Genomic DNA, 144,179 nt, shown 5'->3' with positions numbered 1-144,179 from the left:
TATTGAGGCTTCCCCACCTCATTAAACTAATGCACATGCTGCTCGAGCCACTAAGCAAGGTGGGGGTGTGGCTTTAATCTAATCTTTAATCGCTACATTAACTGTAGTAACTGACTCCGTCAAAGTTTGTACTTGTAAATTAAACACAGCTCTGTCTAGCATCTTGGACTCAGTTGCTCCTCTCACCACTAAAACCATACAGTTAAAGAGGTCTACACCGTGGTTTACTGAAGAAACACAAGCCCTGAAGCAGGCCTGCTGGGCCATCTCAGAGCGAGCTGCTCTATCGTCACTGTGAGGGAATTTTTGCTCCTGAGCTCTGTGTCACTGACTGATTGAGGGTGAAAGGTCAGCCTGAAGGCCCTTGGTCTGCCTGACACTGATACTGAACTAAATCTTGCAGGAGGAGATGCACAAGTGGCTCCTCCAGACACATCTGTGAGTTCTACTGATACTGCGGAAGCTACGACAGATAATGCACGACCTTGGATGTCCAGCAACAAGTGGCTGGCATTCTAAGCCCTGCACCTGGGCATGCGTAGGTCAAGTTCACTTGTTTATGGTTAACGAACCAATTGAATGTTCACACATCCCTCTCTTCCCACTTCTGTTAGATATTATACCAAATATGGAGAGTAGATTATCTATGACATTCTTTAGAGCTACTTAAAGGAAAGACACAGAGACTCTCATCAGAATTGAGGTGACATCATGCACATTTGCTTGTATTGATGATTCCTCTGTTCTCCTTGGCCAAGCTAAATAAATATCTTCAGCGTAAGACATCCAGGGTTCCAGTGGTCTTTCTTTCAACCATCACTGATAAGATTCTCTCCCTGACAGTCACCATCTTCCCAGTACCTGACTCCGCCGAACCCACGGCTAATCCAAAAATCGTCAAAGAGGTGGGGCGCGAACTTTTAATCCTCAATAAAATTTGAACGGGTGAGTTATGTTAAAATTCACCCCGTGTACAATTGTCACGAAGGAGGAAATTAGCTATAAAGACCAAAACAGCTTTTGTACCAAGCTGTAAACATGTTTATATCTGCTGTAAATGTTCACTTTATTTTTCAGCCTCAGAGGTTGATGCTTGGTTCCCAACCATGTTGTTTGTTAGGATTGGTGAAGTGTGGGCCGATCCAGGTCACCTTGCCACAATATTAGTCAGTTGCATTTGTCTATCACATATGAGCAGCTTTATGGAATAAAAATGTTTTTTATTGACATAGGCAAATTCATCCTCTGATGCTCTGATGGTGCCTTTATAGCAGTGTGTGTGAATATGACTGCTACGATTACATCAGGGAACCCAGCTCTGGCTTCAAATTGTACATATTGCATTGTTATATTATCCCAGTCAACCACATCATATGGAAACGTTATGTACCTGGCTGACATACTGTGCCATGCAGCCGGCATGGTGCAGCTCGAGGACGACAGTCCTTACCGGCCTGCCAGTTCCATCTGGAGTGCCCCTTCTGCCATGACACCGAGTGTGGTCAGTTGCAAGGGAACAGGCAGGTAACCTCTTGCCCTGTGCCTCTCCAAAGCCAGACCAAACTCAGCACACAGTTCCAAAAGGACTGCTCCAGGAAATGTGGAACGTGAACCCCCTGGAGACAATGAAAGTATTAAAAAACACTAACAGGCACTGAAAGCTGTCTAACTAGCCGCCAAATTGCAGCAGTGAGTCTTGACAAGGTCAGCAAGCAGCCAGGAATAGTATATACAGTTTAACATGATAACAAGCCAAACAAGCACTGAGTCTACCGTGACTCAGGGTTACATGAACAAATCTGATGAGCCTTGAAGCTCCCAAGCTGTTTGGTTTTCTTTGGCGTATAGCCTGCAGGTTGGTATGTACATGTCAGAGGCAGCAAGTCTGTACAAGAGCTGTTATACAGCTTTGTAATACTGAACAGTTTCAGCCGGAAGCGCATACAGCTATGGTAGGCCCAGATATAAAGTACCAGTTCTGCACACAAATTTTCTATCGGATTGAAGTCAGGGCTTTGTGCTGGTAGGATAAGATGGTCATTATGGCCAAACAAGTTAAATTTTTGTTTCATCAGGCCACAGGACATTTCTGCAGAAAGTAAGATGTTTGTCTCTATGTGCTTTTTTAAACTATAGTCCAGCATTTTTATGGTGGTTTTGGAGCAATGTCTTCTTCCTAGCTGAGCAGCCTTTCAGGTTATGTTGATATAGGACTTGTTTTACTGTGGATAGATACTGTTGTACCCGATTCCTCAGCATCTTCACAAGTAAGTTCATCTCTAGTAAATAGAACACAGTGGTCCCATGGTTTTTATACTTTTGTCTGTACAGATGACCATGGAACCTTCAGGTGTTTGGAAATTGCTCTCAAGGATAAAATAGAATTGCTTATGTCCAGAGTTTTTGTTGTGACATCTTGGCTGATTTATTTATTTTTTTGCTTTGTTCAAGCAAAGAGGCTCTGATTTTGAAAGTAGTTCTTAAAATACTTTGACAACTTCTGGAACCCACTAGTGTTATAGTGATATAGTGAATTCAAAGCAAAACAATTGTTGGAGACATTACTTGTGTCATATACAAAATAAATTACCTTGCTAACTTGCCAAAACTAGTTTGGTAACATGAAATCTGTGATGTGGTTAAAAGTGACTTTTAATGACTTGAACTTAAGTGTATGTAAACTTCAGACTTCAACTGTACATATAGAACTCAAGAGGAAAAAATCTTCTGTAATATTCAACTTCAAAGTTTCTGCATTTAGCTATTTCCTGGAGACAGTACATGCAATGTGAGTTTAAACCTGATCCATATCGAAATTGCAAATGTACTAGGAGAATTATTTGCCGGTGATACACCATAGAGAACGAGAAACAAAGTAAACAAACTTATGCATGTCAAGGGCCGGACATCTTGTTAGTTGTAGCTACATTACTTAAATGTGCTGCAGCTGTTTATATATAATGCTAAGGTGTGGGAAAAGAAGAAGACATTTAGAGACAGCTAGGTTGATTCAGAGTCTGTGGTGCTTGTTTTGTGTAGCAGGCTGCTGTTTGGCTCAGGCAACATCCACACTACTACATTTTCATGTAAAAGCAGCATTTTCAAATGAAAACAATCTCCGTCCAGACAACCATTTTAGCTCCATGTCAGGAAAAAAACTGACCATACCTGAGCTGTCACGTTCACTGTGCATGTGTGAGCCTGTGTGAATAGGAAGCTAATTGTTTATTCTGCAGTTGATTAGTTGCAAAAAATACTACGACGAGGAACAGTTGTAGCATTTACAAGAGAGTTGAAGCATTAAAATGCAGAATTTAACAAAGGTCAGTAACACTTGTTAATCATTATCATGTATTCACCACTGGTAGTGAAGGCTGATAAGTCCCAGTCAGTGAGCGACCGTGGTTGTCTACATCATTGTTTCCAAAACTGCTTTCTCCTATCCATACTACTACTTCTAACTCTGGAGTTTTCAAACTAAAACGGGTACAGCAGCATTTCCAAAAGTATTCGATTTTGGTACTTGTAAACACGGGAATGATTTGGAAGCGAGGCGAAAACGTAGCAAAAGAGATGCATTTTAAAACAAAAACGTAGTAGCAGTAGGACGTAGCCTCAGTGTCACCATCTGTTCTGCCTATCATCCAACACTGACATTAATACTTGTCAGACACACACTGGATGTGGACCCACAAAGCGGACTCAGACGAGGGTCAGAGTTTTAATCAGTCCAAAATCGGTACACAGGTGATCAGTCAATCTGACTGAAGTATCAAATTCATCAGGCAAAATTTGCTGGTCAAAAAGCAGCAAAATCACATAAACATGAGGGACTACACGAGAAAATGCTGGAATGCTCATACAGGGGTACAGACAATCTGGCAACTAATGAGGGGAAGACAAGGAATAAAATACTCTAAGGCAGGGGAGACAATGAGACACAGGTGAAAAACATTAGGGCTGGGCAGGTAATCACACAGGAGGGAAGCTTGACAGGACGTGGGATCTGAAACAAGACAAGACAATGGTTAGCAAAATAAAACAGGAAACACAGGGAAACATTAAAGACAAAGAACCATGAACTGAAGTCACTTGACGGGTCATGACAATACTTTATGTAAAATTTAATTAGGTCTCCAAAATAAGGTCTCCATCTATGTAAACAGATACAGGATGGTATTAGGACAAATTAATGCAAAACCAAGGGGCACCATATTGAAGCCATAAAATATAAATATAAATTTCTCCCTGTGTAGTTTGTTTCTCAAAGGAGCAAACAAGAGAAGTGGTTTACCGCGTTTATGTATGCTGTAGCTGTAGCAGACAAAACATGTCTCATTCCACGGACCAATTTGAACCTTTTAAATTTTAATCTTGTTAATGATGTGTGTGATTTGCCTCTGATGCTTTCTGTGCTTTTGTAATGTTTGGCTATGCTCTTCATATGTGTTTTTCTGTTTTTCTTTCTGCTGGACTTTGGTGTCTCTTGATCCCCAGTTTTGTGAATTGTTACTGGAATGATCCATGAATTCCTCCTGCATTGTCAAAGCCCTGTGAAATCCACAGTCAAACAGATGTGGTGGTTAACTCAGAGCTATTCCAAAAATATATAGTCATTCTGTAACCTGTGAAAAATCTATGATGAGTCTCTCTCAAAAGATGATTTTGTTTTTGTGAATTTAAAGTTTAATTGATTGTGAATTTAAAATGTATTGAGAATGTAACAGGTAGTGGGAGATCCCTTCCAGGTCACCATGGGGTTTAGTCACGCCCACTTCCTAGTTTTAATTATTTGGGGAAGGCTATATTCACCTTGATGCCGCTCTCTCACTCTCTCTGCTGTCTGGTGAGCCTGTGGTGTGCTGTCTTTGCTCTGTTTGTTTTGTTGGTTTAGTTATTGTGTTTTGGTCTGTTTAGTTGTTTCATTGTTTGCACACTGTTGTCCCTGGTATTGGTTTGGTTATTTCCCCCAAGAATTTGTACCTGTCTCAAGTTCTAATACCTGTTTCTTTTGTTTGTTTCCGTACAGTGCTGTAGGTGCGGCAGCGAGCGTGGCCGGCCTGACGGTGGAAGGTTTGGTGGTAGGGTTCCTCACCTGTGCTTCGTCACCCACCATATTAGTGTGTTTGGTAAATTTTGCACTTCCTTCACTATTTATTTGCATCCCCTTTGTTGATTTGCTGTGTGAGTGTGTAGGGCACCGGAGTGTGGTGAGGTACTCTATCCCAGTCAGCAGCCACAGCTGCTAATCCTACAGCTCCTTTATCTTTTTTTTTTTTTTTTTTTTTGTGTTCCTATTATTCATTTATATATTAGACAAATTGGAACTTGAGCCACTTATGTTTTTGATTGTTCTTTTCTCTTAACTTTAATAAATTGTTGTTGGTTTTTATATATTGATCTTTTAAATAAATTTGTAATCTTGGGGGAAATCCTTGTCTCAGTCCATCTTTTGTCACCTGTATCAGTAAGGTATCTGGCTTAACTGTTTTACTGAGGTATTAAAGGGGGTCAGTAGTACCCGAATTGTTCAGTTAAATCTGGGCCTTGCCACGGCCCGGCCACAAAAGAAATGAAAGTTAGATTATTTTTTTTTATTGCCAATGCATATTTTTTTGGACTGGGAGGAAACAATGAGACATGAAACATGTCAGGTAGAACCTCATAATTCCACAGGGATGAAATGTTAAAGGGTAGGGGGTGGGGGGGTGGGGGGGTTTGGACAGGGACCAGGAGTAAACCCACACATGTAGACCTCTAACAGAAAGGAATATGGGAAATAAGGAATATGAGAAATAATAAGGGAAATGTCAGAGTGTAAGGAAGGGGGGAGGGGTCTTCGGGAGATTACGCTGCTCCAGATCATTTGTACTTGGGCCTCTGCATGACAGTATTACAGATGGGTGAGAAGCGGGTGTTTGATGGTGCTGCAGAGACTCACTGGAGCTTACAGACGGTACATACAGAGGAGAGGCAGGTCTGCTGCAGGTCGATAATTGTGGTCTCTCTATATCTGAGCTCCTGGTTCTTGTGTCTTGGTTTAGGCCTGGATAATCTGGGCAGTGGCTCCCCGGTATCAGCAGAGCGGTAACTGGAGCCTTCTGTGCTAAAATGAAAAGACCATTGTCTAGTTGAATCCAGTGCAGCTGAGGTGACTTAAGCTGTTTTGGAAATGGGTGAGGCAAGTCGGCCTCGGGTAAAGCTTACTTGTCTTTTTAGAGCTGATTGGAAACTTGTGTTGTTCCTTCACTGCTGCCTTGTGAAGGTCATGGTGAACATACTGCTGGAGGTGCTTCTCCTTCTGAACAGTCTGTTCTGTATTCCTCTGCAGAGTCCCGTTCCTCTTTTTTCAGCTGCTCAAGTCGAGCAAGTTTTTTAGCTGCCAGGGGCAAATTGGCTTTGTCCAATTTGATTCTGTCCTCTCTGATCTTCTGAACCTTCAGTTTTTCACTTCCTCTTTATTTACCTGAAGCAAGTTCAAGTTACTATGTTGCTCTGTGTTTGCCTGTGCTTTTCTTCAGAATCATGTTCTGTCTGTGGTCAGAGAAAGACTGAAGGGCAGCAGACCTCTTTTCCTCCTTTTCCTTCTGTCTTTGCCAGTTCAGCCTCTCTCTTAGCTACTTCCTTTGCCATTCTCTTCTCCTCCAGCAGAGCTGTAGTAGCAGCCTGCTCCTTCTTTGTGGCTGCCAGTTTGTCTCTAACCATCTCCTTTTGTGCCTCAAACCTCTTCGACCTTTCTGTCTGTTCAGGTTTTCGTTGTAACAGTATTTGTTTTGTTAGAAGCTCAAGTTTCTGCTCCTCCATTTTACATTCCTCTCTCTTGAGCTGTGCTCTGTCAATATCCTCCAGTTTGTTTTTGAGGTCAATTTTCTTTGACTCTTGTGCATGTAGTTCATCGACCTTGCAGAGTAATTCTGCGTCTCTCTTATCTTGTTGTCTCTCCTTTTCTTTCAGCAGTTCTCTTTCTTTCATTTGCTTCACCTGATATTTTGTCAAAGCTTGGGTTTTTAGTTTTCTCTCACAGACCTTCTCAAATCTTCTGTCTGTCTATACTGCACTACTTCCTGTTTTCATTTTCAGCCAGTTGTTGCTGTCTTATCTTCAGTTCAGTCAGTACCCGATTCTCCCTTTCTACATGTGTCCTTAAGACTGTACTGTTGAATCTATTGAGGCAGCTGTTCTGGTTAGTGCCACATCTGTCTCTCGCTGCCTGCCTGATGTTCATTTTGACTTCATTGAGCTGATTTCTTTGGGCAGATTGAATTCTGACCCATTCACCCTTGAATAAATTGGCCATGTTTGCTGAAGCCATCTCTATTGGTTGGTTTTTGTCTTATTTAGAGTTGTATATATCTGAACTGAATATATCTCTTAAAAAATTCTTCTTTTAATTATTAGCCAAAATTGTTTCAAAAAAGTTGAAAAAATTGAAAAAACAGACAGAGTTACAATAAATATAATCAAAAGTTAAACTGAAGTCCTACAGGAATGTGTTTCTCCTTTGAAGTGAGTCCTATAGGAACTGTAGGTCTTACAGATTGTCCTCTTGTATAATGCATTGCAGGAAATTTGTATGCCCTGTAGGACATCTGTATATCATGCAGGATCAGCTGCAGATTCAGAACATGTTATCTATCACTGCAGGACAATCTAATTTTACAGGATGAAGTGAATCAGCAGGATCGAAACTTTAATGTTCCACTTATGAAACATTTTTTTGAAGTATGAATCACTATAATTATTGCTGCCCAAATTGGAAAAAGCTTCTGTCTTGTTCTCATCCATAAAATGATGCACTGGCAACAAGTGGCAACAAGTCCGCATAGCTTGTAGTTTTTTGCACTATATTTGTATGTATTAGTATTAGTATATTTTTTGTCGATGGATTTTTTTTTGTTGTACGTCGTCGTTTCGTCTGACAAGGCCAATGTGTTCAACCTGTTCTACAACAGGTTTGACACAGCCTCACCATGTTCTCTCTCCCACTGCTTCAGCTGCAGCTTCTCCTACAGCATCTCCTCCACAACCTGACACCGCAGCTGCAACTCCCTCCACACTGGGGTAAAGTTTCCTGTCCTTTACAGCGGATGAGGTGAGGGCGGAGCTCAAGAGGCTACGTCCTGGAAAGGCAGCAGGCCCGGATGGTGTGTCTCCGAGGCTGTTAAAGGATTGTGCAGCCCAGCTGGCTGAGCCTCTCCAGAGGATCTTTAACTTAAGCCTTCAAACAGGGAGGGTGGAAAACATCATGTCTTGTTCCAGTACCTAACGTAGGACGACCGGCTGAGATAAATGACTACAGACCGGTGGCCCTCACATCACACATCATGAAGACCCTGGAGTGGCTGCTTCTCCACCTTCTGAGGCCACAGGTTGAACATGCACTAGACCCCCTACAGTTCACCTACAGAGAACATATTGGAGTGGATGATGCCGTCCTTTACAAGCTCCACCAGCCCATTCTTACTTGTTGAGCCAGGTGGTTACATGAGGATTATGTTCTTTGATTTCTCAAGTGCATTTAACACCATCCAACCCCCCTCATTAAAGACTAGCTGAAAGGGATTGGGGCGGATCCCTGCTTCACGTCCTGGATTGTGGATAACCTGACAAGACGACCACAGTACGTCAGGCTGTGTCTCAGGGACAGTGATGAGCAGCACTGGGGCTCCACAGGGGACTGTTCTGGCTCTGTTCCTGCTCACCCTGTATACAGCAGACTTTAAATATAACTCTGCATCCTGCCACATCCAGAAATACTCGATTGGACAAGCTGGTCAAAAAGGCTGGGTCTGTGCTTGGCAGGAGTCTGGACTCACTCAGGACTGTTGTGGAGAGACGCATGCAATTCCCCGCAGTGAGAGGGAGGTCTGTGATGAGTTGACCATCTGGAGCTGAGACTGGGAGTCTATCCAGAAAAAAAGCTGGAATGTATGAAGGGGTCAAAGGGTCAATATAAACATTTATAAAGCTTTAATGGGGACAGACATGTATGTGTGTGCCTCTGTGTGAAAGAGTACATTCATTTGAACTGTACGTGCACGAACCAGGAGTCCATGCAAGTTTGGGTGTTTACCACTTGAACAGTACAATTATCAATCTTTCAATCTATAAACATTCCACACATAGTGTGTGTGTGTGTGTGTGTGTGTGTGTGTGTGTGTGTCCTATCATCACAGCATTCTTTAAAATCCTTGGGACAGTGAACCACAGAAGGTTGTTCTCAGGTCAGCTGCCATCAAAGCCCAAAAGGCAGAGTCATGCCAAGAGGAGTTACACAACTCGTGGGATTTGTATGGGAAAGTGAGTCGGATACACCCCCGTCATGTTCAATTTTCCCAGAACGTAAAAATCCTACGAAAGACATGTTGTCAGGATGTCAAGTATTCTGTTCTGTTCATTGCAGATACGTGCTATTATGTTAGTTATTTTAGTCTTCTTAAGGTAAAAACTGAACTTCTAACAGCATAAAAACTTGAAATTTAACAATGTTCTTTGTAAAAAAAAAAAAAAAGAAAAGAAAAAGAAAAAGAAAAAAAAGGCGATTGAATCCTAAGGACATTCACAACAGCATGACACATGACACTGTTTTATTATTTCAAGAGAAAAAAAGAGAATGAATGGTGGTAGCAAAGAGCAAACAACAAGGTCCTGAAAACATAAAGAACATTCACAAAAGCATGAAACCTAATACAATTTCATTTAAAGAAAAAGAGAGAGAAAAAAAGGGATCTAATGAACAATGGTGACTTTTGTGTCAGCATGGTCACAAAGGTGTGTTCTCCATATACAGATGACAACAATCAGGTTTTCTAGCATCACAAAGCTGGCTCACATTTAACTAGGGTAAATCACTATAGTAGCCTATGGTATATGACTAACCTGCTTAATAATATCTCAGCACATTAACCTCAGATGATAAGATCAAAAGCTACTGACCAATCAGATCAGTCATCCTCCCTACAGCATTAAAACATATGTATCTTTAGTCTCATCCAAATCATTTAGTTTATAGCTCTGCACACATACATCTTGACTTTTAGTTAAATTCTGCATCACTTTTTCACTCCAATCCAAATATGTTGGATATAAACAGCTATCATCATCAACAGCTTTCCTTAAAATCAACCTCAAAAATCCAGGGTGTCCAAGCAAAATTGTCCAGCCACAACTGAGAGGCAAAACTGCTGGAAACATGATGTGAAGTAGGACACAAACAAGACTAGAGAATCCCAGATGTTTCGTAGTTTGACTTTGCTCAGCACTGATCCCAACACTAATAGATTCTTGTAAATTAAGATGAAGATTGGTCAGTATTTGATCCAAATCTAAAAGTAAGTGCTAATTATTTTGCCCCCTGTTGTGACTATGGACATGATGTAGAAAGACACACCTATGTTTGTGTATAAGGTGCATGTAAATCATATAAGTAAGAAAGATTATGTGAATAAATAATTAAGGATATGCATCACAGACATATGTGTGTAAGTTTTCATAAGGAAAATAAATGACTGCTCATTGCATGTCAAAGTATCATATCATCGTATTTCAACAGTCTCTTCTATCCAAACTTAGTCCATGTGAAACTTGTGGCTGTTGTCTTGCATCTAAATCTTGGAGGGAGGTCTGAAAATCACATTGATATCATGATGTAGGCTGCATGCTAACCTGTGAAAAAATTTCCCCACCAGGCTGGCAGGAAGCATTACGGGTCAAGAGCAGGCCAATTAGAACCAACATCTTTTCCTGTGTGACCTGAAAGGATATGGAAGAAACAACAACAGGGTCTCAACTATTGTTGGTCCTGCAGTCTGCGGGTCTAGCTTCACTGATGGGAGAGACAGATAAAACTCTCTGATTACACCTTTCTCACTATATGGAAATCAAACATGTCCCTATGTCACAGTTAAACTTCAGTCCCAGCTGAATTCTTGTATTCCATCACTGTCAGTCAACAAGTGGTCCAAGGCTGGTCTGAAGAAAACTGCTCAGTTCATGAAAATTTGCTATTTTTCTTAGAATTGAGATAAAGTGTAATATATACATGTTCTTAAGTGTTAAAGGGGAACAGTTCTCGCATCTGCATATGTGAAAAAAAGCAGTTTGAATGATAGCTGTCCTCAAATGTCACTTCAGTCATTTTCTGTTGGGGATGGAAACTAAGTTTGAAAAGTAAAAAAATCTGAGGGTGTGGAGTTCCAAAGATGTGAGCTCAGCAGATCTCTTCCAACTGCCTCCAACTCTCCAACTGTCAGGTGGGAGCCAGAAAATGATAAAGGATTTGGTAACTGACCGGATACACATGAAGGATTCAACATTAACAAATCAATCATCAATTATTGAAAACATTACTGTGATTGTTTCTCATAGTTACATTACATACATGTAACCTGTTTCAACTATAAGATATGTAATACATATTATATGAGCGGTGAAACAAAAGAAATCTTGTGAATTCGAAAGACAATACATTTCAAAATGACGATCCTATAAATATATGAACTTGCCAGTAAACCAATATTTTTTTGTTTATTTGTTTGTTGCTGTTTACTTTTGAATTTGAAAAGACAGAAACAAACATGTAGGCTCAGTGACTAGCAAGTTACAGGACCTCCCCAGACGTTTTTGCTTAAAATGATAAATATGTCCTTCTACTACAGTAAATCTATGAGTAATATCCCAAATAGCATAGTAAACATAACTGTAGGGGGAAATATCTTAAGCTTTCTTCTTGTGTGCTGCAATGTCTTGTTTGTGTGCTGTCTGAAACTGTGATGAGATTTTGAGGGAGGGTGTTTTGGATAGGAATCATTATGGTCCTCATTTAAAAAGAATCCAGGTTTTATGGTTTTGTGATCATTTTGGAAATAACAGTTTGTGGTGCTGATCAATTGTATTATGTTATATGAGCATTTATCTCTCCATTCATTCATGTTCAAGCCATTTATATCATTGAGGCTAATGAATTACAGCTCAACAGCACCACAAACTACAGATGGGTGACAAATAAAGAAAATATCCAAAAAATGAGGAACAGGAGGACAATGTCCCCACTACCGGACTTATAAAGGACTATGTCATCTTATATCTTAAATGTTTATGCGTATATATATGCAAATGCAGTATATACAAATAAGCTAATCAACTTTCTGATTTAACTGAGTTAACAATCCATTGGTCATTTAGTTAACTGAAGTTCTGAAAATGATGATTCCACAATTTAAACTTGAGACCCACAAAAATATCTGATTACTGAGTGAACAATAAAAGAAATGCTTATTTAATACAACCTATTGCAGGATTTGGCTGAGATTTCCCAAGAGATATAGAAACAGGGGCATTCCACAAATAAAGCACATAGTTAACACAACAGAACTTGTTATGTGACACAATTGGCACGATTTTAGTTTTCACTATGCTGATGAGGTAGGTTTTTTAGAGCCAAAAAAATTTTAGTTAGTGTCTTTACAATGCACAACATTGGCAATAAAAACCACTAAGGACACAAGGAACATGTCCTCTCTAATATCGGTGGGAATTTAGATATAGAGGAGTTTGAATTTTATTACACAGATTTTAGGGTTTCTAAAGTCATTCAGCATTCAAAAGACATACATTTTGGTTAGTCGCTATTTTATAGGGAAACGTATTATAAACATGACAGTAGTACACACGTTCACAAAATATACGTAGTTTTTTAGTCATTTTTAAAATTATTATTCTCAGACTTTTTTCATTGCTTGTTTTCTGTTCCTTTATCCACTGTTTTTCTTTGGAAACACACATAGGCTATATTAACTATGCTTGTGGCAGTGTAGCAAACTGAAAAGAAAAAAGTTGAAATATGAAAGAAAAAGGAGGGGGTCCGGCTTTTGGTCTTGGACAAATGGAAATGTTTGCCTGTGTGCATAAAGCTTTTTTGTGTCGATATACAAATTAGTTGTTTTAATTTTTTTTGATTGAAACCCAAAATGCCACTTTGTATTTTCTGTTTCAATTGTGTGATGGATTCTCATCGATTATTAAACTATGAGCGGGAGTAAATCCACCAGCAGCGTGCGTAAAGCAGTCCTGTTGGCTATGGAGCTTAACAGGGGTTGGTTTGAAACCGCAGTTCCAAAACTGTTCAATCAAAGGAAGAGGGAGGGGCAGATGTTTATGGAATCCATGTATATCAGGGTGGGAACTTAAACTGTTGGAACGCGCCTCCCCTCTGACCGCTTGCCCCTGCCTCGGACTCATTCCTCTCCTCTCCTTCTCCGGGTCCGAGCGTAATGACAGAGCGGAGAATGAACTCACTAATGAAATGGGCACTCATCCTCTTCGTCCTCGTGTCCATCATTCTCAACATCGTCTTGATCGGCATCCACTCCAAGAGGGCTCCCAAATGTTCCGCTCAGCGCGCCCACCCGCTGCGGGGCAAGCACGACGACCGCAGCCTTATCTTCGCGGACCTCACCCGAGAGGAGTACTCACAGGTCCAGCAGTACATGCTCAAGCAGAAAGACTTGGACATCTCCAGCAACCAGATCACCAAGCCATCGGAAAATTTCCTGTTCCTAATAGACCTCTCTCTGCCAAAGAAGGCAGACGCGCTGGCTTACTTGGACAACGAAGACAGAAAGCCCACTAGAGAGGCAACGGTGGTGGTCTTCCACGGCGCCAAAGGCTACATCAAGGAGTACGTTGTGGGGCCTCTTCCCAACCCGATATACCACAGAGATGTCACCAGGGAGAGGTACAAGAAGGAGCTGCCCCTCTCTGCGCGCACGGTCACCATCGGGGAGTATGCCTTGCTTTTCCAGTTTTTTGAGACTGAGGTCTTTTCCAAACTGGAGCAGCTCATGAAAGAGAGTTTCGACGTGGACCAGCACAAGAGGCTGGACGCGTTCGAGCAGATGCCTCGAGGAGTCCGATCCGGGGACAGAAAGACCTGGGTGTCTTTCTTCAGGGGTGTGAGCGGCATGTACATACACCCGGTGGGCTTCGAGGTGCTGGTCAACCACGAGAGCGTTAACGAGTCCGGCTGGAAAGTTGAGCGGCTATTGTATAATGGCCAGTACTTCGACACGGTGGAAGACCTTAAACAGAAATATAATGCTGGCTCTGTTAGGAAAATAGTTTACAAGGAGTCCCCTGACTATGGCTCTCTGAAACCCAGGAACAAGCCTCTAGAAATCGGCCCACAGCTGTTTTATCCAAACGGGGCGCGCTATAGTGTCAGCAAGAACCACGTCCTGTACCTGGGCTGGAGCTTTGCCTTCGGGCTGAGCTCTCTCACAGGTATGAGGGTGTTTGATGTGCGGTTCAAGGGTGAGAGGATCGCCTACGAGCTGAGCGTGCAGGAGGCCATGTCGGTGTATGGCTCTATAACGCCGGGGATGATCCTCACCAAGTTTCTAGATTCGAGCATCGGGATAGGACGCTTTGCACACGAACTTGTCCGTGGCGTGGATTGTCCCTATGAAGCCACCTATGTGGACACATATCGTTACATTGATGTCCCAGCCCCGGTCTTATTCAGGAATTCAATCTGCATCTTTGAGCACAACATGGGTCAGCCCCTGCGGAGGCACTTCTCTGACTTCTTCCACAACAGTTACGGAGGGATGGTGAACAGCGCTTTAGTGTTCAGAACCATCACAGCCATAGGAAACTACGACTACATGTGGGATTTCATCTTCTACCAGAGCGGATCAGTGGAGGCCAAGGTGCACGCCACCGGCTACATCTCCTCCTCTTATCTGGTGGACGGTAGTCGGAAACATGGGCACCAGGTGGCAGAAAACGTCCTCGGGAACATCCACACCCACTTCATCAATTTCAAAGTGGACCTGGATGTGTTGGGTGGCATTAAAACCTACAGACAGAAATATAAAGCTGGGCAACATGGAAACAAACATGGTCTTAACTATAGGAGCAATGAGTAGAATCATAGCTCAACCAAGACCTTAAACATTTTCTGTTCTCAAGTACATACATGTTTATATGTTGTCTTTAACCCTTCAGCAATATGGTTTTATTTCCTATTGTATGAAATGTTTACGTCAGAATTATACAATTTATCCAGCTTTACATCTCTACAGCTAGATGAATTGTCTAATTTCTATGTCACAACCGACTAACTTCATTAGAACAAGAAGCTAATACACATGATAGCCCTATATAATAATTTAAATAACTGATAAATTAAATCTCTTCACTTCTCATTCCGCTATGTCACAGTTAAAGTGGGATGAATAGATCCCTTCATCCCACATCATATCTTCAGGAACAGAACAAACGAGAAGTCATTTAGTACTCTACACAATTCCTTATGAAAACTAATACAATCCTAACTTTTTCTGATGTCAAGACACTTGAATTCCATGCCACCGTTGATAATGAACTCTTGTATTTAACTAGTTCTATATGGAAGCAACAGAAAATAAGCTTCTGATGCTGCCAAGGAGAGTAACATTGTCTCCCTGAAAATCATGAGATGTTACTATTGTATTTGTATTTTGTTATGATAATATTTATAATGAAGCATCCTGGAGAATAGTGCAACCTGATTCATACATGTAATCAAGCCAACGATTATTCATTAAACTTCCTCTTGTTTGATATGGGCAGTGAAGAGCACTGTGTGCTGCGTTATTCTGCGCTACCTGCTCAAATCACTTTCTGTTGTATTGGACCAAATCACAGAACAGTAATCTAGTTGTTAATTAGTATGCACTAATTGTTTGGTTAAAATTGCTCTCCATGTTTTAAACTCTGTGAAAATCCTCTGCTATGATTAATATTTTGTTTAACATGGTTTTCCAACATAAAAAGTGAAACAAATCAAAAACTGGGTGTGAAGCTCATCTACTCTTACTTCCTGATTGAAAAACCTGGATCAGTCCTTGTGCCCCGCCCACTACCTGCTTGCTGCAGGTGGACAGGTGAAAGAACAGAGAGTATCAAGATGGTTAGAGGAGGAAACATCAGAGAGACTCAGCCACATGTTTGAGTCTCAGTCAGACCCAGACTCAGAGGAGGAGTCTGAGACCAGAACCAGAGACTAGCAGACGGATCAGAACGGTTAGCGCAGTTAGCATCTTTTGTTTGTTTATGTTGTTTGTTAGCTGTAACTGGCAGTGGCTGACACAGTGTTATTGGTTGTGCTAATGTTAACTCTCCTTACTGTACTGACAAGGTTTCAGGTTTATTTTATTTTCCTATTGGTGAGATAACTTGTGATCCATGCAGGACAGTTCAGTAGCAACCAATGATCAAGTGCTGCACTTTTCCGTTTCCTTTTGCGTAACATTTTCTTCCATGTAGTTTCATGTAGTTTCAGTCATCTGAGTACCCCTATCTATCTATCTATCTATCTATCTATTGTTGATTCCAGATCCATATATAACCAAACAGGACTCGCGCATTCGTTTGATGAAGTATGCAGGATAACAGATAAAGTTCAACACGTCTAATTTATTAAAAGTATAGTCAAGCATATAAGTTTGAGATTGCTTACAGAGCTCTGGACCACCCTGCTCTCGTCTCGCCTGTCTAAGCAGCATGCAGTACTTTCTTGTTTCAGACATTCATTCTTATACACACATTCTCTGTGTAACAGGGTCACTCCGCCTCTTCTCTCCTCACACCACTCTGACCTGAACCTGTTATCTAAACATGTCGTACTTGTACTTTCTACTACTCTTGTCTGTCCCTGTGCGTCATTCTGCAATCTCAAACGGCAATCAGGGTCACAATGTTTAATGTTCACATGTCACAATGTTCATAAACAATCATAATCATCAGTTTAAGGCTGACTTGCCTTTTTAATCATACAAAGCATACAGTATTAAACATAACATATCCCTTCACTATCTATCTATCTACACATTAATGATATAAGAAATAAGCATAGCATTCAATTTGGCTCCAGGTTTCAGTAGCTTCACATCAAGGTTCTCTTTTAACTTGCTAGAAAGCCCATCTTCTTCATCTTTCCATCCCCCATGTAATATCATGTAATATCTGAAAATTATTGCTGAAGCAATAACTTAAATAACTGGCACTAGATAAATAGATAGATAGATCGATAGATAGATAGATAGATAGATAGATAGATACTTTATTTATCCCCTAGGGGAACTTCATCTGTACATTAGCTCATGTACATTAGAACAGAGCATATTTTACACTGAGGTTTTGCTACATTTACTCTTGAAATAACAAAAAGAGACCCGCCATTGCCAACTATAACATTAAAGAACACATTATTGCGTCCGTCATTGCAATATACCAACACAATGATTGTGGAATGAGCCATTCTGCATTTTTTTTTTTTACTTATTACTTTAATTAGGGTCCAACCATTTTGCACTTTTATTCCTACTCCTAATACCCCTTACTCTTGTAAATGATCTGTGTACATCCCTTTCCACTCAAGGATTAAATTCACAGACAGATCCGGTACTTTAGAATTATTTATTTACCTCAGCACAACTGAAACCACACAGAAAAAATACAAAACCATGTAAATAATGTCACTGAAATGTACAGACAGTGAAAATACTTGTAAAAAGATCAACTAATAAAAACACTTTCTGTAACTAGTTACATACACATTTTAAAGTGTCAGCAGTCTGATGGCAGTGGGAACAAAGGATCTCCTGAACCTCTCTGTTCTGCAGCGCAGTGAGATGAGACGTTTGCTGCAGCTGTAGCTGCTTCTTTGTCCTGCCAGAATGTTGTGGAGAGGATGGTTGGTATTGTCCAAGATGGCCTCCATCTTACATTGCATGCATCTCTCCACAACAGTCCTGAGTGAGTCCAGACTCCTGCCGAGCACAGACCCAGCCTTTTTTACCAGCTTGTCCAGTCTGTTTGTGTTCATTCCGGAAATGCTGCTGATCCAGCAGACTGCAGCATAAAAAAGTACACTGGCCACCACTGACTGATAAAACATGATAGATAGATACTTTATTCAGGGGTAATTCTAGTGTCCAGCATGAAGGAGCTTTTGCTGTTTAGAGAAAAAAAACTCTCACCCCCACAGGGTGAGTGCAGTGTTCAAAATACTCAAAAGACCAGTGAATGTCCACACCAAAGAATTTAGTTCAAATTGTTTAGTGAATCTTTTCAGCAAGCAATGAACAATTATAGAATTCTGGATCAGATGTGCGTTTTCCTAACCAATAACAAGTGTTGGTCAGTCCACAGTCTGACAAACTAACTTTCCCTGATCCAGTGTATTTATACAAGTACAAACAAAGAAATGTGCATGGGCGTTTTATCATCTTCTGATTGGCTCTGCTGGCTTCCTCCTTCCCGTCTGACTCCGACCTCAAGTGTAACCTAAAGCTCAGCACGCTCAAAGGAAGACAGTTAATGTATACATATAAATTACCAATTATCTACCTCTGTTACCTCCGGCTGCCCCCCTACACATGCCCATAGGGTGATCTTTATCAGTGGTTGTAAATAGTTTCCCTGAGGCAGATGTTTAAACAACAACTCACCCTTAGCACCTAAATATACACTAGCATAAATCATTAAACAGTTTTAACTTTAATAGCCTGAAATAGCCTGTGTCCTCAACAGGTCAACCTTGCGATGGGGCCGAACCTCCCCCCATACCTAACGTTTTAACCTTCCCCTGTGGGACTACTTTCCTCTTCAGACACCATCCTCCACCTCGTTCTCTGATTCCTCCGGACGAGTGGCAATGGTTTCTGTTTTAATCACACACACAAATGATAATTATAAAACTCGGTAATACACTCGTAGTTAAAAAAATTTTTTTTTTTAGTTCCTCTCGGCTTCCTTCTCCTGTGCTGTGGCGTTCTTAGCACACTGAGAGAGGTGATACCAGTTGTAACCCTTCCCAGCCAGTTTTACTGCCCAGTTTGTTCTGGCTGTCACTTTGAATGATCCTGTCCATCGTGGTTCACTCCACTTCCTCTTTATGAGCTTCAGATACAGGAACTCTGGAGGTCCTCCTGATCCTAGCTCTGGCTCCTGTTCCCGCATGGAGAAGTTTTCTCCTGTTGGTGAATCTGTGGGGATGGAGAATTCTGACACCAGAGCGTTTATTTTCACATAATATGGTTTATATCCCACATTAGAAATCTCTTTCAGGGAGTGAGTTGGACCAGGTATTTCTCTGCCGTGATGTAACTCAAAAGGAGTCAAACTAGTCTCCCTGTTTACTGCAGATCTCACTCCCAGGAGCGCCAAAGTCAGAGCCTCTGGCCACTTTAGTTTATATGACATTATAATTTTCTCCTTGTCTTTATTTTTGAAGTATATTCCATTGTCAGAGCGAATTAGTCTGGGAAAACCGTGAGTGGGAACGTAAACATTTTATCACTGATGTGGCGTCCTCCTTTGCGGTGGGATAGGCCTCAACCCACCGTGAGAAGGAGTCCACAATCACCAACAAATAACGTTTCCCACCTTCACGGCTTAACATGTCTGTGAAATCAATAGTGATTTCCTGACCTGGTGCAGCTGGTTCTGGATACTTGCCAGCCTCTACTCTAAAGGCTGGTCTTACATTACATGTCTGACACACCAAGCAGTCTTTAACAAAGTTTTTAATTACAGCATTCTTGCCGTCAATCCACCAGTGTCGTAAGTCATGTGTCATCTGTCCAGTGCTCCTGTGGTCAGGTCCATGAGTCTGTGTCAACATGCTGTGTAGCCACTGAGGGGGCATTATCACCTGACTATTTACATGCCATATTCCTTGGCTGTTTTGTTGTCCCCCTTTTGACTTCCACTGAGTCTTTATCTCTTCTGATGCAGTTTCTTGTGCTGCTTTGACTGTTCTTAGTTCTGCTTTCTGCGCTGACACGCTTCCTGTTTGACTATTATGGGGGTCCCATCTATCCCTAGTTCCACCACAGCGTATCCTGCCTGCAACCCACGGTCTGGATGTCTGAAACAACAGCCATCTGTGTATATTTCCACTTCAGGATTTACCAAAGGTGTTTCACTCAAATCAGTCCTCACCTTGGTCCTGTCCTGTGTAACTGTTATACAACAATATGGTGTCCCTTCCAATATTTGTTCTGCCATGTTGATTCCTTGATGTACAAATGTTATGTGTGGTTGTGTTAGCACTTTGAGAATCCTGCTCCTGTCTTAGTGGTGTCAGTGTGAATGCAGAGGATGTCACAAATGCAACTGTAGCGTGAGAGGTTAAGATTATCAGTGGGTGGTGCATAACTACATGTGCAATTTTTTTATCAATTTAGCTACTGCTGCTGTATATCTGACACATGGAGCGGCTCTTTTTTCCTGTACATCAAACAGTACACTGCAGTATATTAACACTCTCCTAATCCCCCTTTGTTTCTGATAGAGAACACCATATGCAGACGCTTGTCTCTCAGAAACATCAAGAAAAAACGGTTGAGTGTAATCGGGGGGCGCCAAAGATGTGGCCTGTGACAGATCCTGTTTGAGACAAATAAAACTGAATCAGCCTCAACCGTCCAGTCCAACTTGGCACTGAGATTGCGGCACCCCTGAGCTTTAACCAGTGCACGCAGAGACTCAGAGGGTCACACACATGCCCATAGGGTGATCTCACTCACCCTTAGCACCTAAATATCCACTAGCATAAATCATTAAACAGTTTTAACTTTAATAGCCTGAAATACTACAACAAGCATCTCAATAGTAATAATAATAATAATAGTTAATAATAAATAATAATAGTTAAATTAGACAAAGACCCTTGGTTTAGTAGGAATTTTTCCATATGCTTCTAAAAAAGTTGGAGTTGAGTAGACTTCTTTGAGTCCAGTCATACAGCCATAATACGTGTCACAATGTGCGTTCTTACAGGGTCAATAAGTGACATTAAAAAGTTTAAAAAGTCAAATCAGGAACTTTCTCACTTAAAACCATGACCACTTGTATTTCTTACTTCATCATAGCATCTATTCAAATATTTAAACGTCCTCTTTAATATTATTTTTTGAGCAGATTGTTGAAGGTTCGTTGCTGTTAATAATATACAACTCTGTTTGTATTGGATTCAGAATTTTTCTCACTACATATAGATTATTATCTGGCTCTTTCCCAAACTATACTAATTCATAGATCTCAACACCATAACTATGTCTGTTTTTTTCACATTAAGATCAAAATTATTATTATTATTATTACATATTATTATAAACATATACTATCTTGCAATGTTAAGGAAATTGACAACACATTCCTGGATCCATCCCTTTAACTGGATCCACACCAACATTTAATGTGGTACTGGGCCCATGCTCCATCCCTCCACCAAATTTGGTGCAAATCAGTTCAGGACAACCATAAAGAGAAAAATCTGATATCATATCACTGTATCAGTTTAGTTATGAACAGACTGATGTGTCCATCATGGCCATGGGTCTTCATGACCAGGTCAGGGCTGCAGCCAGGATGCTAAAATACTGAGGTGATGAGGTCAAGTCAACCAGTGATGAACCAGTGATGAGAAACAAAACAGAGATGAGAAGATGTTCTATTTAACAGCTGCAGTCAGCCATGCAGTTCAAAAGCTCTCCTTATGAGATGATTCTTAGTCTGTAGTCAGTGGCTGATGTAATAACCTAGACCCAACACTCGGATTAACAATTATGAATCACAGAGCATGGCTGTGAGTCCATTGTGGTTTGATTTGAAAGTTATGCAACATTAGATATGCAACAATATGCACCACTTACCATAGTCCTTTGGTACATTGTTGACTCAAAAATATTGATTAGTGCAGCTTCAAATGTATCTTAAAATGTAACAGATTAAAAAACTGACGTGGATATACAGGAGAAAACAGAAAATAATTATTAGAACAATGATTTCTGCATCATTTCCTCTGCAGGAGTGAAGAATGTATTCCAGACCAAAGACATGGAGTACGTTAATGTGTCACTGCCGTGGATGCCTGATCACTATGCTATGGTCCCTCAACTGGTGGAGAATCAGCTCAAAACAGAACAGGTCTGCCTTTATTCACTTCCTTTAGTATAAATGGAATGCAACAGGTAACAGTATTAAGTCAAAGGTCAACAGAGGTCAGGGCCTACATCACCTCAAGCCTTTGACGTGTGGAGATAGCATGAGCTGTTCTCTTCTAACACACCAAAATGTCTCAGTGTTATTTTTGTAAAGAAAGTCTATCTATAACAGCAATATTGGATTTTGATCGATTTCTTCCATCATGGCCATTTACTTGTAAAATAAAGGAGTTTATTTCAAAATTCTTCTTTTCTAAGTAAAATTGTTAACTGACAATGAATGTGTTTTATTATCAGGGGGTGGTAAAAGTAAAAAGTTATAATTATAAATTGTAATTTATCTTGTACACATCAGAATCTTCATACTCACACTCCACACACTACACATTTTGATGCACTTGTATGAATTTGCATGAATAATGTTACATTTATGCAGAAACTATTTTAGAGAGGTGCTGAATCAACTGTCGAGGATGTAATCTGTGGTACTGATGAATTGTACTAGATTATACGAAGAAGTGTTTATGTTATTGAACCTTCCCTATATGAATAGGATGGATTAAAATAATGACACATCAGAACAGTTCAGCAGCACCACAATCTACAACCTCCAATAGGACCATACAGTGAAATCAACACATCTCTAAAACAATTTTAATACAAAGTGAACATTACAGCCTTCACGAAGGAGGATTTATTGTCTATTTATTGTTGTATTAGACTGCATTAGGCTGCTATTATAGCTAATTAGCTGCTCAGCTGTAGCGCATTAAGCAGCATGTGAATTTACCTGCAAACATTTCCTCAGCTGCATTAGATGTTGATGTCACACTGTTTGCCTATGGCCACTAAACTACTGCACAAATGTCTTTATTCACCCCTTCATTCCTCTGTGAGGGCTCAGCCTGTCAGTTCCAAACACAGACACCATATATATATTTACACAAAAATTTGAACAAATAATCTTATTACAGCAAAGGAATGACTTATTGTGATTTATTTAAATTATTGTACGTTTATTTTTTATTATTTGGTAATATTGCAGGCAGTTTAAGAAGTGGCGTTTTTAAATTACAACATGTCAAGTATCCCATTTATATCACTTAGCGCCAGCAACCCATGATAACCTCATATGTGCTGTTTATGTTGGAGAGGGCAAAAAAACCATGGGACTAATATCTACTGTGACACTTCCACAGGAGGCAGCTCTGCGTTACAATACCAAGACTCCCCGCTACCTCCATATCGCCAGCAACAAGACCAACCGCTGGGGTCACCAACGCTCCTACAGGCTGCAGGTGTTCAGCTTCACAGGGGACCACCTGCCAGAGAGCCAGGGAGAGGAGAGGGCCATGTCCTGGGCTAGGTGAGGCTGGACAGCTTTGGCCTTGATTAAAAATTGTGTTAGACATGAAGTGTTTTACATACTCACAGGACTGGGAAATATGACCTGCAGCATGCTCACTTTAAACTTGTTATAAACTATTCTAGTGAGAAACACAGTAAGTACTTCTTGTGCAACATGGCTGGGAAGTAAAAATCAGAGGATGGGCCCCCCTGTGGACAGGGAAGTCCTGGAGACAGAGTGTGTTTGTGTTTCTATGTTGACGTATTTTTTCTCTGGTCAAAGCACAAAGCGTTTGGAGAGCAGAAGATACACACACTGCCTGGTGGATGTCTGCACTTTGGACCATATTCAGTTCTATAAATAGAAAACTGAAAGTGTCATTGGGCCATATATTACACAAACATTTTAAACACTGTTGTATGTCACCCCAAGACAAGGTGAATTGGGTTGATATGGGATTTGACGAGGGCTGGTTCAATCATGGTTCTGCTGCTGATAACCTTGGACAAATTTCCATTTTTTACCTTCACAGATATGGAGAGAGAAGTCCCTGCATTCCAGTTCTCTTTATTCAGTCCAAGTCAAAAGTGAATCAGTCATCTTCAGCTTATTTAAAGTTTTTCACAAATTCCTGAAGAAGAGGTTCTTCACTAACTCCCTGTCAGTGTCAGAATTGATTCTAAGGTCCTGTTGATGACATTTAAAATTAGCTTGTATACCATTTTTGGTTTAACACAATCTTCCGCTCACAAATAAAAAATTCAATTCAAGTTTGATAAAACATGCGCTTCATTAATCATTACACTCAGGGATGTTGCTGTGGTCTGGTAAGACCAGTAGCTGTGGTGTCTAATATTAGCTAATCAGATAGTTTTTTTAGTCATTTTTTGTAATTCAGCTTCTCAAATATGACAATTATGACAGTTAAAAGAATATCTGAACAAGATCACTATTTTAGATTAGATTAACTTTATTTATCCCACAACTGGGAAATTCATTTACCACAGCAGAAAAATAAACATATATAGAATAAACATCTATGGAAATATACAACAAAAATATACCAATATACACTAATAAATACAATATACACAATACACACGATATGTACATGAAAAAGTGCAAGTTTGCACATGGTCAGGAAGAGCATTTTCTGACATTTATAGACAAAATGACTAGTCAGTAAAATAACTGACAGCTTAATCAATAATGAAAATAATCATTGGATCCCCCCTACTAATACACTGTGTTTGTAGCAACTGAAAAAAATATTCAATGGTTTTATCACAGAAGCAGTAAAAAGACGTAATCCCACCATACATCACAAGTATTATTGTCTCATGCTGTGGTTCCATTCCACACACACAGGTCATGTGACTCAGGAGGATCTTGGGAAATGTAAGGAAATTCAGTATGTTGTTAATGACCACTCTGTCTGTGCCTCTTTTGTCGTTCTCCAGGTATAAGGTTGCTATCACCAAGCATAAGGACATAGAGCAGACCAGCAGCAGTCTGTACAGCCAAAACAACATCTGGACTCCAGCTGTCGACTTCAGCAAGTACATTGAAGACAATGAAAGCATTGAAGACGAGGTGTGTTGAGATGGAATTTACATATAAAAATACGTAGTATTTTTACCTTCATATAAAAATATGTAAACATTAAATTGTGTTCGCAGGACTTAGTTGCCTGGGTGACCACCGGTTTCCTCCACATTCCTCACTCTGAAGACATCCCCAATACGGTGACCGTGGGCAACGGGGGCGGGGTAATAATGCGGCCCCACAACTACTTTGACGAGGATCCATCCATCCACTCTAGTGATGGGGTGTACATTGGCCCGGGCAGCGAGGACAGCTGTGACAACAACAGAATGGCATGCCTTGCTCAAGAGATGTGCAGCCCTGTGCTGGAGCCCTTCACCTACCATGGCTTTGATGGTGTCATGAAGTTCGAGGATTGGGTCTGATGTATTGATCACTGCTAAGTAATAGCTTCAAAGCTTGATACCCTTACAGAATTGGGCTTCACGAAGCTTGTGTCAATTTTAACATGTTTATTATTTGTTTCACATGTGTTTTAAGCTGGACCAGGCAAGAGATTTTCAATATTTTCGAGATTATGCTGTCTTCCTGAGAATGTGATGATAAGATTGATACCACTGTCATATCTGCGTGTTAAGTCCATACAAGCAGGATGTAGTAAGCCTAGCTTAGCCTACTGACTGGAAGCAGGAGGAAACAGCCTGGCTCTGTCCAAAGTTAATAAATCTGTCTACTAGGGAAGTGGGAAAACAATTCACCTCAAAATTCTTACCATTAAAGATTCTTAATCTTTAATGGTAAGAAGCACCTGGATAATGTGAGATAGAGTTATCTTTTTCTTCATCTTCAAAAATGTAAAGTGTTTGGGCTCATTCTGGATTTAATAACTTCATAATTAGCTTTTCATGATACCTCATTGCTCAGAGTCCAACACACACTGCAGCACTAAACTCACAGACATCTCTAGTCAGAGTTTGTTTCATTTCAAAAACCTTTTCCCTGGTGCTGCATAAGTTGTTACGTTTCATACTGCTTTTCTCTCAATTAAATGCGTGAAAATAGTGCACCCCTTTCTATTTACTTAATCAGGTGTGAATCAAGAATCAATTCCAGATCTAATTATGGCACCAAGAATCAGACATTTAGCACTGTGGTCCCTGCACAGTGCTCACAGACCGTATATTAACAGACCATTAATCAGGGAGCTTTACAGGTGCGGTTGGTGTTTTTAAAGTTTGAGCAAAAAGATCTTCATTCATTTTTTTTCTAAATTTATGAAATGAAAATGTGAATTTGTCCTTATTCGAATAAAAACACAAAATTGTTGTTATTAGGTTAGCAGGAATAAGGGTTATACTTGTGGAAAAGTTATTGCTTTAGCTACTTATAATGACAATACTATTCACTGTGAGCTGACATTTTATTAGTAATTGTTTCCTGGGATTCATTTATCAAAACCATATGAATATATCCCCAGAAATGTGATCAATGCTTTTAGATTTTACAAAGAGGCTCCAATCATCAGCATCACTCTCTTCTAGATTATGTTCAATTCTTTATCTGTATATGCCAGAACCTTTTTTTTTTTTTAGCATGAAGTCAAAATGTAATACCATTGTGAAACACACAAACCTTTTTTTCTCTTTCTTATTTTCTTTCTGATGAACTGCTGTGATATGAACTGTGATGTATACATTGTTACCTCACAGTGTACAGTCAGATGTGTCTAAATAAGCTGTATCATTCAGTCCAAAGCAGGATCACTCTGAAGTAGCTCTAGGCTGTGACTATTGAACCTATTCTTCGACAGTACAACATTCTGAGGAATTGTGTTTCTCTCCTTGTTTTTTGTTATTGTCGTTGCTTCCTCTCTAAATAAAAGAAGAGATTAACACACAATCACTGAACCTTTCATGCATTCATATCCTATCTTCTGATTGTTCCAATGACTTATGTAGACTTGTGTGTGTGTGTGTGTGTGTGAGTGTGTGTGTGTGTGTGTGTGTGTGTGTGTGTGTGTGTGTGTGTGTGTGTGTGTGTGTGTGTGTGTGTGTTTGTGTGTATCTCTGCATCAGATGTCACGTGAAATGTTTCTATTAAAGCTTTCAGTTTCCTCTGTGGCTTGCACTTGAGAAAGGCAGTAGCAGGATGTGAAAAACAAAGGAGAGCAGAGCTCCCATGAAGAATCCAACAAAGACCTTCACTGAAAGACCAAATGAAACCATGCTGAGATGACTGTGTTGATAATTAGAGATGGAAAATACATTGATTCACTTTCCCTCACAGAAAGTTATGAAAGAAATTTTGAACGTGTGTGTACTTCACTTGTCACATTTTAATCTGTACAAAGAACAATACTTTCAGTGTCATTCATGTTGTAGAGACTTATCCTGACACTGACCTGGCCAAAACAATCTCACAATAATGGTTTTTAACCAAAAATGTCTTCACAATTATTAAAAACACGTATACACACACAAAAGGAACCACACATCAACACGCACTCACAAGTACACACAAGTACACCATATTGATTTATCTTTGAGTTGTTATACTTGAGTCAAAAGGCTAAGAATTAATGAGTTTAATTAGCCAATGAGATTTTAGAAATGAGTGAAGCTAATCAGCTTCGCCCATTTCTGCCCAGTAACACCTGCTCCTGAATTTGTATTGCAGTCAATGGGAGAGGTGGAGGGTACTCCAATCACTTCCTCAAAAACTGAAAAAGATATCAGAATGAGACCAAAACTGGGTGATACTGGACAAAAAAATCTCTTTGTTTTTTATATAAAAATAGTCAATGAAGGTTGGTTTTTGTGGGATTTAAAATGAGTTTGTCTGACTCTTTTTGAGGAAAATTTTCAGGGATGGCAGTTACAGTTCGTAGTTAACTCCGGTTAGTGAGTGGAGCTTTGCGTAAAGACAGCAGACATCGCTGAAGATGTAATAAACATCACAATCCTCTACACTGATGTTACAAGTTGCACCGAGTGAGCAAGAAAGAGGGAGAGAGAGAGGCAGGCGCCCCATATATAGAGGCTACAGTCGTCGCTGCAGGTGGCCCCCGGTTCAACTCCCACATTGGACTACCTTTCCTGCGTGTCATTCCACCTGTCTCTCTACTGTCCTGTCCATTAAAGGCACAAAAAGCCCCCAAAAAAATTCTTTAAAGACTGAAATATGTGGCAGTGAGGGCGAGTTAAACTGAAATTTTTTCAGAGGAGTTCTAGAGCCTTTCCCACTTGAGCGATGATGTCATGATGATGCAATACACACCCATTATAAACTCAAAAATGATCAGAAAAAACCTTAAAACTAAAACTGCTATAATTCAAAAACTGTTGAACATATCAAACATTTTAATACAAACTTAATAGCTGAAAGGCTTGTTTACGGTTTAAACGTTGAATAAAGTCTGTAGCTGAAAGTATGCTGAAGTAGTTAAAGTTTAAAGAGGCTGAAGATTTCAAGTATTTGAACATGGTCTCCAGTCATTTGAATGGCAAAAAAAATCATAAAAAGATTAATATTTCAAAAATTATGAATAATATCAAAAAAGGTGAATACATCCGATAATCTACAGAAAAAGCCGAATGTTTTCATACTTGAACGGTCTTTGTAGCACAAAAACTGTAGGAGTGGTTAGAATCCAAAAAGCGTACGGAAGGCTTAAGAATAATAACAACTGAAAAATGCATTTTCTGCGTGCGAATGCTGAGAGCTGAATGAGATTGCTGAAGCAATGCTGAAGAAGATGAATGAAAAGCTGAAGCAAAAACTGAAGCAATGCTGAATTAGCTGAAGCAACTGCTGAAGCACTGTTGAAGTAGCTAATGATATAGCAGACAATGAAAAGTAGAACTTGTAAACTGGATGTTTAAATGTCCTGAAATGGTTGAAAAGGCCTAAGTTGTTGATGGAGGGTGTAACAAACAGCAAAAAACTGTACAAAATATACAAAATGTAAAAAAGAGAAAAACCATCTAAGTTGAAAGCTAAATGGCCAAAATTGTTTGAAGGGAAAAAAAAAACAAAGAAAAAACAAAAGGACAATCAAAACATGTAATTTTACACCCGAAGGAGATTACTGACAGCTAAGAGCTGAAACATGTTGTTGAAACAGATGAAAGCCAAAATATTTACTGCCAAAAGTAGTATAGTATTTTATTTCCTAGAAGTACAAATAAAATGCCTTAAAAATGTGAAGAAGTAATGATGATGAAAGATGAACTGAATCCTAAACAGTTGAAACTTTAATTTAGGATATCAGTGAGCTGAATAATTGCTTGATAGTTGGAAGTGTTGCAAACAGTTTAAAGTTTGAATGAAGTCTGTAGCTGAAAGTAGTTGAAGGAGTACACCATCTCCATTCACTTACATAGTAAAAAATTGCAAAGAAAAAGCTTCCTCAAGAAAAAACTTTAAGAAAAGGATACATCTCCTGAAGAAGCTGAACGTTTTGAGTTTATGTAGCACAAAGTGTGCAGGAGTAGTTAACAAACATAGGAAAGTAAATGGAGGATCTGGAGTATGCTCAAGTGGTTGAATTTCAAAGACGCAGCAGTTTTGAAGGATTTGAACATTGTCTCCATTCGAGTCCCACCTTAGAGCTTGCTTTTCAAGCTAAGTATCAGCACTGCTGCAAGAACTGTGTATATTGACCTGTTTTGAGTGCAATAAAGACCACTACTTCTTCTACTGAGAGTTTGTGTTGCATTTGGGTCCTGCCACTCCCCGTGACAGTACAATCTGGCCAGTCATGGACCCAGCACACAATCCCTCTCCCCTGAGTCGCCTTAAGAGGATAGAGGGCGTCCTCCAGCAACATGAGCAGATGATGTCTGCAGCAGCTTCAGAAGCAAGGCAGGCAGCTGAAACCAATGGACAAACACTCGCAGCATTAGCTGGCCAACTGCAGCAGCTAACATCCATGCTCACTCAGCTCTCTGCACGCTCATCCTCACCAGCTCCTCCTGCACCAGTACCAGCTCCTGCTCCCTTGCCATCCACCGATGCCCCTGAGCCCTGGGTGGGAACCCCAGAGTGCTACGATGGAGATCCAGGGACCTGTGGCCCTTTTCTAACGAACTGTTCCCTGCTGTTTTCTCTGCAGCCACGTATCTTTGCCTCAGAGCAGGCAAAGGTAGCCTTTACAATCAACCACCTGACGGGCCGGGCTCGACTGTGGGGCACGGCTGAGTGGGAGAGACAGTCTCCAGCCTGCACCTCCTTTCAGTCATTTTCCATGGAGCTACGCAAGGTTTTTGGTCTGGGGGTCTCCAGCTCAGGAACCGCACAGGGACTGATGGGCTTGCGGCAAGGGGACAGGACAGTGGCCGACTACTCCGTCGACTTCTGCACCAGATCCAGTCGGAGCAGCTGGAACTCTGCTGCCCTGGTTGACGCCTTTCTCCACGGCCTGGCTGAGTACATCAAGGATGAGCTGGTCTCTCACGAGGTTCCCTCCACACTTGACGGTGTCATCGAGCTAGCCATCGGATTGACCTCCGCATCCAGGCTCCCAGACGAGAGAGACGACAGGGGGCTTTCCACCGCCAGTCGTCAGCCCAGTTCAGAGGGGGTTCCACCAGTTCATCTTCCTCACCAGGCCAGCAGATGGTAGAGTCTGAGCCAATGCAGTTGGGCCGCACCTCCCTCACCCCTGAGGAACGGGAACGTCGACGCCGCTCCGACCTCTGTAGAACCCATCCTCCTGGTCCCAGCAGCTCCTATAGGGGGAGTATGCCCACAACTCCCTCACCAGCTCCGCCACAGGGCTCTCTCCTTTCCAGTGTGTCTATGGCTATCAGCCTCCGCTTTTCCCAGCCTTGGAAAGAGAGGTCTCCTGCCCGTCAGCCCAAGCCTTTGCTCGTTGCTGTCGCAGAACCTGGGCCCAGGCACGCACCACCCTCCAGCGCTCTGTTAGTCGCTATGCTGCCTTGGCCAACCGGCGACGTTCTCCAGCCCCAGTCTACCAGGTTGGCCAGAAGGTGTGGCTCTCCACCCGAGACCTGCCTCTCCGGGTAGAATCCAAGAAGCTGGCACCCAGGTTCGTCGGCCCATTCCCCATCCAGAGGATCATCAGTCCGACGGCGGTGAGACTGAGTCTTCCACGCTCCATGCGCATCCACCCCACTTCCCATGTGTCTAAGGTGAAGCCGGTCCACGAGAGTCCTTTGTCACCAGCTGTCCCGCCTCCTCCTCCTCCTCGCCTCATCGATGGGGGTCCAGCCTGCTCTGTGCGACGCTTGGTCCGGTCCCGTCATCGGGGGAGAGGACTTCAATAACTAGTTGACTGGGAGGGCTATGGTCCGGAGGACAGATCCTGGGTTCCTGCTCGCCACATTCTCGATCCAGATCTTATTACTAACTTCCATCGTCGCCACCCAGACCAGCCCTCCAGCACGACTACACCATTGAGGGGTCACCATCCGACGGTTCGCACCTCCTCCCTGCCTGCTCACCCTGAAGAGGATTCCACTGCAGAAGGGCCGTCGGTTAACGAGAACTCCACCAACTCTGACCACTCCGACCATCCAGCTGAGGAGATGGACTGGTCCGGCTCTGAGGAGCTTTACTCCCCGTGACAGTTTCTGTGTTAGTTAGAATGACAAACTGAAATTAACTGCCGAATGTTTCCTGATTACAACTGGAATGAAACATATTTCCAGTGAAAACAGTTCAGAGGTGTGTAAATCATTGCAGAAATGTCAGTAAAGTGGTTGATAAACACCACAAATATCAGAGAAGTCGCTAATCATGTAATTTAACCCAGGTGTGTGTGTGTGTGTGTGAGTGTGTGTGTGTGTGTGTGTGTGTGTGTGTGTGTGTGAGTCTGGCTGTTCAAGACATGCAGGCTTCTTTGTGATTGGTTGGTTTACAAGTTTGGGCGGTCCCTACCAACCCTCAGCTCCAATGTGTTGTAGTAAACTTTCATTAACATGTACTCAACATTATCAATATGTACTCTGTATAATAAATATAATGAACGTTAAACATACAGTTGTGGTCAAAAGTTTACATACACTTGTAAAGAACATAATGTCATGGCTCTCTTGAGTTTCCAGTTATTTCTACAACTCTGATTTTTCTCTGATAGAGTGATTGGAACAGATACTTCTTTGTCACAAAAAACATTCATGAAGTTTGGTTCTTTTGTGACTTTATTATGGGTTAAAAGAAAAAATGACAAAATCTGCTGGGTCAAAAATATACATACAGCAACATGAATTAGCAATTTTGGTGACTTAGAAAGTTGTGTCAATGAAATGAGCTTCATAGCATGGCCTCTTAACTTCTTGTGAGTGATTATGAGTGACTACAGCTGGTGACTTCTCTGAGGCCATTTAAATAGGGCTCATTGGATACAAACGCCCACAAACGCTACAATAGGAAAGTCAAAGGAGCTCAGCATGGATCTGAAAAAGCGAATCATTGACTTGAACAAGTCAGGAATGTCACTTGGAGCCATTTCAAAGCAGCTGCAGGTCCCAAGAGCAACAGTACAAACAATTGTTTGTAAGTATAAAGTGCATGGCACTGTTTTGTCACTGCCACGATCAGGAAGAAAATGCAAGCTATCACCTGCTGCTGAGAGAAAATTGGTCAGGAGGGTGAAGAGTCAACTGAGAACCATCAAAAAGCAGATCTGCCAAGAATTAGAAGCTGCTGGAACACAGGTGTCAGTGTCCACAGTCAAGCGTGTTTTGCATCTCCATGGACTGAGAGGCTGCCTTGCAAGAAGGAAGCCCTTGCTCCAAAAGCGGCACCTTAAGGCTCGACTGAAGTTTGCTGCTGATCACATGGACAAAGATAAGACCTTCTGGAGGGAAGTTCTGTGGTCAGACGAAACAAAAATCGAGCTGTTTGGCCACAATGCCCAGCAATATGTTTGGAGGAGAAAAGGTGAGGCCTTTAACCCCAAGAACACCATGCCTACCGTCAAGCACGGTGGTGGTGGTGGTAGTATTATGCTGTGGGGCTGTTTTGCTGCCAATGGAACTGGTGCTTTACAGAGAGTAAATGGGATAATGAAGAAGGAGGATTACCTTCAATTCTTCAAGATAACCCAAAATCATCAGCCCGAAGGTTCGGTCTTGGGCGCAGTTGGGTGTTCCAACAGGACAATGACCCCAAACACACATCAAAAGTAGTAATGGAATGGCTAAATCAGGCTAGAATTAGGGTTTTAGAATGGCCTTCCCAAAGTCCTGACTTAAATCCCATCGAGAACATGTGGACAATGCTGAAGAAACAAGTCCATGTCAGAAAGCCATAAAAATTAACTGAACTGCACCGATTCTGTCAAGAGGAGTGGTCAAAGATTCAACGAGAAGCTTGCCAGAAGCTTGTGGATGGCTACCAAAAGCTCCTAATTGAAGTGATAATGGCCAAGGGACATGTAACCAAATATTAGCACTGCTGTATGTATATTTTTGACCCAGCAGATTTGATCACTTTTTCTGTTAACCCATAATAAAGTCATAAAAGAACCAAACTTCATGAATGTTTTTTGTGACAAAGAAGTATCCATGTTCCAATCACTCTATCAGAGAAAAGTCAGACTTGTAGAAATAACGGGAAACTCAAGAGAGTCATGACATTATGTTCTTTACAAGTGTATGTAAACTTTTGACCACAACTGTATAAACACAATGTATCAGCTAGTATATATTCACAACTGAAGTGAGATTACATGTGCGCCAGCCTTTGCTGCAGTAAGCCTATTACACCATGTAACCTGGTAGGAAGGTTGAACGTGTAAAGTGATTTTCACAAATAATTCCAATGTTTCTAGTTTGTAGTCTTTCAACCCTTGTAAACCTGTATAATAAATCTGTGTGAGAAATTTAAGTTTCTACATGTGAAAAAAATTAGCTTGTGTCAAAGAGATTTGTATTTGTCAAAATAGACTGTCAATCAAGGCTATGAACAAAGGATCAGTGTTGAGGTTACACAAAGACATAAAAAAAAGACATGGTTTTGTCAACACCTGTGTATTAAAACGGAACAGAAAAATGTATAAAACTACACTCAAAAGTTACCACAGTGTGCCACTGACATTAAACGGTTAAAAATTTTTACTTGTCAGTGTCACACACTGGGAATGTTGAGCACTAAGTTTTGGATGCTTTCTGTGTTGTATCTGTACACAGCACCCACTGAGTCTTCTGATTTCTCCCTGTGTCTTTGTGTAACCTCACCACTGGTCATGGGTTCAGTTTTGATTCACACAGCCTTTTTTAACAAATACAAATCTCTTCACCACAAGCACATTTTTTTCATATGCACAAATTCAAGACTCATTTTACAGGTTTACAGAGGTTAATTTACAATTACTAACTTTGAAAATATTTGTAAACATTACGTTACAAGCTCTAAATCATTTTGACACTAATTTGAGCCTACATAGGAGTCAGGGAACTGAGTCAGGGGACTATGTTGGTGGCCTCAGTAGTCCATGTTGCTGATGACAGTCTTTAACAAGGTTGAGTTTATACATAAGCTTTGCAGCTTCACACACACCTACCAAACAGAAACAAAGGACATTTATTAAATTAAATTAAATTAGCCCAAACATTTCTTTGGTCTGTACAGTCTGCATCCTCACACACAATGCTGGTAACATACACATTTGTTAACATAAAGACCACACTAGGGCTTAATAAATAAAAACTGTCAAAGTCAGTGCAGCCGTTACAGCGGTGATGTTGATGACTAGGCTAATACACTCCTACAGTTAATGGAGACATTTCACACAGCCTTACATCGGCAAATACCCTCTGAGAGGCAGAAGAGCTGACAGTAATAATAAACGTTGCTAAACGTTAGCATAAAAAAATGCATTTTCCTTTTCATTGTGACCTGAATATTGGTTGACTATTTGTAAAATTAGGTTATATGTTTATATTTAATTATAATTTTCAAATTTTAATTAACATTTGAATATTGTCCACTGTGCAGCAGGGTATGACTTTGAAAATCAAATATCAGACAGCTTTTTCATTTTCAATTTAATATGGTCCTAGATTGCCCATACAAGTATGTGAAAATGAAAATGCAAGTTTGTTTATTGCATTTTCATTTTCATTTTTACTCAAATAAGACATACATTTGTGGAAAATTAAAATTCTATTGTGGAATTACATTATCATTTGAATATAGTCCCCTTTATCAACCACCTGCTCGTTTAGGAACTGGACCCCGGAGGCCAGTGAGTTTCTAAAAGACTGTTTTAAGTGCACAGATTGGAATGTCCTGTTGGAGTCACAGGAAAATGATAATAGCAAGGACCCTGACCTTGATAGAATGGTTGAAGGTACCACGGACTACATTAACTTCTGTATGGACACTGTAATACCAGCCAGGACTGTACACTGCTTTCCAAACAACAAAACAAACAACCCTGGATCACCAGTAACATCAAGACCCTCCTCACCCAGAAAAAGGAGGCCTTCAGGGATGGAGACAGAGAGAAGCTCAGGTGTGTGCAACATGAGCTGTAGAGAAGATTAAAGCAGGCGAAGGAAGACTTCAAAAAGAAAGTAGAGAGGAAGCTGCAGCACAACAACATCAGAGAGGTGTGGAAGGGGATGAGGACCATCACTGGCTATAAAGAGAAGAACAGCAAGGCAACATCAGGTGATGTGGACAAGGCCAATGAGTTAAATCTGTTCTACAACAGGTTTGACACAACCTCACCTGTTCTATCTCCCACTGCATCAGCTGCAGCTTCTCCTACTGCATGTCCTTCACAACCTGAAACTGCAGCTGCAACTCCCTCCACAATGGGGTAAAGTTTCCTGTCCTGTACAACAGAGGACGTGAGGGCGGCGCTCATGAGGCTACATCCTGGAAAGGCAACAAGCCCAGATGGTGTGTGTCCGAGGCTGTTAAAGGACTGTGCAGCCCAGCTGGCTGAGCCTTTCCAGAGGATCTTTAACTTAAGTCTACAAACGGGGAGGGTCCCAGTCCTGTGGAAAACATCATGGGTTGTTCTGGTACCTAAAGTAGGGCAACCGGCTGAGATAAATGGGTACATGAGCCAGGTAGTTACATGGTGATTAAGTTCTTTGATTTCTCAATTGAATTTAACACCATGTAACTCCCCATTCTTAAAGACAAACTGGAAGGGATGGGGGTGGATCCCTGCTTCACGTCCTGGATTGTGGATTACCTGACAACACGACCACAGTACGTCAGGCTGGGTAATTGTGTCTAAGGGACTATGATGTGTAGCACTGGGGGTCCACAAGGGACTGTTCTGGCTCAGTCCCTGTTCACCCTGTATAAGGCGGACTTTAAATACAACTCTGAGTCTTGCCACATCCAGAAATACTCGGATGACACAGCTATTGTGGTGCGTATCAGGAATGGGCAGGAAGAGGAGTGAAGGGATCTGACGATGGCCTTCAGTGAATGGAGCGACAAGAACTGCCTCCTTCTGAACACCTCCAAGACCAAGGAGATGGTCATGGACTTTCGGAGGTCTAGGCCCATCCTTCAGCCAGTCAACATTTCAGGGAAGGACATTGAGGTGGTGCACACTTATAAATACCTATAAATACCTAGGTGCGCACCTGGATAGTAAACTAGACTGGTCCCTGAACACAGATGCCATCTACCTGAAGGGGCAGAGCCGGCTCTTTTTCCTCAGGTCCTTTGACGTCTGCGGTGAAACGTTGCACATGTTTTATCAGTCAGTGGTGGCCAATGTACTCTTTTATGCTGCAGTCTGCTGGGGCAGCAGCATGTCAGACATGAACACAAAGATACTGGACAAGCTGGTAAAAATAAAAGCAGGGTCTGTGCTTGGCAGGAGTCTAGACTCACTCAGGACTGTTGTGGAGAGACACATGCAATGTAAGATGGAGGCCATCTTAGACAATACCAGCCATCCTCTCCACAACATTCTGGCAGGACAGAGAAGCAGCTACAGCTGCAGCAATCGTGTCATCTCGCTGCGCTGCAGAACAGAGAGGTTCAGGAGATCCTTTCCTTCCACTGCTATCAGGCTATACAACACCTCAGCCAAAGGAAGTGGCCTAATCTAATTATTATTAGTGCCACGGGTGCTCAGCTCCGAGGCACTCCTCTACAGCTAGAATAGCTGAGAGGAGTGCCTCGGGGCAGAGCCCCGAGGCATCTATTAATCTTCTGTTTCGGGTTTATTATTCTTCCACCAAATTTCGGCACGTAACTCGTCCCGCAGCTTTGAGAAAACCCCGGTAATATATATATCAAAACGTGCGTCTTGATCCCGCAAGGGGTGCTATGACTTTTGGTGTTAAAATTCAAATTTTTCCCAAAGTTATTCCCAAAAAACTGGGAATAAATAATGCATTAGAAATGCATTGGAATTTTCTTTAGAAACCCACCTTTTTTCGACAAAATTGCACCTTTTTGCTGAGTCACCCAGCTCTCTCATACCTGCACGTAGAAATGTGATTCAAACTGTAAAATGGAGGAAAACTTCTGCTCTCTCAAAAAGATAGGAACTGTTTTTACATAACATGTAAACTTTTCAAACTGTGAGCACTCAAAGGAGGAGTGCAAATCACTTTTTCTTCAAAGTTAGAGTGAAAGCATCAGTTGGCTAGAGTGCGTGAAGCAGTAAAAAATAACCTTTATTTTTATTTTTAACTCGAGCTCGCGGCCTAACTGTAAAAAGGAGACAAATAATTATTTCTGAAAATGTACACATAGTTGTTGGGATTCTTAAAATGTAACTTTGACAGGCAGGGTCTGCACAAAATTTAAATGGGGCTGCCGAGTCCGGCAGCAATACCTGTCTCACTCTCATTGACACCTAATGTAATCGTCTTTTTTTTTCAAAAGAATCTCTCTCTGTCTTCGCACTGAGCTTACGCACTCATTTTAAGGAATATCTGAATAAAATAGAGACTGTAGAAACTTCTGGCTTCAGTGTCTGGCACGGTCTTTTCGGTTTATGAAAACAAGTAACGGTTTTCTCATAATTTGCAGTTGTTTTAAAGCCATGTAGAAGCCAAATTCTGGGCAGATTTTCACATTGCCATGGCAACGGCAGCTCCTGACCTGTGTGTGTGCCTGCGTGCGCCTAGCAACCAGATAACCAACTCTCCAAGCTCTGCTAGCTTTACATTAGCCGCATGTTAGGTCTTAAATTACATTTAGTTAGGTCTTAAATATGTAAGTCCATTTACTGCTTCCTTCGTTGCTTTTTTTTTTGTTTTGTTAAAAGAGTGAATGAAGTTGTGACGGTCTCCGCTGAGACAGAGGAGAGGAGAAGCTACTAGCCCTCTCTCGCTGTCACTTCTAGTCGCGTTGCTCTCCTCCCCAGTAATGTTAAATTTAGCACAGAAAAAAACATAATAGTGGTAATTTAAATAGCGGTTCATGGGATTTATTAACCCTCAGGGGTCCCTCTGTCCTTTTTTGGACATTTTCTTTACTTTTCTTTTTTGATTTGCTGATCATTTTGGCTGTGTTACAGCTGAAGGTATGGATTTCTGCAAGAAAGTTTCTTTTTTGACATATTTTTTAAATCTAATGTCAGTTACTGTTACAGGTCTATTATACACTGGTAACACATTTTGTACCCTCTGGGGTTCCTCGCGTCCAAAAAAGGACACACAAAGAAAATGCTATAAAATTATCATATATCAATATTTTTTTCTGCTTTTTTTGCATAAATCTCTTAAACCACTTCAGTTCTGCTCAAACCTACCAAATGATTATTCGTTTTCAGGATTTTAACCCTTTAAATGCCAGTTTGTAGACATGTTGCCTCTTGTTTTATTTAAAAAAAACAAGACAGAATATGAGATATTTCCCACATAATACATGATTGAGGGATGTGACATTGTTGTATATCAGAGTGCCAGAATATGATCAGGGTGACTTTTGAACACTGGAAATAAATCATGTACTCATCCCGGCAGTAGCCCCCGTGGCACTCAAAATTTCCCTGGAATTTTCTAGTTGTTAATTGTTATTTACTGTTTTTATTATTATTATCAACAATGTGCTAATGGACACATGAACTTCCCCTAGGGGATAAAGAAAGTATCTATCTATCTATCTATCTATCTATCTATCTATCTATCTATCTATCTATCTGCATACTACCATGCATATACATACATAAAGTTATGCATGTATATAAATCCATGTATATGTTATATATATTCATAAATACATACATAGATATGCATGCATAATGTGTGTAGTAAATCAAAATGTTCTGACTGGAGCCACAAACCAACAGGAATCAGGATTATTCAGGATACAATTGCTTTATTTATCTCTCATTGTTAAATGGTGATAAGGGGATGCTTGTGAGGTGATTGCCATGGTTCTAAAACAAAAAGAAGAGCAAATTACAATATTTTGCTTACCAATCATAAATCCACTTTTAGATTATATTAAATGTGTCTGGATAAAAAGGAAACAAGAATATCACAATAATGATTAATCAAACTCATAATCCTTACTATTATTTAACAAATAAGATCAAACATAACAAATTATCCATAACCTTAATTTCAGACACACCATAATTCAAAGGAATATGAAATAACTACTTACATTGAAGGTCAAGTCAAAAGACACATGGCAAACACCTGCAAACACCTGACAAACAAAGGTGTTTGGGAACAAAGAGGAGGAAGTGATCCTCAGGCCTCTATTTATAAGGTTGGAGGTACCACCATCCTGAGCCACCACTGGGTGCCTCCTCCTAGTGGAGAGGAGGAAACAAACTGGCACTTTCTAACAATGTGAGAATATTTGTATGAGCATGAGGGTATATGAGTATGAGCATGTATGTTTGTGTGTGTGTGCGCTTGAGTAAAGATGTATCCGGAAGGCACCACATTTAAACCAAAATTTGCTACCTCTACGTGGTACACCAACCACCAATAAACATAAAAGAAGGAGTAAAGATACAGGGGGAGGCAAAATGCATCATGGCAGTCAACAAGTAGCACCGGCTGAAGCTGTCTCTTTGCTGCAGACTCTGCTTGCTAGGGATCGTAAATGAATTAATTCTAAAATGTGCTACTTTGGCTCTGATGCAGATGTCCCTCTCTGTAGTCACCTAGTCTGGAGCAGAGTTCTGCCCACAGCATCATCTGATTGGTTACACATCACAAGTAATAGCCTATCACACTGAAGGCTACTGTGTACACAGCTGGTCACAGAGTAGAGCAGCTCTGGTTAGCGAGCGGGGCTGTGTGTCTAATGTCAAGCCCCTTTTCCACTGGTCAAAAAACCTGCTAAGACCCGCTAACATCGGACATTTGTCAACAATGGAAAAGGGTGCAATCGGCATTCACACCCGGGTCAAATGACTCTGCAGTAGTCGCGGCTCCAGCTCAGCTCTGCATTGACATGAACACAACACCCTGGTGAACCCACTAATTTTCAGCCCTTTCCTGCTGTAACGTCTTTCAGAGCAAAGACACTGTAAACACACCTGTCACTTGTCCAGCCCAGACCTGCTGTAAAATACCAGTACTGCACTATGCTCAGGGATGAAAAAGTAAATGCAGCCCCGAAATGATTATACCATAATAACACACATTAACAATGATCACAAAAATAACACCACACTTTTACAATAATTACTATGAATGTATGCTTAGAATATAAACTACAATCATGGTTTCCCTTTTACTGATATTCAATTTTTGATATGCAAATATTTGTGTTTACCTATTTTACATCCAGGCCAGTAAATGCCACACTGTTCAGATGAAGCATCAAGAAATTAACATTTCCTTGAACCACATTTAGAAAGTAAATTCAAAGCCTCCTACTCTGTCGGACATACCTCCGATACTGGGCAGGTGATTTCCTCATCCAGACAGCATATAAAGCCTGGTGGAAGTTTCAGACCGCGGACTGTTCTCAGAGTCAGGCATGGGCTCACTGCGGCCTTCCTGCTTTTTGTCTTCCTTATTTAAAGCAAAGTTAGTGCCTTTCAGCCCAATGTCCATATGCGCACAGTCTCTGCACAGCAGACAGATGTGCGCACCTCTGTTTTTTTCCTGCACACCCCATTTCATTTTCATCTGACAACCCGGCCTGAAGCATGCCACACATGCCGGACGGCCATTACTGTTCTGGCGGTGGTTCCTGAACGACGTTTGTTAATTTCCTGCTATATTCCCCATACCAGCCCTTCCCATAGATGCAAGATGGAATCAGATTACAACATGCTGTTTTATGAAAAGACAAATTTACACAGAGTAAACCAGTATGAAGTCCACAAGCAGCAGCAAAAATCAACAAACTGCAGCTGTAAGTGAAGGTAAATTGCAAGTTACTAATAAATAATAATCACAAAGTTCATAAACATACAGTTCATTAATTTGAAAGCAATTTTGAGTACATGAAAGGCTTAAATGTCACATATGTTATTCATGTACCCAAGGACAGTTAAGTCAATATTATCTGTCCTAAAGCTAGACATCAGAGAGAATCCATAAATAACACATGGGGCACTGACTTTGTGAAAAATCAACAGTTGTGTATTCCAATTAAGCATTGATTAAATGTCAGAAGTGACAAATGAAAATGTGGGATACAGGAATTACATTACAGCTGATTACATCTTTTTAATTGAACCCACCACATTATGAGCTATTGAGTGCAAATCATGAACTAATACAGGAGCAAAACAGACTCTGGATGTATAGACTTGCAAATGTCTATACATCAACATGCCTATGTTCTATAAAAGTCAAAGGCTTGCTTTCATCAGTCAGGCTACTGAAGTTATATAGCTGAAATTACTTTGAACCAATAAATTACCTCACTAACTCCGTAATCTACGGTAGCTGTGTAGTGTACCCCCTAACAGGTCTCATCCAGATTTTGAATTGGATATGAAAATAACAGGCTAAAATTATAAATATTAAAGTCATTATAGAAGCCTATTGGGAACTTTATTAAGAGGATCATGTAACTTGAAAATGAAAATGTAATTACACGATTGAAACGTTAAAGGATGTGATCTAGGATTACACTGGACTTGACTTCCCAGGGATAGATGGTTGGAGCTGAGGGGGTTAGAGAAGAAGAAAAGAGGAGGGAATGAGAACAGAGTGATCAGGAGTAGATCAAATAAAATACTGATATTATTACAGTGCATGTCCATGTTGTTTATCCTATGATGCTATTCGTTAAAGAAATTTAATATCATTGGAGTAAATATTCTTCTGTTGGCCTAATATTCAGTTCAGAATACTAAAGACATTTACTTGGCCTTGTTGTGGATCCATGTCTGTTCAGTTAAAGCAGCACATATTATGATGGTCTGGATTTAAATGTAGATTTGTTATCTAAACATTAAATCTATGAGCTCTACTCCAGCATAGTGTAACAAAAATAAGTGTCAAGATTAGTGATGCTGTTTATGCCAAATTCATTCCCCACCTATGTCATGTAAATTCAAATAGTAACATCAGATCATTTTTTGCCTCTTTTTGTGTGGCAGTAGTGAAAATTCGTAATTGTCAAAATCTGTTTCAGAATGATGGAGACAGAGAACAATAAGATTCAAAATATGATGCAGACTCTGGATGAACTATGATGTTTTTCCAAAATGATGTACAAATGGCTTGATACAGTAAATAGTGCATGTTGCTGCTGTGAATGGGGGAAAAATTCACTGGGGGAGCACGTCCCCTGAATATTGACTTAAGTTGGAGCTAAGCCCCAAATGTTTACAATGTCTGGCTCCGCCCCTGCGTGTGTTTATTATCCAAGTCTGGCTCTGTCTCCTCTACTCCTTCACATAGTTTTATCCCCAAAGCGTGTAATAAAGTGAACGACGGAATGTCTCACAAGTTGTAGTGTACTACCTATCATTAGCCGCTTACCCGGTGACAAGACAAATGGTCACGAGGAAATGATGCCTAAACGAAGTACCACCTTGATCATAGGTCTGACAGTTCAGTGTATGTTTGTGTGAGGTGTTGGGAAGTGCATAAGCTTAACCTTCAAACAGCCCTTAGAAGTTGTCAGGACCCGCCAACAGCATCCCAGGGGTAAGACAACAATTATGCCCCCTCGTCACAGTTCACTGTTCTTTGGGCCCTTTTTCGGATCTCAATGGCCTCCCCAATACAATGGTGGTGCTTGTTGCTCTCTGATCGAATGACCTTGGCCTATACTGTCAAACCTGACAGGACAACCACACCTGTATAAACAACAGCTGATAAGACATGTCACAGCAACATCACGTGACTCTTCTGAGGAAGAGTGCAAGAGGACAGCCGTTGAAAAAAAACACCTTAAAGCACTTGTCTATCGATAAGAAAAAAGCATAAATAACAAAGGTGGAGATAGTTTGTGTGTATGTCAATACATTTGTGTACATATATGTGTACAAAAAAGCGTTCTTAACAATCACAATCATAGAAAGACATGAAGACAATCACATACACAGTGCTGATTTGTCTTATATATGCTCTCATACCTGAGAGTAATAATAGTAAGGATTAATGAGTCTAATTAGCTAATAAGAATCAGCTTTGTCCATTTCTCCCCAAATACTGCATTAGTAGTATGTGTGTGTGTGCCTGTGTGTATGTGTGCATATGTGTGTGTGTGTGTGTGTGTGTGTGTGTGTGTGTGTGTGTGTGCATGTGCATGTGTCTGAATCTGTGTGTTTGAGCGAAAGGGGTCAATCCTCTCGCACACCCATTATAAACTCAAAAATGATCTAATAAAAGGATGAAACTAAAACTATTCATTATTGTGTGTGCGTGTGTGTGTGTCTCCGGTTTGTGAGTTTGTGTGTGTGTGTGTGTGTGTGTGTGTGTGTGTGTGTGTGTGTGTGCGTAAGAGAGAGATCTGGCTTTTGAAGACACAGAGCTCATACAAATCTATGGAAAGAAGGGGTCAGCGAATCTCTCAGACTCCTGATATTGAATACAAAATGGTACATAATATCAGCAAAATTATCACATGGTCAGGTGCCACAAGACTCTCCTGAACACTTCAATGTGGTTTTGATGTTTCTGGAGCCAAAAATGTAGAAATAGCAGCAAGTTACAAAAAAGGGTCAGTTCTGGTTTTCTCCACAAATCAGCTCCTGAATTTGTATTGCAGTCTATGGGACAGTTGGAGGGTACTCCCATCAGTTTGAGGCTGACAGTTTAAATTCTGTTAGTTTTTGTGCCAGGTAGTGACTTTATATGAAACAAAGTTCTATACTAATGAGGAAGAAATGATGTGTCAAGATCTAAATATGTGGCTGTACAGACGAGTTACACAGATTTTTTTCAGACAAATTTTAGAGCTTCTCCCACTCTAGCGATGATGTCATCCACTCTAGCCCTGAACAATCCGTGCAATACACACTCATTATAAACTCAAAAAGCATCTGAAAAAAGCATGAAACTAAAACTGTGATAATTCAAAAATATATTGTTAATTGAATGGTTTCTGTATGAAAAAGTATGAAGGAGTAGCTGGAGACTGTGGAAAGCTGGAGGAAGTAAGAATAAAATATAAAGATTTGAAGAACAATATTGTGAATGCCTAAGCATTAACACTAATAAAATATAAAGATTTGAATAATAATAGTGTGAATGCCTGTGCATGAGCAGACCATGACCGGCACAAGACCTTCATGCACAGCATATTTGGTTTTGGTGTTTCTCAAGCCAAAAATGTGGACACAGAGTTACAAAATAATGTCACCTCTGCATTTTTGGGAAAATCAGCTCCTGAATTTGTATTGCAGTCAATGGGAGCGGTGGAGGATACTCCCATCATTTTAAGGCTCATGTTCAAATTCTGTAAGTCTCTGTGCTGAGGTAGGCACGTTCTATGAAACAGGACAAATTTTTCCGCTATTGAGGAAGTCATAACGTGTGAAGATTGAAATATGTGACCATGAGGATGAGTTAAACAGAATTTTTTCAGAGGAGTTCTAGAGCTTCTCCCACTCTTGCGATGCTGTGATCCACTCCAAATTCCATGCAATACACACCAATTATAAACTCAAAAATGATCAGAAAAAAACATAAAACTAAAATTGTGATAATTCAAAAACTATTGAAGATATCAAAAAGTTGAATAAGCTTAATAGCTGAAATACTTGTGTACAGTTTAACAGTTGAATGAAATCTGTAGCTGAAAGCATGCTGAAGTAGTTAAAGTTTAAAGAGGCTGAAGTTTTCAAGGATTTGAAGGTGTTCCCCATTCATTTGAATGATAAAAAATTTAATAAAAAGCTTAATATTTCAAAAATTATAAATAATATCAAAAAGTTGAATACATCCGATTATATACCAAAAAAGCCAAACGTTTTGATGGTTGATCGGTTTGTGTAGCCCTGAAACTGTAGGAGGAGTTAGAGGCCAAATAGCGTACAGGAGGCTGTGTGAATGCCTCAGCTATTCCATTGCAGGCACATAATAAATTTGCAGAATAATAATATATGCCTTCAATGCTATTGCATTGCAGGGACATAATAATGATATATGCCTTCAATGTTATTGCATTGCAGGGACGTAATAACTTTATTTATACAACACTTTTAAAAACTTACAAAGTGCAGATTTGGTCTCATTGAGCTGAACAAAAGTTGTCAGACATCCACCTTTTAATTTCTCTTAATGGTGACATGATGGTGTTCCATCGCTCCAATCAAGTTCAGAGTACAATGCCTGTTCTGCTACTTTGTAAGAACTCTATAACTCTGCCCTGGGTGATGTAAAGAATGCTTTTATCTTTAAGCACCTTAGAGTAAAAAGAGAGAAAAACGTTTCTCATTTTTTTCTTTTTTCTCTCTTATTAAGTAGACAGTATTTGACATGGATAGAGTACTGGAAAATTGTACTGAAGTACAAGTACCGTTACTTAAAAGAAATTTTACTTGTGTGTGTACAAGTAAAATTACTTGTGTAAAAATGTAATCAGGTACAAGTAAAAAGTACAGTCAAATGCACTCCGAGTAAATGTTACTATGTTACATTTTTAAAAGGGGAAGGGGAGGGGTAAAAATATGGTGATAGCAATAAAATATGATAAAATTATTAAATCAAAAAACATTTTTATGCTACAGGTGTATGTTGGTATTTCATTGCTCTATGTTGTTCCCAGGTGACAACCACACTGAAAGCAACCGATTAATTCCAGTCAGGGTCATTGCATCCTGTGGAAACAACTGATGAATGTACATATACACTCAGTTGTCAGTTTATTAGGAACACCTAGCAAAAGATGCAATCTAATACATGTGATGAATAGGTGATATTGCAATTTCCTACCACAAGGTGTCAGAAGTAGTCAAAATAACTGACACCTGTAATTAGTTTGTCTACCTAATAGTATTTTACCTCAAAGAAACAGGGATGTGATGATTAGGTGATATTGCACTTTCCTCAAGGTGTCAGTAGTGGTTTGTTGTTTCACCTGAGACTGTCTGTTTATGTAGGAAAACAAGATTAGAAAAAAATGCAACAGGTACAGCAGGTCACAAGACAGGTGTGTTACGCATCATGGAGATGGTCAGCTTTATAGGTAAATTTATTCCCAACCGTTCTGCAAAAACATCCTGTATTCGTGAACTCCTGCATAAAGAGTGTGACTTTAAGTGGACAATCAAACATGACCAAGAGTGGCAAAAGCTCAAAAAAGATACTAACAACAGCACCTGTGTTAACGTTCTTCTACCCAACAAAGAAGATCAAAGTGTCAACGGATGCTCCAAAGGACAGAATTGGTGCAGTACTGCTACAGGCTGAAGGGAAGCATTGGAAACCAGTGGCCTATGCATCCAGGTCCATGACAGAGACTGAGTGTCAATATGCTCAAATAGAAAAAGAATGCCATGGGTTAGTGTTTGGCCTAGAGAGGTTCCACAGCTACAAGTATGGCTTACCCTCTTTCACAGTAGAGACTGACCATCGTCAAATCTGAATAACATGTTGCCAAGGATTCAGCGACTGCTAATGAAAATGCAGAGATACAACTTTGAGCTCATATACACTCTGAGAAAGCACCTGATACTCGCTGACGCGCTCTCACAAGCACCTGCAGGGGACGGTGTGAGCACAACTGAAGAGGATGTTCAAAACCATGTGAACATGGTGTCTGCTGCACTTCCTGTATCAGACACAAAGTCCAGACAAATAGCTGAAGAAACAGCAAAAGACACAGAGCTGCAAGATGTGATTCTGAACATGAAAAAAGGATGGCCTGTAGGCTCATGTCCACAGTTCAACCACATTAGAGGTGAGCTGATCATTGTTAATGGACTGTTGTTGAGACAAAACAGAATCGTCATTCCACAAAACCTGAGACAGGACATACTACACAGGATCCATGAAGGTCATCTCGGTGTTGAGAAGTGCAAAAGAAGGGCGAGAGACACAGTTTTCTGGCCTGGCAACAACAGAGACATTGAGAGCACATTTGAAACATGCCAGAAACACAGAAACAAGCAAACCAAAGAGCCTATGATGTTAACAGATGTGCCAGCGGCACCGTGGCATAAGGTAGGAATGGACTTGTTTCATCTCAAAGGTAAAGACTATCTAGTGGTCATCGACTACTACTCAAACTTCCCTGAGATGGCACTGTTGTCAAACACATCATCAGCATGTGTTATAACTCATGTTAAATCCATCATTGCAAGACATGGCATACCAAACACAGACGTGAATGACAATGGACCATGTTTCAACAGCAGAGAGTGGCAAGAATTTGCAGGACAGTACAACTTCAAGCAACTCCGGAAGAAAGCTGCTGACGGTAACTCTGATCCCTACCTAGCTTTAGCTGAGCTGAGCTGCTAATGAATAGAAAGCTGCGTACCACACTGCCGAGCCACGCACAGCAGAAGAAACATCCAAAGCTGGAACAAAAGCTATGACAGCTTAGATGAAATAGAAGTAATTCTATGACAAAACAGCCAAGCAGCTTCCTCCACTGTCAAGCAACGACACTGTCAGGACTGAAAATCCTGATGGATGGAAGACAAAAGCTACTGTTCTTCAAGAAGTGGCTCCATGGTCATTCACTGAGGACAGAAGAAGGACAGATATTCAGACGCAGTAGGAGCACTTCTAAAGACCCAAGAGACTGTTGAAGTGAAGCCCTCAGTGAGTCTGAGTCGATTCCTTCACCTCGCACAGACTGCCACACCAACTCACATACTTCAGGTGAACCTGTGGTTAGAAGGTCCACAAGAACTATTAAGAAACCTGAAAGATGATTAAGGAACTGATGATTTAAAGTAAAAAAAATAATTAAAAAAAAAAAGTGATGTTTGTAAAACAAAATGTAAAGACTTTGTTGAAAAAAAAACAAACAAAAAAAAGACAAACGAGTTATAAGAAATGTATACTCTCTTTGCATTGATGTTTAGGTCAATATTTTATACAGACCTAGAGAAAATAAGAAGTCTATGTTTTAAGCTCATCAAGCATGTTAAGGCTAAATGCATATGTTAAGATGATATGTTAAATAGAAGTAGTCAAAATAACTGACACCTGTAATTTGTTTGTCTACCTAATAGTAGGTAGGTAGTAAGGTGTCAGTAGTGGTTTGTTGTTTCACCTGAGACTGTCTGTTTAAGTACGATAACAAGATTAGAAAAAAACGCAACTGGTACAACAGGAATGTTCAGTGGCCAGGTTGATAAAATAAAATTTATCTGACCTGAACTGGACAAGAGATTCTGTTGATTCATCAGAAAACAATGAACAAAACACAACATGTCTGCAATTTTAATGCTATTAATTTCTGTAGAGAGTTGTACATAACTGTGATTATTGTGGAGGATAGTATGTGGAGCTGTTTAGCTGTATTACATTACACAAACATGTCCATAGACTTTATGTAGCAATATGAAGTTCCATAAATCAGACAGCTGATGGTTCTTATAGAATTAACAGCAGAATAAAGTAGCAGGAAAAGCAGGGATGTATAAACAACATAAACTCCACGGCTGCAGCTGACAAACACAGACAAAATGCTATGTTGCTTGGCAATGCAGTAGTTGTTGATGCTGCACATAGTTGCACACACCTGTCTGAATGTCACTCTGTGTCTCAAGCACCATGTTCTCCATAGTCTGATCTAAGTAGTTTGTTTGATTGTTAAAAATATTCCAATAAGTACAAGTTCACAAAAAAAAACTATACTTTAGCAACGAGAATAAATGGAATTTGCTACTTCCACCCCTGGTATTGAAATTGAGCCCAATTAATGTAAGAATAGATCACAAATTAAAATTATTTGTATGTATTAGTATTAGTCTCTTTTCAATGACAGTTAAAAAGTTACCATAATTGCAGGATCATATCACAGTTTGTTTATAGAACAATTTAGTTCATTTTCTTTGCATTCATATTGTATCGGTTATGCAAAAATAACCTCCAACCAGTAATCTATGTCCTCATTGCTCTCTTGCCTGGATGTTAATTTCACTGTTAAAAGCAGCTGGATATACCAGCCAGATTTATGACATGGGAACTACATGGAACCCATAATGGTTCACGTGTGTTGACACTTGAAGCCTCTAACGCACATAAACTCAGGTTGGACTTTTCAGTGAAGTAGGAGACATCTAGTGTCCAGCAGTTCAGCTTTTGAAACAAACTTCATAGATTCTGGCTTTTTCAATGAGGGTGAAGGAAAAGATGATTTTTAGGAAAAAAAAGCCACAGGACACAGATGGAACATTTTGGCATAAACTTTTAATGTTTTTTATTAAGTTTTTGAGGTTTTCTCTTTAAATTGAATTTGTTTGCTTTTTCCCAGTATTTGTGTGTGTTTTTTATTTTTCATCTGCTTTTTATTTATTCTATCAGTAAAGGAGGAGAGTTGCTCAGGTAAATCAGCATTCACAGTCAAACTTTAAAACATTTTAACAACAGAGCTGTTTTTTATAAGTCTCTATTTCACAAATGCTGTTGGATTATTACAGTTTCAACTTTTTTGTTCTTTTACATTTTTCAAAAATAGAAAAGGTAAATAATAAACATTCCATTGAAATATATATTATACAGTTCTTTATTGTCTTTTTTTTTCTCTCTCCAGTTTAGTGACAATAAAATTATATCCAGCATCAGGTTTTTTTTATAGCATAATCCCCATTCATTAATGGAGGGAAGCCTCTCATCTTTCTGCTGGTCATCCCTCTTTTTTTCTCTGCCTCTTTCCAGTGGACATACAGTATATCAATAATTTATCCCTGTCGTGGGACCATCAAACAACAGTGATATGACCCCACCCAGAGTGACAAAATCCAAAGACAGTAGTTGCATCTGGATTTATGGAATGATATATTTTTCTGATTATGAAAAAGTGCAGCATTAGGAAAATAAAATAAAAAATAAAAATGATGAGCAAATTGAACAGACCTCAACAGAGAGGCTGACTCAACGTGCCTGATAAAAGAAAGAAAAGTTTGTGATTCAGTAAAAAGTTCTTAAAGTACAGAGAAATGACCTCAAATATTTCTGGAGGATATGTTCTGAAACGGTTACATGAAACAATGATTTCCCAAAATGTTTCTGGAGGCTTCTGGAAAACCATGACTGGACTTATGAAACTGAACTCATTCTGCCTCCAGATAGTGATCATGTCTTAAACTGCTGCTCTGTGAAAAGTGTGTATAAACTATACTATAGAAAAAGTCCATCTTCTGCTCAGTAATCTGGCTTCTTTATTGCTGTTTTAACTCCACTCTGCTCGCAATATATTATAAGAACAGGACTTTTAATAAAGTGAATTGATCAGGGGAAAAAAGTTTAAAGACAAAAAAATAGTTCATGTCCCACAATGTCTCTTCTAACCTGACAAAGAAAGGAAGAAAGGAAGAACTTTTTTTTTTTTTCAACGGACGAGAGGCTTCCCTTCACATGTCATTCACAATTAAGTCAGACTCTTCATTTTAAAGTTTCCCACGCATGCATTTAGAATTCATCTTGAAAAAATAGGATAGAAAAACACAAGAACAAGGGATGCAAAAAGAAGCTTCTTCCTCAAAATAACTGAAGGAGGAAATGGGAAAAGAGGAAGAGGAGGAAAGGGTGGAGAGAGGGGGGAAATGTGTTGTCATGGGATGGAGAAAAGAAGCGGTTGCATTTTCAGGGAGTGACAGTGGGCAGAGCCGCTACTCTGCATCTTGTCCTGATATGTTTGGTCATCAGTTGGGTTTCAAGTAAAGTTGCACTATGGGTTAGCTCAGATGTCTGCCTACTCACATGGGCATGGCTTAGCTCAGACTCACTGCATGCTTCCTGTCTTACACATAAAAGTCTTTTATACAGACAAACACATTCTTACACACATTCCCTACACACAAACCAGAGGCCCTAAAAAGAGCTTATTTAATTATTGCGCGATCCCCACTACACTGCAGTGGCATAATCAATCTTTATAGAATTGCGTAACAATTCATCTTCTCCTACTGCTGACAAGTCTTTATTATAATTAGACTGATTTTTGGACTTACAAAAGTATGTAGGACAAGGGTCGGGTAGGAAGGGGTGGATCCAACTGTGGATATTGGCTGTACCCATATCCCATGAGCTCCTGAAGCATTTCTTTTTCATACATTCGAGTACCAAACAAGAAATTGGAAACACTGACTACTTTTTCTCTTACAGCTTAATATTCTCAAAATGTAACAAAAATCATTTCTGCAGGATGGTAAAGGATTGAAGATGAAAAACATTTTTTAACCTTTCATGGTAAATAATCAATTTTGTCATTTTTGTACTTGTGTGCTTTTTTGTTCCGAAATTACAGATAACATCAAGTTGCATTATGGGATCAAGCATTCTTGGAGCTTGGCCTGTGCTACAAGGGAGGATATCTATATGAGCCTCTGCTTTTGTCTTACACAGGTCTCCTGACTTCCTTTAATGCTACATTACCTTCCAGTATATTTCTTTTTTAAAACCCCTCAATACACAGAACAACTTTATGGGTAAGTTTTAGCAAAGTACTGTTTTTACAAATAAAAAATGATGAAAATTAACAAAACGAATGACACTGATGCAGTTATGTTCACCTTTTGGTTGAAACATTACAGTAACCTGTACTGTATGCTTTTACAAAGGCAGGTAACATGAAAGTAGCATTGTAGAGATGATGAGAATAAAACTATAATTTGAAACCTAAAACTTTCTTGAAAATAGACACACAGCATCATAATATTTTGACGTTTCAACTCTCAGATTTGTGATACAGTAGATTCCTGAGATAGGACCTGTTTTCCACTTGATTTTTGGCTGTTTGCGATTTGTTTCAATTCCCCCAGAATTATACATAATATCATGAAAAATTCACAATGAAAATCAAGAGAAAAACTCAAGTAACTCAACATACAGTAATTTAAAAGGAGTAGGGATACCAAATAGTAACCTTTTTGGTACCCAGAATGTAGTGCAAACCAAACTTCACATGTGTGAAGTGGGGGTATTTGATTTTATTCTCCAGCCAAGGGCCTCAACAATATTGGATTCAGTTAGCATGGCTGTAAATGTCCAAAACTTAACGGGTATGCTCTAGGGCAAGTCTGTGAGGGTGTGGACTGTCCAAATATGCAATTCGTCCAATGCACATTTTCTGTGCTCAATAACAATGCAAATACAGGTAAAGTCTACAGAAATCTTAGATCTAGCATGTTGTGCACAAACTTCCAATTCACAGTTTTAAGAAAAAATTTTAAACATGCTTACAGATATGTTACAGCTTCAAGCTTTTATATCAAACAAAGAATGAAAGTCTTCAGTTCCATCTTATAGCAACTTTTGCCCCTTGTAGCCGAGCAATGTAACAATTGTTGAAAACATTGTGGATCATTTGACCAAATTTTGAAGGTTCCAGTTCAAGATCCAAGGGAAGACTTGAGAAGAAATTTTGAACATTCATGTCTGTCACTCTGGGAGCAACATAGCTATATACCAGAAATAGCTTCTTTTTTTTTTTTTCCTTCTTTTTTTTTGCTCGATAGCCAGTGCAGTGCAGAAAAGTACAGCTGATGAACTTCACTGGTTGGTGAGTTTGGTACAGATTTGTCTTCATGTGTAAGCATTTTAGAAATTATAAGCAAGGTGATGTTTATCATAGCCATGTCAGGTACAAAATAAAAACCCTACAAACATGGATAGATTATTAGACAATGCACCTGGGCACAGACATGTAAAAAAAAAAAAAAAATCCCTCCTACAACAGAGTAAGACAGCCAGAATGAAACATAAGCAAAAATTATTTTTTTCTATAGTTGTCTCTTTGTTGTCATTTCTATTTTGCAAAAAGAAATATTAACAGTCACTTCAAACTTGGGCCCCTGAACCTTTGGGCACCTGTGTCTGTGCCCCATATTCCTGTTCAGTCATCCATCCATGCTACACAGTTTCAAATAATTTAGCCCAGGTGATGGGCCCACATGGTCTGACAAACCAAATACATATGAGTACATAAAAATTCAAATAAAAATGGCATCAATACTGAGCATTAATGCGCAAATGAGATACATAAAAAAGAAATTAGTACTAACTAGCTGTTTTGGTAAGAACACATCTGTCCTATCTGCTAACTTTCAAACAAAGTAAGTGTCTCTGCCTAGTTCAGTGTTTGTCCACAAAATAGTGAGAAGAAGCTCAGCACAATGTCCATAAGTTCCTGTTCATCCATGAATGCTGGTCTGACTTACACTGTGCACAGTGCATCGCTGCCTCTTCTGTTGTCTCACTGAGGGAAATGACATTCTGCTCCTATGTTGTTTCAGGCTCTATTAACAGATGACAGGCTCAGCCTACTTCAGTGTTAACCCACCCTAGTTTGGAGTTATTGAAAATTACCTACAAACCAATTGCCATAGTCTTTTAGATTGGGTCACTTTTAACAATAATAAACTGGAAACTTTCTATGCTACAGGTTTAGGCTTTTGCTTAAGTTTAAGTTTTCACTGCCTTTTTTTTTTACAGGCTTTGTTGATGTTTTAGCCAGCCATACCATTTTAACAACAAGGCTACTAAAAGTGTTATCAGTTAGCATACCAATATAAGTATACATGTTCTGGGTTTGTTATATAAAAAACAAGTTTTATGGAATTTAGAAAATAGTTTGTCTTTGTTGATTACCAGGCCAGGCCTTTAGTTTTCACTTAATGCTTATTTTGGAGGCTGCAGTTTGTCAGACTGTTATACCTTTATACTGACAGTTATTTCTGATATTTTGTCCATGCCGTTTATTTATTTATCTATGAGAGGAGGCTAAATAACACAAACACTTCTCTGTATAATGCAAACTACATCCTGCTAAATGATCATAATCAAAAAAATCTAAATCAAATCAAAACATCTGTAACACAGTGTCTTCAAAGACTGAACATTATAACCTTTGTGAAGGGAGGGTTGTTGTACTAGACTGTATTAGCTTTAGCTTGGTGTACGTACTAAACTGCTGAGTATAAATCTAAGCTGCTGGATGAAGAGGAAGCCATCCTTTATCTATTTACCTGATGAAGTAAAGAGACCTGCCAGAATCACTGTTTGGGTAAGAAAAAAATGTAATCTGAACCTTTTTTCTGTCCTATTCTTGACCCCAGATTTCAGATGACCTGTCTAATCTCTAAAGTGTGGTGATGCCTTGGATATCTAGCTCAGTTAAAATACACAGAATGAATGACATCTCGGAGTACACAGTTCAGTTCAACATCAGTTTGATAGTCCTGGGTCCAGATAGTGACACAGACATACACAGCTGCCATTAGAGAGAATACATATAACGGTTCTGGTAAAAGGCTACAAGAAGAAGAACGAGAAGAGGAGGAAGAAGAAGCAGAGTAGCAGCCAGGTGAGACATAGAAGTCGTAGTAGCATTAGACAAACTTGTAGTAAGTAGCATAAGAAATACTTGCAGAAGTTGGGTGGAGTCTTGTATTTTAGAGAGCTGGAGTCCCCTAAGATTTCTCAAAGAAAACAAATCAGGGTAAATGTTGCAACACTTTTCTTCTTAATTATATATGTTTTATCATTGAAAACAAAATTGAGACAATCTTTTTTTTTTTTTGTAAAATGTGATAATTTTGTTAAAATTTCACGTTTAAATTCTCAATTTCTAGCCCTGTTACTCATGGGGGAGATCAGAATGGCTTAAAGAAGTCATGCAGAATATTCATGCTGGTAAACAATGTCATTAAAATGCACTTCTAATTTGCATTCATTGCCATTTTTTTGTCCCTAGTGTAGTTTCCCAAAGATGTTCTCCCTCTGCTGCTCAACCTGCTACGTTTAGAAAGCTCTTCTCGCCCCATCCCCAGAGGTATAGAGTGTATGATCTTCAGAATCTCCTTCCCCCTCTCTGTTTCTCTCAGAGCAGGAGAGAGCTCCTCCTCGTTCATCATGCCTTCTGAAAGAGTTCACTGCAGGGGATGTTGCTTTACTCTTATTAGCAGCCAGTTGGGAGTCAAAAAGAAGCTCGGACGATGATATAATGACTTTGCATTGACATTTCTAGGTGGAAAAAAGAAATCTACAGTCTTTCTCCCCCTCTAATGGACTCCCTCCCTTCTCTCTCCCTTTTGTAATCCATCCATTGTGTTTTTGACTGTCTTTCTTCGGGTTTAATTGAGTTTATTCATGCCATGCAGATTTGGTGAAGAGGAGCAGCAGCAATGCTGAGATGCGGGGAGGGGGTGGGGGTAGGGGTCAAGATACCGTAAAGATTCAGGAGGGAAAGAGAGAGTGAGAGAGAGGGAGGGTCAATCACATCTTTCTTTCCAATGACACCTCCTTTTTTGGCAGATGTTACCCTAGCGCAGTTTGGAGTCTTTGACTGGAACGTCCATCCATGTGTTTTTAGCTTCAATTCCTTCTCAGGGTTGTTTAAAACTGATTCTTTGACGTCTGTGTTTAAAAAGATCAGTTACATTGGAAGTCCTAAGATGTCAATTGTCTCACAAGAGTCCGATGATATCAAATAGACAGGATATGGCTGATGTTTCTGATATGTATGAATAGATTTCCATCCGCTGGTAGAGGTCCTGTAGTTCAGCAGAGGGCAGCCCGGCCTCTGCAGCCCGATGGCAACACTCGATCAGACTCTGCCGCAGCTGTTCAACATCACCCCTCACCTTGCATAGTGCTTTGAGTGCCAAAATAGTGGAACATTCACTGGAAATCAACAGTTGTGCATGCAACTTCTTGAAATAAAATGAGTGCTCAGTAAAGGAATACCACAACTCGATTACAAACAGTGGAAGCAGAAGGTATCCTTGTCGCATGGTTTCCATGTCTCTCATAGGTTATGGCCCTCTTGCTGCTGAGCTGGGAGCATCCATGCTGTGGTTTGCTATGAACATCAGTTCAAAAAGTTTGACATATTCTGTCACTTCCATGTTAAGTAGCTTACATGTGTGATTTTCAGGTTGCATATGAATGTGGCATACAGCTGATGATTAATGTTCAGGTCACAGGTGTCATTGATGGTGATGATCTCTACATCTCATCTTGTTTTTTTCTCTTTCTCTCTGTCTCCCTCCTATTTTCTACAGTGACTTCCATTGAAGGAGATGGAGGAGCAGGGATATAAAGTTTACTGTTTTCCTTTTCTTGTAGGGAGAGGGAGGAGGGGTTAGAAACTCAGCACTGAAAGAAAAAAGAAAAGAGAATTTAGTGAGGATTTGAATTGAACAAGTCATGACTGTGATGGTGACTTGATTGTCAAAGTCCATTTTGCACATGATGTCAGTCAGTGGAATGATGCAGGTGGGTAAATTAATATTTTCTTTGTTTCTATAAGAATGGCATCTGTGCAGATAGTTTTACAGTTACGTTTTAGTAGAGTTCTATATGTTGGTCAGATTAAACTTTATGTATGATGAAATTAAACCTGTTGCATTTTACGAACTAATTCTTATTTAGAGATGCTACTAAACAATTATAGAACCTACTGAACTAAAGTTAGCTGACCCAATAGAATGAAGAGTAAAAAAGTTAATACTGTATCTGATCTGAAACTTACTTCACTTCATTATGTGAAACTGGCTAGTTACAAGGACAACACTCAAACTTAGTGTTGGATTTATGAAGAGCTGGTGCAACCCGATCCTGAATATGGGTAGTGGCCAATGAAATGGTTCTATCAGATTCACTAACGGCTGAGGAGGAACCAGTTTTGTCTGTATGACATGAGAATGACATATTGTTTAGATATAACAAACAAAACAATTAATTTACCCACCATCAGAGGAAAATACATTTTTTGCTTTCATCTCCATTTCCTTTGTTGAGAATAATATTTGTCTGAGGTGTGATAGGTAACCACATTAGATTTGGGCCTCTTTCCCAAAAGCATCAAGATGGAGTAACATCATTTGTTTCTTACATGCATCTGACGTCTTAGCCTTGTATGTATTAGAAGGCAATAACTTTTTGTGAAGTTGAATTACTTCTTTTATTCCTAACAGTTTTCAAAATCACATTTTTGTCTCTCACTTGATCAGAAATTTATAATGGATCTGAGTCACTCTCAGGTTTTATCCCGCCCTCACTGCTTTAAGCTCCACAAAAAGACACTTGTTGTGTTCTCTAATAAAACTATTTCTGTCTAACACTACTTGCTGTAACTGCAAACAATGAGTGTTGACAGCTGGTTTGTCTATTACTATGACATCAACACATTTAATCCCAAAGATGCTGTTGGCAAGGAGGCTGTGGGATTCCTTTGATGCTATAAATGTGAATTATAGTGTTAGCCATTATAGCCTTCGTTCTTTAACGCAACTGCAAAACTTTCCTAGCACAATCCCCTCAGGTTGGAGCAAGAATGTAAAAATTGAAAGATTTCTACAATGGCACACTGTGTGTTTGTACTGATCGTAGTTTCAAGTGGTGAAGAATGCCATAGAATGACATAGTTGTTTGTACTTATGGAAACTGCAGCAAGAAAATACTGTACACCAAGGCAAGGAAATGGTAGACCATTACACACACCATTAAAGCAAAAAAAAGGAAAAAAAAAGACATCATTACAAAGCTCGCCCAGCCCAGCCAACATGCAAATACATGTCATACACTAACACTTATCTCTGTGTCACACACACACACACACACCCACACACACACACACACACACACACACACAGACTGCAGAAGTCCCCGGGGAGCTGCTCAGTCCTCTGATATAAAAAAAATGGTAGTTGGTTTATGAATAACAATGAGACCAAGAGACATCGAGGTCAAAGAGAGTGAAATCAAAAATATTGTTAGAGGTCAACGTTCAAACCAGAGGACTGCAGCCAACCAGGACTGGGCTGAAATCCAGACCAAGAGCTAAGAGTGGAGTAGCTCAGTTGGTATGTCCTGCACATGTACAGACCAGACCTTGGCCAAATAATGGTTCTTAGCTTTTTGTTTCATCCCACTTTAACTGTTAGCCAAAGCAGGGTTTGCTTTATCAGGTCAGGTCAACTCTAATTAATTTGATTCTGGTGCAGTCTGAGTTTGCCCAAAAGACAAACTACAATCCTCCTGCACCTGTGTGGGATACTGTAGATAGTGTGAAGGCTGTTTGACCCAGGTGTGGTGCACACAAACTTCATGAAAGAAAAAGGTAAAGAAATCGAGTGCAGTGCACAACATGAAGACACAAAACATAAAACAAAAATGCCACACTAACCACACACAGATGAGAAAAGACAACACCAGAAGCAAACAGTGCACAGGAACGACAGTGAGATACACATTCTTACATGGAGAAGCGATTTTGCTTCTGTCTTTCTTCCTCCTCCTCATCATCACCACTTTTTTGTCTTGCCCAACATTTTCATCCTCCATCTCCTCCCTCTGATGCTGCATGGCTGAGAGTCCACTCAGAACACATCATTTTATTGCACATTTTCCCCCTCCTGCCCATCTACAACATATCTATCACTCCAGTCTTTTTCAGTCATTTTATGTCCATTCCTGTTTTCATCCATGCTGAAATCCAGTGTTGGGGTTTTTTTTTTTTTTGTCAGGTGCAAAGGTGCTTGAATTTCACGCAGTTCCTTTTGGTTTTGCTTGCTGTGCAAGAGTGAGGATGGGGGAATGGATGGTGTGTTGTGGGGGTAAGTCTCACAGAAAGAGGGATACAGTTATTAGGAAAGGGTGGAAAGACGCAGGGGATGACACACAGTGAAGACAGGAAGCAGATCTGGACAAGGAAAGCAAAATAGCACTTTTGAAGGAGGGACAATAGCACAAAAACGGAGCACATGGCAGGCACACAACAGAAAGGAAAGCTCATCTTTTTTTCTAGTCTCTCCGTGTTTCATACATAAAGGACATATTTGAGGAACAATGGTTGGACATGAACACTGGGACACATAAATTGGGATTTAGAAAGAGATACCTGAGTTGTGAATGGATGTAAAAGGAAAGAAATGTTGGCAACAAGCGCATCGTGTAAGAACCAGCAGTAATTCAGACCTGGAAGGGTACCTCTGCAGTGGTTCCTCACTGGTAATTCAGTGCAACTTCTTCAAAGATCTTTTGGTGATTAATCCATTTAGTCAATGCTTCATATCTATGAAATCCTGGCCCTCTCTACATTGCAATGTAATGTACATAGCCTGCAGTAGATGAGTGTAAATTCTCCACCATGTTGAAAATAAGTCATTACGGCCAAATTTAATGCTCAAGTCTGGATCACCAATCTGTAAAAACAATAACTTCCTCTGCCCCAGACCCTCATAACTCAGAAGGCTCCCGGTTCAACTGTGTGTTTATTTTGTGGCTATTTGATCACTTGCAATTTTTTGTTAACATCCACAAAATTAATTATTATCCACAAAAATCCCCATCACTGGACACAATGTTGATATCAGACCATTCAGCAAAATCCTGGGCTCAATCTTAGTTTTTTGCATTCAATGTCAATATTTCAAAAACTCTGGCTTTCAATATCACTGCATGGCAACTACAGTATCGGTGAGGTCAGGGAAAGACTGGCTGTTGAATTCTAATTGCAGGTGTGTGACAGGACATGAGCTCTGGTCTCCTGCATGAAAGTCTGATGGGGTGATATCATCCTTTACAAGTGGGTGTAAGTTAAAAAGACCAACCACTAAATAACTAGTTATAGTCCATTGGATTGCACATTTTTTATAGGGATAACATCACATTAAGAAATTAATTCTACAACTTCATTGGACCTTTTACTTTCTCCAACAACACCACCTAATCCTACTAAGTATAAGACAGCATTTTTTAATGGAAATTATGTTGGGAAAAACAGGGGCCATACTCACTATATACTCACTAATTAATTCACTAATTAATAATACATTAGATATTCCCAACATCAGATATGGTTTTTGTATGAAGAGAGTTCTTTACCAGAGGTTGCATTATCGGTTGTTTGTAGTGTTAATGTTGCTGGGCTAGGGATTCTCTTACACCTTTTAAAGATGGTGCATTTACTGCCACATAGGAGATAAATTCATGATGAGTAAAAACAGGTTGAAAGGGACTCCCAGCGTCTTTCCTGCAGAAAAATGAAAAACTGTCAAGCAGTCATGAGGAGCTCAAAAACACAGAAGAATGTGAGAATGTGAGTGTGTGTGGGACTGATAGATGAGTGGTTATTGGTAGAAAAGATTTCAAGGATAATGACGCTCTTGTCCTTGGTCCAACAGTATCATGGAGAAAGGTTCCAGGATTAGTCTTCAGAAAGCTCAGAAAAAATAAAAAATAAAATAAAAAAACAAGATGTCCTATAATCAGGCTTGTCTGATATTCATTTGTGGTGGTAACGTTGAAAAGAGTTTGTAAGAGGTTGCACTGAATGGTTGGATTCTCGCATTGCAGAAGTATCCTTTGAACTCATTGCGGTTTAAATGCAGTTGTAAAGTACAGGACAGGACAGACGGACAGGAAACGTGACAGACAATGAAGGAGCAGATGAATGAAATTGATGATAGGGGCAAAGGGTCTCTCCTCTCTCTGGCAGAGGAGGAATCAAGACAATGGATGGAAGAAACTGGATTTGTTTTTTTTCATTTCTTAGCATTAGTTCACAGTTACTGCTTCTTTTTGCATATATCTGATAAGCGCAGGGCTTTCAGAACAGTTCTCTGTGAAAAGAGAAGCAAAAAAAAAGAAAAGAAAAATATCATAAGCTACAAGTGTTAATATGTATCTCTTATCGTAAGTCTCTCAAGATTGATAAGAAAGCAGCTATACAAGACCTATCAGAAACGTAACCCCTCCCCATCCTGCAAAAATAAACTTTCCCACCCCTACCCGGCCCCATTACAGTACCTAACATGGTCTTTTGTGACCAATAGCATCATAGCATTTTGGCATGCATAATGTCAGCCCGTCCCACCTCCTGCATCCAAAGAGGTGAACATTTTTTTTCCTGCATGCGTTGTTAGTGCATATGTATGCTTCTAAACACACTCTTAATTCATACACACTCTTAGTAATCTAAATGTTATATACACATTCATTAAACTTGAGACTAAAATTTTGTCAGACCTCCTCAAATTATTATTCTTATCAGTATCCTCACTGCTTGCGTTGGAAACCCATGCAGAATTATTTACAACGCAAACTTTACATATGTACATCATCATGACAAAAACTACCAATCAGCAGTGGCCTTAGACACACTCAAAACATATGGACACTGGAAAGGTAGAGGAGGATAAGGAGAGGATGAAATGGTGAGAAACGATTGACAGATTCAGCAGAGACTGGAGCATGTGTGAACATCTGTGTGTGCACGTGTGGGCTTGTTTATATATTCCAGAGGGGACTCTCAACCTCAATACACAATAACAATAACCTGTGGGGACTCACGGGTCCAGACTTCTTTTTGGGGGTTAGAATTTGGTTTAGGTTCATTTGATTAGGCATTTAGTTGTGAGGTTAGGATAAGGGGCTAAGGGAATGCATTATGTCAGTGAGTTGTCCCCACAGGGATATAGAAACAAAACTGTGTGTGTGCCTAGTGTCTAATAGGATTGATGGTTAAAAGAATTTTTCAACTGAATCTAATCCTGAATTTCCACTAGATTAAAACTTCAAAATCACTTGTACTTTGCACTTCTGAGGAAAAAAGGAAATTGATGCCCAGTTGGAGCATGAGGCTAAACAGGAAACAGGGTCACATATGACTAATGGAATAGGTTGAAATTTTTGAAACACTCTTATTCGCTTTCTTACTGAAAATTAGGAATACATTTCATTTCTGTGCAGTAAGAGCTAGCGCCAGGGGGCAATAAATTGTCTTAGCTTAGCATAAAGACTGGAAGCCGGGGAAACATAACCTAGGCCCAAGATTTCCAAAACTGAAGCTCACTAATTAACAAGTTGTATCTCTTTTGTTTAATCACACAAAAGTAAAATTAGTAGGTGACAAGCGGCCAGGCGCTGTGACTTCCTGAAGACTTGTCACTGTGACATTGGTTTTTTTTTTTTATTTCTGTTCATGTATGTGTCAAACAAATGTGATAAAACATTTTAATTTGGGAACTTTATAGATGTTGGTGTAGTATTTTAGTGTTAGATAATCATTTTCAAATGGATTTTGACAATTTTGATTTCACTCTTGGCAAAGAAATTAATAAGTTTATGAGTGTAAAAGTAATATGAATGTACAGAAACTAACTCTGAATAAGGAATCCATTATCCATCATCATTTTCATGAATCATATTCTTTGACAAGATCCAACAGACAAACAATACTTTATACTTCATAAATGTTCTCTGAATGTTTAAGTGGATCTTGTCCAAGTATAGTCTCATGTTGCTGAAAGCTCTCTGATAGTAATCGGTGGGAGAGAAAGAAGGTGAGAGTGAGATGTGAGGACAGACCTAAAACTTAACCAACAGACACATAATTACTGTCTTCAACAAGGACAAAGTCTGACATTGTAGTTCTGAAATCAAATAAATTTCTGCAACATCAGAAAAATCCTTTTTAAACAAAACAGAAGGTTTAAATTGAAATGATATCAATTAAAACAAAAGTACAATCTTTGACAGAAAGATATCATCTAGACTGTTAATAATAACTGCCAAAACTAAAGTAATAATACCAAAGGAATAATTGTTTCCTCTTTTTTTTCTTCAAACAATGTGTTTTTCCTAGTTGACATTTGTGCATCTTAGTACAGAGGTAGATGGAATTCTGGCCACACACACACACACACAGAAACATAAAACATGAGCATCCATGTGCACACAACATGTGTGCCACAGATACAACATATCTGAACACACAGATAAAACCACCTGTCCATCTTATTTATCTACATTGCATATTTCTGTTTGTATGCTGTCTCTGATGTCATGTTCTCTCTCTTCTTCTCATGTGGCGTTTGTCATCTGCTTCTCTTTTACCAAGGGCTGTCGCTCCAGTATCCGTTCACAGTGCCTCCTACTGACCACCGAAAACAAAGAGGAGATGGACGAGGGAGTGGGTGAGGTTGGGGTTGGGGGTAGGGGTGGAGGTTTCAGGAAGGGCAAAAACAGGGAAAGAAAGAGAAGCCAAAAAGGGAGAAAACTAAAAATATTGCCACTGGCTGCTGAGTCACACTGGTATCAGTGCAAGTAGTAATGCTGTTGGCAGCGGTGGTGGTGGTGATGGTGGCAGAATGAACTCAGACCTGAGGAAAACACTCTTCTCACTTTCAGGCTGAGCTGCAATGTCTAAAACTTTTCCAGATGAAGAAAAAGTCAGTTACTCCATCTTAAAGGAAGAGTTTTTTTTGGAAATATACTTATTTGCTGTCTTTCCAGGAATGATGTGAGAAGCTGAATATCACCCTCATGTTGGTGTGTCAAGTACAGAGCTGGATTCAGGAATATGGTTAGTCTAGTTTATATACTTTTGTTTAATCTATACACAAATAGAAACAAGTAAATAAGACACTTTGTGGTTTAAAGTGACTTAAGCATTGGAGCCAGGCCCTATGTCTCGACAAGTTTATCCATCTGCCCAGCACAGTGAGCAGTTTGTCAGGTAATAAGACCAATGAGCATGTTTGTTGATTCCAGCAATTGGCTGGTTGTTGCTTGTCAAGAAATATCTTTAGCCCATAACACCGCCTAAAACCTCAGATTGTCCTGTATATTTAGATTTTGGTTCGTGCACCAGTTAGAAAAACAACAAACCCCATGTTAAAAAGTCCACTTTACATATTTATTTTGGACAGAGCAGGGCTTGCTGTTTCCCCTGCTTCGTGGCTTCATGCTCAGTGAGGCTAAAAACAGCCTGACTCCAACTTTGTACTTCACAAAGACATGACAGTGTCATCAATCTTCCCATCTCACTTACCGAAAGACAGAAAATAAGCTTCCTTGTACAGATCTATTAAACCATAGCTAGTAGATGAGAGCACAATAAAGAAACACAGAGTTATCATCCCTTTCTTTTAGCTTTGCAGCTCAGCCTTTTGCTGAGAGCCCAGGTGAGAGTGCAGGACAGGGCAGGAGGTGAGGAGAGATGGTGCGGTAGATCAGATCAGACCCTACTACTTCAGTTTCCATGACAACATCTACACTGGAATTCTTGGTGAGGCTAAAGGTCAAAGTTCATTATGTGTGTTCACCTAAAGTTTTTTTAATGTTCCTATAGCTACTTTTGTCTTATTATTTTATGAAATATGTTTCACGCACCAGTGTTATGGAAAAACAGGCTTAGTGAATAAATCATGACTTACATGAAGCACATCACTCGAGCTTCCAGTGATGCACACAACTTCTGATATTCATTGACAGTATCAATTCACATTTTCTTTTGCACATTTTCTGGATATTTGGTAAGTTTTGCTCTACATTTAAATTGAAACTTGAAAGTCCATATAAATATAGATAACATTAGCAACAGCAAATTATCACAGGAAAAGATCATAAAACACTAGAATATGATCAAATTAAATATTAGCCTGATCTATCTGCAGTTAATGTAAACAAAGGCTCGATGTGAGAAGTCACAGTACATTTTACCACTTCTCTATTGACTATATTTGTGGTGTGGTGAGGTAAAATTGTCCAGTAATTCATAAGCAAAAAGCAAAGTTTAAAAAAAAAAAAACTAAATCAGATATTTTTTGTAACTAATTTGATATGATTTTACTCACACCTGCTTCAGGATTATCTTGCAACTCAGGAGCCCCAGGTTTGGAACCACTTTCTAGTGACCTGCATCTCACCCTGACAGAGACATCCAACTGTCTTAATACCTGTTCCTTGCTGTCCACTATATAAAAAATTTAATTCTTAAAGTCCTCCTGCAGTACATCCAGTGAGTGTTGTAGAGTATGAGTATAGTGGGAAGCCTGAGGAGGATAGGAGGAAGAGGAGGAGGTAGCTGCTTATGGAGGTGATGCAAAATCTAATGGAAGCCCCTCTCCCCTCTTTTCCCATACTAAAGGGATACTCTGAGAACAAAGTATGCATCTCTGTGTGTTGATGTTTGTATATTGGTAAGAAAGCTTGTATTTCATCTAAATGTAACACAAAAATCTGAACATTTATAGTCTGCATGGCTTTTTGGGGTATGTCCTTTTCAGAGATATGCGTTTGACTTTTAAGTGTATTAAAATGTTGTTTTTTCAATCTATAGGCATAGTGTATGTTCTTATTCTGGAGATTCTCATGAGTAGAAGCATGCATGCTGGAGTAATATGTTAGCGTCTACTTGTGTGAATGTGTGCATTCTGAGTCTTAATATGAGAAAAAGTCTAATTCATAGCTACTTGTACATATCAATTTTAAAGCATTGAAGTGCAAGTGCAGTCAAGATACAGGCAAGAAGTAGCACAGGGAAAGCTAGAGGTAAACTAACTCAACTATCATATCAGTCTAAACTAACCTAGATCCCTGTTAGTAAGGCAGGTGTGTTAGTGTGTGTTTGTGTTTTTTTCAAATACATTTGCTTAAGCATCTACCTCAGCTTAATCATTAAGTTTAACTATTCTGTCATTTGAAAATAGGGCCATCTAGTGGCGAGAAGAAGTCTAACTCAATGTAGTTTCTATCAGGAAGAAAATATGAGTAATGTGATGAAAGAGAAGCTGTCCATACATATATATATATATAGAGAGAGATATATATAAATGGACACAATCACAATCATATTATAATATATTATTGTTGCTGTTGTTCTTGACATTGTGTTTTCTGTGTTTGCTCTTTCAGCTATGCTACAAGATTGAGGGGATGGGGGAGTGGCATCGCCTGAGGCCAGACGGCTCGAAGGGCTCGAAGGTGGAGTTGGTGATGGGTGTGAGGCGCAGCGGGGTGCCTGTCATCCCGGAGATGTTATTGAGGCTGCGTGACTTCTCATAACCTGTGGCTACATAAAGACGACATGCACAGGTCAAAAGGTCAGAGCAGGGTTATGAAGGGTCATTCACAGCAGTTATGAGCAAATAAAAGTTTCCATGTTGTGGTAAAAAGTTGTAGTTTAAGGAATGTGTTATGGGATGGAAATGCCATGACAGAAAATTATGTCATGATATATCAGTGTGTGTTATATTATGACAGCATTGCACATCAGAAATAGCAAATATAAACAATTTGTTACAGTTACAAGCATTTGTAAATGAAACAAAGTTGAAAAAAGGTAATTCCAAACAAAACCAGCCCAAACCAAGTAAAATATTTTAGACCAAAGGAGGAAGTGGAAAAAGACAGACAGACAGACAGACAGACAGACAGACAGACAGACAGACAAATGGACGGAGGAACAAACAGATGAACAGAGACAGGACAAAATAGGAATATGGGTTACGAAAATCAGCTATCAGTTGCTACAATATCCCATAAACACCTAGAGGTGACGCTCTGGTGCACCGACATGAACTGTGTAGGGGGAAGGAAGGTGCAGTAGTCCAGAGGATGTACACAAAGCCCTTGGTCTGAGGACATCCAATAATATTTTTGCACTTGTACAGCCACTGGACTACCTGCTCTGAGATTCTCAAAAGCACATCAGTGGTGCTGCATTTTAGCTCACGAGAGAGACACAAAGAGAGACTCGATGATTCAGGCCGAACCATTTTTGGGAAGCTCAGAGCAACTCAGGTGGGTAAATCATCTGGAGCTGAGCACAATTAGAAATAAACACAATCTGTCATGTAAACACTCAAACTTCAAACTTAATAGATAATTGATGATTGATAATTGATTGAAAGATAATTGGTTCTCAGAGCCCAGGTGTTTTAGCCAGTCTACGCATAGGAACAAGAGGCTGCTTTTAACAGAGAAACAGACAGACAGAAAGACAGACAGACAGACAAACCAAGGTCTCTCCACGGTCTGGGTCAAGTATGTTTTTCTCTTCAGTCAAGTGAAATTTACAAGTTTAAAAGTGAGGCTGTATCTGCTGAGGCTGTGCTTTAAGCTAAATGCTTTCATTAGCATGCTAATATAATCACAATGACAGTGCTAACATGCAGAAGTTTAACAGGTATAATGTCTACCATGTTAAACATCTTAGCTTAGCATGTTAGCATGGTAACATTTGCAAATTAGCTGTAACACAGCAAATTAGCTGAGGATAGGTTGAAGTGACCTTTCAACATGTTGGTGTATTTTATTTGTTACTAAAGTGGTTCAGTTTTATAGATAACATTTACACCTGGATGAGATCTGATCACATTTGTTTCCGAACGTTTGAAGGAATTATCATATGTAAAGATTGGTATAATTTGATACATGCTCAATTTGAAGGTTTATTATAGCCTGATGAATTTTTTGAGAGTTTAACACATATCATAAATATTCATTTTCAAAAAAGTTGCTTTAACGGACTCTCCAGTGATTTTGTATTGCACTTAAAGCCCTTTAATCTGAAGCCATCACATGAGAGTTTTGTACTTGGGTGACTGATTAAAAAAGAATGGCCAAATCTGAATCACAATATTCTGACTCTTAATCCCTAACATGGGACATGTTCTTAAATCAAACAAAGCATTTCCCATAATGTATTCTTTAATTAAACCATCCATGGCTCCTAAATGGCTCACGTCCAGTTTGTAAGGCAGGCTTTCTCATATATATGTTTCTATCTATCTGAACTGAAACTCAGCCCTGGATTTGTACTGTAAAGAAATGTACTGAGTGAGACACTTCAGAGTTCTCTGGTGAACTAAACTACGTACCACCGCAAACAGCATTACCATCTTTAAGGTGTGCTTGAGGTCAGGGCTTGATTAGTTCAGTCAAGAAATCAGTCTTGGATTTCTCAAATTACTCCAGCATTTACACAATGATGGCATGATTGTTTGGGATAAATCAACCTGGGTTAGTTTTATTGTACCAGATAAATGTGCTGATATCTGATATCAGAGTTAAAGTATGCTAAATTGTTTCCACTTATTCCAAGAAACTCAGCATGACAGTATTGATTTCCTCAAGTTTTCATTAACATAGAGATTAATATCCTCATTGGCTGATCCGAATTTGAAAAAAGTTATAATATTATAAACCATAGTGTGGTGTCTTGGTGTCTTACACACCTTCAAACTCATGAACTTCATACTCAATTATTGTGCCGACTCATCTGCACCTGAAACAACACACCCCCAAAACAACAGCTCATTGTGTTATTTTTATCAACTCCCTGCCTGAATCCACCTACATAATCAAATTACAGTCATCGTTACTGTAACCCAAAGAACCATGATATGGTTAAATCTATAAAAATGACAGTCACACTTAATTCTTTCTCTGATGTGCCAGTGCACAGGTAGTAAAAAAAAAAGATTAAGAAGAAAAGATACTTATTTTCTGAAGAGCAAAGCACAAACCAAGGACCACATTTTCTTACATTACCACTGGCTCACTTTAATTGTAAGATTAGCTAGTCTAGTTCACCTGCTGATTTGATGTAAAAGGTTCCTTTTTTTGCAAAACCATGCAGTTTCAAGAGAAAAAGAAGGCAATCAATTCCCTTTTATTTGAACATATGGACGACGCTCTGGATCCCTCCAACACTTCACACATGTTACAACTGGCCAGAGACACAAAGTGCCGACCCAGCTGACAAGCTGCACCTGTTTGATACTGGTCAGCATTAAAAATGGACAAACACATCTGGTTGTTTGTTAGTTAAAGCATCAATATCTCGGAAAAGTTACATCATTGTGTGTCAATACACTGGATGCTTAATAGGTTTTGTGAGGTAATTTAGTCTTTCTCTGTTAAATGCTCATGCTTGTTATACTTAAATAGCATTGGCTGTATGGTTGATGCTTTTTAACGGTTGTGAGTAGTTCTACCATAATATTTTCTGAAACCATCCTCTGCCAACAAATCCCCTTCCCACCACCTGTAGGCCTGGACAATGGTTGTAATCAAGTGTCAGTTCATGGAGAACCATGGCAGTGGTCAGTTTGAATTTGTGTCAGTTACAGTAGAATACATTGTCATGCAATTGAATTAGTCAAATAAGATCTCGAGGTTCGATTACATTATGATCAGGTCTCAGCCAGATGTAATCTACCCATCATGTTGATGTGGTTGTCAAAAAGTTAAAGAGAAAGCGAAAATAAGCATGGCTTTGTGAGACCCTTGACAGACCATTACAGTGTAGTGTGTCAGGTGTATGTCATGTGCCTAGGAACTAGGAAATCCCCCATATCGCTGTGGTTTATAGTTCTGTGTTGACAAGGTACAGCAAGCACCTCCCTAGCCAAGTTGGCAGGGCTGCTAAATATAGGATGACCCTTAGTCGATTAGTGTATTCAAGAAATACTTTTGTAAAAACACTTTTACAAAAACCTGTTGGGAAAGTTTCCCTAAGACACTATTCATCAATTTTCTATTTGACTCATACTCACACTCTCTTCTGGTCAAAATCATTGGTCAAAACTGGTCAAAATGATTTCTCACAATTAGCATTTTTTTGAGCTTGACATAATTCTTCATTTCATTTCCCTGGTTCATTTCTGCAATGTCAGGAAAACATTATTTTATTTTATGTAGATAAAGTAAAATGTGAGATATACACAATGCTTATTATTACCAGGTGTAAACACAAAGGCCCATGACCAGATGTTTTTTATCCAGATACCGACTGTGTACTAATGCCAGGTGAGGATGGGTCAAGTTTGCATGGTTGAAAAAAGTTAACACAACTTTTAACAGCTAATTTTCAGGTTTAGAGATTGTACTTATGTATTTAAATAGGTTTTGGGTATCACAAATATCAAATTATGTGTGATACGCAAGCCTGTAGACATGTAAACATGTTTATATGTCTACAGGCTTGCATTAAAAATGATCTCCCATCCTTCTTAAAACTTTCATCAGACTAGAATAAATAATATCCGTCTTTAAATAACTAAGACTGTCAGGTTTGGTCAGAAAGGGAGATGGCCTTGATGCATTTTCAGTTTGGGTCCCTGAAAGATAACACTGCATTTGAGTCATTCAAATTACTCTGGTGTCACCTGTAATGAAACCAAACAATGTAAACATTTGGTTTCTCAGAGAGGCCACTTGCATCATGCTCACTTGAAACAAATCGGCGTAGCTAAAAATCTCATTTATAAATATTATGCAATCATTTTTGACAATGGGCAACAACATTTTCAGGGGGATTTCCAGTTGTATCATTTGTTCCTAGAGACCCTGGTCCAATACAACTAGGGATGCAAAAATGGCTTTACAAATACAAATACAAATAGCCCTGAGAATTAATCATTTTGACAATAGGAAATTTCCAGCTCTGCAACAAAAGAATGTCACTCTCAAATGAATGATCAATGTATTTGTGTCAGTTGGGGCTTCATGCTTTGTTTGTATTTCTGTGTGTCTACTGTGTAACAGCACACATTCTGTCACACATGAAATCCTATAGCCACAAGAATAAATCAGCAGCCTGAGTCTGAGATAAGCACACATACACACACACACACACACACACACACACACACACACACACACACACACACAAAGAATGTAGTGGTGGATTGTGGTAGCAGTTGTGGTAGAGTGATCAGGATCAATAATGTACAGAGTCTAACAGCATCAATTCATAGTGACCTGTAATCCCTGATCCCTGAGCAGAAATCCTATCATCGGAGTGTGAATATGCAACATTTAAAACAAAGGCAAAATACATACTGATCAACACTTAAATGTCTCAGTTCTTTAAAGGCTGAAATGCAGTGACTGCCACTGGTGTAGCTCTCACTGTATGCAGAGCCAAGTTGAAGGTGCTGAGCATCCATAATGAGAAGCTCTCTGCGGTTTGCTCTGCAGCAGATGCAGCATTGCGCAGCTTTGACTTGTGTCTGTTGTCATGCTTATAGCCTTTGAAGCCATTTCATCTTGTATTATCCTGTTGCTACAACAGGATGAAATGTGTTACCAGGCAGTTACACATTACTAAGAAATCTTTTGCTGGTGGAGGTTTTATATACTTTTAGGTTAATCTATAACAATCTATCATATTTCATAAACTCATCACAGGTTTAGTACACAAAATAATTATCAAAAAAGTTAAGTTTAATATAGTAGGGATAGGTATAGCTTTCCGATAAAAGTAGAGTTAAAATGTGGAGTTATAAAGTACAGAAGTACAGAAGTAACAATAAAGTGACATAAAATGGAAATGGACTAGACTGGTTAAGAGTAGACTAGACATATGGTTAGAGATGTATATTTCAGTATAATAATTCGTTTCATAAACATAATCAGTGTCTTTGCTGCCTCAACAGGATTTGAAAGTGAGGATGATATACATTTTTGGGAAGTGTTAGCTTAGTGTAGCATCAAGCTTCTGCCAAAAGAGGAGGAATACATTGCCAGCCAACCCCAGCGTTTCCTTACTGACATGTTGTTGTCTTAGCTGTGTGGCTAGCCATGGGTAAGCCTACATGCAGGAATTACAACCCAGCCATAACCCCACTTAGCTAGGGTTAGGTAGTTGTTTGGCACATGATCCAAGTTCAAACCAGGTCTGCAGGCTGTAGCCATGTAAGGGTATATATTATTATTATTATTATTATTATTGATTATTTCTCACCCCAGACCTGTTCGATATTTTAAACAGTCTGAGTGATTCTACTCAGACCAAAGCAAGAAAGTAAGCGAGTGCTCCTAGTGTAGCAGCTTATCTGTCAGCAGGGCTGTGATGATGACTTGTTGTACATACCTCCACTTAGTCAGACTTTAGTAACACAACGCAGGGGGAGAGACTGAGGAGGATATCCTGAGGACGGGATGGATACACCAGTGTTAGAATGGGATGGGGAGGAGGGAAGGGAAATGGAGAGGAGGAAGGAATGGGGGATGATATGAAAAAGAGGAAGGTGGAGAGAAGAAGGAAAAGCAGGAGGGAGTGAATAGGATGGGATGATCTAACTATGTGTTCATACTACAAGTGACTTGAGAAACTACCTTTACTTCTCTTTTTATATGTCTGCACAGAAAGGTTAAAAATGTATTTTCAATACTCAACATAATTGTTATATCAACAGAACCACCCAGAGGGGAATGTACATTTTATGTCAAATGACAAAAAGTCATCTCTTTGCTCTGTCTATATGGTAGAGGATGATCTTGAATCGAACTCACAATGACCAGACTTTCCAAATGCAAATTAATTAATACAGTAACCAGGAGGGATGGGATGAAAAAAGGGAAACAGGGCAAATATCATCCCACCAAAAATCTTCATGCAAGAACATATCAGCTAAATGCTCGCTACTTTTTAGCTATTGGGAAAATATACAAAGCTGTTTTTACTTATTAAACATTATATCAATTTACACACACACACACACACACACACACACACGCACACAATAGTACTTCTATTTTTGTTAGAACAATCATAAACACAATGTATTCCCCAGCTCCTTACCCAAACCTAAACCATCACAACCTAATCCCTAACCCTACCCCTAACCTAATTCTAAACTGAATCCTAAAATGAATTTGAAGTTATGAGCCTCAGTCCCTGGGTCTAAAACTCAAACTGCTCCTCACAAACATATAAGTACATGCACACACAAACAAGTACTCACTCACTGTTGCACTCAATAGAGGGAAGCAGAAGTAAATAACCAAAACATGAGCACACAAAGGCTCTTTCTCTTGTAATGTTAACAGTGAAACATACTGAAGTTTGTAAGCTAAGTATCCAAGCTGTGTTAGGTCAGAAGGAAATCCAAGCATGGTCTTACACTAGGAAAACAAAAAACACTGCACAACAATGCTGTCTTGTTTGTATCAAATGATCAGAATTTCAGACAAATTTATACATAAATGCAGATCATTCTAACGGGGCACAACAACAAAGATTGTGGATCATTTCCCAGCATCACAGATGACAACCACAGCATGTTCATCATCTTTAACTGTTCCCTGGTATTTCATCCATTTAGGAAGCAGACTTTATGCTGACATGGAATGATTTAAATTCTGGGCACAGTCAGCTGATGATGATTTGCTTTATCTGACATTGGGAAAAGCACATCTATTCCTAACAAGGATATTTGTGGGGCTGTGATGAATTTGAATTTTTAGCTTTTGATTTTGTGGTTTCCCTATCACTGCTGTTGGTTGCTACACTTTCAGCTGTCAGTGGTGTTCTTCCCTCTTTAATGCAGTTCCTATCAGAATTGAACTTTAAAGTAATATAAGTAAAGTGAAAAAGTAAAACGCTTTAGTGTTCTCGTCATAGATGTTATTCACTTGCCAAATTCAACTAGCCTATACACACTAATGTTTACAAGATGTCTGTGCTGTAAAGAAATATTCAGATGCTTTACATAAATAAAAGTACTAATTGAGCAATATAAAATTACTCCAATACAAGTAACAGCCCTGCATGAAAAATCCTACTTAGGCAAAAGTACGTAAGTATTAGAAGCAAAATGTAGTTAAAGTATTAAGTAAAAGTCTTGGTGGTTTTCCTCTGACTGATATACTGTATGGCATCACTAGATTCAACAGATGTTAACAACTCTCAGATTTCTGAAATGTAACCCTGACTACACCCTGTCAGTCAAAAAGGTTGGAAACCACACATTGCATCTTAAACAATTTGTTGTAATTTTTGTTTTGTTTTGTTTATTATTCATAATGTAAATCTTCTTGCAAGTAGTAACTAAACCTGTCAAACAAATATAGTGGACTGGAAGTTTAAATTAGCATAAAGTGGAAATACTCAAGTATTCATGGAAACAGTTAACAGCTCCTGCTTCATATTGCCCCTCTGAGATCCCTGATGTTGATGACTTGTGACGAATATTTGATGAATATTTTTGATATAATTTTTTAGTTTTTGTTATTTACAGTGCTAAGACAAAATAAGTGAACACTTTGGAAATATCCTCATTCATAAATAAATAATTCTTATATCTGTTCTCAAATATGGTCACATCTTCAACTAAATGACAATAATGAATAAACACAATCTATTTTTACTAATAACACACAAATCATTTTGTTGTTCTTGTCCTTACTGAATACATCATTACAATATTCACAGTGTGTGTGTTGGAAAAAGCATGTGCACCCAGTGACATGAACAGAAGGAGATATCAGACCTGGAGTCAATCAGTCTGTGGCTACTCTCCCTATAAGTGGGCGTTCAGTAATTTACTGTGAACATTACATTGCTTAAGAATTGATATATTCCTGTGTGCACTTCTCTGGTTACTCTTAACAAAGGTAGACTCTTACTTGCTTACATGCTACATGCTTTTAAATTCAGTTTCAACTCAATAACCATAATCCACATACAGTAACTGATATGCTTACACTTTACTGGTCAACATGACGCTCCTCCTGACATCATCATGGCTACACCTTTGTAGTGGCAATATCTCAGGAAATATAATGTGAGTGCAATCCAACAGGCCTCAGGGGATTGTGACCACCAATACTGATTGATAATTAATTATGGGTTTGGAAAGAAGAAAATGTTAAAAAAAAAAAAAAACAGAAAAAAAAACAGAGTGAAGATAGAAAAGAGAGTAAATTAAACCTGAAATTTGTTTGTGGTACAAATCAAATTTCATTGAGTGAAAAAGAAGGACACCCCACCCTCCCCCGCTAGAGGTAGGAGGAGAAAGAGAAAAATACATGGAGAAAGAGAAATATGGGAAGAAAAAACAGTATGGCAGTCAGAGACAGCATGAAATAGGAAGCATTTCATTCCCTCATTCAACTGCTCACTGATTAGGTTTCACAATGAAGGGGGGATAGCCGTGTACAGTACCATAATGCAGAGTGTCTGCTGTGTTGAAACTCGGGTAGTCAGGAATAGGATGTAATATGCAGTCTTAGCCTTTAGAGGCACTAGCAGCACAGCAACAACACTGACTCTAGAGCTACCTTGCTGCAAGTTTTTTTTTAAAGGAGAGTAGCAGCGTTCTCCTCTTTACACTCTAGCAGCAGGAAACTCTCCCTGATCATTCATCCTGTCTGCAGAGTCTCACAAAGATAAAGCTGTGGAGGGATTCTTTCTTGGAGCTGCAGGATAGTGATGTAATTAAAGGCCTTAGTCTGACCAACAGTTTTGTGTATGTTCTGAATAGCCACACCCGAAGGTTAACCCTACTGCCAGACATGTTGAAATCTTGCAAAAAAATTTAATTCTTTTTTTTTTTTTGCCTCCAATGACAACGTTTTCAAAATTGCAACGTTCAAAGATTGAACAATCGTACCTAAAGTGTTAATTTTGCATTTGGATTTAGTTTTAGTTTTAACCTTAGTGTTATGATGAAAATTGATCTACACATTAGTTTTTGTCATTTGAATTTTGTTACTTTTAGTCAACAAAAACACTAACAACATTTTAGTTTTTCATCAATGGCAATTTGGTCAAATTTTTGTGATTTGTTTTGAATATTTATATCCTCATCATCTTTGATGCAGGTGGTGTTCTCTTCTATCGCAAGATTAATGGAAAAGGCTGTTTACTTGATCACACACACAGTGAGCATGTCACTCAGCTCTGCACTAGTATAATACTCTCTCATCAGTAAATCCAATTAGCATTTCCAAACTCTGGCTGTTTGAACAAAACTGATCTCTCTACCTGTGCTCTCCATTACAGCAGCGGGTCATTCAGAAGCCAAACGTTGGATAACCTCAAGGCAGTAATATTTCTTTAGCCAATATCTATAGGAATATTTAGATGACTTTGGAGTGCTGACCTTAATCCTTGAACTCATTCCATGTGATAGCAACACAAAAGACAGCTAACTGAAAGTAACAATGTTACATCACATCCGCATTTCTGTAGCTTGTCTCTTGCTTTGTTGTCATTTTCTGTCTAATTCTCAGTAGATTGTAGATTAACTTGTTTCTTCCAAAACGTGGTAATGTCAGATGACATCACTGACAGAAATAGAAAGCTACTTGATCCAATCATCATGTGTGTCATTAACAGAGCTGATAAAAACAAATCATATGGTCAAAGTTTTCATACTGACATTTAAGGTGTATAGATTGGTTTCTAAACATCAATCATGCATTGAGTAACATGCAAGAAAACTTTCCACCTTAAAAGATGCATGTAGCTGCTGCTAGCCTCTGAGCTGCTCAGTGAATTCAACTGTTAATTAGTAAAGATGAAAAGACAAAAAACATCCTTTCATTTATCATACTCTTCTGACAGTTTCTTTATATGTGATGCATTTACACAGAAACATTACAAAGTTTGTCTGTTACACTTGGACAGCTTGTGCTGCTGGAAATGAAAGCTAGCTTCACTACATTTTCATAGCCTAGCCTGTGAGCTTAGCTTGACCGTAGAAACAGTGGTTACATAACCTTTGAAAGAGCTGCAACTCAACTGTGCACATGCACCATAGGTGCGCTCCGGTATGTACACAAATAGTACTACACCTCTGCACATGAGAGACAAACACATGACAGACGAGGTCCCAATGAAAGCAACAAGTCGTAAGACAGATGCGTCGCTGCATTTCAGATTTAAAAACTATGAGGACAGTAAAGAGATGGACAAAAGCAAAGCTATATGCAAGATGTGAAGAAGAAGCTGTGCATGACATCGCACATTACATGTATTATTTCTTGAGATTTTTCTAAACTGTTGGTCATGTTAAATAGAAAGTGCATTAATATAACATTAATTGCATTGCATTAATGTTTTTCATAATGTGCCAAGTGAGAAAAACTATTACATGATTAGTTCTCTGAGAACCTCATTTATATTCACGAAAAATTGATATTATAACAGAAATATCTCTAAATTAATCGATATAGAATCAGGAATGGAATAGAATTGGGACCTTGTGAATTGGAATCGGATAAATTCAGGAAATCAGTGGCAATACCCAGTCCTATAGTTTAGTTTTTATTGGTGAAAAATGTAATTACCCCATAGTTCTCATTTCAAAGGTTACTAGTAGTAGAGGGTGGCAATGGATGGGTGGACGTGGAGGGTGTGCTGGGGGCTTGCTGAAACCCACTGTTGCTTTTTTAAAAATCATTATTAGATTATATTTTCCTTGACAGAACCTAACCTAGCCTAAACCTAATCAAAGCAGAATGTTTGGTGTAAGAAGAGAGTTCCTTTAAGTGTGTCCTAATGGTATGATAGCAGACAATTTTAGTTAGTTTTCTAACAGGCTTATTTAGATCCACAGCCAAATTAAGAGGGCAAAAAGGGCTGGCTTCTCTTTATGAATGAAGAAATAACTCAATATGAGCATCAGTCTAAATGACTGGTTTTCTGATTGTGTAGGTATGTAGTTCTGCTATATTACCAACAATTTATATGCTTGATTTGTTTGATACTTCCTTTTCTTTTTTGGTTTCGATTCTGCCCTTGTTGTACATTGGCCATTTGTTTCCTTTGGCTTCAGTGGATGGTTAGTTAAATGCAATCCACTGTATCGATATGAATCAATAATGCATTCAAACACCAAGCCTTTATCCAAAATGCTTTGCTGCACCAAGTCCCAGAATTCCCCTGTCCACTGTTGCCGTAGCAACAGCAGAGACAAGGAGAAAGTGAGGAGAGCAAGAAGGAACAGAGTGAGGGGGGTGGGGGGTGGAATATGATAAAATAAGCAAGAAGAAATATCTATTTAAAACATGAGTACATCCCCAACTCTAACATAGATAGATAGCCAGATAGATGGATAGATAGACATGTAGGTAGATAGATAGATAGATAGATAGATAGATAGATAGATAGATAGATAGATAGATAGATAGATAGATAGATAGATAGATAGATAGATTGATTCAAAAATAATCAGACAATCTGAAAAAAATACAGAGCATGAAAGGTCTTCTAAATTGTTGGACATCCCGTGACTTGTGCCCTTGTGCCAGAATCATTGAAAGGTCAAAGCACTGCATATCAAAAAATAAGACCATGACCAAACTACATACAAAAGGAATCCATCTAATGGAGACAAAGCAGCGGTGGGTGTTGAAGAGTTTTGCATCTTTTATTACACTGCTGTCTTATCTGTCTTATTTCAGTCTTTTTGAACCAGAAGTAGCAGCTCCTGCTCTATTTCCAATTCATACAAAAGGAACTCTGGGAAAAGTAAAAATAATACTAAAAAGTTACACAGCAGGGAAAAGCGTTCCAAGGCGATGTTTTCCTTTCTGAATGCCTCCAAAATACTCTTTTCCGTTCTCCCTGCCCTTCACAACCACAGATCTGATGGCACTGGATTATAGTGAAAGCAGTGACATTAAGCTCTGTAATTAATCCCATCTGAGTACTGCACGATCTGTAATAATGTCAGCGAGAGAGACGCAGGGAGGAAGGAAAGAGGAGTGCCATAGATGGTTTGGAAGACAGTGGCACTTTTAAACACAAAAGCCTAGTGACCACAATGTGACTGAATGTTTCAGGTGTGCTTGATTTATCTTGCTAAGATTAATAAAATGTAAGAAGATGACAAGATAAATAAAGCACAGATTTTTCCAAAAGTTGTCAGCTAATTTCTTTTTCTGGAGGGTTTGAAGCTTTTTGAGTGCAGAGAGAAAAAGCTAAGAGGCTATCACATCACAGCCAACAGTGATAGACACCACGTTGCTAGTTTGCACAGTCCTTCAAATGTGTTTTTATACTTACCGGTGTGTGTGTGTGTGTGTGTGTGTGTGTGTGCGTGTGTGTGTTTGTGTGTGTGAGAGAGAGAGAGAGAGAGAGAGAGAGTCTTTTAGGCTTAGAGTTTTGTCTGTCTCTGTCTTACTGCCTGATCATCTGTCTGTTGGTTTTCTCTATGAACCCTCTAGGTTTGTGTGTCTTTGTACTTGAAATGAAAACATTAACTGTTGTAAACTAATGTCGACCTTTGAAGCACTATGACAGCAGTCAGTGTTCTAGCCCAGCCTGACAGAGAGTAAGACACTGCTGAGCTACAGCAGATACTGCTTCATTTGAAAGTGCAGTGGGTACTTTTAAAACCTTTTTGTAAATCGAATATACGTGAGCCCATAAAGCAGTTGTTGTAAAGCAAAACAGTGCTCTCTGTGAGCTGTGCTGTAAAAACTGACTTGAGGTCAGTTCCAGAGGAGAAGACAGAGGAAACCGACCAACTAACCAATCAGCAATCAGCTCTCACTCTCCTGGTCAGGCAACAAGCCAACCAGTGTACATTAGTCACTGTCACTCTGGCACCCATCCCATAACAAACAAGTTTAAATGAATCCCCATTTATTCACTTATGTTTGTTCTGTTAATACTTATGTTAATTTTTGTGAAAAACTCAATGGGCAAAATACTTTTCATTTTGGTTTTGATTCTCAATAATATTTGATATTTTATATTTGACTGGTCTCAGTGCGACAATGAGTTCTAACTAAACATTAAAATCTGCAAACCAAGACAGTTGTATCATAACATTTTCTCCATAATGAAAAGTATGAAAAGACCAGGCACCATCTCCCCAAAAGCAGTTCAGGAACAAGACTGCCCCGACCCACTGGAACAAGGTTGACCCAAAGTGCTTAGTTCATGTTCACCTCTTGCCTTCACCCCCAACCCTTATCTGTAAGTACCAGAGTGAGAGGAGACCGGGTGAGAGGAGGAGAAGGACGAGGAAGAGGAGGAGCAGGAGGAGGGGAAGACAGCTACATACAAGACACACATACACACAGAAAATGATGGACGTACAGACAGAAACAAAGAAAGAAAAATAAATGGAGAAACAGACAGACAAAAAGACAGATGGATAGTGTAACACAGACCAACAAGAGCCAATGTACAAACGCATGACCTGACACAACCTGGGGAAGGAGACAGTAACACAACAACAAAATAAAAACAGCAACAACACACATAAGTCTTGGACCCGCACTGTGAACCTTAACCTTTAGACCAAGTCTGACCCCATGACCTGTTCTCTCTGGTGGTGACAACATACCATAGGTGTAAAGAAGGAAGCCATATCCCTTTACTCATAAATAGGCTAATAAATGCATACATAGAGGCATGCATTTAGTCACACAGCCATGCTCACAGTCACACAATATGTTCAGTTAAGAGCTGCTAGGATATGTGTGTACAACTGTGACTGACTGCTGATTCTTCTTGCAGGGATTTGACTTTACATTAGGTCAGTTTTTACAGTAGGTCTTTACAAAGAAAATTATGTCTAACTGTGGCATTATAATATTTTATATTGTTGAAATGTTGAATATTAATATTTTTGCAAACACATAAGTAAAAAGTAATTTAATTTGAACAAAATTCCCTTCTTTGCAACTGCTTTGTCTCCAATCACTAGTAAGAAAAAGGAAATTGGGGTAGGATTGGAAAGTGGCACAGCGGAATTTCTCAGTGCAAAATATTTGGTTCAAGAAGCTTGAGGATGTAGGGTCTGCTCACAGGACTAGTCAGCGAATTGTAACTAACTGCAAACTGAGTAGCAAGCCAGCACATGCTGCTGCTGCTAGCTCACAATAGCTAGAGAGTATTTTTTTCCCTTTCAATGAAACTCTGAATGAAATGTATAATGGCACAAATGAACTAGAAATACTCCCTGAGCTTTCTGTGGATGAGTTTATACTCAAACAGAGGTTAGTGGATAACACTTAACTCTGTAGCTCTTCCATTTAGTACTCTCTAAATCGTCGTCAAAACAGCTTCCTATTGGTTAACAACGCAAACTTGTTGGTCATAATTCACCAAAGTTAAACTCAACTAAAAAAAGATGTTTGTGAATTTTTACTTTACCCATGTGAGTTGTTTCATTAATTACTACAATTCCAATGGAGAGACTTGATTTCACCATACGCCAGTGAACGTATCTGCAGGGAAGCACTTCCAATTGTAATTGGATGCAGCTGGCACAATAAAGGTACATGCTAGTAGTTTATACAGTACCAGTTAAGTAGCATGAGCCTTTTTTTTATAGTATGATAAAATGTAATAGTAATTTCTCTACAAAATATGACTTATGTGCTTGCAAAAAATTATTTTCTGACTTTATTCTTCTCTCAAAATATCTCACTGCTTGCACAATATTGAGGCACAAATATAATTCTGTTGTATTTATATGTGATTTGTTTTGTGCTAAGAGTAGGGTATACTGGAGCAAATGCTGACAAGCTAACCTGCTTGTAATTAGCTTAATTCTACATTTTTTGACAAGACAAGCAGTAAAGAGATGGAGCAGTAGCAAGTAGGCTAATAAAGCTTGACACATACCACTGTGATCTAATCTAATTCAGATTAGACAAGTCTAGTCTATTCTGAATTAATCAAAATTATGATAATCTGTCTAGGGAAGTCTAAGTATTTCTAATATATTCTAAAATAAACAGGTTTGAACCAGAATTATAATGTAATATATTTTGGTCTTGCCGAATTCAGTCTGATTTAATTTAATCAAATCTTGTTTGCTCTGGTGTCGACTAATCTTCTATTAATATAATCAACATAATCAAGTCTGATCTAAACAAATCTAGTGTAGTCTGGTCTAATTCATCTAGTCTGTTTTAGCCCAATCTAATGGAACCTAGTCCGATCTAATCTAATCTACTCTAATCTAATCTAATCAAGTCTATTCCAGTAATCAAATCAAAGTAAACTAAACTAAAGTAAACTAAATCTTCCTGTGTGGAAGTGTTACCTGTGTTTCTATGGTCTGATCCAACAGGAACTGGAATGAACACTGAGGTCCTGCTGTAGCAGAGGCCCCTCTGGCTTGAACCACTCTTCTCCCAGGGAGGATATTACACATTTTGGAGTGTGTTTATGTGTGTATATGTGAATGTGGGAAGTGTGTATAGGAGTGTGCAAGGTGTTAGGGGTTATATTTGAAAATTAAGGGAATTATTTTAGTGTTAGCAGGTCAAGGTGGCAGCAGGAAAATGAGCAGAAATATTGAATGAAAGATGAGAGACAGCAAGCAGTGAGATGAGCATGAAATAGAAAAGGAAAAAGAAGAATAGCAGCAGTAAGAGAATAGGGCAAAGGAAAGATGGTAAGACAGTAGAGGAGGTACACAAAAGAAATGATGAAGAATAGAGTGTGGGGAGGAGAGAGAGAGAAAGGTAGAATGTTAGTGAATTGCATGAGAAAATATACTATATCATGAAATAGAGTGATAGAGTGAGGAAGAGACATGAAGAAGCCTTATGTGATGCCTGACAGCAGAAAGACACTCATCTGTCTGTACTGCCAGATTCAATTCTAAAGACTTAATAGTCCAGGTGATATGTGCCAAATTTGAGGTGATATGAAACTTGGTACACTTGTACAGTTTGGGGCTGTGAACATGAAATGGAGCCATCACAAAAATGCCTTGTAGCGGCCATGATGGCCATTTTACTTTCCGATAGCCTATTATGTATTTGCATAATATCTCCTGAACCAAACACGATAACATAGAAAAGTATATGTCTACCCCTCCGTTCTGATGGTCAAGGGTTACAACAATACCATATATAACATCCTAACTGTTCACTTCAGTGATATTGTGAGAAGGAAATCACAGTATCTGAGAACCTAGCCTAGACATTATAATACCATGTCTGTTGCATGCATGTTGTCGTCTTGTTCATTAACCCTGATGATACAGTGACTATAAATAGTAGAATAATATTAAATATGACCATAACAACTTAGTTTAAAAAGAATGTGTCAAATGCATTTACTTCAAAAAATCCATTTCTGTTTCTGTCTGTGGGTCCTGACAAATCCAACGCCTTGAAAAATATTTCCACATATCACCTGGACTGTACATAAGAAACACAGAAACAGATTTAAATATTTGTATCGTAAAATGTTGCAAGAAAGTTCCAGTTAAGTGCAAGATGTTAGAGCTTTAAAGGATGATTTTGTATTTTTCTTACTGTCAGCAAATCAAATCCATTAAAAGACCATAATTAACAATGAATTGATTCTAAGTTTTGCGTATATATCTAATTCCTCTGGACCATAAGGGCTTAATTTTTGTCCAAAAACTATTTAACATACAACAATGAGCCTTACTGTTACACTGTGGCATGTTCCTTCATTACCATGAACACACACACTGTAGTTTATCTTGGTTCGGGCTACGTCCACACTCCTATGTTTTCATCTAAAAACAAAGTTTTCAAACGAAAACGATCTCTGTCCAGATGACCGTTTTATCGTTACCGTTACCGTTTTTTCCATGTCAATAACGATCTCCGTCCATACTAACACACCTGAAAATGAATATCGCATGACCATTCATGTACACTGATCATGCACGAGCCAGTGTAAGCAGGAAGCAGATTGTCTACTTGGCAGTTGATTCATGTTAAAATGCAAAATTTTAGAACTAAAGATTCTAGCAAAGACAACATGGTCAGTAACACTTGTAATTCCTTATTCATGTTGCATTACCGCTGGTAGTCGAGGCTGATGAGACCCAATCAGAGAGAGACCGTGGTGTCTACATCATTGTTTACAAAGGTCTCCATTTTTGCCCATCCAGACTACAACACAACCCCAGAGTTTTCAAACTAAAACGGGGCCAGCAGTGTTTCCAAATGTCTAATTTTTCTGTGCTCAAAAACCCCATAGTAGTGTGGACAAGCCTCAGTCCCGCACACACTGTTACTCCCCAATAATTTCCTTCTATTTCAGTAACGATTGTTAAAAACTATAGTGTACAGCTATAGGTGAGGCAATCCATACATTTGCGCAGGTCCTAAGTAACAATTATCAGCATAAGAAATAAAAAAGCAATACCAGTACTCTTTTGTACTTTCTTTGTTTATTTGCTTTGACCTCTGGAAGAGCAATTCTGGACAACCATTTGTGGACTAAATCTGTTGGTCCATGTAGAATCAATGACATACTATAATCAGAATACTTTATTGACCGCACACAAGGAAACTGAAGTTTCAAAAAAAGAACGCAAGAACAAATGAATATAACACATCAGTAACTTTAATTTAAAAAATGTATATGTCAGAGCTTTTCCTTGAAAAACAAATGCACAGTATATATACATAGTAACTAAAAAGAAACCTGTGAGAAAACTGCACTCACAGGAATAGAATTAGGTAGGTGGTGGGTAAAGTGTCTATTGTCTGCAGATGTTTTGAGCATGAAACAGATACTACACTTGTAGCAGCAAAATCTAAGTGTTTGAATAATGACAACTTACAGTATGGTCCAGAGGAAGATTTAGAAATTAAGCAGCAATGCGTGGGTTACTTATTTTTAGCAATTTGTTAATTCATCCATCCACCCCAATCTACTCTCTACAAGAATTTATGGTGCTAATAACATCATCACAACACATCATGCTCATGACAAATGTCATAATTCCCACAGTGACTAGAGGTCCATTTGAACAAACAATTGATGCTAGTCTTCTTTCGTTATTTTGGGGATTTGTTGACAGTAAAAAAAATAGAATAACACCAATGAGTGACTGTTGATCCACCTTGGTGCAGACTCTGAATATTGAATTCTTTGACCACAACTCACGAAAAACTGTCAGGAATAGTTTTGTGTTCCACTACAGTGAATCCAGTCACTTCTACATCAATGCATATGGTAGTGCTGCAGCAACCTCTGCAGTACCTCTGCAGCACTGATGCAGGATAAATACATGAAGGGGACCTATTCTACTATTGTTGCAGTCTGAAGGAGTGAATGAGCAGAATCACTGGATTAAAACATCAATGCCATTCAGTGCACATTGATATGTTATTAGTGACACAGGGAGAGATCTGAAGGGAGTGATACTGATACTGCCATCACTCAAAATGACAGAGGAACGAGGGGAAATGTGATATGTGTTTATGTGTGTTGATTTTACCTAAGCATAAAGAATTTGGGCTTCTTCAGTACTTTGATTTTGAAAAACACTTATAATTAATATATTTTTATGACATCTGTATGGTGTGCATGTGCTTTTGCATCAACTTTTTGCTACAGCTGTATGTGTGACTGTGTGTGTGAGTTATATTCTATAGGTGCAGAGGGGTCGAGATATTATCATGAACACCAGTAAATGCATTTTTATATTGTTGGTTGTTCTTATTATTTTGTCCTGTATGGGTATAATTGGATATCTTTGCTTGGGAGTCTGACTGTTACATCCGTGTGGATGTTTTTTCAGCCTGCTCACATTATCTGTATAAATCAATCAAGACCATGCATCAGGCGACCCCCCCCCCCCAATCCTCCACCCCTCAGCACTCCTACCTTTACGAACGTTCCCGTCTGTCGTGCGCTGGAACTCCCCAGCGCTCAGCAGGAAGCAGGCCCGGTCATGTGGGTATCGCTCGCGACTAGTGGTGGAACCAAGGCCCGCGGTGGCCGGGCTGCGCTCGTCCCCAAGGACCTGGTCGATGGTGGGGCAATCCTCGTTGGCTAAGGCTGCTGCGTTGGCCGCCGTGTCACCATTCTGCTTGGAGTCTGGGAGAGGGGACAAATGCATGGGTAGTGGAGAGATATGGGGCAACAGTGGAGGTAAAGAAAAAAAAGTGGTAGAAATGAAAGGAGAAACATTAACGATGGGTACAGCAAACAAAATAAGAGAGGCATAATTGATAGGAGAAAAAAAAAAGAGAGATACCAATTTGAAGTAGGGAGAAAGGGGATACTTGGGGTTGGGTGAGTGGGGGGCACAGTAAAAGAAGAAGAGAAGAGGGGAAAGTAAGGTTGAGAGCATAAGAGAGATGAAAATGCAAAACGGAGATAAGTCCAGATTTGGTGAGGAGTGACTCAGAGGAGGACAAGGAGAAGCAAGGGAGGAGATGAGAAACAAGCAGGAAAAAGAGAAGTGGTGGAGAAAAACAATTAGAAAGCGAAAGTGATATTAAAGAGAGAAAAGACAGAATCATAGACAGGAGAAGGAAGGAGGAGGATTGTGTAAAGGAACATTAGTAGTATCTTAGTTATCTTGACCACTTGACCAACAGACTGCAGCAGGGCAGGCTGTACACACTCATCATCACGCACAGCATCGAATGAGAGAGGTTAAACAAAGAAGTGAGAGAAGAAGAGAGAAAGTGAAATATAAACTGTGCTGCACACACGCACGCGTGAACTTCTATCTTTGTGAGGACACTCATTAACATAATGAATTCCCAAGCTTCCTTACCCAAACCTAAACCATCACAACAGATGCCTAAATCAGGAGATGGCTACAGGGTAAACAGAATTTGTAGCTTTCAACTGAGCTGTCAAATATTATCTGATATATGACCTACTGTTGCACAGTTGCAGGTACACCCCAGAGGGGTGGAGACACACACACACACACACACACACACACACACCCATATTCAGATGATAGACATGTTCATTAAAACAGCAGACCAGAGATAAGATGAGATGGCGTGGATCAATGTTTTGACAGTCAGAAAATACTGTAAATCTGTATAGACCCAATCCAGGATTATCAGAACATGTCAACCTCGGCAGTATGGCATCTGTCTGGGAGAAGAAAGAGATGTATTGTCAAGAGAGAGTAATAAGGTTTTTTTCAGCTTTAGCATCCTGTTGTAAATTAAAATCTATTTTAGTGTACCCCACTCTAAGGAAAATAAGGACAGCAGTAAGTTATTTACAGCTTCAAACCCTGTTAGATACACACTTCCCACATCAGTTTAGTGCTTGAAATCTGACCTCCAGTTGATGAGAAAGTGAGAAACTTTGACTGTTTTGTATTATTATTTTTGTTAAGGCCACTCTATTAACTTTAGAATTTGGAGCTCTGTAAGTATTAAAGTAAGGAAAAAGAGATGTTTGATCCAAAAACAAACTGTGTCCAAAATAATGTCCAAGCCCGTAGCAATACACAAGCATTTCAATGACCTCTACAGCTCAACAACAACCACATTCCAATGCTCACATCAAATTCAAGCCATATACAGTGTCCAATGAAGTTCAAGGATTGTAAATTTTGGTGGTTAGAGGTAAAACATAACATTGGTTAGGGTTAGGGTTAGTCAATTGGTTGTTGAAATTATATTATAAGGTTCTATCGTCATTCTCAGTTCAAATGTTTTAACATCCCAGGTAGGAAAATTGATATACAGTAAAGTACACTTTTTTGTGTCAAAAAGCAAGCATCCTATATGCAATCTAAACATATAATATCACAATCAGATTTTTGAATGGGTTAAAAACAAGTTTTAAAACTGAGAAAGTTATATCTATTTAGGGAGGACTGAAAAAAGTCAGGGGTAGGGCCGCATTGTGCTGGTTTGGTTTGGGTTAACTCGTCCCCTAGAAGGGAAGGGTCACTGCAAATCAATACACAGTTGTTGTAAGTGATCTTCCTTATTTCAAGATGAAACAGTTCTATCCTCATCAGAGTGGTCTCTTTCAGGATGACTATGTATCCACAGGACACGAGGAGTCACTTAATGGTTTGTTGAGTATTAAAATGATGTGAGTCATATGCTGTGGCCTTCACGGTTGAAAGTTGAACACCTATGGGAGATTTTGGAGCAACGTGTTAGACAGAGTTCTCCACCACCATCATCAAAACACCACATGAGGAAACAGCTTTTTGGAAGAAGAGTGTTCCTCCTCCAGCAGAGTCCAGGGACTTGGATAATCAATGCCAAGGCACATTGAAGCTGTTTTTGTGGCTTGTGGTGGAACAACAACTTACTACGACACTTGATGTTGGTTTTTATTTAATTGGTGACCCATCTGTAATTCTTAGTTGAATACCTATGGCATATTTGAAAATGTCAGTTCAGGCTCTGATAATGGGCATTTTTAACTGTATTTTGACAGTTGAGAGACAGATTATTATATTAATATTATTATAATAATCAGAAATTTCCATCAAGAGGTTTGATTCTTGGATTAAGAGAGAAATCTGAGGGTATACATTTAAACTAGAGGCGAAAGATTTCTGCAGATTTGCTTTGCCTCCCATGAGCACATCTGTTGTTCTCAGCAATTCAGCCGATTCAGTCTGACATGCTGGGACATTTTAATAAAAATATGGTACTTTCTGCTGTTTTTCATTTTCCTCATCATATCAACGCACTTTCAAGGCCCACTGGAACTTTAACATACTACATACTTTTACATGATCTTAATTCTGTTCAATCACTCACCTGCCCTGTTGATCTCAATGATCTCCTCCTGTGCCAGTGGGCAGTCTCCAGTACCCATCATGCTGCCAGATCCTACCATGCCCGGCCCTAGTACATTGCCCATCAGCCTGTGCGGTGAAGCGGTTGCCATGGCCAGGGCATCTGGCTTGCAGTAGTTGGGGCTGCCTGGCTGTGGCGCTCGGGGGATGTGCTTGTTCCTCTTCTTGGGGAGCTTCTGCTTGGCCATGGCCAGGGAGTAATACATGCCAAAGTTGTTGACAATGACGGGCACAGGCATAGCAATGGTCAGCACACCAGCCAAGGCGCAGAGGGCACCCACCAGCATTCCCGACCATGTCTCAGGATACATATCTCCGTAGCCAAGTGTGGTCATGGTCACTACAGCCCACCAGAAACCAATTGGGATGTTCTTGAAGTTGGTGTGGGCTGCAGCCGTTGGATCATCTGGGTCAGCACCAATGCGTTCAGCGTAGTAAATCATGGTAGCAAAGATGAGGACGCCAAGTGCCAGGAAGATGATGAGCAGCAAGAACTCGTTGGTGCTTGCCCGCAGAGTGTGGCCCAAGACCCGTAAACCGACAAAGTGGCGGGTGAGCTTGAATATACGCAGGATACGGACAAAACGCACCACACGCAGGAAACTCAGCACATCTTTGGCTGTTTTGGAGGAGAGGCCACTCAGCGCTACCTCTAGGTAAAAGGGCACAATGGCCACAAAGTCTATTATGTTAAGGGCGCTGCGGAAGAACTCTGCCTTATCAGGGCAGAAGATGACGCGCAGCATCACCTCAATGGTGAACCAGATGACACAGACGCCCTCCACATATGTCAGCCAGCCATCTGTGACCACCTCATACACTATCTGCAGGGTGGAAGAAAATAAATCAAGGGTAAGTTAATTTGATCATGCCTTTACTCATTCATTTATTCATTCATGAGGTATATATCCAGAGGCACAATACCATGTTCCCCTGGACATATGGTTCCACCATCTAACTGTTATATGCGTTTATGCTTTATAGTCCCACTGTTTTTCACTCACTGTACTTCCTGTACATTTTCTCTAGCAATTCCTCTCTTGTATGGGAGTAAGTGATGCACTGATCAGCTCTGATGTCATATGTATCCACAATAATTTCATCATATATTATACATTATTTAACTCACTTGCAACCCATCAGCTGTTAATAGTGCACGCAGATATAACTGCAATCCGCACATCACTAATGGGTGTAAATAAACTCTGCCCAATAAAAATACATAACTCATATTAGGGTGATCCTGACCCCTTCCATCACGTATACTTATCTTCTCTCTTAATATGAGGTTCATGTTCTCTGGTCATAGTTCCTGAGAAATAAATGTAATAACCTATATACTATAAGCTATAAACTATAAACTAAATGTCACTTTCCTGTTTATGAGCAGTACAAATCAGCCTGTGAAAACCATCAGGGTTATCTCTGCTTGGGCTTGGAGGAGATACATTTAGGAGCTTGTGCTTTTACCTTACAAGGAGGGCCTAACAAAAGGATGCTTTTACTTGCATCATAGGAAATGTCAACTGATGCTAGGGACTAAAAATTAGGACATCTCAGCCTCTTCTGCTTCATTCATTTTTAATGTTTCTCACAAATCTCACAACTTTATCAAAGAGCAATACTGAATTGCTTGAGTGACCCTTGAACGGTCAACTTAACATATGTAAGTCTAACAAACCAATCCACTAAAACTTCACTGTACCTCCTCATGTGTCACGTTGCCATTGGTTACATTCTCCGTTTTGTTGTAGATTGTGTTAAAGGCTTCATGGGTCTCCAGGCAGAAAGTGGAGATGGAGAGGAGGATGAAGAAGAGTGACCCAAACGCCACATACTGCAGAGAGAGAAACAGAGGGTTAGGGAAATGTTACAGTTTGCATGCAAAGCATGTAATCTCCTTTTACTCAAGTAAAACTATACACACCAACATTCTTCTGGCAAGTTCGGCCTCTGTCATTAGTAGTTTGCTGTTAATGTGATTGCTGGTGGAGAATGGGGGGGTGGTGGTGGTGGTGGTGGTGGGGGCATTGCAGTATGTGGAATGTAATGGTTATGCCAACAGGCTGCAGATAGAGGGTGCCAATAACACACTAAGGAGAGTGGAGGAATGCTGTTAATTCAGCGCAAATGTCTTGACTGCTGCAATCCCATTGATAACAGCAGAGTCAGAGAGACATAGGGAGGGAGGGGCGGATGACGGATGGAGAGTTTAAAAGAGGCACACATGGTGTGTGTGTGTGTGTGTGTGTGTGTGTGTGTGCTTGTACACAGCATAAAGAGGAAAACAAGAGGGTACATAAACAGCAGAGGAATAAAGACGTTTATGTGTTACTTGTGAGCACCATGATGAAAACACACGTCATGTATCTTAGAACTAGATATATGTCGACTGATGTGTGTGTGTGTGTGTGTGTGTGTGTGTGTGTGTGTGTGTGTGTGTGTCTTTTCTGTATAAGAACAAAATCAATGATGATCTGTTTGCCTTAGAGCACAGACACACACATACAGACTCCATCTACCTTGCAACTGCAAAATCATTCATATATTTTGCAGTGTATTACCCGTAATTTTTTGTATGTGCTCGTGTGTGTATAATGCGATTTCCTTTTCTCTGCAGCATTCCTCTACCAGCCTGCTGTTCCTTGCCCTCCCATCTCTGTCTATTCATTTTCTAAACCCTGTTCTCTCCCTTTTACCCTGATGTTTGTTTTCAGCAGTGTCCTGTCTCACAATAATGCCTATACGGAGCTGACTGTTCTGAGATGCGTCAAATTTTCACTGCCAGAACATTTGCATATTTGGCATGCTGTGCGTAAAAGCATGCTACTGGAACTTTGGAGCAAATGTTGATCAGATACAACAATAAGCAACTCATCGAAGAAAATGGCTAGGGAAAAGCATGGTTACATATTTGTAAAAAAAACAGACACTTTAAAGACACGTTTTTATTTTGGCCAACTGGAGGTAGCAGAATGAGCTGCAAGCCTAGGATTGTCATATTATGACTAAAGCTGATATTGTAAGCAAACAGTTGCCTATTTACCAGTGGCGTGCAGTGACTTTTACAGATTGGCAAGCAGAACCGAGCAGCCAACTATGCCAACAGCGCCTGCTATGCACACAAGCTACGTACAACCTGAGAGGAGCTGCTCTACTCCTGTAACAATATTCTGTCTCAAACTTACTGCAGATGTATTTTCTTGTTTACTTGCTACTGCTGCCTCTAAACGCTTAATGTGCAAGTTTAGTTTCCACACGTCTGTACATGTGTATAATACTGTAAAATCATAACTGATCTCAGAACAGTAGAAGCTGAGTCAAGGACAGCTTGACAAGCACATTATGGCTATAATTGGTCACCAGTCAAGGATCCAGGATTGTCTTCAATGCACAAACCTCTGAATTAAGCTGCTGTCCTCTCTGCCTGACAAGGTCCAGCCTTTGTCAATGGGACACGGTCACACCCACAAAAATGACAGAAATGATAGATACAATAGCTGGAAGTCAAGCTAGCGTCCAGAGAGAAAAATATTTGCCTCTGCTGCTAAATGTTCAGTCTAGCTGTTGAATATAGTGGAACATTTAGCAGCTAAAGAGACACTAGTTTCTAACTGTATGTCTCTAATGTGTGTGAAAATAGCTGTCTGCTGGTACTTGAAACCAGGTTGATAAAAACACTAAGACTTGACCAAAACTGTAAAGTTGCACTGGAAAACCAACAATGAGCTGAAGGACACAAAGCAACGTAGTTAATTCTCTGTGAGTTTGCCTCCACATGTGATACGTGATTAAACATATCCATTTGATCCATTGTTAATATTAAATTATTAATAAATGCAGCATTAAAAGTTAGATTAACACCACCACTGATGATCAACAAATGTTATTGCTACAAATTTATATCAAAATCAATTGATACATTTGGTTATGTTTTTGGGTTCACACACACACACACACACACACACACACACATACTGGGGAAATTAAGAAAATAAAATTCCTGTTTATTGTTGCTTTAAAAGGATTTTCTTGTATGAACAGTAAGAAGTAACAAAAGTAATTGATAAAAATGGAGGTGATGAAAATGCATGTGAATTGAAAACAGATCAGTAAATCTGTGTGATTTGATTATTATTATTCAAAGCCATATTGATTAAAACAGTCATGATATGATGAAAATATGAAAACATGTTTCATTTTTCAATTCATGCATTTTCATCATCTCCGTTTTTATTGAATTATTATTTGTAACTTCTGCCCTTCATGAGCTCCGTTACCTCCACCCCTCCACTATGATCCACTCCACTATTTTCACTATTCCCAGTCCAGAAGAAAGATCTCTCTCTGTCTCTTGGAGCCTGTGTGTGCAAAGTGTGCAAAGGGGCGGGACAACTCTCTCTCACATGCTGCAGCACACACACACACACACAAACACAATGAGCCTCCTCTTAGTGACAATGGCAGAGAGAACTAAATGTTCTTACAGCGGTTTCACTTGACTAGAGTTGATGCTGACAACGCTCATTGCCCTAAGTACAAGTCTTTTACATATAAGCAAGACAAGGACAATGAACAACTAGGGATGTTACAATACCAGACATTTGGTTGTCGGTACCAATACCAACAAAATTTCTTGATTCTCTATGACAAATTCTTATCATAGGAAAAAAAAAAAGAAAACAGAAAATACTCCACACAGTGTGTTTGCACATAAACGTGTTAGTGCGCACACACACACCTCCATATAGTCAGTGTGTAAGCAGCAGTTTAAACTGGCTAACAAAGTGACAGACCCATGGTGTGAAGATATTCATTTAAAAATTCAATGTTATATTCATTTATTTGTAGTTCATCCTCTGTTGCCCCAGGTATGTTATGTATGCTACAGCCCACACATGGAGTTAAATAAATTATACGAACATAGGTAATGATTAAATGTAACCATTAGCCAGCTTGTTGTTATGGGTGCATTGATGAATTCAATCTGAAATGGACAGAGTATCATCTGAACAATCATTCAGAAATTCACAGTTGCATTTTCAGATCAGGGGTAAATTTAGTAATTTGGGGGCTGCAGGCAACTAATGCTCAGGAAAGGAAAAATACTGCCAAAAACAAAGTATTCAATTTTTTAGTTAAAGGTACATTATGTATGTATGTAGGGTGATTTATTAACAGAGATATGATATTCGTAATTATGATTTCCTTGTATAATCACCTTAAACTACGAATTGTTGTGATTTTGTTATCTTAATGAACCCTGCATTATCATACAGACCAGTTTGCAACTGAAGAATAAAGCAATGTTGATTCTGTTCTTAATTTGTTTTTTTTTTTCTCTTTCTTCTGGTGGCTCACCTCATAGAGCATATATCATTTAGGGGGTTGGAATCCAGCCTGGGCCCTTTGCTGCATGTCATCCCCTCTCTCTCCCACAACTTCCCTGTCTCTCTCCCACGGATCCCTTTGCATTAAAATAGTTATCTGCAAACCTGGACAGATAAAACCAAAACTACCCGCATAGATGGATACAACTAAAGGTAAGTGAGAAAAAATATTTGTGGTAATATGTGTGAACTGAATTGCTACAGATGAATGCAACAGTGCGTCTGTCAAAGCATATTATTGTGGAAGCATGTGAGAATACACCTGGTACATTAAAAAAAAATTAATGATTGAAGGTGGCTAATGAATGTGTGTGTGTGTGCGTGTGTGCGTGTGTGTGTACATGTTGACGTATCACACAGCAGTTTTCTGTATGGTCATTGATGAAGGTTGACTTGTGTGTGCATGCACGTGTCTGCTAACATGCTCAAGTAATGTGCTTGTGTGTTCAAATGCATGTATGTATACGTGTGTGAGTGTGAACCTTTGATGAACCACTGTATGTGTTTGCATAAATTATGAATGTGTCAGTATGCTCTCAAGTATGCAAGTGTGTGTATGTGTGTGTGTGCGTATGTGTGTGTGTCAGCTCAGTGATGAAGACAGACAAATGAGTCTTCGTCCAATCTTCAGGGAGCACATCAAGTCCCACAGCTTATTATCATGGTCTAATTTAACACTTCTATCTAGAGCTGCCCTGAATACACATACATACACACACACACACACACACACACACACACACACACACACACTGCTATCTAGAGCTGTCCTGGATACACACACACACACACACACACACACACACACACACACACACACACACACACACACACTCTTTAACACTTAAGGTTGTTGGAGAGTTATTAAAAGCAGGAACTGAAAGATTCACAGTAAAAACATCCTGTCATTTAACTTTACAAGGTGCCTTGGCAGCTAATTCTGTACCTAGATATCATCTCTTTGGTCAGTATTAATTACTTACTATTACTATTACTATATATACATATACATGTAATTTTGCTGCAGTATCACTCATCTTCAGAGTTATTTTACTTAGCTCTTTTTGCAGTTTCTTGATTCAGGGCAGTTTTTCTGTTCGAACTGTGAATAACACGTCTTTCATAGTTAAGAACAAAAATTAGTTACTTACATATTGTCTAAAAGATTGATATGAACAAATAATTACATTTACATAATATTTACATTTAAATCAAGGCACATCTTCACACTGATGCAAAAATTATATAAAAATCTGATATTACTATAAGTCAATACACAAAATCCCTGACAGTCATTATCTATCTAATCATGCGGACCAATCCTAGAGAACCGTGTAGAGCAGGGGCCTGCAAGTAACCTTTTTCTAATCCATTAGATAGGGGGCCAGAAAATAATCAAAGGCTAGTTTAATGAACTGATTGATAAAAATGCAACTGGAATTTACTCTATTACTGTTCACATATGTGGCTGTATGGAGTATTCATTTGGACAGCCTAGCATTGGGACAACCTAACTCCACCGTCTTGGCCTGCAGCTGGTGACAGTGGTTCTTGTTCTGCTCAGGTAGAGAACTGGCTCACGTGGAGCTACACCAAACTCACTGAGGCTGCAGAACAGAATAAGGTCTGCTGTCTCCAGCTGCAGTTAGCGGGCTAGCTGTTTAACAGTGAACATGGTCTGGTTAGCAGAGATTGAACGTTTGAAATTAAATATCTGAATAAAGCAGCTTTTAGTGAGACGATCTGTACGATTCATCTGAAGAGTAGATCTCCTCCACACACAAAGTAACTCCTCCACACACAGTCACATATCATAAATTCATATAACACATTGTATGCCCACTCTGTCAGAGGTTTGTCAAGCAAGTAACAGAACCTTTGGAACTTCCTTTCAGAAAAAGGAAAGCTGGCAATACCTGGAAATAAAGCATTGCTGCTGCTGCTGCTGTTGCTGTTGCTGTTGCTGCTGCAGAAAAAGAACTTCCTTTCGCTTTTATTTTCTATGTAAAATCGCCTAAGAGGAAGTGATTTTTATGGGTAACTGATGTTGGTCAGATGGAGATGTATTTGAGCAATGGTGATCAAAATTTTTTTTTTTTACATAAAAAATATATTACAAAAACATATTATTGCTTTTGGCCCGCCGGCCGCCAGCTGCCAACCACTGCTGTAGAGCACTGGCTTAAGGCAAAGCAGAAAGCCAAACAGTAAACAAGCCATACTCTGGCCTCTAAAGGTGTATATAAGGTGTAACGTGGTGAATGAAGAGCCGTAGGAAATGTGTTTAGCAACTGCACTGCTCAGAGCAAAGGGGCAGGAGCCTCTCAAACTAACTACTTTGAGTTAGCCACAATTTAAATAACAGCGAAAGAAAGTATATTTGTCATATGACAATGCTGTTATGTACATATTCAGTCACTAGTGCTTCAGCACCAACTGATTTTGCAGCTGTTGTTTTTCTCTGCGGTGGACTAGACATCATGTCAAGCTGCGGTGACATATTTCCCGAGATAAATGCTGTCCTACATGCCCTATGACAAACTTGACATCAGAGCATCAGTGTTGACACACACACTGAACTTTCTTTATGCTTTCCTTCAAACATAACAGACTGGACTTTTGGACTGTAATTATAATAATAATTTCTGCGCTATTGCAGTGTCACAAGCTATTTACATTCTCTGTCCCTACCGGATTGTCCCGTACATGAAAATAAAATTTGTCCCGTATTTTTGTAGATGTCATGTCCTCAACGTGCTGTGAATAATGTAAATTCAAGTAATATCAAACCAGTTATAGATACAAGTTGATTGGACAAGTTTATCAACGAGTAGTAGACTGATGGGCTGTGTGCTGTGAAAAAAACAGTACAGCACTGGTGGCTCACCCAGTAGAATGCATGTCATTAAGGCTCAATCTTAACCGCACTGGCCCGGGTTCAAGTCTGATCTGTTGCCCTTTGCTGCATGTCATCCTCTCCCTGACTTTCCTCTCTAATAATTCAGCATTAGGCTACATTTTTTGTTACCCTCGATATTTTTGTAATTTTGGGTTTTAGGCATGAAAGCATAAAAGAGTGTGTGTTGGCATTTTGAATTGTCAAAATCATCAATGAGAGGGGTGGCTATGCACTATGCATATGGGTACAAATCTTATGTTGCTGTTCTGCGACCCTGTAGGATGTGGTGTTTCTGGTGTGTGTGTGTGTGTGTGTGGTGTGTGTGTGTGTGGTGTGTGTGTGTGTGTGTGTGTGTGTGCGTGTGTGTGTGTGTGGACTGTACCATGCAGGCTGTTATACTGTTGCATCGAGTGGGGTTGTTTTACTGCCTGCTTTGTTGCCTGTGTATCTGTGTATATTGTTTAACCCCAATGCTGCTACAGCTGTGTCGGCCAACTGCATGCGGTTATGCACATGTGCTCAGTTATCAGGGAGTTATCAGGACTGCTGCTATTCCCCCCATCAGGTATTATGACTCTGCCATAATCCCTGTAGGTACCCTAATCCTGTATTGGTGATTTAACAAGTAACATTGAGGAAATAGATGCCAATACTGGAGCTAAGGGTTTTGAAGGTAGATCTACTGTTTTATTCAGTGCCCACTCACAATGAAAACAATTTCATAGCACTGATTTCAGCCTTCAATAAGTGATTAAGATTAAAAGTCTCCGGGAGGCTGAAGGTTCAGTTGTGCTTTGAACTAAATTATCAGCATGCTAACATGCTAACAGCTATGGAGCAGTGTTTTATGAGTGGGCCCCAGTTTTGTGAATGTAGTACACTGCACAGGATGCACAGATACACGCATGTGCATGCAGGTGACAAAAAAAACTTTGACTTTCTGACTCTATAATAACATCATCTTAACTTCTCTTTAGTTCCCACCTTGAGGACTTTGTCACTTGAACACAAACTCATTTGAAGAACAGTAACTCATTGATGCTGATGCTCCCCTTGAGAGGACAGTCTCTTCTTGCTGTTCATTTTCCCATCATCCTTAGTTGATGATATTAGCTAAGGTTGATGGGAATATCCTTAGTTTTACATATATGTACTGGGCTTTGTGACACCTGTCTTCTTCTGTACAATGCACCTGAGACTTAGTACATTTATATTCTGTTTGTGATGTCAGATCACAGTCTGCACATAAGCTCCTCTACCAACCAAACGCTTCCAACATGTGTCTGGCTGGTGAGTCTGTCTGCTCTGCCTGACACTCTGGCAGATAACCAGCCATCATTTGGCATCATAGTTGCCTGGTAAAATAATGTGATTGTCTGACTGGTTGATTTTTGACTTTCACAAACCCCTCATAACGCCTAACACACACATTTTCACAGTGAAGACAATGTACCAATAATACAAAACATTACATGTATCACTCTCAGGGATCTGTATCATGAAGTGAGATTAGTGGCCTTGCCTGCTATCTTTGGGATTGATTCAGGTTTTCCAGTATCATGAAACTGGCTCATTTTAACCAGGGTAGATTACCATGGTAACTGATCCTGCTTCAGAGGATCCTGATTACTGACCAGTCAGCTCACTGGACTGGAAAATGTGAGTCATCATTCTTACAGGATAATGACTAGGGCAAAAATACTTTATAAGAAAGTGAAAAGAAGTAAAGATCAGGAGAGCCATTTTACTTTATATAATAATTATGCCAGAGACAGAAGAAATGTTTTTACACAAAGATTTGTAGTCCTTTTATAGTCCTTAACATTTTAAGGATTTGATACTATTCATGGTCAGTGTTTGGCAGTAATGTAAATGTATTTACTTTCAGTAATTAAACACTGTGTCCTGCTGTTGTGTGGAAAAGTACTTGCACTGTGTGTGGCAGAGTAAGTCAGATCACTATTGAAATGATTAATAAATTATCAACACATTAGTAATAAAACCAAATGGGTTTGTCTGGCTACACTGTAAACTGATACACCACAACTCTGTTGTATTTCCTACAAAGTAGCTGCTTAATGAGGATTTCATGTAGTGGTAAACCACATTTGTCTCGGTAACCACAAATGTAGGAATTTTATAATTACAGTTTTAACCTATTAGTATTAGTTATTATTATTTACAATGTTGATGATTAAGCTTGATTTTTATACATTTTTTAAATTGTATATACATTTTGTATGTTACATATAAATGTAATATATTTGAATTATCAAATATATTTTTTAATTAATATTTAAGTGACATACTGAAAATACAATAATGGTCAAATGTTTTGGTATATCCCCATTTTCCAGTTTTTATTCAAATTTAAGCAGTTGTTAAAGGTAAAAAAAAAAGAAAAGAAAAAAAAGAAAAAAGGAACAGGTTAACTTATAGCTTTCCTGCAGAAATGGAAGTAAATTAAGCCTTGGAGGTTAATTTAAACAATTCCTACTGGTGCACAACATGAAGACTGAGTAGGAGGGGGCTCTTCTCTGGTATTTCTCTGGTAGAGGTCATTGTAGTGAGGGATTTGACAAAGAATTAATAGCAATCTTTAGAGTCCCACTTGTTACTCTTTTTTTTTTTACTTTTTAACTTTTATTTTGTAATCTTAACATCTACTTATTAAAAATAGATTGTACATTCTTCAAATGAATTTTAGACTCCTTTACGACAGGCTGAAATTTTAATGTGATTATTTGGCTTTAATTTGTTAAAAGTCGTTTGCTAAGGATTAAAACAAAAGATTAAAATTTCACAGTTTTTGTATTGATGTGGTATTTTTGATGCACCCTTTAATGTCTGAAGATGCATTGTGTTTTATTTTACATTGAATACATACTGCTAAATACCAGATTATGCATTGTGAATTGTTCATTGAGCTTTGCTGGCTGATGATGAAATTGAAGTGCATTTAATTGAATTGCTTTGGATTTGAATTGAGTTGTTCAAGATAATGACCCAAAACATTAGAAGAAAAGAACTAGAAGATAGACTCGACGTGATGGAGTCCAGGACAGTGTCCAACTTAAACCCCATGTAGCTGTTTTGGGTGAACTGGACAGGTGAAAGCAAAGCAGCCTACAAGTGCAAGACATTTGTGAGAACTTCAATCAGTGTTTGGATGAACTCTCCAAACATGTTTCTTTTCCACTATAGAAAGGAAGTCACACGTGCATTGGGCTGCTCAATGAGTCCAAAATGTAGATTAAATTTAGATTGATGAAAAAGATTCCTTTAATTCTATTTTAATATATAAGTTACATAATTATATAAGTCTCCAATTGTTATTTGTTGTATGATTTAATTTCAGAAACACTGAGACATTAAAGGTCCTATATGCTACTGCTAAATAGCCAACCTTATCATTACCAGCTATTTACCTACCAATCTAGAAGAAAAAGTTATCTCCAGTGGTGGAAAACAATGCCAATATTAACTCTTGTTTTGCATCTATTTTCTATCACCTCTTTTCTTCTACTGAAGCTAGCATGCTAACCAGCTAGCCCTGACCCATCCCGTCTTGAAATACTGCCTTGCAATAGTCACTCTATAGTCACAATGAAAAAGTAGCTCTGCTCTGATGGAGTATTCTAAACTCTTGTCAATGGCAAAAGCTCTTGGCAAGCGACCATTATCACCATCACCACCACCACCCACTGAAAAACATCAGTGAAAGTTAACATCACCTTTAAGATTGCTAATTACCCTATTAAAAAAAGGAGACAAGTAATGTAACTGTTTAATTACTTCATCAAAGTTATGCAACTTATTACATTTGATTACTTTTCAGTACCATTTAGTCTGTTGGTGCCCTGTAGAAATTTTACAAACCAATAACCTCTCCAAGTTACTGTTTAATGAAAACACAACACTGAATTAAGTTAAAGAGTGTTATTAGATCTCACACCTATCATCTATCTGACCTGCATTGTCTGCAAACATGACAGAGGAGGTCGTTCCTGCACTGCCAAAAGATTCAAAGCACAAGAATAAATTCTGTGTAACTCATCCTTCTGGCCACATATTTCAGTATTCACACATCATGGCTTCCTCAGTAATAGACAAATTTGTGCTGTTTCATAGAAAGTGTCTACCTAAGCACAGAGACTTACAGAATTTGAACGGTGAAATTAAGCAGCTGATTTCCAGAAAAAGCCTTTTTTGTAACTTGCTCCTGTGTCCACATTTTTGGCTCTAGAAACACCAAAGCAAGATATTCAGTGCACGAAGGTCTTTTGCTGCTCATGATCTGCTCATGGTTCTACAAGGAGTTACCGTTTTTTCAGAAATAGCAGTTGTGGGAGAGGCCGAAATCTCACTCAGCTCTGCGTCAGCTCTGTCTTTGTCTAGACATTGGTGTTTGAAAAACAGCTTGTTAAGAGACTCTTTGATCTCTGTGATGTTTACAAATACAGCCACTCACACACAAACACACAGCCAGACTCACTCACTCACACACACACACACACACACACACACACACACACACACACGTACTACTAACGCAGTATCTGGGTAGAAATGGACAAAGCTGATTCGTATTGGCTACTAGACCTCTTCTAGACCACCTTCAAGCTCAAACAAGATAAATACTTTATTTGAAAATAGTCTTACAACACACCACAGTATGATCTGGATGATTAAACCCGGTTAAACAATATTAAACCCGAGGGTTGCTATTGTCAACACTCATAGGGTCGTCTTCAAAGTCTAACAACTAATGCCACCTGTTTATTTTACTCACAGGTTCTATTACCTATTAACTGTTGTAATTGTAATGTTATACAGGAATCAATAATCATAACTTCAAAAGCAGATCATTTAACCTACATTACCTCAGATCAAGGACTATGGTAATGCAGACAAACTGTGCTCTGATGTCAAGACTTCATCCTGTGAGCACAGAAAGCCTTTTTAATGTATATAATTATATTTCTTCATGGAGGAGGCTCTGCTTCCTCTTTGTTTAATCATGTTCACCAAAAATGTAAAATTATATTACTATATAACAATATTGAGGCACAATTACATTCATGATTTTGTATAGGCATAATAACTTAAAAAGCTGTTATTGAATGGTGACAAACAGAGACATCCCTGTAACCATAGTAAGTCACTCACATGCCTGAGTGCGCATGGAGCTAGAGGAGCAGCAGCATGGGAATAAATTAGCCCATATAAAATAAATGACAATAAAAGATTTCTCACTTTTTCCGATGGTCTGAATAGGTCGCTGCTGCTCGATCTTGTCTGTCAGTGTCTTATCGCGCAGAAACATTATCAGTAATGAATTACTTTTTCACGCTGCGCTTTCGAGCTGTATTTTTGTTTCTCTAATTGAAATTTGCAGATACCACAAGGGAAGAGGGAGAAAATGTCTCGTTGACCAAGGAAACAGAGTTCAGTAAATGCTCACAAGATGTTAGCTAACTCAGAGATTAACTTTTGAAAACTTACCACAGAGCAAAACGATTTGACTGAATGTCAGATGGTGATATTGGCACTGTAAGAGACTACATGCCTGAAGCATCTGATGATGTGATAATTGATAGCAGTAACCTTTGTTAACATTTAGTAGGTGTACAGATCACCTCAGACGTCTCTCTTGGTAGTCTGCAGAATTACTCATCACTGGAGGATTTTAAAATACAAGTGTGATATGATGAAATGATTTTGATGGAGATGGAACTCAACTCCAGCTGGGTCGGATTTGGGCATGAGGAGGCGAAGGGCTCTGGCGCAATTTTACCACTGCAAACAAACACACAGCCAGACTGTGATTGGCCAATTAAACTGATTAACTCAGGGCATTTTTTAACTGTTGTCCATGTTATTCTGTTCTAGTAGGAGAAATCACAGCAGCTTTATTGCAGATCAACTTCTGTTAGGGCATGTACATGTGTGTATACTAGTCTTGCTATGGTTGTGGGGACAAATTTAGGTTTTAAACCATCATTGTGAGGTCACTTTGGCCAGTCCTCACAGTTTCAAAGAGCTTTTTGAGGGACACCTGCAGTGACTGAGGTCAGAGTTAGGATAATTCTCTACAACATGAATGAATCTCAAAGTAACATCTTCTGTAGAGATTGAAACGTGTGTGATAGTTACGCACCAAGCAGCAGGCACATCTAAAATTTCCTCGGGAATTTCCTAGTTATGTGCGGCATGTGCTATATATATTATTATTCTGCATACTTATTCTTCTTATTCATCTTTCTTATTGAAATTTCAGCGCGTAACTAGTCCCGCAGCTTTGAGAAAACGCAGACAATATACATATTAATGTGTACGGCTCGTTTGGGAATGGTGTGCTTTAAGTTTTTCTAAGTGATTCGAGTAACCATGGCAAAGTGAATGGCGTTAAAAGGTGAAAAAATTCCAAAAGAGAATGAATGGGGAGATGTCTTCAAAGCGACCAATTTTGGAGCTCTACTGCTGCGTCATACTTCAACATAGAAAAATGCTTGAAACGTTAAATGGGTCAATTGAACATGAGCCTCAAGCGATGGGAGTACCCTCTTCCCCTCCCATTGAATGCAGTACAAATTCAGGAGCTGATTTCCAGAGAATTGCAGAAGTGATTTTTTTTTTTACTTGCTCCCGTGTCCACGTTTTTGCCTCTAGAAACACCAAAGCCAGATATGCAGTGCACAAAGGTCTTGTGCTGCTCATGATCTGCTCATGGTTCTAAAAGGAGTTACCGTTTTTTCAAGTTTTTCAGTTGTTGGAGAGGCCAAAATCTCACTCAGCTCTATGTCAGCTCTGTCTTTATCTAGACATAGGTGTTTGAAACAGCTTGTTAAGAGACTCTTTGATTTCACTTTGCAAATAGCATCGTTGTCTATTGACAAATTGGTGCAAATAGCATCTGCCTGGCTTTTTAGCTGCTAAATGCTCCACTGTGTTCACCAGCTGATTGCTAACATTGTCCACTGTTTGGTGCTCTGCAGTTTCATGCTGAAAATGGCAGCCTCGTCAAAGTGGAAACAGGGTTGCTGAGTGCAAAACTTGCAAGAATCAAAACCAAAGAAAAAGCTAGAAAGAAAGACAGAAAAAAATGAGCAAGAACCAAAACGAAAAGGATTTAGCACAGAGAAATGTAAGGACACCAAGAGATGAGGATGAACACAAATTAATGAGTAGGGTATTAAAAGAGTGACAGAAATAGAAATGAAAATAGCCGAGAGAGGAGGGAGAAGTTACATAGTCAGTGATAAAGAAGATGAAGATAGAAAGCTAAAGAATAAGAGGAGATTGTCCAGGGGAGGAGGTAAGGAAATTTAGGTCACTCTGGATGACTGACAGAAGCAAAGCAATATGATGGAGAGGATGAAGCACGGAGGTACGAAGCATAGTAGTTAGAAGGAAGAAGACATAGAGTAGGATGGAATAGAAAATTCCTGGAGAGTTTTTTAATATGCCTGTTGCTTGTTGTATGTACGTAATTTCTCTGTACAAAGGACGTTACTTTCGTTTTCATTAATGTCGTAGAGACTTATCCTGACACTGACCTCAGTCACGGCAGGTGTCCCTCAAAAAGATGAGGTAGCTTCTAAGATCAAACTTTTATTACCTACCTTAACTTTACCTTTTTGAGACTTTTGTTTTGAAAGTTTCTGTACTTCTGTGTTTGGCAGTTTAAAATGCATAAGATTTTGTACAACAGAGCCAATAATTCCTCCTACCATGTTGAGACCTCTATTTTGAAGGTTAATCCAAATCGTGGCGATGGTGTTTGTTTGTTTCTATCAATATATGTGTGTGTGTGTGTGTGTGTGTGTGTGTGTGTGTGTGTGTGTGTGTGTGTAGCGGTAGGGCTGCCCAAAAGAACCTCCAGTAAGTTCTTTTCAGCTGGTTTGCTCATGGTTCTGATAGGAGTTACCATTCTTTTCAAAAATAGCAGTTGTTTGAGTGCTGGTCGAGCCAAAATCTCACTCAGCTGTGTCAGCTCTGTGTTTTCTAGCTAGACGCAGCTGTTCAACATTGCTCGTTAGGAGACTCTTTGACCTCTGTGAACAAAGAGTCCTTTGAAGCTGTCAGGACCGGCCAAAGTGACCTCACAATAATGGTTTTTAACAAAAAAATTGTCCTCACAATTCCAGAAAGACATGTACACACACACAAAGAACCACACATCAACACACACACACAAGTGCAAATACACTGTGTTGATTTACCTTAGAGTTGCTCTCATACCTGAGTTAAAAAGCTAAGAATTAATGAGTGTAATTAGCCAATCAGAATCAGCTTTGCCCATTTCTGCCCAGTAACACCTGCTACTAAATTTGTATTGCAGTCAATGGGAGAGGTGCAGGGCACTCCCATCACTTCCTCAAAAATTGTAAAAGATATCAGAATGAGACCAAAACTGGGTAATACAGGACAAAAAAAATCTCTACGTTTTTGATATAAATTGTATCCATGAAGGTTGGAAATTATGGGATTTAAAAGAGCTTGTCTGAGGTTTTTGAGGAAAATTTTCAGGGAGGGCGGTTGGAGTGAAGATGTAATAGATATCACAATCTTCTATACTGAAGTTACAACAACACCACACCGAGCAAGCGAGAGAGTGGGAGAGAGACAGAAGCTAGTGCTAACTGCTAAGCTAAAGTAAGATCTGAACAGCATGTAAACAACTGATGAGCTAGTGAAAGTCGCTAAAAGGAGCAGAGAGCTCTGAGTGCTGGAGCAGAACTAGTGTAAGTTTAAATGTACAGCAGGTAGTTAGACACTGGGATGAAGAAAACAGCTACATTAACTGTGTTCAGACAGAGGAGCAATAAACTTTACCAGTAACAGAAACTGATTGGAAATGGGACACCACACTGATGTCAGCATGTCACCACGTCAACAGCGTCACTAGTCTTAGTGAAAAGACGTCAGTAGAAGTAAATCACTGTGTAAAATGTTCTCAAATGAAAGAACAAAGTAATGTTTCTGAGTAAAGGTGTTACCACATTACATTTGAAAATGGGGATGGAAGGGTAAAACATAGGATGATAATAATAATTATAACTGTAAAATTAAAAAACATATTTAGTTTAACAGATATATCAGTTCCCAGGTGAGAACAGCAACAAATTCAACCAATTAATTGCAGCTTGGCACTTTGGAGATCAAAGAGCCTCTTAACCTGTGTATACCTTGAAGACACAGAGCTCACACAGATCTGCATGTGATTTTGGCTCGGCGAGCCTCTCAAATGACTGCTATTTGTCAAAAAACGGTAACTCCTATCAGAACCATGAGTGGACCATGATCAGTACAAGACCTTAATGCGCTTCATATCCGGCCTTGGTGTTATAGAGCTAAAAATGTGGACACAGGAGCGAGTTACAGACAAATGTCACTTCTGCATTTCTTGGTAAATCAGCTCCTGAATTTGCATTGTAGTCATTGTAGTTTTTTTGCCTTTAATCGCCATTTACGTCGGCATGGTTACTGGAATCGCTTAGAAAAGTCATAGCACACCATTCCCGATCGATAAATTTATATACATATATATATATTGTTTGGGTTTTGTCAAAGCGTCGGGACTAGTTATGTGCTGAATTTTCTATACAAAAGATGAATAAGACGAACGAAAACATTGCTGGAGAAATTTTGAATGAACCTGCTGCTTGGTGCGTGTAATTTACTCACATTTCAATTTGTACAAAGGACGTTATTTTAAGTTTCATTCATGTCGTATAAACTTATCCTGACACTGACCTGGCCAAAGTGACCTCACAATAATGGTTTTTATCCAAAATTGTCCTTTACAATTAGAGAAAGACATGTATGCACACGCAAAGAACCACACATCAACACGCACACACAAGTACACGCAAATACACTGTGTTGATTTACCTTAGAGTTGCTCTCATACCGGAGTTAAAAGGCTAAGAATTAATGAGTGTAATTAGCCAATCAGAATCAGCTTTGCCAATTTCTTCAATGCTGTTGCATTGCATCAACATAATGAAGATTTGAATAACAATAGTTTGAATGCTGAGGCATATTCACGCTGAGGCATTCACACTAATATAGTATGTAGTATGCAGAATAATAATATATGCCCTCAATGCCATTGCAATACAGGCACATAATAATAATATATGCCTTCAATGTTTTTGTATTGCAGGCATATAATAATAATATATGCCTGCAATGCTATGCATTGCTATTGCATTGCAGGCACATAAAAATAACAGCTCCAGCCCACCAAATCATTGCCTTTACAAGACCTTAGCACCAATAATTTAGCATTAGATCAAGTCCTGTAAGTTGCTAAGTGGAACTGCTGTGGATAAGACATCCCCCAGCAACCTGCTGTGGGTCTGTGGTTTGCCCCTTCCCGGACCACCATCAGTAAGTACTCCTCACTGCTAACCAGGAGCACCCCACAAGCCTTGCTGCTCCGGTGATGCTCTAACCCAGTCCTCTGTCGACTGGGTCTTTGACAATCTGGCGCTTGACGTGTGCCATTGTTATGAGAGAATCAGCATTATGAGTTATGTGTTTTTTGGTTTGTTTTGAAGTTTTTCCTCCCCAAAATGGCCAAAATCAACTAATGCAACTTCAGTATTGGGACAATGATCCCCTCAAGGACCTTGTCTTCCCTCAACCTCAGTGGTGTTCTCTTCGAGTCAATTAGTTTTGCAAACCTAACTATCAAGTTCTATCAAGGGCTTCAGAACTCTTTCATTACCTTGTAGAACAAATTCAAAGAAACATTGGAGCCCAAATAACCAAATAACGTTCATAAATCCACATGAGATAAAATAATTGTTGCAAATTCACAAAATATAATTCAGGTTACTTAAAAAATCTTATGAAGTATGTCCATAAAGTGCATTTTCCTTGTATGACACATAATGTAGGTGACGCACCCTGAAATGATCCGACCTTTAGAATACACATCATAGGAGACAGCTAGGTGAAATTTAAAAATGTATGTGACTGGTTTAAGTAAAGTAAAGCTAACTACAAAAGATTCCATCAATATACGAAGATTGTGCCTAACATCTCAATGAAAGTCACTGAGAGGCTATGCAGAAAGATTTCTCTCTGGACATAAGACATTGTTTGAAAATACCTTTAGTGTGTTTATAAAATGTCTGCTGTATCTGTGCCCTGTCTGTGTTTTATGTTTTTGTGCATGTTAATTACACTTATCAAATAAAGACTGTGAAACATTAACTGATGAAACAAATTTAATCTTAACCAAACAACCCTGGTCTCCGGTGACAAAGTCTCGGGCATTGCACCTTGCCAGAGAATGTAAACCAGAGAGCAATTACATTTCCTACAAATTCTACTTGGCAAAGCAAATATGTTGGATATAGACATATATATAGACACAGTTGCAGGATTAGAAAGACATAAAGATAATCCCCAAGGCAGAAAACCATACAAAATATTGAGGTTGGGTGGATTTACCGTCATTATCAGGGTCATATCAAAATAAAATAAGAACATATTGGACACTAATGTCACACGTGAATACCTAATATATCAAATGTAAGTAATGCAGTTAGTTAAGTATAAATCTAAGTCTGTTCCCATGACGTGTTCCCACTTTGACCGTCTTTGGTTTAAAATTATTACATCATATAGTCTCTCTTGTTGCAGTGACGCAGCAATATTGAGATGTCCTCTCTTACACCGCAGAAAACACACACTCACACAACACACAAACACACAAAAATACACACACTCACACAACACACAAACACACACACACACACAAAAATACACACACTCACACAACACACACACACACACACACAAAATACACACACTCACACAACACTAACACACACACACACACACACACACAAAAATACACACACTCAGACAACACACACACACACACACACACACACACAGTGCATAGGTGTCTTTACTATAAATAGCCTGGCTGAAGATTTGCAAAGAAACAGTATGTTTATTGTTATACGTCTGTGCACACTCACACTCACACATGTATGCAAACACACACACACCCACACACACACACTTGAAGTGTGAGTTCTGCCAGGTTAATGGGAATCTAAGTAAACACACTGTGTGAATATGTGTGTGTATGTGAAAGACAGACAGACATCCTGTATATGGTCTTGTGGTCCTCATTTTACCTGTTTTTACTCATTTATCTCCTGCTCCTCATCTCGTCTTCTCTCTGGCTTCCTTCATCCTTCCAGCAGTTCATATTTTTCTGCATCCCTCAACCTTTTTGTGTCATATCTCTCTCTTCCTGTCTCCCTGTTGTTCACAGATGGTGGCATGCAAGAGGTGTCAAAGAACAGCTTCAACACAAACAACAACACAGTCCTGACAGTATTATAATAGATATTATAATGGGTTTAAAGGAGCTTTGCAATCCGTTGTGGCCTGTTAAGGTTCAATTTTGGTCCAACAGTTTGGGCACGATTTGAACATCCCTCTCAAACTCTGTTTTTACAGTTTATTTTTACTCTTCACTTCATACACTTATATGTACTTATATACAACTGTGAAGCAACAGCACAACTGCTTTCAAAAACAGACTCTCTGCAAGTGTCAAGGCCACAAAGACACACAAAAGACACCGAAGTTGTTTGAGAGAGATCAGGGAGGCAGGTGACTGCAGCTTTTCACAACTTTGACAAAGAAAACAGAGCTAATATCTAGAATGTTAAAGAAATGCATCACCATCCACTCTGATGGACACTTTTCTGTGTGCATAAATAGTCTGTCTGAATAATTGCCCTCCTTGACACCAGGGGGATACACTAGCTACCGAACAAGTTCAACAAGTAACACCTTTTGTCACAAGAACAGGTATAAATACTTCTGCTTTTAGATGTAGCTGGAGAAAAACTCTTGCAACTCAAATAATTTGAAGCATACTGATAAGTGCAGCAACTAATGATCACTTTTATTATTTTCTCAATCAAACATTTAGTCTAGAAATTGTTGGAAAATTATGAAAAATGTGCATCACAATTCCCTTAAGTCTACTATCTTTCTGTTGCGTATTCTGTCCAAACAACAGAAACCCAAAGAGATTCAGTTTACCATCATAGAAGAATGTGAAAATATAGTAGCAAATCCTCACATTTGAAAAATATAGTAGCAAATCCTCACATTTGAGAAGGTTTTGCTTAAAAAAAAAAGAAAAATTAATGCCATTTAATTGTCTATCAATTGGAAAACTGACTGTCTCATCCCTTATACTGACACATTTACCAAGAGAAAGAAGCCTGTAACTGTCACAGGATCATGGACCCTCATTGGCCCCCAAATTCCCACATTTATTGGGTATCAGTTGTTTTAATTTATTGCGTATTCCTCATTTCATTTGTGTTTTACCAGATCAGCATAGGTAGGGGCCCATGACACATATATGAGCCTTAGATATGAAACTCATCAAGCAGCAAACTCTAAAACAAAACAAACACAGCAAATCTCAAATTTTACATCAGTCAGTTTCTCAACAGAGACTCGTCAGGATCCCAACAACCAAAACTCAAATGAACACAAGTGAGTGAGCTCTATGTGTGCCTTTTAGTGTTAGCACTTCTGTATTCTGAATATTCATCATCTACAGGTTATTTATTATTTCTACTACACGGTGTGTGTGTGTGTGTGTGTGTGTGTGTCTGTGTGTCTGTGTTGTGTCAGATTTGTTAATTCTGTACAAAACAGAAATGCAAGAAGTGACAATTTCTTTTATTATAGATTTGATGGGAAGTTTTGAGCTGGAACTTTGTCTTGGAAAAGGTTGTTGTCAGGTTTGATGTCATTGTGCCTGTACAGAGATCAAAACCAAAGGCTGTGCCTGAGTTGTAGCCTGAGAAGCTGCTGAAATTATTGGGTGGATGAATAAAATGTTACTCATCAAAAATTAGTTTCCACACGTAATTCCCCATAAAACAACACCTTGTTTTTACATTCCTGTTGGTGTATGAAGAAAAACAAACTTGTTAATCAATTTATTCTGAAAGTTTTGCTGGAACCAACCAGGCTGGATCCAGGTAAACTACTCCTTTAAGACAACCAGGAATGGTGATTTTGTAATTGCACTTGTAATATATATTACATACCAAAATTATGACTTCAATACAATACAATGCAATACAATACTGTCCTAACGATCTCAATAGAATACTTAAAATGATAGTACAAGCCTGTTCTTATTAACTGTCATTTTAAGATCTAATTTGACTAAATAGAAAACTAAATAATGCTCAGTAGAGCACAGACTTCCGCCAAGAAGGTGTAATGAGTTATGTGTGTTCAGTCTACTTTAATGTTTTAGTTCCATCACCATCAAGTGCCAGGCTCACAGTTAATGTAATTTATGCTTATTATTGTCCTGCTCAATAAAAGTCTAGCACATTTGCTGTTTGTTTTTTCATACATGTGGTTGTGTTTTTGCTAGTGGATTAGTACATTTATAATATCATAGATGGGTTATTGTAAATAATTAGATCAAGATCTAGTGGAGTTAAAGCTTTACAAGCATCTACATGTCACCTAATAGTTAACTTTATATTTGCAACCAGATATCCCTTATTAAACAGCATTTAATAGGAGTCAATACAGCTCCTTAGCAGAGGTCTACTGAGTGGATTTTGTAGTAAAATTTTCTGCAAAAATGTTCATGCCATGATTGAGTATAAACTGGTCATTTATAACTGCTGTGAACACCTGATTTTAAGCAGTTTGCGAGCTATGGTAAAGTTAATGTTACTAGTGTGAACATTGCATTTGAAAATTGAGATGTTTGCCAAACTGAGCAGTTGTCACTGCCCTCACACAATAAATCACACTTGTGTGACTCCTCTGACTTATATATTTAAAGGAATGGGCATGATATAATTGTTATCAATCACATGCAACAGGTCTTCAGGGCTGTCAGCTAGATGCTTTGGACAATGGATTTGTTTGCTCCCCTGGTCATGCATAGGTTTAAAACATCTTTTACAGACAGGCCTTGTGGTCTTTCCTTGACTGTCAGCTTTGTGAGCAAAATCATGCCATATTTCACTGCGTGCCTGCTTTATCGACAAGCCATGGATGGTCAGCAAGAGAACTTGTGTTTGTAGTCATGCTTCTCATTTTGTTGCTTTCATAGTGAATGGAAGCCAAGTGCATGGATTGCAGCGAAGGTAAGCAAAGCACTGCACATACACACTGCCCCGCTGTCGCACACTGACGCAACTCAGGAAATACAGCTCTTGTTAAAGCATTGCCATTCTTAAAGTATCAGTACTAATAAAATGGGGTATAGTACAGTTATTAACTGTATATCAAAGAAATGGCCCCAGACAGCTTTCTGGCTAAAGCCTACATTTCTTCTGTCCTTAATTCCTTTAATGCCTCCTCTCTTCTTCCCTCCCTTCTTTGACCCTCTCTCTTCCTCACTCCTCAGAGAGATGGACAGAGCATCCCACAACACCCAAATAGCCTCAGCCTTGCATAAACCTCCCAAAGCACACTGATAGTAATTGCTTTCCAGCCTTCACCAGACATATGCGTAAGCCAAGCTGCACTGCACTGAATCAGCAAACAGGGTAGTGGTGGAAGGAAGAGGATCGATTAGAATATTTTGGATGAAAAACAAAAGAGCTTTGATGTCTTTTCATTATAAATCTATAGATTAAATCCCATCAATCACAACACATAAGTCTATAAGTCATTAATAAATGTAGTCAGCAGTGCAGTTTGGATCATGTTTCCCCTGTGCTGAAGCATGCTTAGGTAGTGTATGCTTGTAGAACTAGCTTCCACAGGAGCTCATTTAGGTGGAAAAGACATATTTTCCTGGCTAATTTAATCTTCTTAGCAGTTTTTGCTTGAAAAGATTGGGCAGAAAGAAAGGGTGCAGGAGCAGTGGGGAAGAGCATACAAGTTACAAGCTAATGCAATGCCTACAGCTCCCTACTGCACTACAATGACATGGACCAACAAATAACCAAGGTAGAACAATGAGACAGAAAGGCAGGGGGAGGAGAGGCGCTGTCACAAAGTGACAGTTCCATTGGGCATTGGTAGTGAGAGAGGCCACCCCTCCGTACACTGGCTACAGTACTAAAACAGCCTCTGGTCACATTGCAAAACCTGCTGTATTGAGGTGTGTTCGGCATCTAGATTGAATCCACTTGGATGGTTTAACAAGCCAGAAGGGCTTTTTAAAGTAGCTTTTAGTGTGTGTATTTGTTAGAGGGACAAAAAAGAAATTTTGATAATAGGAATCAGAAGAGAAAGAACACTAATTACAAGAGTTTTTTATTAACAAATAAAGAAACACAGCAAAAAGTAAAACTAAAAGAATGATTTTACAAAGAAAAGCAGGAGACCCCAGAGAGAGCTGAAGAATCTGAGTGTTATGTGAATAGTTTTCTCCTCCATCCTCCCCTCCTCTGCTGTAGTGCTGCTGCAGGCTGCAGATTGCTGCAGTGCTTCGCTGCAGAGGTAGCTCCAATACTGTAATAAGTAATGGTGGAACTCTGCCAAATAGTGCCCAAGGCTGCCAAAGAACAGAGACAGCGCCAAAAGTAGCTGTTGCCAGAATATGAAAACCACACGTACCCGGGTGACAGAAGTGGCCAATAGGAGCGCTATCGCACACTTCCTGCCCATGTCATGGCCTCTCCCACACCACCACCACCTCCACAGCTAAGAATTCTTAATTAATGCTTCACCACCACAACAATCAGTGTAGTTTCTAATTGCAATGATATTATGACAAAATTCAGAATCTTTTTAAAAGTTAACTGGATCCTCAGAGTGGATGAAAGAATGAAGCCTCCTACTGTCCACTACAATGATTAACAGCTTGACCCTGTTTGCCTGCCCTGCATTGATGTTTTAAATGGCCAGTTAGATGAGCTCATCAAGTGAGGAGGGCACTTTGCTAAGGTCATTTATTGATCTCCTATGTTTCGATGTGTGTGTTTGTTTTTGTGTGGGGTATATCAGTGTGGGCATTCTTGTGCTTGTGAAAAACAGAAGCAGTCGAATTACCAGGCAGTGACTTAAGTGACCTCACTTAAGATTTCAGCACAAATGTGTTGTCTCTCAGATGCAATGGAATAAGTAATATTAATAATAATAATGATAATAATAATAATTTAAAAAAAAAAATAATATTAATAATAAAAACACTTTTTTTTTTACATAGCAGTTTAACAAAGTTACAAAGTAATATACTACAAAAAACAAACAAACAGCCAAATATGCTGAAAATAAAACTAAATAATCACTATAAATAACAACCTATGTCAAACAGGTAGATCCTCTATAGGGAAGACAATGGATTGGATGATTGGGTGTTCAAAGTGTCTGACTTTGACCAAGACCGCTGTCCTATCCCCTATTAATAGTCAATGTTTCTGCTTTTGACCATATCTTTGACCAATCTTAACCTTCAAACAGCCTTTTGAAGTTGTCAGGACCGGCCAAAATTACCTCACAATAAGGGTTTTTAACAAAAATATTGTCCTCACAATTACAGAAAGACATGTACACACACTCAAAGAACCACACATCAACACACACACACAAGTACATGCAAATACACTGTGTTGATTTACTTTACAGTTGGTCTCATACCGGGTTAAAAGGCTTAGAATTAATGAGTGTAATTATCCAATCAGAATCAGCTTTGCCCATTTCTGCCCAGTAACACCTGCTACTAAATTTGTATTGCAGTCAATGGGAGAGGTGCAGGGCACTCCCATCACTTCCTCAAAAATTGTAAAAGATATCAAAATGACACCAAAACTGGGTGATACAGGACAAAAAAAACTCTATGTTTTTGATATAAATAGTATCCATGAAGGTTGGAAATTGTTGGATTTAAAAGAGCTTGTCTGAGGTTTTTGAGGAAAATTTTCAGGGAGGGCGGTTGGAGTGCGCCGTTAGCTTTGGTTAGTAAGTGGAGCTGTGCCTAAAGACAGCAGACATCGCTGAAGATGTAATATATATCAAAATCTTCTATACTGGAGTTACAACAACAACAACACCACACCGAGCAAGCGAGAGTGCTAACTGCTAAGCTAAAGTAACTAGCAGATCTGAACAGCATGTTAACAACTGATGAGTTAGTGAAAGTTGCTAAAAGGAGCAGAAAGCTCTGAGTGCTGGAGCAGAACTAATGTAAGTTTAAATGTACAGCAGATAGTTAGACACTGTGATGATGAAAACAGCAACATTAACTGTGTTCAGACAGAGGAGCAATAAACTCTACCAGTAACAGAAACTGACTGGTGTTGGGACTCATTATCCAAGAGAGACCAAATGTTTCTTTGCTCCAGTGGACAAAGGAACTCACACTCCACAGTTCCTCACGGTTCACACCTGGGGACAACCCTTCCCCCCTCACGGACCTTACTGGCCAGCCATGGTCAGCGTGTGACATGTGACCCCCAAGAGTGTCACCAAACAAAACCAGTCCTCTGGACCTCCTCCTACCTTCTTGGCTTGCTCTGGAGAGCAGCTCCAGCTCTCTCCTCTCGGTTCTTCAAAGGGCAACAAGGCCCCAGCCCAGGTCAGCTCTGCTACCTGAGAAACCAGCTCTCTCGCCGGCCTGCTCACAGGAGCCTGCAAACACTCTTCTCCTCAACAGCAGCGACCTGCTTCGGATTAACTGTGAGTGAACCAAATCCTCTTCAGAATCAGCAGCTACGACACAAGGCTAGCTGATTTTCCAAGCAACAGGGGTCGTAGCAGAGTTAGCATGGAACAGCTAACTCTGTTAGGAGAACAAAGGAGATAACAGCAAAGCAACATAGGCAGACATGACTTTACTCCACCAGGAAACCTCCCAACTCACTGGACTTTACACCAACACTGGAAAGGACCTCTTTGCTTGTTCCAAGGACTGGGTAACGTTAACTGACTGGGCCTAACCTCTCCCAGCACAGCATAGCACAGCACAGCATAGCTAAGCAGCAGAAGTCTTAACTTTGTTAATGTTCTTGTTGATTGATGCCTTGTTGTTGTAATGTTTGCTTAGGTGGTGGTCAGTCATACAGTTAATCGAGTACTCGTATGTTCACACACATAGCAGTACGTCTCAGTTCTAGAACCTGCATGAAGCTAACCATTTAGATTACATGAGCTAGGCTAACAAAGAACCTCACACCTTCCCTCTCAAACACACTAGATGGTCTCAGCGGCCATTTTGAGTAGTTTCTTTGTTTACCGCCATCTTGTGTAGTCTCCGTTGTTCAGGTCATGTGGTCACAGTGACCACTTTGAATCAGCCATCTTGCCTTTGTCTGTGTCCCCACAGACACACACACACACCTACACACACACACACACACACACACACTAGATTAGACATTGTGTTTTACTCTGCTCCATTGTAAATAAATGTCTTTAAGTATAACTACTGGTGTGTTTAATGTTGCACAAGCGTGAATATTGCCAACCTTTACTTGGTAGAATTCCAATCCTTCAACTTTAACTTACTGTTGATATGGTAATTTGGTTATAGTTAGTAAGCTAATGGTTAATCAGAGTTCCAGATTAATGGTAATAAATTGAGACTAAAACCATATTGGCTATTTTGCCTATTAGTTTAGGCTGGTGCCACGTGAACTTTAATTCATTTTAAAGTTATTATTTAATATTAATATTTTTAATATTAATATTTTCTTAATTTATGATAGCCAATAAATTGATAAACAACTGAAATCCAACATATTTGGTGTCCAGCACATGAGGTAGAGCTCAGACCCAACACTGGAGATGGGACATAAGGGTGACGTAAGCACGTCACCACGTCAACTGCGTCACTAGTATTATTGAAAAGACATCAGTAGAAGTAAATCACTGTATAAAAATCTTCTCAGAATAAAGAACAAAGTAAGTCAGCTTTCAGTGGGGGGGGTCCCAATTGAGTCCAATCAGCCAATAACAATCAGCTTTGTCCATTTCTGCCTGGATACTGCAGAGACCAGAGAACTGCAATGTGCTATCAGCTTCTGAATTTGAATTGCAGTCTATGGGAGAGCACTATGATGGTTTAACAGTTCCTGTAGCTCAAAGTAAATTCAATATGTCTGCTGCTGTATTTACTGTTGTACTGTCCAGTCTGAATTGTAATCTCTCTCTATAAGCACTTACTTGTTTGTGGCTGTGTTTCTAAACATCACAAAGATCCAAGAGTCTCTTAATGAGCTGGCTCCAAAACCTGTGTCTAGCTGGAAGACACAGAGCTGACATAGATCTTGGTGTGATTTGGGCTCAGCGAGCCTCTCAAACAACAGCTTTTTGTGAAAAAACGGTAACTCCTATCAGAACCATGAGCGGACCAACGAGTTACAAACAAATGTAACTTCTGCATTTCTCGGGAAATCAGCTCCTGAATTTGTATTGCAGTTGATGGGAGAGGTGGTGAGTACTCCCATCTCATTGAGACTCATGTTCAAATTGTGCAAGTCTCTGTGCTAAGGTAGACACATTGTATGAAACAGGAAAAAATTTCTACTATTGAGGAGGCCATGATGTGTGAAGGCTGAAATATGTGGCCATGAGGACAAGTTAAACAGAATTTCTCACAGCTTCTCCCACTCTAGCGATGTCATCCATTCAAGCTCTGAACATTCCGTGCAATACATACCCATTGTAGTAAAGTCTGAATCAGTCAAAAAATGAAACAAAACGTAAACTGCTATTTTGTGTAAACTGTAATAGTTGTGAAAATATCAATTTAACTCAGAAGAGTCTCAAGTCTTGTGACTCGTTTAACGTTTCAACCATTTTTCTATGTTGAAGTATGACGCAGCAGTAGAGCTCCAAAGTTGGTCGTTTAGCATACGTCTCCCCATTCATTCTCGATGGGAATTTTTTCGCATTTCACTGCAGACGTCAAAGGACCTGAGCTTCCTGAGGAAAGAGAGCCGGCTCTGCGGCTTCCAGTAGATGGAATCCATGTTGAGGGACCAGTCCAGTCTACTGTCCAGGTGCACACTTTGGATGCAGTCGAAAAGTCAAAATAATCCTTTCCTAACCACTTTTCCGTGACCTTAATGGAAAACATAATTGGGTCAAGTAAAGATGTGAAGGAGAATTCATAAGGACTTGGGAAAAGACAGTCGTGGTGTGGAGAGAATCCGACTGCACTTAAACCATGATTATTTTTTTTTAAACTAACTTTTAATACAACTCTGAGGCCTGCCGTGGAGGCTAACTCAACCTTTAACTACAAAATCGGAGCAAACAGGATTGAAATGTTGAAATAAGATAACATGAAAGTAAAATACAAAATTAGACATAAGTATATATATCTTGTCATAGGTGCTTTTGATACACAATTGTTAGCTAGAGAAAGTTCGTTTTTTACTGCATTCCACAATGGAAAGGGATTTAGTGAAATGACGTTTATGTATAGAATATAATTTTTTTTTATGATGATGATATTGTTAACTATAAATTTTATATATTCGTTCTTCATGATGACTCCTTGCTTAGATACTTCTGTGTAATTTCACTCAATTAGGAACCTTCCTAAGCAAAAAAAAAACTTTTCAACCAAAGCCCTGTGCACAACCTCAATGTCCTTTCTTCCAGATTTGACTGGCTGAAGGGTAAGCCTAGACCTCCGAAAGTCAGTGGCCATCTCCCTGATCTTGGACGTGTTCGGAAGGAGGCAGTTCTTGCTGCTCCATTCACTGAAGGCCATCGTCAGATCCTCCTCCTGCCTATTCCTGATACACGCCACAATAGCTGTGTCATTAACGTATTTCTGGATATGGAAGGACTCAGAGTTGTATTAAAAAGTCCATTGTATACAGGGTGAACAGGAAAGGAGCCAGAGCATTCCCCTGTTGAGCCCCAGTGCTGCTCATCACTGTCCCTGAGACCCCCATCCACTTCAGTTCAGACTCAAATATCTCACCAACTCCTGGATGCATCCAATAAAATCTGATACAGATGTTCACTGTCCCCTGAGGACGAATCCTACTGATGTTGTTAATCCCTGTGGCTGTGGACCAGAGATAAGAACAGCACACACTGTCTGGCATTCTTTCATCAATAATGTCCATGTATCAACCTAACTGTGATTCTAGTGGCAGTGAGTAAATGTAACTGTTGTAGCTGCCTGAGGTTTGTGTTTCACCACACAATGTGCCACACCACAAACCTCACCTCAGCATAAACCAATGAAAAGTACTACATCCAGTGCATGGATTTTTTGTGTCCAGAGACTAAACTTAGACCCTGGTTTCAGAAGGGAAATGACAGTCAAGTTCTAAAACTTTCTTGGGTTCCTAAAAAAGTTTGTGCCACATGTGTTAATATATGTCTTCTTAAACTCACACCAGTGATGTTTGACATATCATATATGAACAAATGGAGACTGACCTGCAAGGGATTTTCAGGAATCATAATAAAGGATGTCCCTTGCTTTCTACCTTTGACACAAAGTAAATAATGGTTTAGCCCCATGGTCAGGAAAGATTCTCTACAAATGGAGGAAGATGTCAGCTGTCTGCTACAGCATCAAAAAGAAAAACTGCTCTGAGGTTTCTGGAGGACACAGGTGATTTGCATTAGTGAGAGAAGAGGAAGTAAATTGCATGTTTTTTTCCTTTTCGACACAGTACTACACAACTGCATCGTACGCTGATGTAAAGAAATGCCTGGAGGTACATTAACTAGCAGGTTTCCTGTATTTGACTTGATCTGGCTGCATGCTTCCTTCTTCCCTTTCTTTCTTCACCCTGCCTTTCTTTCATTTTTTCACCTTCTTTCTTTCTTTCTTTCTTTCTGAGTCTATTTCTGAGTCTGTGTGTGTGTCTTCATGCAGAGCTATGAGTCCCTTGAGTGATTTAAGAACAGCACAAGACCTTAGGGATAACAAGAATGAGAGCAAGATAATGGAATATGATATCATACAGAGGGACGAGGGAAAAGAAGAAAGAAAGAAAGAACCACCCAGAAAAGCTCGCTGAGGAGAAGCAAATTGACGGCAGTGCATTTTTTCTGCTTAATTCTCCTTTTCTCCCTGATCTCTGCAGTGCTCCACAATGCTGTTCATATTTGTCCTTGCAAAATATTCCTTGCTCTTGCTGTGCCCTCTACTCTCCTCTCTCCTCCAAAATAAAAGTACCCTTCTTTCAGTCACAACATTGGGAATTCATCAACCAATCTCAACCCCTGCAGGTCCAACAAAAAAGCCTCCTGACCAAAAGACAGTCTAACAGGATTCAAGGTTTGTGCACATATTCTAGTAAGCTGAAGATAGGAACTTAGAACAAACCAGAGCTAAGAGGAGAGCCACTGTGGGGTTCATCAGTCTGTTCTTCCGCAGTGAAATGGATACTCAGTTGGGCTGAAGTAAGATGAGAGACTTGATGTTCGGCTCCTTGTCTGTACGTTTAGGATGTACAGACAAGTTCTGCTGTAGTGTCAGAAATAAAAGGGCAAAGAGTACCACGTTGTTCACCCATATGAACACCTTTGAACACCCTTAAAACCTAAAGTCAGCACAACATCATAATACTGTAGTGATTTGAGCTTAATGATAATGTCATCACTGTAACATGCTTAAATTGACAGTGACCACATGATAATGTTCCTATGTTCACCATCTTATAGTGCGTTAGCATGCCATCATTGACCCTGTGTAGTTTAGTCCCTTTACCATGTTTCACATGTTGGTGAGTTACTAGAAGTTCTTTTCACAAGATTAGACAAAAGTCCAAAAATTCCCACAAATTTGTGAAGCACCACTTTGTTTTTTCTTTTCTCCTCTCTCATTAAACATCTCACAACCTCTCAGATTTATTTTTTAACACTTAGGAGGGGCCCCAAGGTTGGGAAGCACGGGATTTAACTAGCTAACTATACAAAATAAAGTAATTAGAAGTAGTTCCTAAGCTAAGAAGTAAAATGCTTTTAACACATTTATGCATCAGTATTAACAATCTCATAATGTCATACAGTGCTGTAAAAAACAAAGTTTAATTGAGAATTTTATTCACTGAAGCAAATTATCTATCCAATACCAACTGGACCTGTGTGAAAAAGTATTAATTACTTAATCCACTAATCTACTAACCTTTGGTAGAACACTAATCGATTGGTTAAGTTCATATACTGTATATAAAAATGGGCGTAGGCTGCGGGGCTGAGTAGTGAAGCCAAGTGGCTTTAAGCACAATACCACTGAGGGCCACTAGGGGCTGGCTCCAAAAAACTCTGGCTCCAATACACACCCATTCAAAAAACGGCAAATTCTCTATTGACATACTCAGTCAATAAATTTTTTCCACAGTTCATTACAGTGTCATTGGCTAAATTCACACCTCTCGTTCAGTGTTCTGGTTGTCGATCTGAAGATAATTGTCTAATTAATTAGATATTAGGCCTTAAAGGTGGGTATTTTTTGATTGACATGCCTGGTCTGCAATGATTGATAAGCTGACGAGGCAGGCTGGGAAGTCGGTCACCAGAGGATCAGTCACCGGAGGAGAGCTTCAGTCGTATGTGCATCGTTTTGAATCAGTTGTGTGAAATTTCTGTTATTTTCTCGTTATTTGTCAGTGGAGGACAGTTTTGCTGTTAGTTATTTAGTTTTAATTACTTTTTGGTTCACTGCAATTATGGCTCATTCTTCGGTACTAACAGACTGGAGGGATGCTGATATCCAGTTTTTTTCTGTAAGTAAATGTTTATTTTGTGAATGTCCTACAGTTGTAATGTGTCATGCTCCTTAAAAGCTAACCCTAACCCATTTTTTTCTTACGTGTTTGATTGGAGAACGTATTGGATTTATAATAAGATATAATATTGGAGTTAATGTGAATTACATATGCATTTTGCTAACCTATCTAGCTAGCTGATAACTTAGTGTTTGCTATTCTAACCATACCTGGTCCCAAACATGCAAACATTTGCAGGACAAGGATATATATTTTTACAATTAACTCAGTATCATGTTATTATATAAAGCGGTCACTGATAGATTTTTCCTAAATATAGAACAGCATTATCTCGTAGGGGTTTTTCATTTAATACTGTAAATTCATACACAACAGAGCTGAACTGAAGCAGACATGCACCTATCTAACAGCTGATCTATATGTGCAATTAACAGTGATTTACCATGTCTGAACTGAAGTGTTTGTATTTTACTGTTATTTAAAGGTATCCACACTGAAAAGTGAATGAGCACTGCCAACAGGAGGACATTCATGTATGGACAAAGGAGACTGCATGGACTTCCTTTATTCTCAAATGGGCTGTAATGATGATGCCAGAAAACCACTTTCAGTTCAGCTCCCTATGATGAGAAGACAGACCGGCTTTTTAGACATTTGCTATGTTTATTATTCTGTCCTCAGTATTCAAAGGTTCAGTTTCTTGCCTTTTACTTAATTTCTGCTGTTGTTGATAGATGATCGTAATAACATTTTTAAGAACAGAATTTATAAATATTAAATTGGAATTAAGTGTTCAATAGTAAAAAGCTGGGCTTGACGAACCAGAAGTGCAACCTGGAACAAAACCAGATTCTTAATAGATGACATCAATAGATGTGTGCTGCTGTTACCTCGTAGACAGTTAAGATTTTGAAGCAGTCAGTGTAGTACAGCTTGTGTACATTAGTTTTATTCGTAACTCAATCGTTGTTGTAAAGGTGTTTAATGAATAAACCAACTGTGATTATATTGCTCTGAGTAAGTTATCAAATCTACCATATGCCTCATGATGAATCTAACAGGTCACTTTGGTGAATTAATGTTTTCAGTGTCATTAAAACTGGTAAGTACATAAAACACATTAGAAAAGCACCAACTCTAATATCGATCTCTAGACCGCAATATTTAAACCTTTTGTATTATTTAAGTTGTTGATTTAGCCAACACAGAAATAGTCTTGTAATTAATTACTAATTAAGGAAAAACGCCCATCAATGTGTTCTTGTATGATTACAATGCTGTAGATATTGCTTCTGTTAAAATTCATACCATACATGCGCCATTAAAACAATCAACAAAGCAAAGCTTCTCAAATAATTTTATTTCACATTGAAACTGCAATAATTTCAACAATATCATTTACAACACTGGAGAGGTATACAAAAGAATGTCATAAATGGATGAATTAAATAATGTGAAATTTACAATGAACTGTAACAAATAAAAAATAACATACAGTTATGGATAAGGGTAAAGGTGAACTTCAGTGTCACAAGACAAGTTTACACAATAAAGAGAGATAGCTGAATATCCAGTGCAACATCGTTTTTAGTAGAAATTATAGTAGAAATGTAAAAATAATACTAAATAACTAAGTGATAATAGTGCAACAGTCTGTTCACAGGTTGACTGTAAGTTATTGTAGCCATGAAAAATGATAGAGGTAAGGTGCAAAAAGTCTAGAAGTAAAGTTTGTTCACATTCTTCAGAACCAATTTAAAACACATTAGAATGTTTTACACTGGTTTTACAGTTTAACGTTAGCTTACAAACACTAACTTCAGCTGCAATAACATCACAAGTTAATCCTCATATGTCATATTTGCCAAACGTATACAATTAGCTTCTAAGACTACTTTAACAGCTATAAAATTGACCTCGAATTGTGAAAGCTAACGGACTTAGCTGCATCTTCGCACGGCGCAGACACTGTTGCGGCCAGGTTGCCAGTGCAGGTGGGCATGCTTAGTGTCCTCAGGGACACAGGTCAGATCCACCCCTCACTCCTCCCAGCTCCAACCTCTCATCCAAATATGGTTTCTTCTGGCTCCAAAAAACAAAAATGGCAACGTCCATTAAGCCAAACTCTTCAAAACGGCAGTTCACAAACCAATGGATGACGTGACGGAAGGTTGCCACTTGGTTAAGCTGCACTCAACGCACCTAGGCCTGATTACTGCCAGCCCCATTCAATCCAAAAAACACTTCAACAGAACTTTTTCAGCCATGTGACGCAGCACATTCTGCTACCATCAAAGAAAACTCCACAAAAATTAGGAGGAGGGCGATTGAAACACATCAGTCTTCAGCTGTACTTTGTGTTTAGTGCTAATTAGCAAAATGTTAGCATGCTAAACTACAATCGTGCACATGTTGAACATTGCCTGCAAGCACAGCATGTTAGCACTAACAGTACAAGAATGCTGATGAGTTTTGCTGAGAGCAGCTAGCTAATAGAGCAGCTAGCTAACAAAGCATGGCTGTAGACTCTTTGTATTTTAAAAAATTTCATTGTAATCATTTCAAATGTTTCATGGCAAGGTCTCCTTTTCTGCAGAGAGCTGAGTGCAGTCTGACAGCATGTGTTTGTAAACCAGCGGTCAGCAACCTATTTCATCTCCATCATCAAATAACACACACAAGCACATACTCCCCCTGCCTCCACACGCACACTCATAGACACACCTGCAGAGATTTCTCAGCATTTTACTGAAGTGGAACTATTAAAGCAGATGGATTTATAGAAGGCAAAATGGATCATCAGCGGATATCAGGAGAGAAAGAAAAAGCTAAGAGAGGAATAAATGGGGAGAATGCAGGTTGTGAAAATGGGAGCAGAAAAAAACAGACATGAACAGGAGAGATTCCTTCATCTCCTTTCCCTTACAGAATTCCTAGCTGATGCTTATCTCTCATTCTTAATTTCTTATGAATTAATCCTCACTTTACCTCCATATCCTCATAACCTTCTTCTCTTCATATTCATCTACTCATCCTCCCTCCTCCTCTCCCACCTTTCTGTCTCTTTCTAAACGGTGTGCTGCAGCACCATACTGTTGTCACTGAGATTCAAGCAAACATACATAGTGATGGGAATTGATTTGATTGATACCAATGCCATTACGATTCTGTTTCTCGATCCGATTCTTTATCAATTCCCTTATCGATTCCTGTGGATTTTCTGTGTGGAAAAAAGTAAGCCTATACAGGTTTTCAGTGTCAATAAAGCAAATTTTATTCTATTCTGTTTATTCTATTTTATTACTCTCTGAACACTGAACAAGATAGATAACTGCTCTGTTGTTGTTAAATCCCCCGATGAGGGGACACTGTCTGCCTCTTAGATCTGCCTTGTATTAATTTACAAAAACTGAAAAAAAAAAAACCCTCTCAGACGGGAGCCGGCTCCCGTCGATCACTAAAAAGACAGGGAATGTTCGTGACCGACACATCACTAATACATACCATCACTGTTCTGCTGAGACTGGGAAGCACTCATTGACCGGTGGCGTAGAGCATCAAACACATGGCACTCCTGATACTTAATGCCCTGCTGCGTCTACAAATGTTTCAGCATGTTGCTGGTATTTCCAGCAACCCTTGCTTGAAATCTTAGTGCCACAGACACTGCACATTGCGCTGTTAGCTCATTTTGTGTGAAATTAAGCCACACTTGCTCAACTTCTTCGTTGCTGTTGGCGCTGACTGCCTTTCGCGAAAGCGTGAAGTTTTTGTTTTACAAGGCATGCGGAACTAAGTGGAAGGCATTAATAAGGGAATCGTTAAACATAAAGGCAAATGATGTCGGAGGATCGAACCAGTTGGAACCGCTTCTCGATTCCCATCCCTAAACATACAGGAGGGCTTTATGGAAATCATCACATCATCAATGCAGGGCATGAGGACTGACAAAGAGGTTTATGGTTTTTGTGTGTGTGTGTGTGTGTGTGTGTTTGTGTGTGTGCATTTGCACAAAACAGCAGACTCAAGCAAGAAAAGAGAGGAGGTACAGTGGCTTAAAATGGAGCTTTCTCTCTCCTATTTTCTTTGTTGCTTTATGTCTTCCTTCTCTTCTTTTTTTCATGGGAGAAATGGTTGACTTTTATTTAATGATCAAATGATTAGAACACTCCTGATGATCTGCCTTGGTTTTGCATATATTCTAATCTATGTACACTTATTTCAGAGAACAAAAATACAGTCCTACAGTCCATAAATGAAGCACAGCCAAAAAGTACTGTAAAATGTTTTTCTCTGAAGCTCTGTTTTGTTCTTCAAAGTTAGTAGGTTTTTTTTCTTCTCCATTTTCCTCTCTGTTTTTGTTCCATGGTACATGCAAGCAAGCTTTGAAGGAATAGTTCAACAATGTGGTAAATAGATTAGAAACTCAAAAGGTATGGAGTCAGTGGTCCTGACTGACAGCTTGAAGGCAACATTGATGAGATTGTTGACACCTCTGTTAACTTTTGTTATGCTATCAAAATTTTCCAACTCTAGTGTGTAACCCACAATTTTATCATGATGATGTTTGATTTGATTGTTTCCTTATTTTCCTCTTTCTGTAATCAAGTGAAATTTCATCCCTCTGATTCATAGAAATTTTGCATATGATTATGATTAATGGAAAATTTAGTTTTTGGCTTTGGTGAGCATAGAATTCTCAAATGGTTAGTAATGTGATGGAAATTTCCAGACCATATGTATTCCTTTAGAACCTATGGCCCAGATTGACCATGTACTCTGTCACAGTGACCAAGCAGAAAATGTGAAGAAACCTTACATTTCACTCATTTGCATACACACTACAACTCAGTATCTGAGTACAGCCTGAATTGCTCTGTTATCTTTTAAGATGCTGTTTTTGTACCAAAAGACAAGATAATGTGTAATCCTCAGTTAAGATGAAGCAGGTATAAATCAATGACAGCTCCTGTCCTCTTTACTCATATGTGCATCTCATGTACTTGACTGTGCTGTGAGTCCATCTGCAGATGCACAGTTAAACTTACAGAAAGACCAGCGTTGACTTTATGCTTTATTTAACAGAGATTGCTACTACACGTTCCACCTACCAACACCTCTGAAGATCACTAATTATGTTATCTAAACATGTTATATCTCATTTGTTTTATCCACGCAAAAAAAAGGAATATGTTGTCTTTGCGTTATCATCATGCAAATGCAGTGTGAACAACTGTTAGTAACGGAAAGTTACTGTCCCTCTCACCTGACTGGCTTCACTCAGTATGTTGACTGTCCCACAAGAGAAAATAAGACATTTGATCTGTTGTATGCAAATGTCAAGGAGGCCTACACTGATTCAGCTCTACCACAACTTGGCAGATCAGATCATAATCTTGTTTTTCTTCAGCCTTCCTAGAAGCCCTGTGCACTGAGGCAGGCTGCAACCACCTGCTCATTCAGGAACTGGACCCCAGAGGCCAGTGAGTGTCTAAAAGACTGTTTTGAGTGCACAGATTGGAATGTCCTGTTGGAGTCACAGGAAAATGATAACAACAAGGACCCTGACCTTGATAGAATGGCTGAAGGTACCACGGACTACATTAACTTTTGTATGGACACTGTAATACCAGCAAGGACTGTACACTGCTTTCCAAACAAACAAACCCTGGATCACCAGTAACATCAAGACCACCCTCAACCAGATCCCTTTCAGGGATGGAGAGTCTCCTTTCCTTTACAACGGAGGAGGTGAGGTCGGAACTCAAGAGCCTACATCCTGGAAAGGCAACAGGCCTGGATGGTGTGTGTCCGAGGCTGTTAAAGGACTGTGCAGCCCAGCTGGCTGAGCCTCTCCAGAAGATCTTTAACTTAAGTCTACAAACAGGGAGGGTCCCGGTCCTGTGGAAAACATCATGTCTTGTTAGGTCCCTAAAGTACGGCGCCTGGCTGAGATAAATGACTACAGACCGGTGGCCCTCACATCACACATCGTGAAGATCCTAGAGCGGCTGCTTCTCCACCTTCTGAAGCCACAGGTTGAACATGCACTTGACCCCCTACAGTGTGCGCCTACAAAGAACATATTGGAGTGGATGATGCCGTCCTTTACATGCTTCACCGAGCCCATTCTTACTCTGATAGGCCAGGTAGTTACATGAGGATTATGTTCTTTGATTTCTCAAGTGCATTTAACACCATCCAACCCCACCATCATGAATTTCCCCTAGGGGATAAATAAAGCATCCTTCCATCCAACATTCTCGGGTCCCTGCTTCACATCATGGATTGTGGATTATCTGACAGGGCAACCACAGCACATCAGGCTGGGTAACTGTGTCTCAGGGACAGTGATGAGCAGCACTGGGGCTCCAGAGGGGACTGTTCTGGCTCCGTTCCTGTTCACCCTGATTACGGCGGACTTGTCCCTGAACACAGATGCCATCTACCTGAAGGGGCAGAGCCGGCTCTTTTTCCTCAGGAAGCTCAGGTCCTTTGACATCTGCAGTGAAATGCTGCACATGTTTGATCAGTCAGTGGTGGCCAGTGTACTCTTTTATGCTGCAGTCTGCTGGGGCAGCAGCATGTCAGACATGAACACAAAGAGACTGAACAAGCTGGTGAAAAAGGGCTGGGTCTCAGGTCTCACTCAGGACTGTTGTGAAGAAACACATGCAATGTAAGATGGAGGCCATCTTAGACAATGCCAACCATCCTCTCCACAACATTCTGGCAGGACAGAGAAGCAGCTACAGGTGCAGCAAACGTCTCATCTCACTATGCTGCGGAACAGAGAGGTTCAGGAGATCTATCTATCTGTCCATCTATCCATCCATCTATCTATGCCAAGAAATAGTTTGTGCTATTTTCAATAGATTTCTACCGAAGCCCTTAAAGGGAAGGGAAGCCCTTTTGTTAGGATTTCTCTATTTGTTTTTCTAAGGCTCATTTCGGCCCACTCTGCAATCTGGATCACACATAAGACTTTCACCCAAGAGACTGGGGTGTGAATCCTGTTATATTTATTTATTTGATTGAAAGCCTTGAAGGCACAGCTGCTTGCCCTCATGCATACCCTGAGTGACAGGCACACAGAGAGGTCTAGTAAAGAGACAGAGCTCTGCTGATTTTGGCCATGTAGAGCACCGTGAGAAATCCTGGTGGGCCGCCACATCGGTGGGCCAGTGAACTGTCAGAAAAATCCATAAAGTACAAGGCTGCATTCAACAGTCCCCACTATAGAACTAAGGAGGACAGAGGAAGTGTGTGTTCTGCACTAAGGCTCATTTTTTTCTGCTAATGGTTTAACTAGCAACTCTGTGAGGCTGTGTGATTTTGCTTTGAGCTAAAAGCTAACATAGTAACATGCTCACGCTGACTTTTTGAATTTCAATTTTCTGACTTTTTATGGGCTGAGGTTTCCACGTCCATGTTTTATTTAAGTGTGGGCCAAACTGAAGTTGCCATCCTGAGAACTCCACTGCAGGGGAACTGTTTTTCACTGGTATTGCTGTTTTTTAGCCATAATATTGCACACCCATTGACCTGCCAGCGGGCCAGTCATTGCTAACTCATTCTATGCAGCTAAACATTGTTCAAATTCATTGAAACTTCATTTTAAATTCTAGTACAGATTCCAAAATTTTCAAAGATAAAGATATTTTAATATTTTATTTAGCTTACATATAATGCATCTTTAATTAATTGTTGGAAGAAGCGAATACAGAATGTATTCTATGTGATAAAAGTGTAATAAGTATATTTTTCCAATCTGAAGTGGGAAAAGGAGGGAATTGTATTAAGCATTATATCTAATGTTGATTTTAAGATGTGACTGCACTACCACTTCACATTTTTAACAGTGTTAAATATAGCTGCCTAATTAAACCTTTTTAAAGCTTTCAAAGTTGCATTAATAATTTTTCATTCTTTCATTTTGTTTGTTTGTTCGGGCCTAACATAGCTAACATGTTTAAATGATCGTTCATCTAGAGTGGTGTTTGTGTCCATGACAGTCTTAATTGCCTCTGTTTTAGGTCCATAGAACCACATATACACACACACGTACCTTGGAAAGAGCCAAGACTGCCCCTGGTGCATCTCCATGAGCAGGCTTCAGAGGCGCTGAAACACCTTCACCCCAAGTGGGGGGGACAAGGTGATTGTGTGTGTATCAAAATGACGTGAGTGAAAAAAGGCTATATGTAGAGGGGAAGAAAGGAGTAGATGAAGAGTGATGGAATGGATGGAGAAAGCAAACCTCTAATGGGTTTGTGGCTACTTGAGGAGAAAGATTCAGTGAGAATGTGTAAGTATGTGTTGATCTCTGTGTGGTGCATTGAAGCCTGTACATTCATGTTCAGTGTAAAAGCTATATTTTCATGTCTGCTACCAAGCTGTGGCACTACTGCTTCTCCTTAAGGAGTAATTGCTCACCTCAGCTTACACAGCCTCTCGTGGCACACAATTTGAATAGTTGAACTTCTCTATTAGTATCTGAATATAAAAAGTTATCACAGAAATAAGTTGACTGTGTCTTTCTAGAAGTCAGTGCCAACTGTGTCAATGCGTCATTTAACATTGACAAAGTGCCTTTATGATGTTTTTAATGGCACCCAGAGAATGACTTTGGGAGTGTCCTCTCTATGGCCTGTAATTCTGCCATGTGGTATGTATGGCCAGACACGACTATGAAAGGTTTCCTCAGGTCAATACATTCCCTGAGATAGTTCTTCAAATGTCATGTTTGTCATGAATAAATAAAGACACGCTGACCACAGTGTGTGTGTGTGACCTAATACATAAGCACAGTTTTGCCTGTTAGTGTAAGTATGTATTTATGTGAAATTTGTGATGAAACCCTTTTAGCTGTTACAGTTGTGGTTGGCTGTGAAGCAGATATTTACTTCCCTGTTGCTCACAGCTCACTTTAGCTATATTTGGTTTAAGACATCCAAGTTTAGGAAGAGAGTATGTTGCAGTCCTCTCCTCTCAGTCGTCAAGATTTGACCATTTTAGCTTTTATAGATATTAGTCGTATGACGATATGTTGGCAAGGTTCCGTATATTGAGTGATTTTGGTGTCTGTAGGGCTTGTGCCCTGTCTCTTTGCATTTACATTCTAATCTCAAATACACAACTCTACATAATGAACAGTGATGATAAAAGTATGTTCAAACTCATAAAGCCTGTGCATATTCTCATTTGTCCAGGTCATAGTATCCTAAAGGAGTTTTAAATCGAAAAAACAACTGGACTTGATTATTTGTCTGGGAAGACGTTTCACCTCTCATCCAAGAGGCTTCATCAGTTCATGTACGCATCTGACAGGACCAGTCCCAGCCTGGTCAGATGCGTACATGAACTGAAATGTCTTCCCAGACAAATAATCAAGTCCAGTTGTTTTTTTTCGATTTAAAACTCCTTTAGGTCAAACTCATAAACTATGTTCAAAGTCACGCAAGTAAAAGTAGCAATATCTCGCTCATTCTTCAGCAGAATGGCCCCTCTCAGTCATTAGATATTATATTATTTGATTAGTATTACTTATGGATCACTGTATAGACTGTATATTAACGGTGCAACTGGTGGAGGTGAAGCTACTTTTGACTGCTTTACATACTGTTGGATATTTAAATGACAGCACATCATGTTTTATAAACCCATTACATGTTTCATAATAAAACCTGAGTCTGAGTAACTGGTTACTTAATCTGTCAGATAAATGTAGTTGTAGTAGCAAAAAGTTCAAGGAAGGAAAAGGTTTTTATCAAAAGAAGCTCAGGAGGTAGAGTAAAAGGTCAGTGGTTCGATCCCCGGCTCCTCCAGTCCCATGTCAAAGTGTCCTTGGGCAATATACTGAACCCCAAATTGTCCCGATGTATCATCAATGGGTCAGTACTAGTGCTGTATGAATGTGTGCATGAATGGTTGAATGTGGCTTCCATTGTAAAGCACTTTGAGTGGTTTATAACACTAGAAAAGTGCTATATACAGTACATATATATAAGTTAATATCAAATACAATGGTGACCAAACCACCACAGCTGCATGTGAGTGGACATGGTCCTGCCTTTTTTGGCTTGAATATAATATTTTCAGTTAATTCTGCTTTTGTCACTCATATTATCAAACAAATACACAATTCATATTATCACAAACTGATTGCCACACAGTGAAAGTGGGGCTTCTGGGATCCTGGGATTTTGGTAATTGAGTCTTGGAAAAGACAATCTCCACCTCATCATACAGACTTTAGCCAGTCAGGTATTATGATGACAGTGCCAAAACATCTCACCCTGTTACTTTCAACAAACTGATTTAATTTCCAAAAGGATTTCAAGCCTAAAGTGAAATTGCCATCTGTACACTATTTCAGGACTTCAGCACCACTATCAGACAACAAACAATTGCCAGCAAAACAAGGGCTCCCAAATTAAAATTGTGTTCTGAGGTTGATTCAGCACTTCTTCATCTTCAGCTATGCTTCTATTTCAGTGTCACCACTTAGTGCCAGTGACCCAAATTAGCCACTGGAGAGCATCTCAAGGGAACAAACAGCAGATGTAAAGCATTTCATTTTTCATAGGACAGCTCTGTTAGCTGAAACCTACACCCCATATCAGCTCTATCAGCAGTGGATAGGTCAGTGGCTCAGCACACTGACACGATCCGTGCACTGAGAACATTCATCCAGGATCCTCCAACACCTAAATGGAATTGAACAGATTAAAGATCCATATAAATACCTCAGTCAGAATAAACAGGACCAAACAGATATCTCAATCGGTTGCAGGAGAGTTTAAACCTTTTCATAAACTAATCAAACAAATTGTACCATGTAAACAATTTAGCCTGATCAAGTTCTGGCTCTGGCTCTTTCTGCACATGCCCTCCATCTTGACGTAAATACGTCAGGGTGTACGTTTTGCCACGCATGATGTTCACCACTTTTGCACATGTCACACAGCTGGTACAAGCTGATAACTGTGTGCTCAACAGGAGGTTTAATTCCAACACATCCAGCCTGGATGTGACAGAAATAACATTATTCTTCTGTTGTTGGTGGCGGGTCCATTCTGTTGGAGCATCGAGCACCTGCTCAGGCATGATAAATAAAAGTGTGTGAACAAGTCTGTATCCAGGTATGTGACTGATGTAGTCTTTGTGTTGTTATTTGTTAACAGGAACCTTAAGCAGAGCATATGATAAGCTGATATGGCCACAAGGATATTGCTAGGCACACATAACAGCTGCTGAGCTGAGAGCAACTTTTCTTCAGATTTTCATGCAAACTACAAACACTTTCAAACAAATTCACAAGAGGGAGAATCCTGATTGATATAATTTAGGTTTATTTTGGTCTTGAAAGAGAGATGATGATGAAGGAAACAAAATAATAATTCAATAAGTTTTAAGAAAAGACTGACCTTATCATCTGTTTATCTTTACCTGACCAACAACCTCTTGTAATAATGACTAACTCTGTCTACGCATTTTTATGCAGCCACAAAAACTCATATGGAGGAGGCTGGGCTGGGTAATTGTGTGTATGCAGGGTCTGCCTGCTTCTCACATCCTGTTGCCTTTTCCTTCTTTTAACCATCACCATGATCTTTCCATAATCTTACTTACATAGTGTTAGTTGCCTGAACTTAACAAGTAATTAACTGAGAAGCTGCAAGAACAACGTTCTTTGTTGTTTAGGTATTTGAGCTGGTTGTAAAAGATAGTTTTTCTCAGTGAGTGTTCTTGTCTATTTGCAATGCTCCACCAGCCTATTAATCCTAGTATCATTCATATGACACGAATCCGCCACACTTGATTTACATCCACTACTAACATTAAGTGCCAATGCAGGAAGTAGTGTGCTGTTTATATACCCAAGGAGAAAGTAAGGGTGTGTTGAGGTTCATGTGAGAAACCGAAGTTTGCCACTGATGTCATCAGTTTTTAACTGTAATCAAGATATTTTCCCCTAACTTTAACCAAGTGTTTTAGTGGTCTAACCCTGGCTATACCTTAACCATAGCATGTAAAGATCAGTCTTTTCACACACATTTCCTACTTTATTGGTTCTCAGATCTTTAGGTATGTGTCCAAGCTTGACATGCTCAGGCATTATCAACAACACAAAGTTTTCTTTGTATGATTCAAATTTAATCTTCCAAAACAACACAAAACTGTTCTTTTTTCCCAGAGTATAACATATGCAGAAAACTTTGGCTGCATGCCTCAGAAATAAAGACTGCATGCAGCATGGGACAAGAAAGACTCAGTGGATTGGCTCTACTCTCAACAGAGGACAGCAGAGCAAGGAATTTTGGACTTCCTGTGTGATTGGTGATGAATGATGAAGTCTATAAATGCAAGCGATTGTGTGATCAGATGTCATCATCCATTCATTCTGTGTGGGCTTATAATGAGTTGCTGCACTTATCTTGATGGCTATCAGTTCTATGTTTATTGACATACTTTATAAACTACCTTTGTGTTGATTTGTTAGTGTAGGATGGCTGAAGCTATTTTGGATGTTTAATAGTAGAAGAAATGATTTAGTGGTGGTTTAAGTACAGGGTGTTAGATTAGCATTAGTAAATTTGGTGCTGAAGCCTGCCTGATCAAACACAGGCTGAAACACCAAACCACAGACCCGTGCTGATCACAGGCTTGCAGGAGGGGGGGTTGCATGGTGAGTCTGTCCATGATGACAGAGCAGTTGTCTGCTTTTCAGCAACTGTGCACTTGTGTTTTGAGGGAGGGTTTGGTTGTTTTGACATTAACAATATTAAAAGATGAATAATAATAATAATAATAATTACAGACTTTTCCTTTGAAGAGACCTAAACTTGCTGTTAAAGATACAGTGAACATTTGGGGAAATTGTTTCAAGAAGCTTTCTTGCTGCAATCTGAGCAGCTCCTTTGGTAAAACTGAGAAGGTGAGGGTGTTTAAATGTATTCAGTATGGTAGAGGGAGATCAGCTGCATTTCTCACCTCCCTCACACAGACACACACACACACTGCACAGCACGTCACAGCAGATCGTTCTGCAGTAATCTGCTGCATGTGTGAGTGTACTGTATATATCGAGGCTAGGGGCTTACTGCAGAGGCTGTTTTCTATGCTCACTTAGCTGCTTTTGCGTGTGTCTCTGCATTTGTGTATGTATGTGTGTGTGTGTGTGTGTGTGTGTGTGTGTGTGCAGGCGTAGTGTATGTGTTTGTTGACTGTTATTGACCCACTGCGAGGCAAGAGGACAGTGGAGATCACTCAGAGGTTAAATGCTTTATTTCTTGACATGTCATCAAATATAGTATGGGCTCCCTCTTTCTCTCTCTGTGTGCTCTCCTTTTATATTCACCCTTCTCTCTCTCTTTCTCTCTCTCTCCTGCAATGGGGAGCACATCGAGAAAGAAAGCTCTGTCGCAGCATTATCCACAGAGGGGGAAGGGGGACCCTGGTGGATATAATGCCTATAGCGCAACAAAACCACCAGAGAGGGAGGGGGAGAGACAGCCGTGCTAAAGATTTTAAAAACAGGATGACATTGAAAAATGTCAGGAGAGAATAAGATAGGAAAAGAGATTTTGAGAGACTTTGAAAACAGCTAAAGTATGTGTGATGAAATATTATCATGTGGTTGTCCCTGTTTTGCTGCAGAGGTATTGAAATCCTGCAGTGACATTATGATCTAGTGTCGTGCTCAATAGTAAAGGTTGGAAGCAATGCCTGCTCTATAAATAACACTGGCTAAGTCATTGCTTTTGGGTGAATTGGTTAATAGATGGGCCCAGTTTCCACCCACTGACCACCTGTCTCACCTTGGCTCTTAAAGGAATAGTTCAGCATTTTGGTTAATAGACCCTTTTTTCACGATTAACATGAAAGTATGAATCTCATGTCTGTGTGTTAGGCACAGAGCTGGTTAGCCTTGCCTAACATCAAGAAGCAGGAATACACCCCCACAGGCCCTCATTATTCATCATATGTCAAATGTGTTCATTTCAATTTATTTAAAGTAGATGTTATTCAACACTATTGATTATATAAAAATGGTCATTGTTACAATTTTTTTCATCACATCACCTTCACAATCCATAAAATCTATTTGGCAAAGTTTGCATTTGTACCACGACCACTCATAGTGGCAGAAGCTGGACAATTCAACCATTCATACCTTGCTACCTACTTTATCCATTACGTTCAGCTACATCGTAAAAACTCAGTACACCTCAAAACCACTGTGTTATTTTGTGTAGAGTAAACAGGTCTCAGGCTGGGCATGTCACAATAACTGTGATATTTTAAAATGAAACACTGACATTTTATTAATACTACACATATTATAATATAGTGATGGCAGATGTTAGGCCTTGTGGATCTTTTGTTTATCAGTTCATCCTGTTGCCTTTTCACTACCCATTACCCAAGAGTAGTCTTCATGCCCTCTCTCCATCTCCCTACACTCGTATTTGTACTGTATATTTTTCAACATTTTTTCAAATTAGCTGAGCTACTCCATAATCTTCTAAGTTTATTGGCTTAATATAGAGGAAACGAATTATTGTATCATGTAAAAGGTAAAACAGAGGGAAAAGAGAATAAGTATACAACAAAAATAATAAGAAGAATTATTATTGATATTAATAATAATAATAATAATAACAACAACAACAACAGTGGGAGGTGGGGGTGATTTGGGTCTTGTGGGATTGCAATTTATGAAGCAAACTCTAAGGGGGGAGGAGGAAGGGGAGCACCAGGGGCAGGCCCAAGGGAAGGCATTGGGGGGCAGGATGGCAGAGTCTACCCCAGAAATATAAATTTAATATTTATCCATCATCATTTATACATATTATTGTGAGTTACTGATCCAAAAAGGACTTTAGTGTCCCCCTGGACTACCCCCAGACCCTTTAGAGGGAGCTGGTCCATTGTTAGATGTGTTTGCTTATTTTATTCTGTTATTTTGTTCTCCATTCATCTCCATTTACCTTTTATCCATTTTGATTGTGTGTTTTTCCCCTTTATCCCAGAGTGAGGGGATCATCCCAAGTCAGCCCAATGCAAATTAAAATGTAATGTAATAATTAAATGTAATTTTATAATAAAATTATTTATCAAGGAGAAAGACGGGAAATAACAAGAATAATAAGAATAACATTTATTACTGTACCAGTGATCAGTGTTAACACCTCGTGTACAATAAACTGATCTTTTTAGTTCAATTAGTGTCTTCATGGGCAGTCTACGTCTACCTGAGTCATTCTACACCTTCTTTGAAGCTGCTTTAACTGATATTTTGGCAACTTGGGGGCAGTGCAACAAGCTGCAAACATAACATTTACATATTTTCACAAAAAGTTGTAATATAAAACAGCTGCATCTTTGCACATCCTGTGGAGCAAAATTATCATCATTTGGAGTCGTGTTTGTGTCCATTTTCTTTTAGCTCTGTTTTGCTCTCCAACAACTCTGGAGACAAATAGGCCTATGTGTCTCTGTGGCTGTAAACCCGGTTCATGCGAACAGAGTCGTAGGTTTTAAAACCAAAACAATAAGCTAAAAAGAGAAGCTTAAGTGCTAAGGGAAATGGCAGAGTTGATTGTTGACACCTTTAAATTTACAGATATTAATTTAATCCATTGTTAATTTAAAACTATTGATCAGTGCAGCTTTAAGTAAACAACCTTGTGTGTTATGTCCACCACTGCATCACCTTTAAATGCTGACACCCATAAATCTCTTTGACATTCACTGAAAAGAATAGCATGGATTTTAACTGTTTGTACTTGTGCTTCTCCACGTGTCTAGCTTTGTGGAATTTTTCTTTGATCCAATTACCTCATTTACCTATAAATATAGGCGGTCAGTATTAACGTAGGTATGTCCTAAAAGGACTAAAACATGGCAGCTGTTATACGCTGGGATGTTGATGTTACCCGCAGAACCTCGATTGTTATACTCCAGCTTACATTACAGTGTAATATTGATGAATTCAAATAACACATGTGCAATGAAGCCTCTAAAAATGAGGTCAAAATGATTATAACAGTGCCACAATGGACTTGTGTGTAGCAGTACAGTAAGCGTGTGTAAGTGCATAGGTGTGTATGTGCGTGTTTGCCATTGTGTTGGTTCTTGTGTTTCTCTCCTTGAGGGACTGGGAATTGCCATTACACCCCACTGCGTGAAGGGAAGGAGAGAGACAAAGAGGGAGAGAAAAGGGAGGAATGTGTGTGTGGGATGGTTTTGCTTACAAAGGAATACCATTCAGCTGAGACACTCGCCTGAATGAGGCGAGCTGAGACGTACAATCCAATCGATAAATGGATAGGAGCATCCCAGCCGAGCTCAGCAGAAAAAAGAGGGGCAAGCAGGAACAAAAACCAAGGGGTGCAAAAAGTGACCCCCATCCTGTTCTCCTTCTTCTACCACTTATTACTCTGAATTCATTCCCCGATTCTACCCCCCTAAGTAAAAACACCACCCATCCTGTCACACACACACACATACACCCCTCCTCTCTGTGTCTCTATCCCTCCTTCTCTGCCGCAGACTAGAGCGCAGTCAGCTACTACAGGGACTGCAGTGTTACGCTATAGCACAAGCAGAGAGTTTGGAGGTGGAGGGGGGTGGGGGTGGGGGGATGGGTAGCGATAATAAGCAATCCAGCACTTAGCTCTGAAATCGTGGTAATAAAGCAGCACGAGCTGTCAGTGGTGATGACGGAAAAAAGGAAAGGGGGGTGAGTGCACAGACTGTAGAGACAGAAAGGACAAGAGGAAAAAAGAAAGATGGAAAGCAATGGAAAACATGCTCCCTTTGCAAAGACATTACATATACTTGATGCTTGAATTAAATGCGTGATCCAGTAGCTGAGACACTGACAGGGACGATCTTGTCCAAACTGAAAGAGAGCCTGACCCCAGCCCACCTGAGAACTGCTGCTGCACTGGCTGTCCCCTTCCACCCCTTCCAACCTATCTTTATGTCACTGCATTGGCACCAAAACAATTGACTGCAACATTTTCAAAGTCACCTCAGCTGTCACACTGATGCTGCAGCAACCCCCCCACACCCTGACACCACCTTGATGTTCAATGTATATTTTTTTACTGTCACCCCACCCCCCACCCCCCACCCCCCTTTGGTTCTTCCATCACTTACTTCTCTGCCATTTAATTTTCTGACCTGTCCAGTTTTATGCATGAAAAAATTGCACAAGGCGAGATCTGCTGAACAGCCATCCTTATAGGTTCAACTCACCTGCAGCAAAGCAGGGCATCCAAAACACCACAGATAAACTTGCTATTTATTTATTCACTATCATTTGGTAAACTGTATATCAGAGGTCCTTGTGAAGAGCAGACATGTCTCGCCTAAGAGACCCACTAGAAACTACCAGTATCCCTAGTTGCACATTTGTGACTCCACCTGTGCATAACAAGTACTTGTGCTAAGATACATCCAAGTCCTTTAGCTTGCTATGAACATCTGCAAGTCAGTTATGGTTCTTCACTCTTGTTCCTTTTTCCTGCAGACTTTGCTCATGGCTTCAGGATTCTCAACCAGCATTAAATTAGTGCAAAATACATACAAGAATCAACAGAATATCACAAAATCTGCTGCTGAGGGGCCTGTAGGCTGCATGAAGATGCTCCACTTCAAATGCTCCACAGGGCATCTGATACACAGTATCTCTGTATTACCTGGCTCACAAGACCTATTTCAATTGTATTTTTCAATTTTGCATCTCAGGGCTGGCCAACCCTATCACTAAGCTGTCAAGAACTTATATACTGGTTAATTATGCAAAACCCTGGAATATGTAAATATTAAAATGATCTTTTCTATTATATCTATACATGGCAACTACAGTATGCTAATAGAGAAAGATCATGGTTACACTAAGATTCAGATTCTTTCACAGCACACAAACTACAGTCCCCTGCATTAAAGTCAGACATGCTACACACACAACCCCACTCTTACTTTGCCACTTGCTAAATAAAGGGCAAGCTACTTCCTGCAATACCTTGGCACTGTGAGGTGCAGAATTGTCCTATACGGACATAATGTCCACGGATACTGGGCTGGAACATTCTTCTCCTCTGTATTTAGAGTTTTACATTTACATGGTTACAATCCCACCTTACCTACAGAAATTGGATCAACCATCAGCTTGCTCGACTTAGCTCCACATGATTTCTGTTGTGCACCTGTCAACTCCACTGAGAATTTTGCAATTTATAGTTACCCATAATACCGTTCTCTACACATATACACCTCAGACAAACTAATCATAGATCTATTCACACACTTGCTGGAGTCTATTTTCTTCTGATGTATGCATGCAGCCATTCTGATTTTGTACTGGACTGTAAGTGCTTTCACAATGCAGCCAAACTGTTCAAGCGTGACCCTGATGCAGGACTCCTGCTGCCTTTAACTTGCTGCTTTCACTATGCTTCCAGTGTAGACAAGGTCCAGGGTTGGTGCCAGGATTGTCTAAAAGGTGCAGACTGTCCATGTGTGCTGTCTGCTTGGCTACACATTTTTAGCCTCTGTAGCTATTAGCTGGAAGGACCCTTTTCTGGGCAGCAGAGATCTTCAAATGGCCATCTCTTTAATATTTGTATGTAGTACATGCATTAGTTCATTAGTTTTCATCTCCATTGCAGACCTGCCTCTGGACAGGGGGACAATCAACCAAGTTTGAAATGCGCATCCACAAGTCACATTGTTGAGATTTTGGAGTTGTGTGTGTAAGCTCCTCTGCATTACCCATAAAATATCTCCACATAGGTTTACAGGGACATTTGCATGCATCTCTGGAAAGGAACAACTGAAGTTTCAGATGGTGAAATTACAGGGATTTGTATGGTTATACAGAGGAAGAAACATCACATCATATATATGATTTTAGTGATCTCATTATATCTGCATACATTTGTGCATTTGCCTGTGTATATTCATTTCTCCCTAAAGTACTTGTGTACACATCTGACTATATGTGCTTGTGTGTCATCTCAGTTTGTTTGTGTGTGTGTGTGTGTGTGTGTGTGTCTTCATCCTTTAAGACACAAAGAGTGACTGAGTCAATATACTGTCTCTGTCCATATAGCAGCGTCCACAGAAAATACACCTCAACACACAATGATCCAGGTCAGCACTGGCCTCTGGTTTTGCAAATGGCCACAGATTTTTAGAGACAATTAAGCAGAGCAAGGCAGTGGGAGATGCGGGTGAGAGGTTGAGGACTGACCATGCAGGGACAGGGAAGGAAAAAAAATAGTTTACATGTAAAATGAGAGAAATGGAGCAAGAGGGGAAAAGAATAAGGATAAAGATAGAAAATTTAAGGAGGAAGGTGGGTAAGCAGAGGGAGACTGAATCACTGACTGGAAATATAAGGAGGAAATTGAAATCCTGGTGACCGTATTCATTCTTTGAGCAACGGCGATTAATACACAAAATAATGAATTCTTCCTATATAAAGAAAAGAAAATAATAGCGGTAATTATGTATATTATGAGGTTTTTGTTTTTTGTTGTTGTAAAGAAGCACAGATGATTTCCAACCAGGCACATATATGGTATTTGTAACTCTATAGCCAGAGAGAACACTGCACATTTCTGCCTGGCTTCAATGATGAACATTTTTCAATGTCTAATTCCAAAGTTTAAACAATTCTCGCTCTCTACAATATCTGTGCCTGGAAACTACAGTGTGGTTAAGATTAAGATAGTTCACGTTTATACTATTTAAAGAAAGAACTTAAAGAGGAACTTTTTTTGCACTGAATAAATACATGAGTACATAGATTCTTGTTAGTATTATATTAATACAGTTGATTTTTCTAGCATAAACTATTGGCTGCTCCAAAAATATGTGAGAAATGAGAGAAATTACCAAGACTCTATTCCCTTCACTGAACCCCCAACTATGAAGGGTGAAGTGGATGGAGTGGCCTTTTACAGATGGAATATAATCACAGTTGTCAGGGAAGGTAATACCATAATATTTTTCATTGTGAAAATTTAAAATGAACGTCTCCATCATTAGCAGACTGGACCAGGAGGTCCCAGGCCTCCTGGACCAAGAGGTCCTCCACCTCATATGATCCTAAGAGTGGTCACTATCCATGCTATCTTTTATGTATTAATTTACTATTAGCAGTAGTACTAAATCAAGATTAAATTTAATTTGCCAGTATTGGTTTCATGTCAGCATCCTTCACATATAGCAGACGCTTGCAACACTGGCGTGGACACACACACACATTGATCAACTGACTGTCAACTGTTTGTTGTGTGTAGGTGCCACGCTGTGATGAAACAGAGGGGAGATTGAAAGGCAAACATATAGAACACATCACTTAGTTTGGTATCTTAGTTGCTGCTGCTGTTCATTGCTGTAGTAAGACCTTTGAGCCCAACAGGTAAGTGAAGGGACAGTCAACAAGTGAGAGAGAGAGAGAGCTAAAGAGAAAGAGAGAACTATAAACTATAAACAGTTGTATCTATGTGCTGCCCCCTGCTGATTCTCGCATGGGGCGCACATTTAACATAGCCATAAAATGTATATGTCATCCTACTGTGGCCAAGTTCACTCTGAGAAAGACTGAGAGAGGTAATGAGTTGGGTTCGCAATTTCATAGGAACAATCTGTCACAATCATATCTATAGATATGATCGCCCAGCCCTATTATGTCTGGCATTTGTTTGTAATTTGTGACGTGCAGACGTCTCATGTAAATGTAATCTTAGGGGTACTAGGCTCTGGAAAGACAAAACCTTTGCACTTAGTGTTTTAGCTTAATTAGATCTGGACATTCCTCAAAACAACCTTTCCTCATGTTGCAGACGAGATACTGCTACATGCTCTTTGAGCTGAAAGAACGGTGCCCTCTTCTTTTTTCAGCAATAAAGAATTCTGTGCTGCATATGTGCCATAAAGTAGTGTAGAATATTTCAAACCAAATTCAAAGCAGTGGCACACTGGACACAGTATAGAATCTATCAATAACATTTAGATTCGCTAATCTGAAACTAAAATCTAAGAGTGAGGTTGCTGCTGCTGCTGCTGCTGCTGCTGCTACCGGATTTTATTCATGTTTCATCTGTTGTATATTTGATAAGAAAGAAACTGGATGAATTGATGCAGGACCATGTGCTACCCTTTGGAATTTCATGTTCACTGAACTGGTAATTAAGTATCACCTTTGAGTCAATATGGACTGATCCAGGAGAACTGGACCCCAAATTTGGGTAATTTAGGGTTAAAATGAATCATTATTTTGCTGGAGAAATCATTTGGAACACACATGGAGACAGACGCAGAAACAGAGGGGGAGAAGGACGAACTGATGCACACTGACAAATTGACGTAGAGGCAAAATCTTCACAGGACGACATCAGTGCGAGAGATTTAAGGGGGGGGGGGGAGAGACCGCGGAGAGGAACAACGTGATGAGAAATGCATTTGCATGTGGGCTATTTTTGTCCACTTCTTGAAATAACTGCAGTGGCGACCTTCCACTTACCCAGAGCAGTTTAAGGAATAACTTTACGCGCAACTATGCGCAGTGGCCAAAACAGTGCCCAACGTGGCTGTGCTAGCTGGTGGATAACAGAAAAGTAAAGACAAAGCTAAAGACAGAAATATTTAGACATTTAGCTTGTGGAATAGAAATGACTAGACACCTGTCTGGCAACTCACCCGAGCGTATTTGGAGGAGTAAGGGTCCTCGAACAGCGCCCACATCTTAGGCTGCCACACCTCCCACCACGTCGCTCTGCGGCCGTCTTCCTGCATGCACAGGCGCTTCAGGTCGCCGTCCGCCCCGCCGGTGAGCGCCGGATCATCCTCGGGTGCGTCCGGCTCGGGGGTCTCGAAGCTGTCCAGGGCTTCCTCGGCGTCGCGGTGCTGCCGGTAGTTCATCCAGCAGCATGCCTCCACGTCCGTCTCATCGATGCCCCAGAAGGCGAGCTCCTCCTCGAAGAGCGGCCCACATACATCATTGGGGCAGTGGAGCTTACCGGTGCGGTAGTAGTTGAGGATGAAGGCGAAGGTGGCCGGATGGCGGTCAAAAAAGAATTCGTCGGACTTCGGGTCGTAGTCGAAGTTGCTGTAGGCGTCGGGTTCAGTCAGCCAAGACAAGCGTGTCCCCGGCAGTGTTTTTAGGGTGCTCCGGTAGGTCTCGTGTCGGATCCCGCCGCAGTTGATCACGATCTTCTCGCTATCTGACGCCGAGCAAGTCATGGCTGCGCTGGAGCATGCTTTGGTCGGTGCGCCCGACTGCTGCTACTGATGCGGCTACTGCACTTCTCCATTCACTACCGGTCCCCGCTTTGTACTGTTACACCGTCCCGGTAAGGAGTCACAGGACCAACTGAGAGGAGGAGAGGAGAGGAAGGAGGGGTCTGCTTCTGTGTGTGTGCGTGTGTGTGTGTGTGTGTGTGTGTGTGTGTGTGTGTGTGTGTGTGTGTGTGTGTGTGTGTGTGTGTGTGTGTGTGTGTGTTGGGGGGGGGGGGTTCTGAAAGTGTGCCTATGTCATAGAGAGAGAGAATATGTGGGATGCGGATTTTATGAATCAATAGATTTGCCCACTAAATGACTGACTGCCTGATTGACTGACGGACTGAATCCACATTAGGCTACTGAATCCTGACGTTATTAAGCTGAAAAACTGCCATTTCTGCTGAGCAGATCCTCTCTGCTACTTTTGATTTTGCTGCATCCTCAACTGCAAAGAAATAAGATTT

General features: G+C 39.6%; 2 protein-coding genes across 6 annotated transcripts; one reads left to right on the top strand and one right to left on the bottom strand.

Moving 5' to 3' along the window:
• The first annotated feature begins 13,193 nt into the window (after positions 1-13,193).
• On the top strand, positions 13,194-26,781 carry aoc2 (amine oxidase copper containing 2). The gene is made up of 5 exons (XM_056402073.1): positions 13,194-14,844; positions 21,860-21,978; positions 23,195-23,361; positions 24,804-24,936; positions 25,023-26,781. Exons 1-5 carry the CDS (start codon positions 13,272-13,274, stop codon positions 25,311-25,313), a joined length of 2,283 nt encoding a protein of 760 aa, XP_056258048.1. The 5' UTR covers positions 13,194-13,271; the 3' UTR covers positions 25,314-26,781.
• A 22,791-nt stretch (positions 26,782-49,572) lies between these two features.
• Positions 49,573-143,844, bottom strand: LOC130184885 (potassium voltage-gated channel subfamily C member 1-like). 5 transcript variants are annotated; one of them, XR_008830069.1, is made up of 6 exons: positions 143,134-143,844; positions 90,126-90,257; positions 88,383-89,244; positions 85,504-85,716; positions 58,607-63,285; positions 49,573-56,501 (listed from the first exon to the last, which is right to left on the bottom strand). XR_008830069.1 is itself a non-coding variant. In XM_056400985.1 (5 exons), exons 1-5 carry the CDS (start codon positions 143,674-143,676, stop codon positions 56,488-56,490), a joined length of 1,764 nt encoding a protein of 587 aa, XP_056256960.1. In that variant the 5' UTR covers positions 143,677-143,844; the 3' UTR covers positions 49,573-56,487. The 5 variants fall into 5 exon arrangements, 2 of the variants coding, with proteins under 2 accessions (XP_056256960.1, XP_056256959.1); XR_008830070.1 differs by having other exon boundaries at positions 58,607-63,282; XR_008830068.1 differs by having other exon boundaries at positions 58,607-60,970.
• Between the last annotated feature and the right edge of the window lie 335 nt (positions 143,845-144,179).

This window comes from Seriola aureovittata, chromosome 17, assembly GCF_021018895.1.
Source record: "Seriola aureovittata isolate HTS-2021-v1 ecotype China chromosome 17, ASM2101889v1, whole genome shotgun sequence".
Taxonomy (NCBI): Eukaryota; Metazoa; Chordata; class Actinopteri; order Carangiformes; family Carangidae; genus Seriola; species Seriola aureovittata.
This window is presented reverse-complemented; position numbering and strand designations above follow the sequence as displayed.

Excerpts from the sequence above, each read along its gene's own strand:
- aoc2 (XM_056402073.1), top strand. The coding sequence starts at position 13,272 with ATGACAGAGCGGAGAATGAACTCACTAATGAAATGGGCACTCATCCTC. Across the intron at positions 14,845-21,859 it reads AGTGGACCTGGATGTGTTGG|GAGTGAAGAATGTATTCCAG; the intron begins GTGGCATTAAAA and ends TTTCCTCTGCAG. Across the intron at positions 24,937-25,022 it reads ATGAAAGCATTGAAGACGAG|GACTTAGTTGCCTGGGTGAC; the intron begins GTGTGTTGAGAT and ends TTGTGTTCGCAG.
- LOC130184885 (XM_056400984.1), bottom strand. The coding sequence starts at position 143,676 with ATGACTTGCTCGGCGTCAGATAGCGAGAAGATCGTGATCAACTGCGGC. Across the intron at positions 89,245-90,125 it reads GCAACGTGACACATGAGGAG|ATAGTGTATGAGGTGGTCAC; the intron begins GTACAGTGAAGT and ends TCCACCCTGCAG. Across the intron at positions 85,717-88,382 it reads CATTGAGATCAACAGGGCAG|ACTCCAAGCAGAATGGTGAC; the intron begins GTGAGTGATTGA and ends CCCCTCTCCCAG.